At 44.4% G+C, this 122,329-nt stretch overlaps 2 protein-coding genes across 4 annotated transcripts in view; both read right to left on the bottom strand.

The window, feature by feature from the left end:
- Positions 1-29,618: 29,618 nt before the first annotated feature.
- FASN (fatty acid synthase) lies at positions 29,619-97,241 on the bottom strand. 2 transcript variants are annotated; one of them, XM_069951510.1, is made up of 43 exons: positions 97,208-97,241; positions 78,120-78,253; positions 77,768-77,920; positions 77,070-77,243; positions 76,790-76,990; positions 75,869-75,991; positions 74,432-74,547; positions 73,125-73,259; positions 71,268-71,730; positions 70,470-70,657; positions 70,155-70,344; positions 69,629-69,723; positions 69,402-69,536; positions 68,274-68,477; positions 66,668-66,783; positions 66,156-66,331; positions 64,262-64,453; positions 64,000-64,080; positions 62,407-62,592; positions 61,377-61,556; positions 60,270-60,473; positions 59,337-59,659; positions 58,223-58,612; positions 57,907-58,071; positions 57,696-57,814; positions 56,439-56,575; positions 55,250-55,453; positions 53,845-53,995; positions 51,169-51,347; positions 50,206-50,325; positions 50,001-50,123; positions 48,073-48,296; positions 47,651-47,846; positions 47,405-47,556; positions 45,780-45,871; positions 45,448-45,599; positions 44,723-44,968; positions 44,097-44,285; positions 42,145-42,369; positions 36,168-36,388; positions 34,774-34,872; positions 34,430-34,681; positions 29,619-31,070 (listed from the first exon to the last, which is right to left on the bottom strand). In XM_069951510.1, the coding sequence occupies exons 1-43, from the start codon at positions 97,213-97,215 to the stop codon at positions 30,933-30,935; spliced, it is 7,551 nt and encodes a 2,516-aa protein (XP_069807611.1). In that variant the 5' UTR covers positions 97,216-97,241; the 3' UTR covers positions 29,619-30,932. The 2 variants fall into 2 exon arrangements, with proteins under 2 accessions (XP_069807611.1, XP_069807612.1); XM_069951511.1 differs by lacking the exon at positions 97,208-97,241 and adding an exon at positions 86,320-86,512.
- Positions 97,242-118,900: 21,659 nt separating this feature from the next.
- The window catches only part of CCDC57 (coiled-coil domain containing 57), a 42,241-nt gene continuing 38,812 nt past the window's right edge, over positions 118,901-122,329 (bottom strand). For both annotated transcript variants that reach the window (XM_069953972.1, XM_069953973.1), the window contains exon 20: positions 118,901-120,226. In XM_069953972.1, coding sequence (XP_069810073.1) covers positions 120,063-120,226 — 164 coding nt within the window. In that variant the 3' untranslated portion in view covers positions 118,901-120,062. The remainder of the gene's footprint in view (positions 120,227-122,329) is intronic.

Genomic DNA, 122,329 nt, shown 5'->3' on the forward strand with positions numbered 1-122,329 from the left:
TCTCATCTCTAGTGGGCAGTAATAATGGTTAGCGGAGCACTCCCTACACAGTATATGAGCGCACCATTCTAGTCTCATGTCCTGCTGATTCTGAGATTCTTATTTTTCTGAATATTTTAGATCATGTAATGCAACTGTTTCTTTGATATTGAACAGACCAAATGTAGTACTGCTCCCCCTGCCCACCAGACTCCTTCCTTGTTGTAGAAATATCAATTGCACACCAAAATATATTTCTGTTCAAGGTGATTTATTTAGTACATGATTCAACAGTTCATATATATTTTTGTATTTGCTTCTCCACTTCATTGCACATTATAAGGTAATTACATTAATCTAATAGCATATTTGTTTGTTCAAACATTAATATGTAAACCACAGGGCAGGGGTGGGCAATTATTTTTCTCATGGGCCTAATGAGAAATTGAAACAGTTTCCTAGGGCCAAACTGGTATGTGGGGACAGGTGTGTGTGTCCACTTTTCCAGCAACTTCGTTCCCTTTTTCCTACCTATAGGATCCCATACAGAAGAAATTATGCTGTTTGGTGTCATGCGCAGTAAAGTGAGTAGGTAATAATATTCCCTTCTATGACCCCCCCCCCCAATAGTAATGGGTAATAGTATTCCCTCTTCCATGCACCCCCCACTCCCCGTAGTAATAATGCCCACTGTTGTGTACAGCCCCCCACCCATAGTAATATTGCCCCCTGCTGTATACAGCCCCCCACCCACAGTAATAATACCCCCTGCTGTATACAGCCCCCACCCACAGTAATAATGCCCCCTGCTGTATACTACCCCCCACCCACAATAATAATGCCTCCTGTTGTAAACAGCCCCCACCTACAGTAATAGTGCCCTCTGCTGTATACAGCCCCCCAGCCATAGTGGTAAGGCCCCCTGCTGTATACTGCCCCACCTATAGTGGTAATACCCCCTGCTGTATATAGCCCCCCGCCCACAGTAATAATACCCCCTGTTGTGCTCCCACATAAGAAAAACCAAACACATCATACTCACCTATTGCAGGCAGGCAGCAGGACCCTCCATCTTCTGGCTCCAGTGTCTGTCAGCCGTGGGGACGCATCCTCCAGCAAGTGTGATGACGTCATATAATTGCGCCTGCTGGAGAGACCGAATCCTGGCGGTCTAGAAACTGCTTCTAAGGATGCAGAAAGGGGGACACGACTGGGCCGAAGCAGTTAGCGGGACAGATTTTACCTGCGGATCTTACATTTACCAGGTCTGCCATAGGTGAAACATGTTGGTCAAACAATCGACCTTTATCAACTGGTATACATTAGTGGTTGAAGAAGAACGTAGAAGGTGCTGAAGTTGTCAACATGCGGAGCATGGCGCGGCCGGAGCATTCCCTGACTCACTCGACACCAGTTCCCTAAGTATTCCCTAATTATTAACCTCTTAAGGCACCACAATGTACCACATATATATATACATGACATGACCCCTCTCTATACACTATGTCTCTGATAGCCGTGTAGGTGAAACAATGAAAGCGGTATGGGGTTTTAAACACGAGGAGGAAAAAAACAGAAGTGCAAAAACAAAAATTGTGTCACTAAGGGGTTAAAACATTTAAGGGAATGGATTTGTTGATGTATACACTCCCATTATTATTGTGCCTAGGGTTAATTACATGAATGGTTAGTAAGTTACTAGACCAGAAGGAAGAAAATTAAAGATCTATAATACTATATTATTGTACACTATAATAATTGGATAAATCATTGCAGAGAGGATGAAAGCGGTAATTGGAAAAGTTATACATGCAGATGGTGTTCTTGGGCTACGTACCCTGCAACATCTTAAAGTAATGAGAGGCATGATCTGATATCAGCGACAACAGAAGCCAACCTTAATGATGGTCTTTGAAAGCATCTCATGAATATCATCTAAAGCGTCTAAAAAAAGTCATTTTCCCAGAAGGATCCAGCGAGAAAATTGGCAATTAATACAGAAATTATGGGGGAAACTTATCATACACTTTGTTTAAAAAAAATCACAAATGTGTGAACAATGTTCAGTTTAACTTTTTAGCTCATTAATGATGCGCTGGTGCTGGTCATAATGTGGGGTAAAAGGGGCATGGCCACAGCACCCCGCCAGATTTACTATCATTTACGCCAATGACCTGGTGCGGAAATCTACAGCAGCTCTGAGCTGGTATAAATTTCCATGGCTTACACCCCTAAGTTACCTAGACTGGCGTTTGTTATATTCGTCTTCCCCCCATGTTCATAAAGTTTTGACTAAAAGCTATTGAAAAGTAAGATTGTTTTTGGTGATCCTCATAATGTCTCTTATGTAAGAATATAATCGATCCGATGCACCTATCGACACGCTCCCCCCACCTTCATTGATAATCATTAGGGGACGGATCAACATGTGAGGGGCGGAGCCATGAACCCCCACCTGCCTCTTTTAAGGATTATCAATGGAGGAGACCAGCCGGGGCAGGCTGGATCAGGGCTGAGTGGGGGGAGGGTATTCCCACCCTAGTGATCCTAATGGCTTACCGTGTAGAGGATTTCAGAATAAACAGCACAGGAACGGCACAGAGGATAAAGGTAAGAGATGTACCTTCATCCACAGAGCCCCGTGCCCACTAGGGAGCTATCAGCAGGTTAGATTAGTCTATCCTGCCCGATGGTTCCCCTTTAAAGAGAATGTATCGCCTAGATTTCTTTGCACCTCTGTTATTCATACTCTGGTGTCAGAGGCGGACAAAGAGGACCCTGTGCAAAAAATTTCTTTAGATGGATAACACAGAACATTTAGCTTGGATGTTTGAAATGTAGGTAGTAAATTAAGAAGAAAAGCTGAGTTGCGTAGGTAAAGAAGTGTAGCTGAGTTGAAGAGAAGAAGAAGACCGCCTTTTGTCAACAGAGTGTCAGGTGTGGTAATACGAGTCCCAAGGTTGCACAACAGGGTGAAGCTAACCTCTTAAGAGTAGGCCAAGCAAGATCCAATAGAGTACTTCAGCTTATGCTATTTGCTCCACTGCAGACTAACTCTGGCTTTGGATAGTCCTGACTAGTTTCTGATGCCTAGTGAAGGCAAGGCTGAACCCAGGTGACAGTTACCCTACCTTTGAGTTTACCACTGCATAACTTGTAGTCTGTAAGCTGTGGCTCCTGACAAGGGCCCTGGCCACCAGGATCTGACTTTCCCAAATAGGGGTGACCGTGACTAACCTTCTATTGGTGGGGAAAGTGCTAGAAGGAGTGGGGTGTAAAACACAAAACAGTGAAACAGAACAAGTTACCCTTTTTCCTCCTTCAGCTGTGGACAAAGACCAAGGGAAAGTGAGACACCAAATGGTGATGGTGTAAAAGACACCCATCATCCTAGAGTGTGACACCTGACAAAGTTACCTTTTGACAGGTGAAAAAAGACTTCATAGATTAGAAAAACCATATATCTGAGCAAATGACATTGTGATCCTATTATGAGAAATAGAAACAAGTCTGGACATTTTTAGAACAAGTCTTTTTTTGGGAAAGGCTGTTACAATAGAAGAGATGCAATTACAGTACAATCTTTGACTCAGACATCTCCCAATCCTGAAGGTCAGCTCCTTGTATAAGGAAAACGTACATTATAAGACTCCATAGGCATTATGGGTGAATTTTTTAAAGGGAAATCAAAATGAGTGAGACAAAGGAAGCTTTTACAATTCTGAGATTCAGAGGTTAGAAAGGAAAAGCTCAAAATCAATATATGTATATATATATATATATATATATATATATATATATATATATATATATATATATATTCTAAAATGTAACCCTTTTTAAAATAGCATTCCTCAGAAATCTAGACAGCTATTGTGAATGATGTTAATCTTTTTTAAGGTTGCATTTTAATTGAATACCCAATCACGCGGAGAAGGCAGAAGCTTTAAAGTTCAGTTTTGTTCTATGGCGGCTACATTACAATTTAAACGGCCCATGTCAGCAGATTGCACACCCATAAATGTCAAACATCTCTGCATCCACAATCATAATTCAAGTATACGTGAGAAATGATCTTTTATTTAATCACATCACAAATGCTATTAAGTCATTAAAGGGGTAGTTCACCAAAACTTTTTTCTTTCAAATCAACTGGTGCCAGAAAGTGCCAGAGATTTGTAATGTACTTATATTAAATAATCTCAAGTCTTCCAGTACTAATCAGCTGATGTATGTCCTGCAGGAAGTGGTATTCTTTCTAGTCTAGAGAGCAGGGGAGGTTTTCTATGGGGATTTGCTACTGATTTGGACCGTTCCTGACACTGACACAGTGCTGTCTGCTGCCACGTCTGTAGGACTGGAGAGAATGCATCACTTCCAGCAGGACATGCAGTAGCTGATAAGTACTGGAAGACTTGATATTTTTTTTAATAGAAGTAAATTACAAATGACTGGCAACTTGTGGCACCAGTTGATTTGAAAGAATAACCCTTTCATGATACAGCCAATTTTATTTTTTGCACTTTTGATGATAGCAATACAAAGTAATATAACTTTATTAAAGCAATGTAGATCTTTACTGTGTCGAAGAGTTCAAGTTGATAAAATCAAGGGATTATTCTGCAGCCTGAATTTTTACACAATAAAGGGTATTCCAGCAAAATATTTTTTAAATTAAATCATTTAACTTTATGGAAAAAAAAAAGTTTTCTTCATGTTTCCATTGACTGGCAGCAGTAAGCAATGTAATGGACCCACTTCTGCCAGCAGTGGCTGTGTCAGGAACTGCAGGTCTTCAGAATCCCTATTCTCTGCACAATTACATATCAATAATGCTGCTGCATGTGATACTGAACCTTCACCGATGTCTTTTCTAATGCCATGTAGAAAAGACATCACTTCTTTTTCCTTGTCCTAAAGTGTCACTGTCGTTTTTTTGTTTTTTTTTGCAGAACTCAATAGTACAGGTGATTTTAAGCAACTTTGTAATTGGGTTTATTAGGCAAATATGCTATTATCTGCATTCACAAAGACTTTCCCCAGGTTCCCCCCTCCTGACTCTCTCTCAATCACTGCTAATTATCAGAAAATCTTAACTAGTTTACATCAGTCGAGCCCTGTCTAATCTATGGAGAGGAGGGGGGGGAGGGGGGAGATTAGTCACCAGCAGAGAGCAGAGAACAAAGGATTACACAGTGGGAGCTGTGTGAAAGCCGGTATTCAGAGGTCAGAGAGAACAGTGCTGACTTCAGAAGAGATAGCCCGGTAATGAAAATTAAACGACAGTGACACTTTAACTATTGCCTATTCAGCAGTCATCTGAAAGTCAATGCCTATATGGTGGCAAAAGTAAGTGTATAGTTTTATCTTAAATTATTAAATCGCAACAGATCTGCTCAAGTAAAGGCCCTATTCCACGGAACGAATATCGTCCGTATTCGGCCGATATCGGCCGCTTTGGACGATAATCGTCCCGTGGAATAGAGTGCAACGATCATGAACGATGTCGGCTGATCGTTGCAGTCGCTGCCGTCGCTCCGTTGAATAGGAGCATCGGCAGCAGACGCTGCTGTATCCTATGGGCTGTCCGGACGATCAGCGTTCCCCCGGGCAGCCCCCCGCAGCTCCCCGCCGCCCCTCCCGCTCGCTGTAGCCGCATTGAAACGTCGTCGTCTAAACGACCCGTGAAATAGGGCTTTAAGAGAAGTAAGAAAGTACAAGGTGCCTTACAGACAAGCCCCAGGACCTGACAGGTGAGAAGAAGAGCTTTCTGACACTGTTCTCCTCTGGTGACTTTGGATGGTGCACACTATGACTGGTATATAGTCATAGTGGAGCAGTCACAGCGGCTCCAGTCATGCTCACCTCACCCTCTCAGCATTCAGGCTTGTTTGCCAGCCTGTGAACAGGGCCTCTCTCTGCCCTTAGGCTGTCAATCATGCTTGTCTGGGAGCAGTGATCATGACTGGTGCCTCCACATCAACTCCACATAACTCTATACTAGTTATGGTGTGCGCAATTCAAACTTCAAAAGTTTTAGCTATGAGACATTACATAGAGCAAAGGAGAACCTCTTCTGTAAAATGGCACAGACTCAAGAGATCTGGAGACCCATCTGGAGAAGTTATGTCATATCCATAGGATCCACAGCATAAGGCATAACTAAGAGACGGCGGGGCAGCCAGCCAATGGGGTTCTCTCTAATGGGGACCTGAAATTCCTGCGGAATAGAGCTGTGGGTCCTGCATGTGCACTACCGCTATATTTCCTTCTCTAAGAAGCCACCAAAGGGAGCCAAAAGCTGTATTTGTCTCTCTTTGGCAGATTGATAGAGAATGAATGGAGTAGCACTTTGCATTCACGAATCACAGCTCTATTCAGATCCTGCAGGGTTATGGCTGCCAGGGACAGGACTGTGAAGAGGAGCAGCAGCAGCAGCTCTGACAGTGAGTGATTATTGTCAGTGTGTCTGTCAGGCTGCTGGAAGTTGTAAGATAGAGGGTGGACTGTGTAAGAGAAAGCACAGAGCCCCCATCCCCCTCTCTGGTGCTGTAAGTTTTATTGTAAGTTTATGCCTTTTAGCCAATATCTGTGCCCCATCCCCCCTGCAGCATGGTTGTTTTTCTCTTTTATCTCCCCCTAAGCAGCTACATACAGTACATGTATCCCACCTGTGCAGCCACATACAGTACATGTATCCCACCTGTGCAGCCACATACAGCACATGCAGGGCTGTGGAGTCAGAGTCGTGGAGTCGGAGCTAGTTTTGGCTGGAGTCGGAGCTATTTTACAAGTTTTGCTCATGAATATATTTTATGAGCAAGATTCTAATAGGACACTGGCCCTATTACATAAGGGTGGTCATGGAAAAGTTGTCGGTCACTATTTGGCAGTTTGTTTCTGAGCTGGTGACCCTTGGAAAGCTTTATTCTTTTCCACATCCACCATCTCCACATCGTCAGGAAACTGGCGTCCGCCAACCTCCATGGGCTCACAGATTCTTTTGTAAGCCCTCTTCAGTATGTAAGCTGGTCTCACAACTGGGGCAGGGTTTGGTGGAGGAGCAGGGTTTGGTGGAGGGGCAGGGTAGGATGGGGCAGGGTTTGGTGGTGGGGCGGGATAGGATGGGGCAGGGTTTGGTGGCGGGGTGGGATAGGATGGGGGCAGGGTGTGGGGGTGGGGCAGGGTTTGGTGGAGGGGCAGGATAGGATGGGGCAGGGTTTGGTGATGGGGTGGGATAGGATGGGGCAGGGTGTGGTGGTGGGGCAGGGTTTGGTGGCTGGGCCATATTAAACTGCAGTTGCCTAAGACGATTTCTCTTCATCATGAGACAGTCAGAAGACAGCTCCTAATCCGAGAAAAGTCAGCCTAGACTAACACTGCTGTCAGGGTGCAGCTTGGTTTTATTGCCACAACCAGGTTCTATTGTAACATCATCCTCATATGTGACATGATGACATCACAAGCAGTGGGTGTGGCCAGAGCACATAAAGATGAATGCTATGGGGAAGATTTATCAAACATGGTGTAAAGTGAAACTGGCTCAGTTGCCCCTAGAAACCAATCAGATTCCACCTTTCATTCCTCACAGACTCTTTGGAAAATAAAAGGTGGAATCTGATTGGTTGCTAGGGGTAACTGAGCCAGTTTCACTTTACACCATATTTGATAAATCTCCCTCTATATGTACCTGCACTGGACCTTTACATTATAACATTATCACAGGATTTGTTCTCTGCTCCACTTTTAGTCCCAATAGTAAATAATTGTAATAACCAGTGTTTTCTCTGCCTGGTAGTGCAGGACGGGGTCTATAGAGGGACTTTTTTTAGGGTAATAATTTATCAGGAATACACCCCCTCCCCAGGTTGGATGTAAGTTCTCCTTGCAGATGACATTATGCAATATACTGTATGCTGAGTGTTGTCCTAACCTGACGGGTCCATCATGAATGAGCTCCCAATATATCTGTTAGATGGATCCTATCTTATGGACTGTCATATATAACCTATGGAGGGGGAGGGGCAGAGGGGGATGATTGAGCAAGATGAGGAGACAAGCAAACCTGCCTTAACTTTGCATTTCTGCAACAGATAAGTGTGTGTTTTCCGATATTCCGGGCACAAAAACGGTTCGGTACCAGATTTTTCTGGTATTCGATACTTTATGTTAAGCTGCATAACAGTGCAGGGTAACATAAAGTACAGTGCAGAGAACACGGCCCGTGGTTCGCTGAGCACCAGCCATGTTCTCTGTGCCGCCCCTGCCCTCTAGTTGCACCTCCTCTGCCCATCCCACTGTCCGCTCTCGCCAAACTCAAATAGCCGGCACTTGGTGATCGCTCGCGATCTCGCAGGCGGCAGTCATTTAACCATTAACCCCCCCACAGGAGCCTCCACTGTACCCGCCAATCCCGCCCGTAATCCTCTCACCCCCAGGAGCCGCCACTGCACTCTGCGGTCCCTCGCTTCCGCCAGTTCCTTCCCAGCACACCTTCTTGTGCGTTTCACCTCACAGCATACCTCCTTTTGCACTACAACTCCCAGTATACCTCATTTTGCACTACAACTCCCAGTATACCTCCTTGTGCACTATAACTCCCAGCATACCTCCTTGTGCAGTACAACTCCCAGCATACCTCCTTGTGCACTACAAATCCAGCATACCTCTTTGTGCACAAGGAGGTATGCTGGGAGTTGTACTGCACAAGGAGGTATGCTGGGAGATACAGAACAATTTTACACAAAAGTGTAAAAAATAAGTGTTTTTAAAAATAAAAAAAATCATAATAAAAGTTCTAATAATCCCTACTCTTGTTCAAAAAAACTAAAAAGTAATAAAAAAAACATTTGGCATCATTGCATGCGTAATTGTCCGAACGATAAAATGTAACATGTAAATGATCAAAAAGTCACATTAAAAAATGTGGTACATGGGAGCATTATATCCGCAGTCTGGGAGGGGGGGGGCATTATATTTGTATTTTAAGAGCTTCTTTTTAAACTTTATTACGAATCAAAGTGGTATTGAGTTTTGAAATAAAAAAGATGGTATCGGTAATCTTTAATTATCTATCTATCTATCTATCTATCTCCTATTCAAGGGCGGACACAGACTGCAGATGGCCCCTGTGCAAAAAATGTGTTTGGGCCTCCATATCCTACTTGTTTCTCCAGTTTCTGCCTTAAATCCGCACACATATGTACACCTGGGTATCCGGTATGTGTCCTGGTTTCTCGGGAGGGCCCAACAGCACAGCACAGATGCCAGGTCCCACTAAAGGACTGTACTGTAGTCTGTGCCCACCAATAGAAATGATCATGAGGGGCACCCAAATAAAGAACCTGTCAGAAGCGACATGCTGACCTGGTCCCATCCTGGACTGATGTATCTGTGACCACAACTCCTGGAACAACAATAACTACAACTCTCGGAATGCCTTACGCTCTCAGAGAATGCTGGGAGGTGTAGTTTCCAAGAGGACAACCCCTTGAGTTGTCTACTCATTTTCACTTAAAATCCCAGCATATCCTGATGGCTGCAAACTGCAGTAAATGTTGGGAGTTGTAGTGTTTGCAGCTGTTAAACTTGGAGGGTCCTGGGTGCATTGTGCACTGGATGCTGTGTAGGGGATGAGAGCATATATATATATATATATATATATATATATATATATATATATATATATATATATGAGAGTGTGGAAGCGACCCCAGAACAGCAGTAATAGGGGATAAAACAAATGAGCCCTTAATCACTGTTGGGGTGCAAGTGGGATACATGTACTGTATATGGCTGCACAGGTGGGATACATGTACTGTATGTGGCTGCACAGGTGGGATACATGTACTGTATGTGGCTGCTAAGGGGAGATGAAAGAGAAAAACAACCATGCTGCAGGGGGAGAGGGGGGCACAGTTATTGGCAAAAAAGGCATAAACTCATAATCAAACATCAGAATCAGAGCTCTGTGCTTTCTCTTACACAGTCCACCCTCTATCCTACAACTTCCAGCAGCCTGACAGACACACTGACAATAATCACTCACTGTCAGAGCTGCTGCTGTTGCTCCTCTTCACAGTCCTGTCCCTGGCAGCCATAACCCTGCAGGATCCCTCCAGCCCCTGTCACCACATCCTCTCTCTCCTCACACAAGGTATGCCGGACAGTGGAGTACAGAAGGGGATAGCAGCAGTGTGCAGGAGGAGAGAGGAGAACCAGCCCCAGGCGGGCACGGCGTCCAGTGACTAATTGGGCCCCACAGAAGCAGGGGGCCCACACTTCCTGGGTGCTGATACCGCCTGGGGGGCACACTACAGACATCTGCCATGCTGAACTGACACTTTAGTCTGAGCTGGGTGGGCCCCTCTATTAGCCTGGGCCTATGTGCAGCTGAACAGGCTGCAAAAGTGATATGTCTGCCTCTGCTCCTATCTATCTATCTATCTATCTATCTATCTATCTATCTATCTATCTCCTATCTAGTTAGAAAAAAGCAAGCAGGTGCAGCACTCTTATAGTATAATAGCGGGTTTGTGCCAGCGATATACACCTTCGTGGACCTTAGGTGTAGATAGCCACTTGTAAAAAGATAACCGCAGCACTCCAGTGGATATGTGATCAAAAAATGTATGTTTATTTCTCCCACAATACAATTGCAATTACACTGTTTCAGTCCAACATAAGCAGCCTAAAGCAGTGCAAGGTACATGTGTTTAGACAAACTTTATAAAGGTAAACACTCTCCTATAGTATAAATACTCTCCTATAGTATAAAAGTATACAAAATCAGTTCATTGTCACAATTGAAGTCAGGTAGAATCATCACTCACCCATTGAAGTCAGAAGGCCAAAATAGTAGTAAATAATAGCGCTAAAGTACTGGATAATGGATCCCTTGTCAGTGCTCCACGACGTGTGTATAACAGCACTGCGCATGCGGGTGCAATGTAACCAACTAGGGGAACCCTCCCCATTAGTGATGTGGCATACATGGATATGGTAAAGACAAGAGTCTGTATGGCAGACCGGAGCGAGATGTAAACACAGGACAATGTCATGGTCTCCGATCTGGAATCAAAGCAGCCATAGAGACAAGGTCCGTGGTATGGGCGGATTCCGGCACCGGGGTGCGCCCTCGGACCAAGTGTCACTCAGACTTTGTCACTGACGGGAACAAGTCCCTGGACTGCCAAGAGTGTCCGTATCTCTATGCAGGCCTCATCCCTGGAGCCAAAGCAAATGCCTACGTCCTTCATGGGTCAATCTTGTTCAACTATAGGAAACCACATGAAAATCGCAGCCTGCTATTGCATTGTCTGTATATGAGTCCAAATGAAAAAGTAATGGCCAAATCATCTACATTGTGTCTGTGTGGTTTTAAAGTATTAAGGGTGTCAATCCAATAGTTCTCTCTTTTTCAAGGCTACATGTCTATTTCTACCCCTAGGGAGTGGTACAACCTGGTCGAGGATCACTGCCTTTAAATCCCTCCCATGATGTCCTCATACCACAAAATGTTTAGGTACAGGTAAAGTCAGTCCTGTATTTACATGTGGTGTACCGATGTTGGTTTTGAAATCATAAGTAGTTTCCACAATGTATAATAATTTACAGGGGCACATCAAAATGTATACAACCCAATCGTTCTCACATGTAAGATACAAAAGTATCACATTTATTCTGTGTTTACAATTCACACATCGTTGACAAGGAAAGCAATCATGTCTCAGTGGGCCCAGGAGTAATTGTATGCTATTGCTGCCCTTTTTAGTATCTGCTCTGACTAAAATGTTTTTGGTATTTTTAGGCCTCCTGTATGACATTAGAGGTCTGTTGGTGAATTCAACAATGTTAGGGAAGCTCTCGTTAAGTATTTTCCAATGTTTACGTAACATTTTAGCAATATGTTTACTTGCTCCACTATTTTGTGTGACAAAGGGTAACTATGGAGAATTACAGCGTTTGTCTCTTTAAAATTTGCTCGCACTCCAACTAGACGATCTTCTCCCTACCTCGTGGTAAGCAGGGGCATAGCGAGGGGGGGGGGGGGGGACAGATGCCCCGAGTGCGGAGACCGGGGAACGGGCGCCAGCACTATTCACTGTATTTATTGAAGAAACTGTGACCTGTCACCTGTGACTGATGTCACCGCACGTCCTGTAGTTTACTATAGAGGAGAAAAAACAAGTTATAGGTATGTGGAAAAGGAATGGCAATCAGGGGTGACCAGTGTGGGGGGCAGGGGGGCACAGAGTAACCAGTCTGGGCAGAGGGGCACAGAGAAACCATTATGGGGAGAGGGGCACAGAGTAACCAATCTGGAGAGGGAGCACAGAGTAACCAGTCTGGTGAGGGAGCACAGAGTAACCAGTGTGGGGAGGGGGCACAGAGTAACCAGTCTGGGGAGAGGGGCACAGAGTAACCAGTCTGGGGAGGGGGAACAGAGTAACCAGTCTTGGGAGGGGGCAGAGATTAACCAGTCTGGGGAGGGAGCACAGAGTAAGCAGTCTGGGGAGAGGGGCACAGAGTAACCAGTCTGGGGAGAGAGGCACAGAGTAACTAGTCTGGGGAGGGAGCACAGAGTAACCAGTCTGGGGAGAGGAACACAGATTAACCAGTGTGGGGAGGGGGCACAGAGTAACCAGTATAGAGAGAGAAACACAGATTAACCAGTGTGGGGAGGGGGCACAGAGTAACCAGTCTGGGGAGGGGCACAGAGTTACCAGTCTAGGGAGAGGGGCACAGAGTAACCAGTCTGGGGAGGGAGCACAGAGTAACCAGTCTGGGGAGGATGCACAGAGTAACCAGTTTGGGGAGGGGGCACAGAGTAACCAGTCTGGGGAGGGGACACAGCAGGGGCTGGCTGGCAAATTTTAGCCTGGGGGGCAAGCACACAGCAGTGGCCCATGAGAAGCCGGCTAGCGGCCCATCTTTCAAGGACCACTCTGGCCCTCACTTATTATTACGCTCCCCACACCAGTGCAGGGAAGGTAGATGCCACCCACTCCAATACTTCCTCCAGCGGCACTGTTCTGACACTTCGGATAACACATTCAGCCCTTCCAGTCATTTGTAAACAGGGAATTCCTACTGCTCGCTATGAAGGGGTCAGAGATCTCTTTCCTGTATAAGTCTATGGGACGGCTCAGCGCTGACCCGGAACCATCCCATAGACTTACATTGAGAAAGTGACTTCTGGCCCCTTCACACAGAGCAGTAGGAATTCCCTGGTCACAAATGACTGGAGGGGCTGGAGACGTTATCCAATTGTTGGAACATCGCCGCTAGCAGAAGTACAGGTCCGGGGTGCCATCTACCGTCCCTGCACTGATGTGAGGAGGGTAATAAGGGCTGGAGTGCTCCTTAAAGGGAACCAATTTGCACAATTGTTCTGATATGAGGCTACCAGGCACTGAGTATAAGATGGTGGGAAAGCAGGGTGACCTCCATCATACTGAGTATAAGATGCTGGGAAAGCTGGGTGACCTCCGTCATACTGAGTATAAGATGGTGGGGAAGCTGGGTGACCACATCATACTGAGTATAAGATGGGTAGAAAGCTGGGCGCCCTCCATCTTACTGAGTATAAGACACTGGAAAAGCTGGGTGACCCCCATAATACTGAGTATAAGATGCTGGGAAAGCTGGGTGACCTCCGTCATACTGAGTATAAGATGCTGGTAAAGCTGGGTGACCATATACTGAGTATAAGATGCTGGTAAAGCTGGGTGACTACATCATACTGAGTATAAGATGGTGGGAAAGCTGGGTGACCACATTATACTGAGTATAAGATGCTAGTAAAGCTGGGTGACCCCCATCATACTGAGTATAAGATGCTGGGAACGCTGGGTGACCATATTATACTGAGTATAAGATGCTGGTAAAGCTGGGTGACCACATCATACTGGGTATAAGATGGTGGGAAAGCTGGGTGACCACATTATACTGAGTATAAGATGGTGGGAAAGCTGGGTGACCACATTATACTGAGTATAAGATGCTGGTAAAGCTGGGTTACCTCCATCATACTGAGTATAGGATGCTGGTAAAGCTGGGTTACCTCCATCATACTGAGTATAAGATGGTGGGAAAGCTGGGTGACCACATCATACTGAGTATAAGATGGTGGGAAAGCTGGGTTACCTCCATCATACTGAGTATAAGATGGTGGGAAAGCTGGGTGACCACATTATACTGAGTATAAGATGCTAGTAAAGCTGGGTGACCCCCATCATACTGAGTATAAGATGCTGGTAAAGCTGGGTTACCTCCATCATACTGAGTATAAGATGCTGGGAAAGCTGGGTGACCATATTATACTGAGTATAAGATGCTGGTAAAGCTGGGTGACCAAATCATACTGAGTATAAGATGGTGGGAAAGCTGGGTGACCACATTATACTGAGTATAAGATGCTGGTAAAGCTGGGTTACCTCCATCATACTGAGTATAAGATGCTGGTAAAGCTGGGTTACCTCCATCATACTGAGTATAAGATGGTGGGAAAGCTGGGTGACCACATCATACTGAGTATAAGATGGTGGTAAAGCTGGGTTACCTCCATCATACTGAGTATAAGATGCTGAGAAAGCTGGGTGACGATATACTGAGTATAAGATGCTAGTAAAGCTGGGTGACCACATCATTCTGAGTATAAGATGCTGGGAAAGCTGGGTGACCTCCATCATACTAAATACAATATGCTAGGAAAGCTGGGTGACCTCCATTATACTAACTACAAGATGGTGGAAAAGCTGGGTGACCTCTATCATACTGAGTATAGGATGGGTAGAAAGCTTGGTGACCTCCATCATACTGAGTATAGGATGGGTAGAAAGCTGGGTGACCTCTATCATACTGAGTATAGGATGGGTAGAAAGCTGGGTGACCTCCATCATACTGAGTATAGGATGGGTAGAAAGCTGGGTGACCACATCATACTGAGTATAGGATGGGTAGAAAGCTGGGTGACCTCCATCATACTGAGTATAGGATGGGTAGAAAGCTGGGTGACCTCCATCATACTGAGTATAGGATGGGTAGAAAGCTGGGTGACCACATCATACTGAGTATAGGATGGGTAGAAAGCTGGGTGACCACATCATACTGAGTATTGGATGGGTAGAAAGCTGGGTGACCACATCATACTGAGTATTGGATGGGTAGAAAGCTGGGTGACCACATCATACTGACTACAATACAAGATGCTGGGTAACTAGGGTTTCTGTATTTTCACTATAGTTTTTATCACTTTTGCTGGAAGTCTAAAATTATATTATCACTGGAGTTCTCCTTTAAATGGGCAATGTCACCAGAAAAAAATGTTTTGTATGTCATAAAAACATATAAAACATTTTTATTGGTCAGAGTGTGAATGTTCAGACAGCAACCAATCAGAACAAACTGGGAGAGGTCCATGCTCTGTATTTTCCCTCAGCTATGTGTCACATGACTGTGACGGTCACATAATTGAAGTCTTTGGGGACATGTTGCTATGGGTGTATATTGTACTGTATGGTTGTGTATTGTACTGTATGGGTGTATATTGTTCTGTATGGTTGTGTATTGTACTGTATGGGTGTATATTGTACTGTATGGTTCTGTATCGGTGTATATTGTACTGTATGGTTCTGTATGGGTGTATATTGTTCTGTATGGGTGTATATTGCTGTGTATGGGTGTATATTGTACTATATAGTTCTGTATGGGTGTATATTGTTCTGTATGGGTGTATATTGTACTGTATGGTTGTGTATTGTACTGTATGGGTGTATATTGTTCTGTATGGGTGTATATTGTTCTGTATGGGTGTATATTGCTGTGTATGGGTGTATATTGTACTATATAGTTCTGTATGGGTGTATATTGTTCTGTATGGGTGTATATTGTTCTGTATGGGTGTATATTGCTGTGTATGGGTGTATATTGTACTATATAGTTCTGTATGGGTGTATATTGTTCTGTATGGGTGTATATTGCTGTGTATGGGTGTATATTGTACTATATAGTTCTGTATGGGATGGGTGTATATGGTTCTGTATGGGTGTATATTGTACTGTATAGTTCTGTATGGCTGTATATGGCTCTGTATGGGTGTATATTGTACTGTATGGTTCTGTATGGGTGTATATTGTACTGTATGGTTCTGTATGAGTGTGTATTGTACTGTATGGTTCTGTATGGGTGTATATTGTACTGTATGGTTCTGTATGGGTGTATATTGTGCTGTATGGTTCTGTATATTGTACTGTATGGTTCTGTATGGGTGTATATTGTACTGTATGGTTCTGTATGAGTGTGTATTGTACTGTATGGTTCTGTATGGGTGTATATTGTACTGTATGGGTGTATATTGTACTGTATGGTTCTGTATGAGTGTGTATTGTACTGTATGGTTCTGTATGGGTGTATATTGTACTGTATGGGTGTATATTGTACTGTATGGTTCTGTATGGGTGTATATTGTACTGTATGGTTCTGTATGGGTGTATATTGTACTGTATGGGTGTATATTGTACTGTATGGGTGTATATTGCTCTGTATGGTTCTGTATGGGTGTATATTGCTCTGTATGGTTCTGTATGGGTGTATATTGTTCTGTATGGTTCTGTATGGGTGTATATTGTACTGTATGGTTCTGTATGGGTGTGTATTGTACTGTATGGTTCTGTATGGATGTATATTGTACTGTATGGGTGTATATTGTTCTGTATGGGTGTATATTGCTCTGTATGGTTCTGTATGGGTGTATATTGTGCTGTATGGTTCTGTATGGGTGTATATTGTACTGTATGGTTCTGTATGGGTGTGTATTGTACTGTATGGTTCTGTATGGGTGTATATTGTACTGTATGGGTGTATATTGTTCTGTATGGGTGTATATTGCTCTGTATGGTTCTGTATGGGTGTATATTGTGCTGTATGGTTCTGTATGGGTGTATATTGTACTGTATGGTTCTGTATTGTACTGTATGGTTCTGTATGGGTGTATATTGAACTGTATGGTTCTGTATGGGTATATATTGTTCTGTATGAATGCATATGGTTCTGTATGGATGTGTATTGTACTGTATGGGTGCGTATCGTTCTGTATGGAGCAGTTTTGCAGCATCTGGTTTTTTGTTTTTTTTCCCCCTTCAATGATCAGGAGCAAAAAAACAACAAGAAAGAAACAACACAAGTGTGTGTGTGTGTGCACACGTGTGGATATTACTTACATAGGCCAGGTTCACTCTATGTAAAGACAACAGCTGTATTTTATAACAATGGCCGTAGTGCAAAAAAAATGCACAGTGTGAACCTGGCCATACATTGCAAATATATACATGTTACAGACACATGTGCAGTACAACTGGATGTCTTCTAGTACAGTTAGGAATCCTAATGCTATGGGGAACAGCCTGAAGTGTGTGGGGGTACAGCAGCCAGAATGGGAGAGAACCCAGCAGTCTGGGGGGGGGTGCACACTGCAGCCTTAGGAGGTACATATCAGCTACAGGTGGAGAGGGGCAATGCAGCCTGTGGCAGAGGGTGCAGCTATAGGGGGAACAGGGCAGCAGCTACAGGGGGTTGGGAGGACAAATGCTAATGTGTTTGCCTCAGCCCAGCAGACAGCCCCATCCTCTCTGTCCTGACGTCCCTCCTATCTACAACCCAAGGTACCTGACATTTCCAGCAGCTGAGCCCAGAGCAGGAAGGAGGGGGGATGGGCAGGAAGCAGGTGTACCTGTGTTATACAGGGAGATCGGCAATCTGCACATTAGTTGTATGTGCAGACTGCTAATCTCCGCTCTGGACCTGCTGGGGGCAGCTGGAGAACTAAGGCACCTATGTTATACTCACAGCCGACAGCCTGTGAGTGCAACTGAATTAGTATAATAAGCTGTGCTGTGCTGTGCTGCACTGTCGCCCGCTGTCCTCTCCCCCTTCAGGAAGTCCTGGGCCAGGAGAAACATGGGACCAGGAGGCGGGGCTTAACGGGGGAGGGGTTGGGGGAAGCAGCTTCAGCCCCAGCCCGGCAGCATCACAGGCCGGCCCTGCAGCCTCTTTATGTGGCAGAGAGGAGAGCGCTGGGGCGGTAAGCAGCCTCAGTGCGGCCCTCTAATGTACTGGGGAAGACCGGCCTGGGGGGCAGATGCCACCCTGCCCCCCGGCCCAGCCCGCCCCTGGGACACAGAGTAAGCAGTCTGGGGAGGGGGGGCACAGAGTAACCAGTCTGGGGAGAGGGGCACAGAATAAGCAGTCTGGGGAGGGGGCACAGAGTAAGCAGTCTTGGGAGAGGGGCACAGAGTAACCAGTCTGGAGAAAGGGCACAGATTAACCAGTCTGGGGAGAGGGGCACAGAATAAGCAGTCTGGGGAGGGGGCACAGAGTAAGCAGTCTAGGGAGAGGGGCACAGAGTAACCAGTCTTGGGAGGGGGCACAGAATAAGCAGTCTGGGGATAGGGGCACAGAGTAACCAGTCTGGGGAGAGAGGCATAAATTAACCTGTCTGGGGAGGGGGCACAGGGTAACCAGTCTGGGGAGAGGGGAACAGAATAAGCATTCTGGGGAGAGGGGCACAGAGTAACCAGTCTGGGGAGAGGGGCACAGAATAAGCAGTCTGGGGAGGCAGCAAAGAGTAAGCAGTTTGGGGAAGGGGCACAGATTAACCAGTCTGGGGAGGGGGCACAGAGTAACCAGTCTGGGGAGGGGGCACAGAGTAACCAGTCTGGGGAGGGAGCACAGAGTAACCAGTTTGGGAAGGGGGCACAGAGTAACCAGTCTGAGGAGGGATCATAGAGTAACCAGTCTGGGGAGGGAGCACAGAGTAACCAGTCTGGGGAGAGGGGCATAGAGTAACCAGTCTGGGGAGGGAGCACAGAGTAACCAGTCTGGGAAGAGGGGCACAGAATAAGCAGTTTGGGGAGGGGGCACAGAGTAACCGGCCTGGAAAGGGAGCACAGATTAACCAGTCTGGGGAGGGGGCACAGAGTAACCAGTCTGGGGAGAGGGACACAGAATAGCAGTCTGGGGAGGGGGTACAGAGTAACCAGTCTGTGGAGGGAGCACAGAGTAACCAGTCTGTGGAGGGGGCACAGAGTAAGCAGTCTGGGGAGAGGGGCACAGAATAGCAGTCTGGGGAGGGGGTACAGAGTAACCAGTCTGGGGAGGGGGCACAGAGTAACCAGTCTGGAGAGAGGAACACAGATTAAACAGTCTGGGGAGAGAGCACAGATTAACCAGTCTAGGGAGGGAGCACAGAGTAACCAGTCTGGGGAACTGTGTCTGTGTGACTATAGCCTTAAGCTGTAAAATGGCTAGCATTAATTCTTAATTCTGCCACAGGGGTCCTGGAAAGAGCCGTGTGCCAGCATCAAAAATTGTATTATTAGCATTAATTAAAAAACAAAATAAAAAAGCGTGTAGGGTTCCCATTCTTTACCATAACCAGCAGTTAAAAAATGAACAACAGCAGCCTAGTATTAGCAGGGTGGAAGGACCATTTATTTTGGCACTTCCAAGCCTAATAACACCATCCTGCTATCGCCCAGAACAGGAGCCCCATTTTTTGATGCTCCAGGCCTACTGGTACCAAGGTCTTCCCAGTACCCCTGTGGTGGTGGGTACTGGGGTGCAATAATGTGGGGATTAATGTAAGCCATTTTACAGACCATTTTACTGTAAAGTGTGTAAAAAAAGACAATACACACAAAAAGAAATGTTTTTATTGAAATAAAAACACCCCCACATGCCTTGTTGACGTTTTTTTTAAAAATGCTGGTCATCAACGCAATCCATCAATCAATTATTTTTTATGTTGTTGTTATGCTGTAAAACAAAGCTGTACAGAAATCTAGGTCCAGTCTCCTGAAGGCAGATTTTCTGACTTGTCACATTAATTCCGGCCAATACAGAAAGTCATGGCTCAATGTGTCCATCAATCACATGACTACCTTCTCTCTGTGAGCGCTCAAATGAGCTGGGATACACAGGACTTCCTGTTTTCTGACAGTTTTTTTCCTGTTTTCCTGTTTTTTGAGAAAAAAAAAAGAGAGTCAGAAAACAGGAAGTGCCATGTTTTCCATAACTAGGGATGGTTCGAACCTGCCGAGGACTCTCGGCAATGATTCCTGCTGTCTTAAACCTCCATGCAGAGGGTGGATAGAGAGGGAGGACCGCCTGGAAAACCGGGATACAGCCACAGCCATAGGCTCTGGCACAGAGGTTTAAGACAGCGGGAATCATTGCCAAGAGTCCGGGTTCTTGCGAACCCGAACCTCGGCAGGTTTGGACCATCCCTATCCATAACTAAAAAAAAAAAAGAATGGAAATTGCAAACTTGCTTTATATCACATCTACTGTTAATTTAGATTTTGAAAGTTATAACAACAGTGACACTTTAAAGAATACCTGTCAGTATCTCCTCAGCTCTGTGTGGAAACACAGCTGATGCCAGAAGATTGGGTTATCTAGGCAATTGTCTAAGCCAGTCAAGTTCATTGCACGAGCCCTATCAACTAGAATAGGTCTTGCGCATGGAATTCGCTGGACATAGGACACTGCCTGGGTGATACGATCTATCAGAGTCGGCCACAGAGGCGTATAGTGACAGGTACCGTTACATATCTTAGAAACTATGACATGCAAGTTTCAACTTCAAAAGAACTTTCTCAGGCTTGGGTAAGGTCATGACATTAAGATTTCTGATTTTGTCAGACAGTCTGAAAAAGATCACGCCAGGTCTTAGGTTTTAATCCTGTTTTCTCATCTTTGGATCAAAACGACTCTGATCCCCCTCTCTGTATGATCCATCTGACTGAGCTTTCGCTACGAACCTGAACACAGCTTTGAACTCGAAGTAAGACAGCGAGAGAAGGTAGAGCATGTACGCCTCCCTTCTTTCACATCTGAAAAGATCTTATTCTTCAAATGGTAAAGGATTTTGGAAGAAGATGGAGAGAAAAATCTAAGTTTGGGTATACTCTAGCTGTAGCATTGCTGGATTAGGCACATTCTAAGAAGTATTCTCTCCTAATATATATTATCACTTATCATAGTTTAGCAGAAACTCCACTCAAATATTCACTTTAAGGCTATGTTCACACAATGTAAAAAAAAGTGCAAATGACGGCCGTTATAGAGTGTCCAGGGCTGGGAAGAAGTCGCCATCTTCTCAGGGACCCCAGAGTCTGCCACCTGAGGCGGAATCTTCACTCCGCCTCATGGCAGAAGCGACCCTGACCACTGTATCTAAGGGGCTAAATCTGGGATCTGAGTTATCTTTTATCCTGCCAGTTGCAGGCTAGTGTTATCTGTATAACAGACACCTATAAGTGATGGCCCTGACAGATCTCCTGAGATAGTGCCTCACAGAATCATACACATACCTCAGAACTGCATACAATTACACAGCAGGGTGCGAAGAGGGTAAATGTAAACTAAAAGTATTTTAGTATGTATATACTGCAGATTCATATTCAATCTCTACTAGGTCTTCCCTTATGCAAATTGACCATGTGTTAACCTTATACAATGTACTAATCTTCTCTAAACACAATTTTTTGGAATCCGCTTGAAATAACTTGGCACAATACACAGCAGCTGCTGCAGAGCGGATCTGCGCTGAATATAATGAGTTCAGAATGACCTTATGAATGTTATGTTCTGTAACATACTGCTGTAACATTCATGTAAGAGCTTGATCAACTGAGCTACGCATTTTTCCTGTTTGGGACAATGGCCTTCTGTGAGAAGAGTGCCCGATGAAAAGCCGACCACAAGATGTCCTGCTGATTTAATGTGTAGAGGAATCTGGCATCAAGTATTCAGTCCCCCCAGCAGTGCCACCATATGGGAAATGGAGCATTGCACAGTTGTCAATAAAATCAATGGTCTGTTAGTGTAATGCATGGATAGATGAGTCCCCCATCTGGGGGTGCTACAGAGAAAATTCCCTTATTAGTATTTATGAGGAATCGTTACATCAACATACAGTATGATGGCTAAAAACAAATGGGCCAACACTGACTTAACCAGTTGCAGTCAGGGACATTCAACCTCTCTGCTGTTTTGCAGTTGTACAGGTAGTTTCTGAACAATGGTGGGTGGGCCATGTGGTGTAGTCATCTCTCCATCCTGTATTCTTTACAGTCATGTATGGGTCAATGGTAAGAGATGGGTATGATATATTTAATTTTATTGTGAAATTTATTTATTTATTTTTTTTTCTATCAAGTCTTTGACAATCAAATCTACCTTCTAGCACATTCCTATAAATTTCCCTGGATTCTAAACCAAAGCAGGTCAGTTTACATCCTATAAATATGTCATGAATTTTCCAAAATTTTACAGTGCAATGTGACAGCTCATGTTGGGATTCGATTTAAAGGGAACCTGTCACCAATACTGTTATACAGCAGGAAGATAGGATCATTCACTGGACTCTGGAAGCCGAGAGGATCGACGGGGGAACGGATGGCAGGTGAGTTGTGTTTTGTTTTTTTATTTACTGACTGCTGTGCAAGGGGGGGGGCATCTATAAGGGGGGGGGGGGAGCAGAGGGGGACCATCTATAAGGGGGGGGAGCAGAGGGGGACCATCTATAAAGGGGAAAAAAGAGGGGGACCATCTATAAAGGGGAAAAAAGAGGGGGACCATCTATAAAGAGGGGGACCATCTATAAAGGGGAAAAGAGGGGGACCATCTATAAAGGGAAAAAGAGGGGGACCATCTATAAAGGGAAAAAGAGGGGGACCATCTATAAAGGGGGGAAAGAGGGGGACCATGTATAAAGGGGAAAAGAGTGGGACCATCTATAGAGAGGGAAAGAGGGGGACCATGTATAAAGGGGGGAAAGAGGGGGACCATCTATAAAGGGGGGAAAGAGGGGGACCATCTATAAGGGGGGAAAGAGGGGGACCATCTATAAGGGGGGGAAAGAGGGGGACCATCTATAAGGGGGGAAAGAGGGGGACCATCTATAAGGGGGGAAAGAGGGGGATCATCTATAAGGGGGGGGAAAGAGGGGGACCATCTATAAAGGGGAAAAGAGGGGGACCATCTATAAAGGGGAAAAGAGGGGGACCATCTATAAAAGGGGAAAGAGGGGGACCATTTATAAAGGGGGAGAGAGGGGGACCATCTATAAGGGGGAAAAAGGGGGACCATCTATAAGGGGGGAAAGAGGGGGACCATCTATAAGGGTGGGAAAGAGGGGGACCATCTATAGAGAGGGAAAGAGGGGGACCATCTATAAAGGGGGGAAAGAGGGGGACCATCTATAAGGGGGGAAAGAGGGGGACCATCTATAAGGGAGGGGGAGAGGGGGACCATCTATAAGGGAGGGGGGAGAGGGGGATCATCTATAAGGGGGGAAAGAGGGGGACCATCTATAAGGGGGGAAAGAGGGGGACCATCTATAAGGGGGGGAAAGAGGGGGACCATCTATAAGGGGGGAAAGAGGGGGACCATCTATAAGGGGGGAAAGAGGGGGACCATCTATAAGGGGGGAGAGAGGGGGACCATCTATGAAGGGAAAAAGAGGGATCATCTATAAAGGGGGAAAGAGGGGGACCATCTATAAGGGGGAAAGAGGGGGACCATCTATAAAGGGGAAAGAGGGGGGTCATCTATAAGGGGGGGAAAGGGGGACCATCTCCTATAGGATTAGCACCCTCCTCTCCTGACATCCTCTGTGCTGCTGTGTCCTCCCCTATAAGATCAGCCCCCTCCTCTCCTGACATCCTCTGTGCTGCTGTGACCTCTCCTATAAGATCAGCCCCCTCCTCTCCTGACATCCTCTGTGCTGCTGTGACCTCTCCTATAAGATCAGCCCCCTCCTCTCCTGACATCCTCTGTGGTGCTGTGTCCTCTCCTATAAGATCAGCACCCTCCTCTCCTGACATCCTCTGTGCTGCTGTGTCCTCTCCTATAGTATCAGCCCCTCCTCTCCTGACATCCTCTGTGCTGCTGTGTCCTCTCCTATAGTATCAGCCCCCTCCTCTCCTGACATCCTCTGTGCTGCTGTGACCTCCCCTATAAGATCAGCCCCCTCCTCTCCTGACATCCTCTGTGCTGCTGTGACCTTGGGGGGGGGGGGGGGGCGCAACATCAGGGTGAGTTGGCAATATGTTTATTGGGGGCAGCGGAAGTGGGGTGGGCAATGTTTACTGGGGGTAGCAGCAAGGGACCAAACATTATGTTTATTGGGGTCAGCAGGGAGGGGAGGCAGGCAGTGTTTTTTGGGGACAGCGTGGGGGGGGGGGCAGTAGCGGATCATAATGTGGGCAGATTGACTGGGGGGGGGGGCCAGGTTGGGTGAACAGCCCGGGGCCCAGGGTACATTTAATCCGCCACTGAATATATATATATATATATATATATATATATATATATATATATATATTTATGACAATGTAAGCAATCTATGTCTATAGTCCATTTTTAGGGGGAAAATTTTAACCAGACTATTAAAAAAAACAGATTATTTGGCAATTAATATGGATGGATTCATTCATGAGAAAGACAAATGCAGATGTGAACGCAGCTTAAACCATGCTATTGTATCTCTGGCTGTATGTGTAGGGTTGTTGTCCAGCTGGAAGGTGAACCTCCGCCTTAGGGCCCTATTCCATCAGACGATTCTCGATTAACGATCTAGCGAAAGACCTGAAAACGTTCACTCATTTCCATGGAACGATAATCGTTACTTATGATCGTATTTGCGATCGTTTTTTCTTCTTGGTGTCAGAAAGTTATATAGATTTGTAATTTACGTCTATTTAAAAATCTCAAGTCTTCCCATACTTATTAGCTACTATATATCCTGCAGAAAGTTGTGTTTTCTTTTCAGTCTCTGCTGCCACCTCTGTCAAAGACAGAGTAGCAAATCCCCATAGAAAACCTCTCCTGCTCTCGGACAGAGGTGGCAGCAGAGAGCACTGTATCAGACTGAAAAGAAAACACCACTATCTGCAGGACATACAGCAGCTGATAAGTACTGGAAGACTTAAGATTTTTAAATAGAAGTAAGTAACAAATCTATATAACTTTCTGAAACCAGTTGATTTGAAAGAAAAAGATTTTCGCCGGATAGCCCCTTTAACAACAGCTCTGACCAGCATCCCTGTCCCTGCTGAAGAAAAGCCTCCCCACAGCACGGTGCTGCCACTGCCATGTTTCATGGTGTGAATGATGTGTTCTGGGTGAGGTGCAGTGTTAGTTTTCCACCACACATAGGGGAAATTTATCATTCAGTCTAATAACTGCAAATAGTTTTTCTGTGTGCTTTCTTCTATTGCAAGGTTTTCCTATTGTGCACAAAAACCTTAGTGAATTTGCACAATTTTTCTCACTTGTGAAAAAACTCAAACATGAGTAAATTTTACACTTGGTCAGGAGGTGGCAAACAGCTGCACCAAAATGTTGCATGATTTTTCTATTTTTTTGCAACAATAAATTAGTCTTTTAGGAACGCACGAAAAAGCTGCCCCACATTCAGTTAGGTGAATAGAGATTATTGGTGGAAAAAATGTTCAAAAGAAATTAATTTACCAATAACATTTTTCATTTAGGTTAGCTTCATACTGTCTTAAATTTTTGGAACAACACCCCTAAAAATGGCCAGAGGTTAGCTGTAGGTCAATGGAATATTATGAAATACCATACATACTTTTTTCTCTCCTCTCTGGTGTTTTTTTTGGATCTATGGCAGTTTTTCCAAAACACAGCATACGGGTTTGCCATTTTTTCTGCAAACTGTTGCATTTCTCTCCCATAGAGTTCAATGGAATCCTTCTGTTCATCTCAAAAATGCCAAAGGCAAAAAAAGACAGTCACACCTAAAGTCAAAAATGCCAAGAAAATCTTTGCCAGCTTTTCTGCCACCCTTAGACTGAAAGGTTCATTGGACCAGAGCCCCTTCTGGGGGGGTTTAATCTAATCCTGTGCCTGGTAGGGCTGTTAGGAGCATTGCCCTGCCCCCAGAGCGCTGATCCGCCATGGATGCAGTTAATACTGAGAATACACAATGCCCAGGTATGCACTAGAGCTTGTAATAAATAGGCAAAGTATGGCCATGTATGAAGAGAACTTCCCATGGGCTGAAAAACTAGTTCTTACCCCCCTCTCAGATGTAGCCCTATGAGAATCAGCGCTCCACACAGTATAATGCCCTTAAAGTGCCCCCACACAGTTTTAAGAGCCCCAAGACATAGATAGTTATCTTATAACATGATTACCACCATACAGTAATTACATTGTGCCCCCACATAATAGTAAGGTATTCTCTGCGCCCCTATATAGTAGTTAGGTCCGTATATAGTATAAGCCTCTCTGTGCAGTTCTCATATAGGAAGAAGCCACTGTGTGCAGTCGTAATGTAGCATAGGCCCCTGTGTGCTGCCCCAGTAGTATAGGCCCCTGTATGTCACCCCAATAGTATAGACCCCTGTGTGCAGCCCAAATGTAGTATAGGCTTCTGTGTGCCACCCAAATGTAGTCTAGGTTCCTGTGTGCCCCAGTAGTATTAACCCCTTTGTGTTGCCCCAGTAGACTAGGTCCCTGTGTTCTGCCCCAGTAGTATAGGCCCTCTGTGCAGCCCCAGTTGTATAGGCCCCTGTGTGCTGCCCCAGTAGTATAGACCCTCTATGCAGCCCCTATGTAATATAGGTCCTCATGTGCTACCCCAATGGTATAGGTCCCTATTTGCTGCCCCAGTTGTATAGGCCCCCTGTGTGCTGTCCCAGTAGTATACGCCTCTGTGTGCTGCCCTAGTGGTATAGGGGCCCCGAAGGCCGGCCCCTTGGTCCTTGCCATTTGCCAGGGTTCGCTGTGTGCTGGTGCTTCCTTTTTGACTCATAGGGTAATGCACCCTGTGCGGTTGCACAGGTCGCACACCCCTAAGGTTGGCCCTGCCTTCATTTAATGAACACAAAAGCAGCCTCCCTAAGACCTGCACTAGTCATAATCTATGAACTTGTTATGTCTTAAGATTTTTTTTTAGACGGGTGTTTTTTTTATGAACCACACAAGAGACTGTAATCAAAGTGTCCCATCTCAAAGGACCATCTGTTCTTTGCATTTCTTCTAATGTTCAGTTTACTATAAAAGCAGATATACCATACAATAATCCTCAGTCTAATTATTATAAGATTTTCCTGCCCACATCAGAATCTTACATTTCCCTGTAACCACTTCCTTAATAGAATGACATTTTACAGAATCATGAACTTTGGATTTTAGTATCTCACTGAGGACATTATACATGAATTAAACATTTCTGCATCAGCTAAGTATTCTGTACCGAAACACCCAATGTTTTACTAAAGGATTATTCAGAAGAATTTCAAACAGTGGTGGATTTTTGGTGCTCAAACCTCCGAACCCAGGCCTGATCACTGCACTTCAATGAAGAAAGAGACAAGGATTCCCAGTGCTTGTGTCAACCAGATTTATTCTTTATTGCAGTTGCTATGTGTTTCAAAGAGACAGCCAGCGGCTGTCAACGGGACCCGGGAGCGGTGCTGTGGGGCATGAGGATAGGTAAGTATACTTTGTTTATTATGTTACCGCACCCCCGCATTCCTGTTATTTTTTCATTTCATGGGACTCCTCTTTTAATTCCTGCAATATCTGCCGACTGAAGGATGTATATATGAAGGGATGCATTGAGGCAGGGCTCTTAGTAGCAGAGTTGATGTACAGTGGTATTGTGAGATGGATATTAGGTTAGAAGTTACAAGAAGTATGTTTAGTTGTGACAGTCTAAAAGAAAGAATTTACCACACTGTATGCTGTATAGTGTTATTATTAATAGTTCTAATAGTTTTCACTTGACTTACCCCGACAGGAGGTTGAAAATGAAAGAACTACACAATGTTGTATTATCTCCTGGCACAGCCCTCTCTCCTGAGATCTCTGCTGTCTCAGGAGGCTTGGTTGAATCTTGTCTTATCTTGTCTTGATGTTATCACCCCTGACCAGCCCCTACAGCCTACATCACTATTCCCCTGTCATATACACATGAGCCCTGTTGTTTTAGGAGGGTATAGACAGTGGCGGATTATAATGTGGGTGGTTCGGGCAACTGCCTAAGGCCTGACGCTCCTGGGGGGGCCAATGACTGACCGAACCACCCACATTATAATCTTCTCCTGCAGCTGCACATAATTCATTGGCCTACCAGAGCATCCTTTGATCCTCCTGCGGGCCCCCAAATGTCCAGTCGGGAAAATAAGATCAGCAAAAGAGGAATGTGTGAGAGGTATGCTCTTTTTTGCCTTCCTCTGGATCAACACAGTAGGGTTTCTGTAGGTTAACCTTGATGGACTCAATGTCTTTTTTCAACCTTATTGACTATGTAACAATCTATTACCAGCATGGGGGCCATATCATAACAACCTGACAACCTATTACAATTCTTCCTTATCCTCTTTTCAGTATGTTTCCAACCGATAGGAGGTTAGACCCGGCCACCCCTATATAAGTGAGTTAGTTTCTTTGTCCAGTTGTCTGCAGTGAGGAGATACAGAAAAAGAGAGATTTGCTGCAGCGGTCTACAGCCAGGCCTGGCTTAGGCCAGGGCCCTGGGAGGGTCTTTTGTCAGTAGTGGAGTTTGTGTGAAACAGAGACACAGTTATTCAAGAGACTTTGAGAAAGTGATTATGCACTGCTAAGCCCAAAGGTAGGGTAACTAACCTGGGTTCAACCTTGCTTACGCCTGGGATCCTTCTAAAACGTCAGGGCAACCTAAAAAGACAAAAATTGGTGGGACAAAGAGCCTAAGCTGATGTACTCCACTGATACTTGCTCAGCATTCTCTGGGACTGTATGAGGTTTTCTTCCCCTTCTACACCAAATTATTCTACACAACCATCCCAGCAGAGTACTGCACTAATTAGGCAGGATCCCCAAGACAGCCCCTGAAGCTATCTAAGCTAAGCAACACTTCTACTTCTTACTACCACTATGAGCTACTACCTCAAGCACTGCCAACACCTGTACCAGCTAACGTTATTAACATGTATTGCACTGAAGTTCTCAAGTAGAGTTCTTTTGCTACCCTTTACAAAGCCCAGTGTCATTGTTTCCGGGGTAGGTATCACCACTCTTGGCCACTGTGACAAGTGCCCCAGTGAAACACCAGACTAGATTATATCCCTTTACAAATATTACCATACAAATCTTTAGGGTCCTGCGTCACTGTGATAAAGGTGGATGGGGCCAGGTTGGGTGAACAGCCCAGGGTACATTTAATCCACCCCTGGGAATAGATTATGATTTCCAGTGGTCTGCGGCTAATGTGTACTTTATTAAACTATTGAAAATTTTGAAGATGATTTGCAAATTAATTTTATCATTTTTGTTTGTAATGGCTGCAGCTCTGTTTTCCTGCTTCCCGTCAACCAACCATAGAGTTACACAACAGAATTACGGGTGCCTGCTGCCACCATGAGGCGTATACTATATCTGCACTTGTACAGCTTGCACTGAACACAATACTAGGTGTAAGGAGGTCCTCTAGGTGAATGCCTAAGGAATATTATGATACAAGCAGCATGTGGCTGATTCTAGTGCAAAATTATCTGTGTCTGAATATAAGTCCAGGTTATGTAGCTGACACATATAATAAGGACAAAATCAGAGAAAGTGGAGACATTTTCCTTCTTTATTAATAATATGAGAGTGCAACATACACAAGACTATTGTAAAGCAGCTCTATTTACCAGGGGAAAGAAAAATAATGTATGAAAAAGTAACCATCACAATTATTTCTTAATATTAAAATATAAGCCTACGTAAAAGTTATTCTGCTGCGGTCAACAGAGGGAGGATCTCAACAGGTGTCTATACTGACAGTGAACGTCCCAGCATGTCCCTAAGATCCACAAGAAATCAATTCTTCTGTCCTGAGCCTTAATCTGGGAGAACATCAAACCTGTGTTCACCTCCCAGCTGTGTCATAGGTGCAGCAGAAATTCGCATTTCCTTCAAGGAAATTTCCAGTGTAGATACACCTGCTTCATGAGCGGTGTCAGGATCACTCCCCCACTAGAAGATGCTTAAACCCCATGCCAAGCATTTAATTTATTGGACCATTGCATGCATGTTTGTGCCTTCTCATCATAGAGAACTGCAGTTTATTCAAGCATTACATAATGTTGGCCCCTTATATAAGGTTTAAACCATCCAAAAACAATATATATGTAAATTCATTGCCATCACTAACAACACAATCTTCTAGACACTATGGTGCTTATATAGTTATTTGATGTCGGCAGCCAACCATTGGGCATGATTGCCTCTCAGGTATAATATTTTATGCTTGTTGCACATATAGATAGAGTTTTGCAGATGAAGGGTTTGGTCATTTCCATATGGAGCTGTCTGCATCTCCAGTGAGTGAGTGCCCAAAGAACAATAAGAGATACAATAAATTACGTAACATTAAAATAAAAAAAATTACAAAAATACAACACCAACCAAGACATCAAGATTGACAGGGACTCCACTGTACGAAGACCTATGTCATTAATACCCATCAGTCTCTTCACAGGCATGGCAATGCCTCAGAGGATGAGAAGCAGTCATTCAAAGTGGTGTGCAGGGTTTTCTAAGTGCTAAAGTTTCGCCTTTGGAATACTGATAAGAACAACATGCTACAAAATGAACTTTACTCCTACTCTATGTAGAAGGCATAGGAGCCTTTGCTGTGTTTGATACACATAGAGCAGGGAAAGAAGTAATGGACATGAAAAGATGAGTCTTCCAGGGTTACTGGCCACTGGAGATACCATTATGGCACTGGGAAATGTAAGTGAAGTAATGGTTTACATGGGCGTGCTCTGTAGACCACCATATTCCAGTCCAGTGTGTTAAATGAAGCCATTTTCTCCTTCATGTTAGCAGAACCTTTAGAAGCCTTACAAGGAGATGACGGCTTCAGTGAAACACGCTAGTGTTTTAATCTAACCCTCACGGACACTTGTGCGAGGCTCAGCTAGAGAACTGTGGATGATGCTGGTGATAGAGTCAACTCCTGTTCCTTCAAGGAATGTGCGGTGGTCTCCTTCTATGACGTGAATAGACACTTTCCCATCACACACCTGAGAAGAACAAAGAATTTACATTAAATTGTAGATTAAACTGTGAAATATCTACATGAAGTTGCATTTCTAAATATTTCTGCTTAAAGGGAAACTATCAGCAGGTTAGAAGAATCTGCTGATAAGTTCCTATAATATATATATATATAATATAATGCAGGGGGTGCTGAGCATGAAGAGGAGTATCTTACCTTCATCTTCAGTGCTGGTACTAGCAGCTTATTCCCTATGCCAATGAGGCGTTTTGGTGCCCTGGGGATGGGACTAGTGCACTGATTGGCCCCTTCTAATATCATCAAAATATGCCGGCGGGGGTGGATTGGTGCACTGGGGCGGTGGTGTGGTGCCCAGTGCACCAAAACGCCTCATTGGCATGCGGAATAAGCTGCTAATATCAAGAATATGGCGCTGAGGATGAAAGTAAGAAACTTACATTCATTCTCACCCCCCCAGCGCACTATTGGGACACAAGACAACATAGCTTCCGAGGAAGATCAATCAAAATGGAATATGGTCTGCACAACGGCAGAGGATTGGGAACAGTAACCTGAAGTCAAGTTAGATATTTCAAAACCTATTTCCTTTTGAAGAATTGTCTAGGAGATGCCGGATAGGCAAGGCTGAATAGACAACATTATAAAGCAGGGGTCTCAAACTCGCGGCCCAACTGCGGCGCTCGGGACACTAGTTTGGGGCCCCCACCTCAATGGTAGCTTTCCTGTAAGTGCGGCCCTCATCAGCTGCTCAGCCGCGATTGTCTGAGCTTAACGTTATGCTCAGCCAATCGCGGCTGAGCAGCTGATGACGCGGCAAAGGGGGACGGCATCAGGGACGGCTGCAGCTGTTCGGCTGGCCTCCCAAAGACGACGGAGAGATGCGCGGCGGCGGTGGTGGGAGGGGAGGTGTGTGGTGCAGGGGCCTACAGCCGCCTAGCAGAGCCGCCGCCCCCTAGCGTCCCTCCCGCACATGCAGCTCCCCGGTCTCTGGTGATCGCATCACTGCAAGTCCTGGGGCTGTTCAGCAGGATCGGGGGATGCAGTGCAGACCCCCAATCCTGCTTTACAGCCCCAGGACTTGCAAGCAGGATTGCAAGCAGGATTGGGGGTCTGCACTGCATCCCCCGATCCTGCTGAGCAGTCCCAGGACTTGCAGCGATGCGATCACCTCACCCTGCGGCCTCCTCCTCCAGAGATCGAGTAGCTGCATATGCGGCTGAGAGGAGAGCGCCGGTGATGGGGGTGAGAGGAGGAGGAGGGGTGTGTGCCCAGCTCCCCCCAGTCCCCTCTCAGTGACCCCCAGCTCCCCCCAGTCCTCTGTGTCACCCCCCAGTCCCCTCTCAGAGACTCCCAGTCCCCTGTGTCCCCCCCAGTCCCCTGTGTCCCCCCAGTCCCCTCTCAGAGACCCCCAGTCCCCTGTGTCACCCCCTGCTCCCCCCAGTCCCCTGTGTCACCCCCTGCTCCCCCCAGTCCCCTCTCAGAGACCCCCAGTCCCCTTTGTCACCCCCAGTCCCTTCTCAGAGACCCCCAGTCCCCTTTGTCACCCCCAGTCCCCTTTGTCACCCCCCTGCTCCCTCCAGTCCCCTGTGTCACCCCCCTGCTCCCCCCAGTCCCCTGTGTCACCCCCCAGCTCCCCTCTGTCACCCCTGCTCCCCCCCAGTCCCCTGTGTCACCCCCAGTCCCCTCTCAGAGACCCCCAGTCCCCTCTCAGAGACCCCCAGTCCCCTCTGTCACCCCCAGTCACCTGTGTCACCCCCTGCTCCCCCCAGTCCCCTGTGTCACCCTCTCCTCCCCCCATTCCCCTGTGTCAACCCCCAGCTCCCCCCAGTCCCCTGTGTCACCCCCCAGCTCCCCCCAGTCCCCTGTGTCACCCCCAGTCCCCTTCTTGTGGAAAACCTGATGCGGCCCAGCCTCACCCAGACTCTACCTCCAGCGGCCCCCGGGTAAATTGAGTTTGAGATCCATGCTATAAAGCAAGAGATTGTAGCTTCTATTTTAGAGCTGTGCAGTAAAGAGCTGAATGTACTGTACAATAATATTGCCATATGCCCACAGTATGCTATGAGAACAGACCAGAAATAGCACAAGGGTGCTGGATTACATAAAATTAAAGTGGAATGCTATTTCTAAAACCATCATTTGCTTTAAGTTTTGCATATGAATGGCACCGTTCACGGGAATCGGGCCACGGCTCAAAAAAAGGACCACCACACCGGCTTCCCTGCGTCAGCACCATTCTATTTATATGCAAAACTTAAAGCGAATGTACTGATGGTACATTTGCTTTAAGTTGAATTAAGTTGCCGTTATAATTAAAGGGGTTATCCAGTTCTACAAAAATATGGCCACTTTTCTTCAGAGACAGCATCACTCTTGTCTCCAAATCAGGTGTGGTTTGCAACTAAGCTCCCCTTACTTTAATGGAAATGAGTTACAAAACCTGCACCCAAAGTGGAGACAAGAGTGGTGCTGTCATGCAGCCATGTTTTTGTAGTGCTGGATAACCCCTTTAAGGAGAACAGGAGGAATGTATCAAGGCTTGCATCTAATTTTTTTTGCATAAAATGTTGTGTATTTTTGTACAAGCCTCATTTTGCCAAAATGTGTGACTATGTGATGTGTATCACCTGGCAAACAAGTGTGACTTCAGTATAAATGGGGCAAAGTCTGAGACTAGGTTTACACACAGTAAAATGAAAGCTAAATACCAGTCATTTTGAGTAAAAACAAAACAGATAAATAAAAATGGCTAAATTTGCAAAAGCAATTGGTATATAATGAGCATGTTCCTCATTTGGACAGTTGTAATTAATTACAGATGCAGTGTGCACTGCCAGTCCATTTCCTATTGACTTCAATGGAGCACATTATTGAACGAACGTATTTTACCATTAAAATTACAGTGATATTTTTGTTTTGTTTTACAGTGTGTGAACATAGTCTGAAACTGAATTTTCCAATTGCAGTGAGAGTACTTGTCTCATATAGGGAATGTTCACACAACCTAAAAATGAGGGCAAAATACCGCTCTAATTCTGGGAGAAAATTATGGCTGTAATTTCAAAATATAATGTGCCCCATTGAAGCCAATGGGGATAATTGTCCATCATTGCACATACTGTATGGGTTAATGGCCGTAAAATAATGAATGTGCTCTTTATTATCTACTGTAATAATGGAAAATATGGACATATTTTCACCTCGAAATGAAGGCCGCCCAAAAATAGGGCCTCAAAAACCATTGTGTGAACATTTCCTTAGGCCACGATCACACAACGTCTGACTGACATCTTTACACGGAGCATCAGGCAGCAGAAATCGCTTACATGATCATTTTGACAGACAAAGACAATCTCCACTTACCTCTGACAATTTGTAGTCTGCTCCCAGCCCTTCTCCATATTCATTTTTTGTCTTTGCCATCAAAAGAGTAATGTTTCCATGATACTTATTGACTGGGACATACTGATCCGCAGCCTTGAGTTTGAAGTAGAAGGAGGAAGCCGCAAAGTGGAGGGCATCATGGTTGATGGACTTATGACTCTGTGTTATCAGGTCCACTGCAGCCCTGACTCTGGCCTCTAAGTCCTTCTGGGGGAGGAGAGTTTCCAGCAGCTGTAGGAAGACAGGGTAAGTGATTGTTATAATAATAATGCTTTTTCTGGATACACAGGCAGCCTACTGGGATGTATGTGCATGACATTTACCTTATTATATTCAGTACCAGTGAACTGCTGGATGAACGCACACAGGGCCTCAGTTTCGGCCTCAGCGTCACTGCCTGGAGTTAATTTGGCACGATAGCTCTACAAAATAAAGAGGTATGTTAGTGACTACACAGCTTCCCAGACACAGAAATGAGCTCTAAAGTGTTACGTCATATGCATCGTATAACGTTTTATTTCCAGTGTTACCATAACTAAGAACAGTACACCATGTAGAGGAATATATAGTTTTCTATGATTTGATTTATTGTGTTCTGTTCTGCTCTTGTTCAACACTTATGTCATGATAACACGTCCTCCATAGTGAGACTATACAGTATGTGACCAAACAATGGTACCATTACTACAGGCAGCACATCGTGCAGGACTATATACAAAGAACGGTGAGGAGCTGAGAAGACTGGTGGCACGAAACTAAGAAAAAAGTTACTGAAAGTAAATTGAAATAGTTTTTTTTATTTCAGTCTTTTAAACCCATATGAACATTACTAAAAAATTCTGGATATTTGCTATGCTCATTGCTGTGTGTTCTCATTGCTACTGTATACATAGGAGGGATGGGTATTAAATGCAAATGGTTTGCTGGTACTTTATGCCTAGTGAACATGGAGGCAGGGATATTTTCTATAGTCACACTGTGACAATGAGTTCATGAGTTGAAAACCACTGGAAACCTTCCTTAGACCAGTTTCACACAAGTATTTTTTGGGTGCATTTCATTGCCCAAAATATGACTGAATATCCCAGTAGTACCATAGATAAACTGATCCAAACTGCATCCCTGGGATCTAATATACTGTATGTATAAGCAGGGGCGTAACTAGAAATGACTGGGCCACATAGCAAACTTTAAGTTGCCCCCCCCCCACCCCACCCCTTCCTGACAGACCCCTAAGCTGTCAAGTTTAGTCATAACTGCAAATCCTCAGCAGGAGTGCCTACAGTTAAAGGGACATTCGCAGAACCTGAGAGGCCCGCTCTGCCATCTGGTGCTGCACATGATGACAGCTCAGGGGGCCCAGTGTACTGCAGGGGCCGTCAATGGGGCCCCATGATTCGGTGGGCCCTATTGCAGCCGCTATGCCTACTACAATGGTAGTTACGCCCCTGTGTCTAAGCTACCTTCAGCCATGCCGGTACTCTTCGTAATATGGGCATCTGGAATATGGATATATTAAACTTGCCCAAGAGGTTTTGAATACATGGTCTTATGGTGCCAACATAGGTTGTATGTGTTGCAAAGGACACACCCCTGGTTCTTTTCATCCATTTACTACCACCATATTGGTATAACTTGTATTTAATATCACATTCTGCTATCTGTTTATTCACTCTGACTCTCCTTGTATAAGGCAAATGGAAGTAAGCAACCTTACCTGTGTATATGCAGCAACATATGAATGTGACCCATCAAATAGGAACAAGCTGTCGGGGGCATGTGTGCCATCCCGCTGAGCCTGCAGCTGGGAGCACATCTCGAAGGCCACACAAGCTCCAAATGAGTAACCAGCTATCCAGTAGGGCCCCTCTGGCTGCACTTGCTTGATACACTGTATGTAGTAGGTTGCAAGGTTCTGAATGCTGTCCAAGGGAGCCGCTAAAACACAAAATATTACACAATCATTTATTAATAGTCAATACAAAGTGTCAATGACTTTTGTCAAAACGTCTCTAAAAAATTTACTACGTGTCATAGAACATGGTAGTGCGACTGCAACAAGTGCGACAAATCCATTTCTGGTGGATTTTTGTTCACAGGTCACAAGCTGCATGTGACTTGTAACAATGCCACTATTGGCCTCAATACAAATGTCATGTGACTGTGACCTGCTTGCAACTTTTTTAAAAGTCAAATCCAACGTGTAATGAACATACATGATGGCAAGTTACGTAAATATTTTGGTTACGCAATTAAGAGGCACTTTGCTGTTGCGCAACATATGTCCCCACATAGCCTAAGCCTTAATACAGACTTGATACAAATTTTAATGGTGGTAACCTAGCATTGGATATGAAAACCTTTACATATTATCTTTGGTTCTTTTAAGACACAGATGGCATCAGAAGTGTCTAGTAGCCACTTATTGTCCTCTCCCTATGGAAATAACCACTTACTCTCAGCCAGGCCAATAGTGCTTGTTTATGATGAGCCAGGAGAGATAGCTGTCAGCTATTTAAGGAGAAAAACCAGATTACTTCACTCTCCTCAGCCTATCCAACATACAGCCCAGTGTAAATAACACTATAAGGCTATGTGTACACTGCGTAAGAGACCGGCCGTTCCGTGACTCGGCCAGGTCACAGAACGGCCGGTCTCTGCAAAGATCTTTCCGGCCGCAGTGTTCTGATGCGGTGCATCAACGCGCGCCCGCATCAGAAGTTCCCATAGCGCACAATGAAGCAAGCGGCCGGAGCCGCTCGCTTCTTTGTGTGAACTGACATGGGTTTCTACAACATGTTAGTTCTTTGCGGTGCCGCATGGGATCCCGGCCGGAGCGCAGGGGCTGGCTGGCAAATTTTAGCCCGGGGGGCAAGTACACAACACTGGCCCATGAGTAGCAGGCTGGCGGCCCATCCTTAAAGGACCACTCTGGCCTCTTACCTCTTACCTATAACATCTTCGGTCCTTCCAGTCATTTGTGACCAAATATCCTACTGTGCCCTGTGTGCCCTATGAAAGGGTCAGAACTCACTTTCCTGTATAAGTCTATGGGGCGGCTCAGTGATGACACAGAACGGTCCCATAGACAGATGCTAGGAAAGCTGGGTGACCTCTATCATACTGAGTACAAGATGCTGGAAAGCTGGGTGTCCTCCATCATACTGAGTATAAGATGCTGGGAAAGCTGGGTGAACTCCATGATACTAAGTATAAGATGCTGTGAAAGCTGGGTGACCTCCATTATACTGAGTATAGGATGGTGGGAAAGCTGGGTGACCTCTATCATACTGAGTATAAGATGCTGGAAAGCTGGGTGACCTCCATCATACTGAGTACAAGATGCTGGAAAGCTGGGTGTCCTCCATCATACTGAGTATAAGATGCTGGGAAAGCTGGGTGAACTCCATGATACTAAGTATAAGATGCTGTGAAAGCTGGGTGACCTCCATTATACTGAGTATAGGATGGTGGGAAAGCTGGGTGACCTCTATCATACTGAGTATAAGATGCTGGAAAGCTGGGTGACCTCCATCATACTGATTATAAGATGCTGGGAAAGCTGGGTGACCTCCATGATACTAAGTATAAGATGCTGTGAAAGCTGGGTGACCTCCATTATACTGAGTATAGGATGGTGGGAAAGCTGGGTGACCCCCGTCATACTGAGTATAAGATGGTGGGAAAGCTGGGTAACCTCCATCATACTGACTACAAGATACTGGGAAAGCTGTGTGACCTCCATCATATTTAGTATAAGATGCTGGGAAAGCTGGATGACCTCCATCCTACTGAGTATAAGATGGTGGAAAAGCTGGTGACGCCCATAATACTGTGTACAAGATGCTGGAAAGCTGGGTGACCTCCATCATACTAAGTATAAGATGGTGGAAAAGCTGGTGACCCCCATAAAACTGTGTACAAGATGCTGGAAGGCTGGGTGACCTCCATCATACTGAGTATAAGATGGTGGGAAAGCTGGGTGACCTCCATCATACTGAGTATAAGATGGTGGGAAAGCTGGGTGACCTCCATCATACTGAGTATAAGATGGTGGGAAAGCTGGGTGACCTCCATCATACTGAGTATAAGATGGTGGGAAAGCTGGGTGACCTCCATTATACTGAGGATAAGATGGTGGGAAAGCTGGGTGACCTCCATTATACTGACTACAAATACAAGATGCTGGGAAAGCTGCCTGACCCTCATTATACTGACTACTACGCAAGATGCTGGGAAAGCTGGGGTTACTGTATTTTTACAATAGTTTATATCACTCGATGTACTTCTGTATATATGTCTCCTCTATGTACTCCTGTGTAGGTCTCCTCTTGTATATATGTATCATCTATATACTTCTGTATATACGTCTCCTCTATGTACTGCTGTATATATGTATCCTCTATGTCCTCCTGTATATATGCCTCCTCTATGTACTCCTGTATATATATGTATACTCTATGTACTCTTGTATATATATATATATATATATATGTATCCTCTATGTACTACTGTATATATGCCTCCCCCTGTATATATGTATCCTCTATGTACTGCTGTATATATGCCTCCCCCTGTATATATGTATCCTCTATGTACTGCTGTATACATGTATCCTCTATTTACTGCTGTATATATGTATCCACTATGTACTCCTGTATATATGTATCCTCTATGCCCTCCTGTATATATGTATCCTCTATGTAGCAGGGACACATGCAGGCGAGGGCATTTCCGGGATAAGCGAGGGGGGGGGGGGGTAGCGGGACACATGGTGCCTCCATCTAGGTAGAGTGTAGTAGTGGAGGTATAGTGGATAATGGGTGTAGTAGTACAGGTAAAGATGAGGGGTGAGGTAGTACAGGTATAGATATGGGGGGTATTAGTAATACTGATGAGGGGGATTAGTAGTACAGGTATAGATGTGGGCTGTAGTAGTACAGGTAAAGATGAGGGGTGTAGTAGGAATAAAGGTATAGATGAGAGGTGATAGGGGCATACTGGGGGAAACTGGGGCAGCTGGGGATGACTGGGAGAGCTGGGGGTGTACGGGGCAAACTGGGGGGTGAGTGGGGCAGCTGGGGGTGACTGAGGGGGACTGGGGCAAACTGGGGTTGACTTAAGCGGGACTGGGGCAGTTGGAGTTGACTGAATGAGGACTAGGGCAGACTGGGGGTGACTGAGAGGGACTGGGGCAGACTTGGGCGACTGAGGGGGGACTGGGCAGACTGTGGATGACTGAGAGGGACTGGGGCAGACTGGGGTGACTGAGGGGGACTGGGCAGACTGTGGATGACTGAGGGGGACTGGGGGTGACTCTAGGGGGACTGGGGCAGCTGGGGGTGACAGAGGGGGACTGAGGCAGACTGGGGGTGACTCTAGAGGGATTGGGCAGCTGGGGGTGATTGGGGCAGGAGTGCACATATCCCTCCTCCTCTCACCCCGGCACACAGGTTCCCCTCCCGGCCACACGTGCAGGTCCCCGGTCTCTGAAGCAGGCCACAGGGACTGTAGAGGTGATAGCGTCACTGCCATTACTGGAGCTGTACAGCGGGATCGGGGGATGCAGATCCCGCTGTTCAGCTCCAGGACCCGAAGCAACGTTATCACCACTACAGTCCCTGCAGCCTCCTCCAGAGACCGGGGACCTGCACATGTGGCCGGGAGGGGAGCAGGACGTGATATGTATAGCTGGGGTAGGTCAGTCGCGGCTCTGTTAGGCGGACTGCCGACCGCCCTGCACCTCACCTCCGGCTCGACACTCCACGCACCGCCGCGCCGACTGCTTGACCTGCACCTCTTGCCCGGCCGCCAACCCGTCACTCTACGCTGCTCCACCTTCAATGATTTTTTGTGAAAATTGAATTTACGGTTTTAATCTAAATTGATTCTAACCTTCTGGGCAAATTAATTTGATTAATCGCCCAGCCCTAACTCCTCTGTATGTATGTATCCTCTATGCACCCCTGTATATATGTCTCCTCCTGTATATATGTATCCTCTGTATGTCTCCTCCTGTATATATGTCTCCTCCTGTATGTATGTATCCTCTATGTACCCCTGTATATATGTCTCCTCCTGTATATATGTATCCTCTGTATGTCTCCTCCTGTATATAAGTCTCCTCCTGTATATATGTATCCTCTATGTACCCCTGTATATATGTCTCCTCCTGTATATATGTATCCTCTGTATGTCTCCTCCTGTATATATGTATCCTCTATGTACCCCTCTGTATGTCTCCTCCTGTATATACATATCCTATATGTACCCCTGTATATATGTCTCCTCCTGTATATATGTATCCTCTATGTACCCCTGGTAAAGTCCAAGGTTGGAACAGCGGAACCTCCCAGGGATGCACAGTCTCCGTCAGGTGGGCCCACACCTGATACTCAATAGCGAAAAAGAAATGGTGTGGAGACAGCATCCATCCAGTGAAAAAATATTTTTACTTTATTTTAAGCCATTGCATATAAAAAGATTACCGACGTTTCGGCTCTAACACTCCTGAGCCTTTCTTAAGTGTTAGAGCCGAAACGTCGGTAATCTTTTTATATGCAATGGCTTAAAATAAAGTAAAAATATTTTTTCACTGGATGGATGCTGTCTCCACACCATTTCTTTTTCTCTATGTACCCCTGTATATGTCTCCTCCTGTATATATGTATCCTATATGTACCCCTGTATAGATGTATCCTCCTGTATATATGTATCCTCTATGTACCCCTGTATATATGTCTCCTCCTGTATATATGTATCCTCTATGTACCCCTCTGTATGTCTCCTCCTTTATATATGTATCCTCTATATACTCCTCAGTATGTCTCCTCTTGTATATATGTATCCTCTATGTACCCCTGTATATATGCCTCCTCCTGTATATATGTATCCTCTATGTACCCCTGTATATATGCTTCCTCCTGTATATATGTATGCTCTATGTACCCCTTTGTATGTCTCCTCCTGTATATATGTATCCTCCTGTGTCCTGTATATATGTATCCTCTATGTCAGGGAGGGGGAACCTTGGCTCTTCAGCTGTTGCAAAACTACAACTCCCATCATCCATGGACAGCCTATCACTCTCCAGCTATGATGGGAGTTGTAGTTTTGCAGCAGCTGGAGGGCCTTGGTTCCCTCCCCCTGCCCTATGGCCTGCTGTGTAGATCTCCTGCTGTGTAGGTACCTTGCTTGCTGCAGACACCATCTTCTCCGTCTTCAGGCTCTTCTAGCCCAGTTGCAGGAGAACCAGCTGGGAGGAGAGAGCGGCCTCTGGTGGCCGGAGGAAGATACTGCCTACAGCAGTTTGCTTTTTACCATAAGCCTCTTAGGCTTATAGGAAAGCATAGTGGCCATACAGGGGGCGGGGCTTACCGGCATGGGGGCGGGGCTTCGGCGGCCGCTTCCATCACAGTCCGGATCCACCACAGCCACAGGTAAATATGACTGAAGAGGGTCCGGGCTGTAAGCAGGGGAGGCACTGAGGACTCCAGCCAGCTGTCAGCAGCCATGCGGCCCTGACAGCTGGGGGAAGCCCGGCCCAGGGGGCATATGCCCCCCTGCCCCCCGGCCCAGCCCGCCCCTGCCGGAGCGTATACGATGTGTATACGCTCCAGCCGGGATCCCATACAAGAATAGGCAGTGTTCCACCCCGTACAAAGTAGGCCGTAGTGTGAACCCCCCTTCTTTACCTTTTGTACATTGAAGTCCATAGCAGGAAATGTTAAGTTTGGAAGCCAGATTGTGGAATGCTGCAATAGATCCTTCAATGGGATGCACCAGGAAGAGATGACGCTCATTACTTTGGACATCGTTGAGCTTAGTGATTGTGGAAGCATCAGGGTTGACCAGGAGATTATTCAGATCCAGGAAGCTGAGATCCGGCTGCACACTGGTTTTCTGGGAGGGCTTGGATTCTGAAATGTTAAGAAATCATTTGTAAGAGAAACAGATCACTGATCTCAGGGAGACTAGCTAAAGATAACACCAGCCGGCAGTGTTATCTTTTGCAGGTTACCCTCATATCAGTGATCTGTTTGCCGTAAGGCACTACTAGGCATTGCTCCCACCTAGCCAGAATCCTGCTCCACGCTGATGAGAGGCAACACCCCAAAACAGTTGTCTGTGGATGGATGCCTGGTCTTGGTTTTCCCTTGGGCCTCTTAATATGGTGCCCCCCTACAGGAGTGACCCCTTGGCTGGGTCCTTCCCAGAGGGATATCTGGCTAGTCCTGTGTCATAAGACTCTTAAATGAGGCTCCACGGGTTCCTCTTTTGCAAGAAATCATTTGTTACATAGAACTTATTTTCACGTTGCTCTATAGTATTATCAGCATTTTCATTGATCATAAAATAATTCTACTCCGGACATTGGGTATAACTATATAACTAAATACTATTATTTTATTGCTCTAATACATGGGTCTCCAAACTGTGGCCCTCCAGCTGTTGCAAAACTACATTTCCCATCATGCCTGGACAGCCAAATCCAAAGCTTTAGCTTTCCAGGCATGATGGGAGTTGTAGTTTCGCAACAGCTGGAGGGCCGCAGTTTGGAGACCCATGCTCTAATACATCAGTTTTGCAGAGTGAGTTTTCATGGTTACAGATTATAAACTAAACAAAATACTCTGTCCTGTACTACATGTAATATAAATGATAGGTGGGGACCATGTTACAGATTTTGTACTCAGGCCCAGGAGCTTTAAGTTAGCTGTGTGCCCATGACAAAATATGCAAGTAAAGAAAATTATACATTCTATGATAGGAAGGCCATACAAACCTTTCTAGTTCTTGAAAGATTACTTGCTTTTAAAGGTGTTATCCAGCGCTTCAAAATATGGCCACTTTCTTCCAGAGACAGCACCACTCTTGTCTTCAGTTCAGGTGGGGTTTGCAATTAGGTTCCATTCACTTCAATGGAACTGAGTTACAAAGCCTGCACCCAAACTGGAGACAAGAATAGGGCTATCTCTGGAAGAAAGTGGCCATGTTTATGTAGTGCCGGATAACCCCTTTAAGTTCCAGTTGTGTTTTATGAATACAAGGGGTTACTCACCTTCTGTCTAAGAAAGAATATGTGATCAATGTCTTGGTTGGAAAAATATTTAGAGCTCTTTTTCATTTCTTATTCATGGGGTTGTCCTGTAGACAGCTGATTTTCTCAGGTCCAGCTTCTCTAACCCCTAGCGATCAGCTAAACATGTCTTACAGATCTCTTACAGATACCAATACCCCTTTAATAAGCTATATGGACAAGGATTGGTTTGAAGCAACAACTCCTTATATTGGTAGAATTATTCAAGTTGGTTTAGACACAAATACTGTTTATCTAGAATGCCCTTAACAGCAATGTTGCCCAATTAAACCCATTAATTTTAATAGAAATTGTTGGGTTGCCATCATGCTGTTAGTTATCAGACCGGACAAAACAGCACATAGCATAGCTATACATAGCCTACATATGACCAGCCAGCTTATCTTAAAATGTTTTCCACATTGAACGCATGTTCAATCTATCAACGTCAAACCCTAGTCTACAGATAATAGTCCATTGGTTTAGGAAATAAACATAATCACTTATGGATTGTAAGGGTATTACTGGGACATGTTCCAATATGTGACTTATCAATTGATATCCTACCTTCACTATGTCCAGGCTTGGAAGAGAGCTCCCGCAATTTGTTAATTGTTAGTTGCCTAACTTCCCTCATGGCCATGACAATATCATAATCACGTTCCAGCGTCTGCCGCACCTCTACACCCATGAGAGAGTCCAGCCCTAAGTCAGCCAATGTGGTGTCTGGATTCAAGCTGGTCACATCTCGGACACCTAGAGAGAATAGTGCAATAAAATCACAATGTCAAATGTCTTTTAACCAGAAGAAAGCTTAGTTTGAGGGATCTGACTTGTTATATAGGTCACATTGGTGGAATTGGAGTGTAGAGTTAGAGTTCAGACACCACATTTCCAAAAATACATTTCAGTGTCTGAACTAATCAATAAACCATATAAATCAATGATGGAAATGTCTTCTTCCAAAAAGTTCCAATAACTGAGATCTCTATCGAGCCTGGCAGCCAATTCAGGAATCAGTGATGGTCTAAGCTCACACCAGCTCTCCTGAGGATCTAGGACTTAGCTGGATCTAAAGTACAGTTTAAGTTGTTCACTATATTAAGGATAATAAAACTGAACTGAGTACTGAATGCACTAAAAGTAAGAGTTCCAATATGACTGATGCTTTGCCATTTTAATGTTCTTCTTACCTAAAATATGAGCTACAGCTTCCACCAGATCTTGCTGTCCAGCTCCTTTGGTTTTTACAGAGACTGTCTTCTCGGCCAAGACAAAACTGGACATAACAGGGTGTGGCTGGTTAAGGAATTGATCGAGAACCTCCAGACAAGAACTGATCCTCTGAGGTAATGTGCCACCTATCACAGTGTCATTACTTCCCATAGTCTCCAGCACGACACCCACATCGCCAATAGCGCCCCACTGGACAGCCAAGCCTGCAGGGACACATATGCAAGGTTTGGGTTAACATAGTTTAGTATTTCAACTTTAAGAACTTTAAAAAATAGGATATACCCATAATAACAGTATCTTTTATGTCTAATGAAATTATGGAATTGCATTTTGGCTAACTAGAAGAAATCATTATATTAGCTTTCCATTTGCAAATATAATGATTTTTTTCTAGTTAGCCAATAAAGGTATCACACCTAAGGGCGCCTTTACAAACAGAGATATCTAACACAATATTGAAGCCAAAGCCAGGAATGGATTTGAGGAGAAATCTCAGTCTTTCCTTTATGACCGGTTCTCTGTTTATAGTCTGTTCCTGGCTTTGGCTTTAAAAATCTATCAGATATTTGTGTGTGTAAAAGGACCCTTAGAAACTTTGTTGTTTCTGACACAAACATTATTATTATGTGCTATAGCTAAATACTAGTGACTACTAGTGACGAGTGGTTAGTATGTATTATACCTGGCAGATTGTCCCGGCGTCGCTTTTCACAAATACGCTCCATTGTTGAATTTGCAAAGCCATAGTTACTTTGCCCAGCATTTCCTCTCCCACAACTCACTGAGGAAAATACCACAAAATGATCCAGCTCAGGACACTTCTCTCTGCTGACCCTGTAAAAAAAACCATTCAGGACTTCATATCAGGCTACGACTATAGATGTATATATGTCATACATCATATATATGACGTATATATCATATCATATATAGGTGGCAAGAGACAAGGGGTGGGATCCAGACAGGTACAACTGAAATGCCTGCAGTACATTAATATTAGGTGTGAACACTTACCTGTCCAGATTAAGAGTACCATCATACTTTGGTTTGTTCACATCTTGAAACAGTTTAGTGGATAGGTTTTCAATCATGGCATCTTTTAGAACCTGTTCAGAAGAGAAAGGCATACATTTTAAGCAACGTGAGAAAATATTACTTTACTGAAAGAGTAGTAGATGCTTGGAACAAACTTCCAGCAGATGTGGTTGGTAAATCTACCATAACAGAATTTAAACATGCCTGGGCTAAACATATAGCTATCCTAAGATGATAAGAAGGGAAATACTAAAAGTGCAGACTAAATGGAGCCAGTGGTCTTTTTCTGACGACAATCTTCTATTTTTTTAATTTTCTACTATATTATTTCCATGGGTTTCTATCTATGTTGGAAACTGTGGAGCTATAGGCATCTTTACTTGCAATTTCCCATAATTGCAATAATATATACATATTTAATAATTTATTAAATAATAATTTATGCTGGATATTACAGTTGTATAGCAGAAATCCTACACTGTGTGACATAATGATATAAAGTAATGTGTAATAACACTGGCAGTTACATATAGTACCACGCTAGCACCCAGGTGCTTTCAGCTAAGTCTTACACTAATACCCTAAACTCGGGATGGTCCGTACGAACCCGAACTCTCAGTAATGATTCCCTCTGTCTTAAACCTCCATGCAGAGGGTGGATACAGCGGGAGGACCGCCTGGAAAACCGGGATACAGCCACAGCTATAGGCTGTATCCCTGTTTTCCATCCCTACCCTAAACCAATGATGGACATTGCATAAATCTTAAAAAAACAACTTCTTACTCTGTACCCATCCAGAGGAAGGAAAAAAAGAGAAGAGTCTTGTTTATTGAAGCCAAAGCCAGGAATGGATTTGAAAAAAGCAGAAATGTCAGTCTTTTCTTTATGACATGTTCTCTGTTTATAGTCTGTTCCCGGCTTTGGCTTCAACCTGTCAGATAAATCTGTCTGTGTAAAAGGACCCTAAAACAGCAATGGAGTCAGCACAATGTGGTATGAATAAAGTCATAGTTCACATTAGTGCCTTCTCCACTTCTATGTTAAATGGATCAGGTGTTTTTTTTTCTGCCGGCAATCTTCTATACTTCTGTCCCTTTCGTCCAGCCCCATCTCCTTATGGCTTTGCCAAGCAAAAGCATTTAATAAAGGACTAGTCATGCTCCATCCAAAACATGATCTATCTTTGCCTTTACTAAACTTATAAAGTTACATAAGTATTCTCCAGTTACATAAGTATTCAACAAATCTGTGGCACAAGAATGTAATGGCTAATCAAGCGGCGGCTATAAGAGGCACATCTTTGGTCTCAGGGAGGCTGAGGGACTTGAGATGAAGAACCCACTTAGATGAAAACAGTTGCCATGATTCATAACATAGCACTAGAGGGTCCTCAAGCCTTGCATCCGTCTATGTGAGCACTAGGGAATCCACATATCAGCAAGGAGCCATCTGTTGGTTACAGTCTTGTTTCTGTCATTATATGCAAGCATAATAATAATTTTCTAATAAAGAGGGGATGGATGGATGAGATGAGCCATAAATAAGATGGAACTTCATCGGATATTACCCTATTGATTATAGCTGGTATTATAACAGAACTCACCATGGCAAGGTTAAAGATTCCGCCCACTGGTCCTAGCTGCGATGCAGCATCTATTAACTGGCGGGCTCCACCTATAGAAGCCACATCTTTGGTGGAAACTACTACAGTAATTCCTGCTTCTTTCCAACTCTGGACTTGTTTGGCTTGATAACCTACAAAAACAAGCAAGCAGTCATATACCTGCCACATCATCATCACTTTTTCCGAGAACATTACTGTTTGGGAATTGTCGTGACTATATCTTACCATTCCTGATGCCGGATCGAGAAGTTAAAATGAGGTTCCGGGCACCTCTCTCAATTAACCACTGAGCCAACTCTAAGCCAAATCCACCAAGTCCTCCAGTAATGATGTAAGACTTTATTAAGGGGAAAGATGTACGAGGAATAGCAGGAATAAGAGCATCAGACTTGTGAGTGGGCCCCAACTCCTCATCACGCACCTAAACATGAAGTAAGATTGCATGAAAAGTCAGTATGAAGATTTGGGGGAACAATAACACTACTGGTTTGTGCCATGAATTAACTCTTAAGGAGTCTTTACTAAAGATAATGCTACAAGCAAATATCCAGGATCCTCTAATAGACACTACCAAACAGACCATTAAACAGATCAAGTACTAGTGTAATTGCTGAGTAATATTTTAGCACATAGATAAATATTCTGACCTTTATAAGGACTTTGCCGATGTGCTTTCCTTGAGCCATGAACCTGAAGGCAGGCTCCACCTCATTGCGGCTAAAGATAGTGCACTTTAATGGCTTCACTACTCCTTCCCTTATTCCAGACTTCAGCAGATCAGACACTTCTTCCCATTCTTTGTTTCCTTCTTCAAAAAGGGCATCTAGTAGAATTCCATGAAATGCCACATTCTTCAGGAAAAGAGCCATTCCTACAAGGTGATACCCAAAAGAAAGGTTTGTCATGGAAAATGACAGAAAAAAGACAAGTTCTTAGATTTTTATTTGGGTCACTCCTAAACCACCAAACCTACAACTGACCTGGTAATGGAAGGAAAATACAAATGTATCAGTTACATTCATGTACCAGAGAAATGATTTCTCTAAAGGCCCCCATACATCTTACACCTTCTTCTCGCAGTGGGTATGGCTGTCAGAATAAGGTGAGTGGGGCTCTCTGACCGTCCACCTACAGATGATGTTTATGGAAATAGGAGTCAGCATGATGAAAATCACTGCCTAAGAGAGATGAGCGAACCGGGTTCGGGTTTGAGTCCATCCGAACACGATCGTTCAGCATTTGATTAGCGGTGGCTGCTGAACTTGGATAAAGCTCTAAGGTTTTCTGGAAAACATGGATACAGCCAATGACTATATCCATGTTTTCCACATAGCCTTATGGCTTTATCCAAGTTCAGCAGCCACCGCTAATCAAATGCCAAATGTTCGGGTTCGGATGGACTCGAACCCAAACCCGCTTCGCTCATCTCTACTGCCTAACCTTTTTGCTCTCACAGAGACAAGCCCTAGTCGGAGCTCTCTGGCTGAGGCTTAACCCACCCCTCCCTATAAAAAACACAGGAATGCTCAGCTTGCCTAACGTTCCTGTGTATGGAGAGGATGGAAGAAGGACAGGAGAGATAACAGGCAGCCAAACGATTTAGGGAGTATCCATGTTTTCCTGGCAGCCATATGGCTGCATCCAAATTCTCCAGCCACCAGGAGTCAAAAGCAGAGCCTTTGGGTACGTCCGAACCTGAAAGTTTGTCACGTTCATTAAAACACTATTCAAGATGGACTAGATGAGAGCACAGTTAAGGACAGATTCAAGGATTAGAGCCAGGAGTAACACAACAGTAACCAGATGCACAATCCAGGGGGCAAAGCATAGTCAATAGCCAGGCACAGCGTGGTCATCAGTCAATCAGGAGTCAAGTCAGCAATAAAACCAGGACAGAAAATAAACCACAATTATCAAACAGCACTATGCCACCTTAAAAAAAACAAACGCCAGGTCTCACGTCACCTCCAGGTGTCAGTTGCCAACCAATCTGTGGCTCAGGGAAGTGATAGCATGATTGCCAAGGCCCATGATTGCTGGGGAAGGGGAATAAGAAGTGTCTGGTTGTTGAGCACCTGGTTGTGGCCATCACCAGGGCCTTGCTAGAATGTGGCACAAGAACCAGTTGAGGTGACTAACAGTATCCAAGAGCTCAGACCAGTTCATAAAATTATGAGGTCTTCAAATTTATACAGTATTTATTAATGCAGAAATGTGCACTATTCCCCTTACAGAGACAATGAGGGATATTTATCAAACATGGTGTAAAGTGAAACTGGATCAGTTGCCCCTAGCAACCAATCAGATTTCACCTTCCATATTCCAAAGAGTCTGTGAGGAATGAAAGGTGGAATCTGATTGGTTGCTAGGGGCAACTGAGCCAGTTTCACTTTACACCATGTTTGATAAATCTCCCCTAATATTTATGCTGTTAGTAGACCCGCCTCTATTTAGTTGACCTGCCTCTATTTTTTTCTATATGACCTTCCTTATTAATTTATTTTTCTGTTCATGGTTTGATACTTGGATCAGAAGAAATTCTGAATCTTACATTTAGATGCTGTTTCACACATACCTAGTGGAGTGTTGTTTGACAGATCATATTTGCCAATCTCCAAGAAGCGTCCATGGCGAGCCAGACAACGGAGACTAGCCTGCAATTTTTCCTCTGCCAATGAGTTTAAGATAAGGTCCACTCCTACAGTGAAAGGAATAATACAAATGTTTGCTGGTGTTCTGATATCTTGCATAACTAAGGGTAGATCTCAGCTGCTTCTTACCTTTCCCTCCTGTTACAGTGAGAACATGCTGCTCAAAAGTTGTATTTCGGGAATTTGCAAAACAGCTGGCATCAAGCTGTGGGAATCTGCTCTGAAGATAATGCTGCTTTTCCGAAGATCCTAGCAATAAATATGAATAATGTCAAGTCAGTGTTTGTAACTTGCTCTTAGTTAAAGGGGTTATCCGGGTAACAAAAGCAATATTCTAAACAAGAATATTCTATAACCTATCTTCCCTTCTATCTTTTCTCATTCTTATCCACTCTGGAAGTTTAAAATCCTCTACTCTGGGTCCACTCAGACCACACTTAGGTCCCTCTTCCCCCTCCCTTAGTGGTCTGAGGACATGTGATCTCCTCTATGGAGGCCGGGTTAGCTGTCTATTGACTTGGTAACCCAACCACCCGGAGACATTACCAGACATCATCTCCATGCACCTGTGCTGCTTCCATAGACTTACGTGTGTCCCTGAGCCTAGGTCTCTGTAATATAAAAAGAGGTATAGTTCTATCTCTGCTTGCTGTCAGTGAATGCAGGCATATGTACCTGTCTTTGTGCCTCAGCTCTGTATATTTTAATTGTTATGGATGTTCTTAAGAGTCTGTAAGGAGCTAGAATGTTTTAATTCACAGTAAGCAATCAGAGATCTAAACCTACACTGCACCCCCCACCCCCAGAAAACAGATGCCCGGTACGCAGCACATAGCTACACCATGCGTGCGTCAGCTCTGCTACATTTTCAGCTAATATGGAATACATATTGGGAGATGTGATGCAAAATCAGTGGGGAAAAAAAACAGTTCTGGTTATTGATCGGTTTTTAGAAAAACTTGTAACTGAGGAATGGCAGCAGCTAGAAAGACAGGATATGGCTCAAAATACTTTTATTCATTTGTGTATGAGTTCTAATTAAAGTGACTAAAAAAGGAATAAACACCATAAACATTCTACAAGGTAACCTACCTACTGTTGTGAAGACGCGGCAACCCATGCTAAGGGAAATGGCTATAGCTGCTTGGCCCACACCACCTGATCCGGAGTGGATTAGGACACTCTCACCCTTCCTTAAGCGCCCACGTACAACCAGAGCATAGTATGCTGTAGCGTAGACCACAGGGACAGAGGCAGCATCAGCCAAAGACCTACAAATGGAAAGTATAAACTATAATTGAACAATTACTAATTTCCTGCCCACACACAAACATACTCTCGTTCAACAAAGGTTATAATCAATCTACAGCCTTAAAAGCACTTAAAAATGCAGTACAACCTGAAGATAGTACATTATAGATATTATAGTGGCTGAAAGGACTGATATATATATTTTTGTGGGAAAAGAGCAAGCTTGTCATTTATTCAATGTCTGCTCAATCTGGATTCTGTCAAGTGGGAGGTCCTATGTAGTGATTGACAGCTATATGTTTGACTGTCCATACTGAGAGCTGACAATCACAATTTAGGACCGCCTACTTGACTACTTAGCAGAATGAGCAGAAATTCCCGATGAAATTACAAGTTCCCCTACAGCTACTCCTGCGTATACTATGTTGCCTGTAGACTGTAGACGGAAAAAAGGACATACACTACCGTTCAAAAGTTTGGGGTCACCCAAACAATTTTGTGTTTTCCATGAAAAGTCACACTTATTCACCACCATACATTGTGTAATGAATAGAAAATAGAGTCAAGACATTGACAAGGTTAGAAATAATGATTTGTATTTGAAATAACATTGTTTTTACATCAAACTTTGCTTTCGTCAAAGAATCCGCCTTTTGCAGCAATTCCAGCATTGCACACCTTTGGCATTCTAGCTATTAATCTGTTGAGGTACTGTAAGCTGGAGAAATTGCACCCCACGCTACTAGAAGCAGCTCCCACAAGTTGGATTGGTTGGATGGGCACTTCTGGCGTACCATACGGTCAAGCTGATCCCACAACAGCTCAATGGGGTTCAGATCTGGTGACTGCGCTGGCCACTCCATTACCTATGATGGAATACCAGCTGCCTGCTTCTGCTGTAAATAGTTCTTGCACAATTTGGAGGTGTGTTTAGGGTCATTGTCCTGTTGTAGGATGAAATCAAGCGCTGTCCACTGGGTATGGCATGGCGTTGCAAAATTGAGTGATAGCCTTCCTTATTCAGAATCCCTTTTACCCTGTACAAATCTCCCACCTTACCAGCACCAAAGCAACCCCAGACCATCACATTACCTCCACCATGCTTAACAGATGGCATCAGGCATTCTTCCAGCATCTTTTCATTTGTTCTGCGTCTCACAAACGTTCTTCTTTGTGATCCAAACACCTCAAACTTGGATTCATCCGTCCACAACACATTTTTCCAGTCTTCCTCTGTCCAATGTCTGTGTTCTTTTGCCCATCTTAATCTTTTTCTTTTATTGGCCAGTCTCAGATACGGCTTTTTCTTTGCCACTCTGCCCTGAAGGCCAAAATCCCGCAGCCGCCTCTTCACTGTAGATGTTGACACTGGTGTTTTGCGGGTACTATTTAATGAAGATGCCAGTTGGGGACCTGTGAGGCGTCTGTTTCTCAAACTAGAGACTCTAATGTGCTTATCTTCTTGCTTAGTACTGCAACGCGGCCTCCCACTTCTTTTTCTACTCTGGTTAGAGCCTGTTTGTGCTGTCCTCTGAAGGGAGTAGTACACACTGTTGTAGGAAATCTTCAATTTCTTAGCAATTTCTCGCATGGAATAGCCTTCATTTCTAAGAACAAGAATAGACTGTCGAGTTTCAGATGAAAGTTCTCTTTTTCTGGCCATTTTGAGCCTTTAATTGACCCCACAAATGTGATGCTCCAGAAACACAATCTGCTCAAAGGAAAGTCAGTTTTGTAGCTTCTGTAACGAGCTAGACTGTTTTCAGATGTGTGAACATGATTGCACAAGGGTTTTCTAATCATCAATTAGCCTTCTGAGCCAATGAGCAAACACATTGTACCATTAGAACACTGGAGTGATAGTTGCTGGAAATGGGCCTCTATACACCTATGTAGATATTGCACCAAAAACCAGACATTTGCAGCTAGAATAGTCATTTACCACATTAGCAATGTATAGAGTGTATTTGTTTAAAGTTAGGACTAGTTTAAAGTTATCTTCATTGAAAAGTACAGTGCTATTCCTTCAAAAATAAGGACATTTCAATGTGACCCCAAACTTTTGAACGGTAGTGTATATATATTTGTATTTCCATCTCTGAGTGGCTGTCATGATAATGGGAATGTTCTTATATACACAAAACTTGTGACCTACATGAGTAGCGTCTACATAGTAACATAAGGCCATGAAAAAAAAGACTAGGACAGGAGTCTAGTTTGGGGCATGCCTGTGGGCCATGTTCCAGGTACCTGATTGGAAACCTAACAAATCTCAGGTACACTCTGGCTGGTAATATACAATTTATATTTAGGATTCAATTAAACTCTAATGGTGCGTTTACACAGACAGATTTATGTGACAGATTTCTGAAGCCAAAGCCAGGAACAGACTAGAAACAGATCCAAATTTCAGATCCATTCCTAGCTTTGGCTTCAAGAATCTGTCTGATAAATCTGTCTGTGTAAACGCACCATAAATTCCAGCAACCTATTTTAATGCTGACATTAGAAACTTACCAGTCTTCTGGAACATTCCACAAGAATCGTTGATCAGCATCCACAACAGTGGCAAGACCTTTTGCTGGAAGAAGGCCCATGACCCTTTTTCCTGCTGGGTCACGTCCTGAGAATTCCATTCCCAGCATGCACTGTTGTAAAGCTATGTCTCCTAAAATAAAAATAGGCAATCAGTATAATTTCCAGAATAAATTTCTCAAACTGGGAGTCTAGGTATAACAAATGTTCCAAACACTAAAGATAATTACATTTCTAGGGTATTGACAGACAAATACTTAATGGACCAATGGATTGTTCCGGCTCGAGAGGAGTGATAAGTGTTAGATCAGGTAAGATCTGACTGCTTAGGGCCCTATTCCACAGTAACGATAATCGGCCGGATCAGCCCCATTTGGCCCGATTCGGCCGATTATCGGGGCCAAATGGGGCCGATCCGGCCGATTATCGTTCGGTAAAATAGAGAGCACGATCAGCCGATGATCGTGTCATCGGCTGATCGTTCATTTAGGGCCAGACCTAAAATCATCGTTCCCCCACCGCGCATCGCTACGGTTGAATACCGGTGCGCGGCGGCCGACCGCCAATTTGACAAGAAGCAGCAGCATACATTACCTGTCCAGGCTTCTTCTCCGCGCTGTCTTCATCCCTGGGTCCCGCACGCTCTGGCTTCAGAATGGCCAGTCAGCTGACGGAGCGCTCAGCCAATCACAGGCTGTGACCGCCTCGGCCTGTGATTGGCTGAGTGTGGCCTGTCAGCTGACCGGCCATTCTGAAGATAGAGCGCGCGGGACCTGGGGATGAAGACAGCGCGGAGAAGAAGCCTGGACAGGTAATGTATGAGGCTGCAAGGGCTGCAAGGACATCAGTAACGATGTCCTTGCAGCCCTTGCTCAATGATCATCGGGCCATGGAATAGGCCCAGTAAACGAGCGGTGATCTAGCAGATCGCCACTGTTTACATCGTTGATCGGGCCTTCCTCGGCCTGTGGAATAGGACCCTTAGACTTCATCGGCTGTCAGAAAAAGACACATTGGGGAAGATTTATCAAACATGGTGTAAAGTGAAACTTGCTTAGTCTGTGAGGAATGAAAGGTGGAATCTGATTGGTTGCTAGGGGCAACTGAGCCAGTTTCACTTTACACCATGATTGATAAATCTCCCCCATTGGCTTTCCCAACCTCTGTGTTGGCTATGTGGCTATGGGAAGAGCATAATTTTCCCTATCAGCATAGGAACTCAAACAACAATATAATGGTTAAGGTATAGAATTTAAAGAACAAACTAAAAAATACTAAGTTAGCTAAAATGAAGGACATGCTCAAATACTCTGAGCAAGTGTCAGGAACCCCATCTCAGATCCTGAAGAACATTTCACCTTCCCATATAATAAATTTTTTTTCATACCGGGTATAGCATCGGGGGGAAGTTTCCCAGTTGCCAACATGATGTCACGGAAATTGAGTGATGAGTAGTAGACTTTACACAGTTTCACATTGGGATTAGTAGGGTTGAAGTTGCGTAGAGGAGATGCAATCCAGTGTAAGGTGGAGAGATCTCCGCGAGTCAACACATTGACAAAGGCATAGGCTGTTTCATCCTGAGCTTGTCCTGTAGGTAACAGAGCAGGGTTGGAGTATTCAGTCATGATAGCATCACCCTAGACATTGCACAATGCAATCCTACAACAATACTCAAAAATTTGGTTGCATTTAAGAGGCATTCTAGAGAATTTTTCTTATATTTAAAGGGGTTCTCCGAAAAACTTACTTAAAACTTACTTGTCCCTTATCCACAGTATAGGGGACAAGTTAGAGAACATAGGGGTCCAACCTCTGTGCCCCCTGGTGATCTCCAGATCCTTTGTTTTGAATAGAGTCGCGGGTCAGCGTGTTATCTGCAGCTCTATTGATACTCTATGGAACCAACGAAAAGAGTTGAGTGCTGTATCGAATGAGAATGAATAGAGCTGCGGGCTCTATTCAAAACAATGGAGCCAGGGGCCAATCTGGAGTTAGCCGGGGGGTACAGAGGTCAGACATTCTCCCCAGGAGACATCAGAGAGACATGTCAAACGTTTTGACCAGTTGGGGACTGAGTGTTAAGACCACGACCGATCAGGAGAACAGGGTGGGAGAAGTCCAGCTCTGTGTTATGTGACCTGGACGAACCCATAATGTTAGTCTATGAAGCCATGCAAGTCAGACGAACACAGAGCAGGAAATGCAGCGCACAGCAGCTAAACAGGCTGTCAGGGCATGCTGTGAGTTGTAGTCTGACAGCTAGAGAGCCACAGGTTAGAGGTCCCCCCAGAAAAAGTAGAAAAGATGTCACTAAAGATCAAGCTGCAATCCTGGACTTCTCATTTTAAGGTAAGGCAATCCTCCTGCCCCTATTAAACCATTATCGCTCACTTCAATCTCCTGTGAGATTTCATTTATTCTGTTTAAATAAGAAATTAGTAAAATGTGTTTGCATAAACAACTACATGCAGACATCTATGCTGAGCTATGTATAAGACTTGGCTAATACAATATGTTACAGCCTGATAGATAAGTGCTGACAAACAATCCCATATAAATAATTATGTAATCACCTTTGTGAAAGGGTACATGCCGGAAGGCTCCCCACTGACCATCCTGGTAGACGTTCATCACTAGATCCTTGCCCTGCAGCTGCTCAGTCTCCTTATCAGACACTCCATGTGAATTCCCATCAAAGTTGAAGATGCATCTGGAAATAAAATGTTCTTAAGTAGTTATTGTCACAGCAAAATGGATTAGCAAGTATTGTTATTTCTCCTGTCAATACATTTAAAGTGGTTTTCCCATTAGAAGTGATGGCGTATAGCTAGGATAGGCTATCACTTTTTGATCAGTGGGGAACCAACTATAGAGGGTTCCATTCCATGATACTTTGACTAAGGGGGAGCAAAGTGTAACATTTTCTCTGAACCCCAATCCACCCACTAAATAAGCAACTACAAGACAACTTTGTTTACTTGAACAGACCCGTCAGACCGCTGTTGATACTGCTATGGCATATACCATTTTAGGTATATACCATAACATTATAAGATTGGTATACAGATGACAAATCAGTCCATATTCCCATATACACTATCTTATTGATGTCTCTGCAACGTAAAGTTAATGCATTACAGGTCATGCTATACATTGGCAATATCTAATTTCAATTATTAAGTGTTTATTTTAGTAACGTGAAGGAGCTATAGAATGAAAAAAATGTGTTTTTTGTGGACCCACAAGTTCCATTGCTGGCCTTCTCACCAGGCGCACTGATACCTGTATAGAAGTTTATAACCTATATACTTCCTTTAGGCACTTTCATAAGCCAGTATACGTAAGGACAACGGACATAGTCCGATAGAGAGAGTGTATTTTTTTTCTCTCTTGTTACATATACATGAAGAGTATGAAGGAAATATATGAAGTATAAATGATAAATACGAAGGATGAAGTGGAGAAGAAATTTCTAAGAAAAGAGATCCCATAGCCCTATGTATTAGTGAGATCTCTGGAGCTGGGAGAGATTTTTTATGGGGATTTGCTTCTGTTTTGGACAGTTCCTGACATGGACTGAGGTGGCAGCAGAGAGCACTGTGTCACACTGGAAAGAGTACACCACTTCCTACAGGACATACAGCCGCTGATAAGTTCTGGAAGATGTAAGATTCTTTAATAGAAGTAAATTACAAATCACTTACACTTTCTGGCACCAGTTGATTTAAAAGAAACTATTTTTATGGTGAACTACCCCTTTTAATTCTGGCTGAAATTCACAAATCTATATAAGCAATCATGCAGGCATACATACAAAACATGAATCTTACCTAATTTTGTTCCCCCCTGGTTCCTGTCGCAGGCAGTTCACCATTCCAACAACACCAGAATTTGGCTGATTGGTGACTGTTAGCCAGAGACGGTGGTCAGATGAATCTGCCATAGCTTCCTATATAAGAAAGGACATATGACAATAAAGAATAGAGTCATGAATTTGGATCTCATGATTAAAACTGTTTGTATGATCTAATGAAAATGCACCTTCAGCGATTCCACCCATGTACAGTCCATGTCTTCCACTGACAGTTGAACGTGTATCCTCTCTGGGGTACGTCGACGACATAAGAAAATGACTGAGTTATAGAAGGACTTTTTCATGGCAATCACATTCATGCCGGCACTGTCAAACAACTCCTCCCATTCTGCCTGTCAAGGTAGAGATTTAATACAGTTCAGTGCACGCATATTCTGCCATATGTACAAAGGTTAGAAGCCTGTCTGTATGCAGGCCATATAACAGCTATTACATCAAGTTAAGCTATTGGCCATAGTACCCCAGGGTATACAGCTATTATACCTGGGAAAGGAGACCATCTTTCTGCTGGATATTTTGAGTCCTCAGAAAGGCAATAGTTTCTCCTAGAACGTCTCCTTTAAGAAGTGTATGGAGCAAAATGAATCCTCCATCTTTCACAGTTGCTGCCATATTGGGGAGGACCTGACTTGGATCCTTTAGGAGATGTGCTGAGCTATTGCACACCAATAGATCAGCACCAGTTACATTATTAGGAGGAGCAGTATATGGGTCCCATTGCTCTATGGAAACCCCAGCTTCTTTCAGATTGTCTTCCAGTGTAGAGAGAGTTTCCAGAGTCCGATCAGTGGCAACGTAGTCTATCTGCAGCATTGGTTGAGTATTCAGCACACTCAAGACATAAGGAGACAAATTTCCATGTTCTGATAGGGCCTATGGAGAAAAAGGGAAGAACTATAACTTCCAGAAATAGCACAGAATTAAAGGCCGTTTGTCAGTAGATTTATGCTGCCCGCACCATGAGCAGCATACAATCCTGACTGACCCCTCATCTGGTACAATTAACTCATGGCAGTGTCTGGGCAGTGTCTCTTCATTATATACTGATTAAACTTTAGTTCCCTTCACAGAGAAATCTATATCTAACGGGAATGCTCACTTTGTATTACTGACATTTCATTAAGTAGTAGTAATAATTCTGTAAACAAATAATATGAATTATCTACTGCCCAGAACCCATTCCTGATCTATCATATTATGTCCTATTCTCATCCTGAGTTGCATTCAAAATTCTAATGGATTTTTCCAAACATGAATGTCATCTGTAATTCACATTTAAAATTGTTGACACTGTTAGAGCAAGGAAACACGTGGTATCTTTCATACGTCATAGCATAAGTACGGCATAGCTTCCCACTGACTGTCAGTGAGGCAGGGATGGAGGATGGAGGAGATGTTCCAGCCCTCAGCACTTCTGGGGCTTGGAAAGGCCTCTTTGACACTTTTAACCAGAGAATAGAATTATTTTTCTACAATCTGGAAGCACAGACAGATATATAAAAAATACTATGTGTCTCCTTGTCCTAACAGCTATCTAAGTATCAGTAATTTACAATGTGAATTACAGTAGACAGATTCTTATTATTTAAAACCTTACTTCAATAATCTTCATTTTCTGTGGATTACTGTTCTCCAGAACTGTATCCAGACACGTTTTCAGGTAAGGTGATGTCAACAACCCGTTTAGCAGAGCATCATCTCGGAGCTGATTACTCTTCTGTGTCAGCGTTTCTTCTAGTTCAGAGTGCAAGTTGCCATTTAACTCAAGATTGCAGATCTCTGTGAGGACATGTAGGAGGCCGTGGTCTGGGGAAGTGCTTAATTTTTTATTCCTTTTAGGTCTTCCAGCTTTTTTGATTCCAGAAATGTTGAGCTGTAAGCCATGCTGAACCACCTTGGACTCTAGTTCACAAATCTTATCTGCAAGACATGAAGATGACATTTTAGCTCATCTGAGTCAATGGGGTCTAGGAGTTGAAACCCCAATGATGTCCTGAATGTATGAAGCTTTTTCTCAAAAAGAGTTCTGCATGTGGAATTGGAATTTCTGTGATCCATTTCACTTTACTCCTAAGGAATGCCAGGGCCCCTTTACTTAGGATATTGATAGGGCCCTTATCTCTATGCTAACCTATTAGCGAAATCTCAGTGATGATCTATGAATTATGATTAGAGATGAGTGAACCGGGTTAGAGTTCGAGTCCATCCGAACCCGAACGTTCAGTATTTGATTAGCTGGGGCTGCTGAACTTGGATAAAGCTCTAAGGTTGTCTGGAAAACATGGATACAGCCAATGACTATATCCATGTTTTCCACATAGCCTTAGAGCTTTATCCAAGTTCAGCAGCCACCCCTAATCAAATGCCGAAAGTCCGGGTTCCGATTGAATCGAGCATGCTCGAGGTTCGCTCATCTCTAATTATGATGTGACATATTAAATTTCACTTACATGGCTAAATAGTTTGCTTGGCATATATAAAATCTACAAACTCCGCGAACAGAGTGAAAAAGTACTGTATAAAGCAGTACCTGTGCATTGCTCTAGAAGAGAATGTAGGTCACTGACACCTCGTAGGCAATCATTCTCATAATAAGGAGTAAACATAAAACTCTCCAGGGTAGGTGGAGTTTGCTGCTGTTGGCGCCGTGGAGCAGTGGTGGCATGGAGACCAGATATCTGTACCCCTCCAGATGTAATTTTTTCTAGGCATCTGTTCACACCAACAGGAATAACTGAAATAATAAGAATATGTGTTAGGCAAAAACATACTGTGCACTAAAGAGCATAGTAAATGCTAATACTAGTACCTCACTTTCCAATACAATGACTATGTTGGTTTCCTTTATTACTTATACTGCACTTTATTGTTATTTACTGTAAGTTATTCTAGTAGATTTACATTTTCAGGGGTCAATTCAAGACAATGCAAATCACAGGGGTGCTAGGCAGCTACTGTGTCAGCCAAATGTAGGACACTAGGGCCAACTGTGTTGTAAGCAAGGCTAGCTTGTTATTATTGAAGCTTATTGCAGCCACCCATTGTCTGCCCGGGAATGCAGTCTAATGTGCCTGGTCCAATGAACAGCTAACCAAACGGATAGAAGCCACTCTTTACGGAGACCCAACTTAGAGTAACTTATCCCATACCCTTAATAGAGTATATAGAAAGGGCTTAGGCTGCAGTCACACCACATTTTGGCCATATTGCAGCTATGTATTGGCAACCTGTCTATGCTATGTCTGTCTAGGCTATGTTCGAACATTTTTTAATTGTCAGTCTTTTGGTCAGTCTTTTTTTCAACCAAAACCATGAGTGGGTTAAAAGACTGGGCAAATCTTTCCATTATAATTTTGATCTGTCAGTTCCACTCCTGATTTTGGTTGAAAAAAGACTGACGGAAATACTATATGTGAACATAGCCATATGCCACAATGTTTTCCTGACCTATTCCTGTGATGTGTGGCTAAAACATTGTGTGTCAGATACTCTACATAGCAGCTGTATTTGATCTTTGAAACAAACAGCACCTCAGCCATCATTTGAGCAAATTCCAAGAGATCTCATTGTGGGTGACTGCTATATATGTTTGGCAAAGGAAATAAGTTATTATATACACAAACAAAGTAGATTTTACCTTTTTTGTCATCTGAAGACAAACAAACATGTTCTTCATGGGTTGCAGGGTCAATAGAAACTGACTGGATCCTTGTGGGCAAACGGAGGCTGCGACCACTTATCCCTAAAACCAGCATCTGCAGCATGGTATCCAGGAAGGTCACCCAGTTTTCAGTCCATAGCAGTTTCCCCTTATCACCTATGAAACCAAAGAGATTATAACCTATCTATAGATCTATAGATTATGAAACCAAATAGATTGAGCAAACTAAAACCAATATTCATGTTTCCCAGGGGACAATGCACCTAGGATTTTACTGCATTGAGCGCTTTCACTAGCAGCCGGCAGTGTTATAGTTTGGCTGGTCTCCCTGAGATCACCAATCTGTTTCTCTTATGGCTCTACTAGGCATTGCTCCCACCCAGCCAGAATCCTGATCCACACTGATGAGGGGCAACACCCCGAAACAGCTGTACGTGGATGGATACCTGGCCTTGGTTTTTCCCTTGTCATTATATTGGCTTATAGGGCCACTTAATATGGTGGTTTTGGTGGGTTCCCTACAAGAGCCACCCCTTAACTGGGTCCTTCCCAGAGGGATATCTGGCTATTCCTGTGTTTTGAGACTCTTTAATGAGGCTCCACAGGCTTTTTTTTTTTTTTTTTTTGCATATACATGTTTCCCAGGGGGCAATGCACCTAGGATTTCACTGCATTGAGCGTTTTCACTAGCAGCTGGCAGTGTTATCGTTTGGCTGGTCTCCCTAAGATCAGTGATCTCTTTCTCTTATAAAACCAAAATTATACATGACATACAGAGCATGACAATATTTAGGTCGGCCACCAGGATGTGACTATCTTCTCTGTTATAATGGTAGATTGCCAGAGACTGTATGAAAGGAATTGCACCGTAATAATTAGTTTTATCGATAGGAACTGGAACCACTGGGCTCTATTATGACTTGACCAGAAGGCAGTAAGCACTCATAAAATGCTATGGTTATTTCTACTGTGCTAAAAAGTAAATCCATCTCTGCCAATAACTTACCTTTGCTATTGGACTCAATAATTCCTTGGAAAGTTGGTCCATAGTCGTATCCTCGCAGCCTTAACTCTTTGTACACATCTTTGTCTGACAACAAGAAATCCTCTGTCTCATTGCTTTCAATCATGATATCTGTCAGCTGTTTGCGGAAATCACTTAAATTGTTGTCTTCCATGATGGAAATTTTCCCTGGAAATAAATATGTTGTAATGTTTTATGACATTCCCACAATCTGTACCTATATCAGTCATTTCCTCTAGGACAGTGCTTCTCAAACTGTGAGGCACTAGAAATATGGGAGGACACAGCAAAAACGGACATTTACTGTCAAAGTGCACATAAAAAACTGACACTGCTGTAACACTGTTACTGTGTCTCATCCTATAAGGGGGCAAGACTTATTAAAATAGGGAATAGCATCAGCTAACAGGGAATATGGCTTTAAAGGGGTACTCCGGGCAAAATGTGTTTTAAAATATGTTATTACATAAAGAAAGTTATACAAATTCCTAATATACACTAATTATGGGAAATGCACATATTCTGCTATTTCCCTCACTTTAGTAGGTCAGGCAGGCTCACTTCCTCAAAAAAAAATGTGACGTCACGCCTCAAGTGTATGCAGCAGCAGGGGGCGCATGTAGAAGTATAGAAAGGGAATAGACGTCTATTCTCCATCCCTCCCTTCCTCCCTGGGCTGGTAATGTCCCCCTCCCTCTGTCCCACCCCCCTGCCCAGTCCTATTATACTTGCTGCAGTGGCTCACCCCAACTAGCTGCCCCCTCTGAGCCCATCTCTCCCCTGGCCGGTCCCCTGCAGGAGCACTCACCCGCCCCCCCGTTCTGGCGGGGTGAGAGCTCCTGCACCTATCCCCAACTTGCTGCCCCTCATCTAAGCACTGTGCCCGGTCCTTTGCACGAGCGCTCACCTGCCCCCCTTCGGGGTGAGCGCTCATGCACCTCCTCCTCCGAGTGTGCTCCCCTCCATCACAGCCGTGCAGAGCGCTCACCCGCCGCCGCACCGTCCCGGCTGGATGAGCGCCTATGCACCTCTTCCCAAGCAGCTGCACCTTTTCCCAAGCAGCTTGCTTCACCGTGCACGGAATCGGGAGGCCGGGTGAGCACTGAGATGAAGCAAAACTTCCTGTTTTCAGATTATTTTTTTCTCAAAGATTCAGAAAACAGGAAGTCCTGTGTTTTCCAGGCTATCTGAACGCTGACAGAGAGAAGGCAGTCATGTGATTGACAAACACATTGAGCCGGAATTCTTGTGTTTAGTCAGAAAATCTGCCTTCAGGAGACTGGACCTGGATTTCTGGCAAGTTCTGTTTTTCAGCATGATAACAACAACATAAAATAATGAATATATATGGCAAACTTGCTTTATTTTACATCTACTGGGGGGCATACTAACTGTTCCAGAACCTTCATTGAATTAATGATTGGAAATGACTAGAGAAGGTTGGAAAGTGAAATGGATGGACTAAAGGAAAAGTTAAAACGAGCTGAAAGGATTAGTGAAGTTTGAGGAAGTTGCTGGAAGCAGAATTTGGGAAAGTTTGTAGATGTAGGTGTAGTGATTTATCAGGCTACCTACCACTAGCTGTCAGATTGCCGTTCTCAGACACTTCGAACCGTTTTGATGCCGGCATCAGACGGACCTCCAATTGGACAACTCCTTCAGATGCAAGGAAAGAAAACTTGTGATAAAATGTAAAAAAAAAGTACAAGAAGTATCATTACTTACATGGAAGGCAGTATATGCTAAACAACTGAGTATTCACACAAACCATTTCACTGTTTAGCTGTAGCCTTAATGTATCAATGGAAGGTGCTATGTCATGCTACACAGTGGTCACCTGTTTTTGGGAGAATTGTTGCTCTGTGGATTGTAATATCTTCAAATAGGACAGGTGTCTGCTCCATAACTACACCTGAGGACCTGGCTAATGTTCTCCATGCCAAAACTAGATAGCCAGTAGCTGGGTATAGGACACGACCATCAATACAATGTCCACTCATAAAAATATCGGGAGAATCTGGGTTCATATCTGAACAACAACAAAAAAAACATAGTGAGAGCAGAAAAGAACACATATAGGAAGCAGTGCAAGACAAAAAATAACAGATGATAAAATAATAATAATAAAACTGCAATCCTGTAATGTAGTTTGCTTTCTAAAACGTCTTTTTAACTAAAGAAATGTTCTCATTATAGCTGAAAGTTTCCAGAGAATTCCACATTCTCAATGGCTGCCATTCAAGAGCTGGGCAGAGTGGCACCTTAATATTTGTGGGCAGATCAGTACACCGAGGATAACACTGCAGGATAACAGAGCTGATGATGAAAGTAAGAAAAGTACCTTCTCTATCTCCTGCACTGCATAGATCTGGCCACAGCAGCCATGCAGAACGTGTGATCAGAGGGGGTGGCAGGTGTTGAATGAGTGATTGAAGGCCTACTGTGAGTAAAGTCCATCAATCATTTTTGCCCAGAAAACCCTGGGTTCATACACTAAAACTAAAAACAAAAAAAAATTGCCACCATAGTCACCACTGTCATGTGACCGAACAAGGGGATGGGTACCTGGCAGGATGATGTGAGGTGCACTGCCTGCTGGGAAATTTAGTTTGCAGGCAGCACACCATGGCAGCAGACTGGGGGCACAGAACAAAGTTTTCATATGACAAAAAACTGACACATATTGGTGTCAAATAAGTCAACCAATATGCATTTTAAGCATTTATTTTTTAAATGAATCGCTGGATCGCCCCTTTAAAATAGTTTAAAAAAAACAGCCTTATTTTTCATCTAGTAAAGCATCTGCACACAGAAACATAGAAGATCGTTGGCAAAAATGACCACTTGGTCCATCTAGTCTGATCTTATATTATTTCTTTATTATTATCTTAGGATAGACATATGTTTATCTCAGGCAGGTTTACATTCAGTTACTATAGATTTACCAACAGCATCTGCTGGAGGTTTGTTCCAAGCATCTACTACTGTTTCAGCAGGTATAGCCATAGATTACTAAATTAGGCTATGTTCACACAACGTAAGTTTAGTATTAATCACAGCCATTGTTGCTGATTTGCAACAATGGCCGTGATGAACACTAAACTTACAGTGTGCTGAAAGAAGAGGGAATCCCGGACGGAGCCTATACACATAGGGGGAAATTTATCAAACATGGTGTAAAGTGAAACTGGCTCAGTTGCCCCTAGCAACCAATCAGATTCCACCTTTCATTTTCCAAAGAGTCTGTGAGGAATGAAAAGGGGAATCTGATTGGTTGCTAGGGGCAACTGAGCCAGTTTCACTTTACACAATGTTTGATAAATCTCCCCCATAGTATACGCTCCGGCAGTGATTCCATCCGGCCGCACGGAAAACTGACATGTCAGTTTTCTGCGGCTGTTATTCATTGAATAGTGGCCACAGAGAACCTGTCAGTTCACACAATGGAGCGTGCGGCTCCGGCCAAACGCTCCATTGTGTGCATCAGTTGGGATCCAAACTCAGCAGAAATGAAGATCACTGCAATACCGGCCAGGATGATCTTCACTAACACCGGCTGTTCTGTGACCCTGGCTGGGTCACAGAATGGCGGGTGTTTCACGCAATGTGAACATGGCCTTAGTGTGTCTGTTAGTTCTTAAAGTAAACTTTAAAATGACTGTAGATTAAGTCACATATATCTATTAAAACCATTGTATAGGGACATATATAAATACATCTGTGTACTTTACCTATGTTATAGACTGTAGATGATGTAGACCCCCCTGAACCAGCAGGGAAGTCTTCAGGCTTGGGAACATCCCATGTCTGGCTATGATCCCACTGAATGAGAGGGGAGATTAGGGGTGTTCCAGCAGGGACAGGATACTGAACAGGAGGGTAGATGTTATCACAATGAACGTTGATTCTGTAGAGAAATCATACATCAATGATAAAACATGGGAAACCCCAATACTGTAGCTTTAGCATGGTGGTAGCCGGAGTCCACTATAGGGGCTCTTCTAATGCACTATGAGAAAAAAATGGGCCTAGGAATAACTGTGTCTCTTGCCTGCAAGGGATGGAACTAAATGTAGATGGGCAAAAGTTTAGAATAAGCTCCAGTGCCGCGAAGGTGGCTTGTACAATTGGGATCCGGCACTAAAATAGGGACCCCATTTACCTTTTGCTATTATGCCTTCTCTCCCTATGGTGTTTAGGTATGATTATTCTTGAAAAAGAAGGTAAAGTAAATATTTCATACCCATTCAAATAGGCTTTTCCAATGTTTGTAAGGAAAAATTCCAGATTGTTACTATGTCCCTTTTTCATTAGAGGGAGAATTGTGTTGGTGGGTTTCAAACTTCTCCTTAAGATTGCCTGGTGAGAAAGAGGAGATGGGGTATTATAAATAAGAAGCTCATCACTAAAAGCGTATACAAAGAGCTACCGTGTGTAATATCAAAACAGTTAGTACACCATGGTTGCAACTGGATTTCCCCAAATGTTTACTAGTCATCATACCTGTCATCAAAAAATGTCAAAAGTCTTGATCGGTCTGATCGGGTTTGAACACTCAGACCCGTAGCAATTGTGAGAACAAGCTGGGGGAGGACTGTTTTGCAACGCGGCCTGCTCCCTGCTCTGCGTCTGTAAAAAGAGTCGGGCTCTATAGACTTACATTAGGAGCCCAAGTCATCATGCTTAGCGTGGTCTTCTCCCCACTCGATCTTACGTTTGATATGGGTCAGACCCAGACCGATCACAACTTTTGATATATCTCTGTGACATGTAAAAAGTTTTTTATGATCACAGGTACACTTGCCTTTACAATAAACTGTAAAGGGATCCTACTTTTACACTTCTCCACCATTTTCAATATCTATGCTTGCTGTCAGACAATGAGGTTGCAATCCTCTTCCTACCTAGTACTGTTCACTACACTAAGGGTTTGCTTCAATGGTAACCATTTTACACAATCCTTTGTTATATATCAGCAGCGCAACAGGAGTCCAGGATGTTTGGCCAACAGAGGATTTGGCCCCTAGATTTAAAGGACAAGTGCCATGAAAAACTTTTTCCCAGTAACTGAAGCACATTACAAAGTTATATAACTGTGTAATGTGCTTCAATCACCTATCTGCCTCCCTTCCCTGTCTTTCCCCCCCTCCACCCCCCACCAGGAAGTGTCCTAACTCACACAGACCTCATTACTGTCGTCACCGTCACCAGGCAGCTCCTTCTTGTGAGGATGAGTCATTAGCAGGAGGGCTGGTCTATCTCCTGTTACAGCAGCCCCCCCTCCCCAGTCCAAGTGATGGCTTGCAGTTGTTCAACCAATGGGAGCTGAGCAAGCTGAGTCACCTGACAAGGCAGGGGAGGGGGGAGGCTAGTGTAACAGGAGAAGGAGCTGAGAGAAGAGCTTGGTGACGGTGACGACAGTCATTAGGTCTGTGTGAGTTAGTACACTTCCTGGTGGGGGGTGGAGGGGGGAAAAGACAGGGAAGGGAGGCAGATAGGTGATTGAAGCATATTACAGAGTTATATAACTTTGTAATGTGCTTCAATTACTGGGAAAAAGTTTTTCATGGCACTTGTCCTTTAAACAATGTTCCCATCTAAAGAGACCAAGTAGATACACTGACAATGGAGAAGAACTGAAGAACAAAAACTCTGGACAACCTTTTTGATATATTGCCTAATACCTGTACTATGGTGTATTGTTACTTGTAACCTGGTTATCAATACCCAAAAGAAAACAATGAAACAGTTACATGATCTCCACTGGAAAATGTAGAAAAAAAGAGAGAGCCTGGTAAGAAGTGCCAAATGTCTCCAGCACAGGTAATGGTGTATCTACTCATACCAACCTGAAGAAGGGCATGGGGGGCAATCTCCACCACTACTGCATTTTCTGGGATGCTCTGCAAGCCTTCCTGGAATAAGACCGGACTGACTAAATTATTAACATGGTATTCTGCTGATGAAAACTGAGCAAGGTCACTTTGCCACTGAGCCTCTGGAATCGATGTGCTGATCCAACGATGTGATCGCCGCTTAGGAACCTTAATGACCTAAAGGGCAATATCATTGAAAACAATGAGGATTATTTAGGAGTATAATACCATTTGCCATCATATTCAGTAGTAAGTAATATAATAAATGTGGTATATTCCACTTGCTAATCTACTTGTGGCTAGAACTACATGACTACGTGCGATGTGTAATGCCCTGGCATTTGCGTTTTTGCTTCTGTACAGATGTTAGTTATAAAGCAAAGCGGTTAAGGTAGTAAGACGCAGGATCTGCAAACTATAGACTGATGCCAGGCCTACAGATGACCTGCTCTACACTATGTTAGTGAAACATACCCAACGTGGGGCCCAATGTGGATATGTCTCTCTGGATTCCCGTGATTTCAACTGCCTGTACCAACCGTTAAAGGCTTATTTTGTTCATATGTTTGTACATGAAACTTATTAAGAATGTGCCTCCAAAACTTAAGATTGCTCTTCAATACCATACTAATGTATAAATGTCTTTAACAAACCATACTACAGTATAAAATTTTCTAAGGTTAAGGTTACCTTACTGTCAAGTTGTTATAATATATTATTATGTGCCACAAGTTCAAAAAAATATATAATATATATGTATATATAACATTTACAGAATATATGCCTATATATAATATATATAGTATGCCTGGTTGTGGTTCTCACAGTAGAAGCAACAGCACAACGTGGACAGGCAGCTGATGTGCAAAATTGTGGCTCAATGGCTTTTTATTCACCAACTAGTTAACCCTGCAGTAAGATTTTTTTCCTCAGGTTTTCTATGTCACTTAGTGCCACTCCATTTACAGTTTATGATGTATCATCTAACTATGGCCATAAACATTCTCACTGTAAAGCAGCTGACCTCTATGAACCCCATATATCTCAATGACAGGGGTTCCTGGTATCAGTAAATACATAAGAAATAAGAGGATAACTTACTTTCTTTAGGGCACTGAGAAGCGATGGAGCAATAGATGCCATGTAGTAAGAGTGAAAGGCCACTCCTGCACTCTGAACTTCTTTGGCGAACACTCCGTCTTTCTTGAGTTTCTCAACAAACTCTCGTACAGAATCCTAACACAATGATAGAGAAGGCTACCTTTACAAAGTTCAAGTGTATCAAACCATAGAAAAACCCTGACAAGGAGCAGAGACAGAAGCATTACCTTTGGGCCAGATATGGTGACTGTATCCTCAGAGTTATGGCACGCTGGCACCACTCCCTGTGGACACTGAATTTTACATTCTTCCCAAGTCAGTCCTGACAAGAAAGTATAAGTCAATATTATAAGATTTAATTGTTGAAAAACCACCATATTTGTTCAGTAAGGAAGAGAAAATTGTCTCCCAACAAAAGTAGGCCTAAGAGGTTCAGTAAATCAGTAGTCAGAACTTGTGAAGAAAGTCTATTATCCTCCACAGGATTAGTAGCTTCACAATAATTTTATTCAGGAAATCTATTATGAAAACCAGTGAAAGTAACAAAAAAAATAGATGTTTGGAGAGAACAATCGTCTGATTATCTCTGCTGATCTAGGCTAAGCAATAGAATTAGGCCAATTAAATGAGATTGGGAGATTTATAAAAAAAAAATCTAGTAAAGATCAGTTTTAGGTAACCCCATTGCCACACTATTCTCTATTTTTGAGCGCTTGCTATGAGAATTACACTTAACAATCACGCTGAACATACCTACTGCAGCCATTCCACCTGGAGGAAGTTTTGCTTCTTTGATGCTTCGTCCTCTCCAGTAAGCGGCAAGTATGGCTTCAGTGTGGCTAAGTGAGTTATCTGCATATCCGCAAGCTAACTCTCCCACTGAGTGTCCAACAATGCCATCCGGTTCCAGTTTCATTGCTTTGAGCATGTCAATCTGAGCTATCTGAAAAGCAGGAAGAAAAGCCCATTACTGGTCCAAGCCTGACATGTATTCATATATATATATATTTTACAGGAAGCAATATGTACTCTAATATGTAACTATCATTGTTGGCACACAGGTCCTACCTGAATGGCAGCCAACCCAACAAATGCATGGACAGTGTCCTCGAAGGTGCTGTCATCGGCATAGAGCAGAAGTTCTGACACTTTAAGTCCTGTTCCTTTCAGAGCTTCATCAGACCGTAAAATGGATTCACGAAATATATCCAAGTTCATGAGACTGTGACCCATACCTTTCCACTGCGTTCCCATTCCTGTATATGACATAAAACATATTGATAGGAGATTTAAGAGATGAGACAAGTACTTATGGTGGCCATTGCAAAAATATAAGAATGCCCCCACCACTACCACCACCACTTTAAGTCTCTAAAGTTCAGTATAATAGCTGCTGGATGGACATCACTTAATAAAACTGCCATCCGCCATTAACTCTCCTCCACCAATACCTAGACTCCCCTTTACTCTCACACCTTAATGCACTTGGAGTCTAACATGAAGGGCCAGCTACATGTATTTATAAAAGAGTCTATAGCACCAAAGCAATGAAACCCTGCACCCTAGCTGCTCTGATACAGAACTTCAAAGGGAAGTGGATTCTAAATCATAAAATATACCCCCTCCCAAAGACGGTCTTAGGCTGGCGCCTACATCACCTCTATACTGCATAATCAGGTTTTCTCTGTTCTTGACCCTTGGGTGTGTTCATTTTAGTCAAGAAGCTATTTTCATCATGAAAGCCATCACTGGTTATGGTAGATAGACTATGGGCAATAAGCGAAAACTAAACCAACATCTGTGCAATCTAGTCCTGAAAATCCTACAGTAAATGGAGAGACAGCAAAGTGGGACAGTAATTCTAACCTGAACAAATGTACCACAGAGGTCTGCCAGATGCCTGTGTCTGCTGGATTTCCTTTACATCGCTTTGTGTTCCCACAAGTGTGTACCCCCGGTATGGCATAGCCGAAGAGGGAATTCCAGAGATGTTATTCAGCAAGTTTACAAAACTGGCATCTGAGGCGAGATTTCGACTTTTCTCTATTAAAGCCTCAACAGCCTCCTGTGTCCTTCCACATATCTGAACCAGGCGCGGAAGAGGAAGGGAGCCTTCGGTGGAGGATAATGTCTTCTGGTTTGGTCTCAAGATCAAATGGACATTGGAGCCACCAAATCCAAAAGAGTTGATGCCAACAATACCACCTTTTACTGGGACGGGTTCACTGACTACTTGGATTCTTCCATCTTGCAATGCAGGAATATCTTGATTTGGATTCTTATAATGGAGATTTGGGGCCCAAACACCGTGTTCAAGAGACAAAATAACCTATTTTGAAATATAATTGAAACAATGGGTAGTAGCACATAGTATCAAACCATACCTTATACATGTGCATATCATTTTATTCTACTGTCCTTTACATTGAGCTCCACTTATAGAAATAATTACTACATTACATACAATTCAACAATGATATACAAAGGATAACAATTCAGCAATGGTGCTGGGGAAGTGAAATACTAGAAAGTAATATTCCTCTCCCATGAGTCCAAACATGTATAACCCATTAGATATTAGCGACTTCACATGTAGCTACTAACATTTCCAAATATCTGTCTAATTATTATCCTCAATTGTCATGTCTATTGGAGCAAAGTACATCACTTGTGGGTGACTGACACTTGAGCAAACAAGTAATACTGATGACTTCTACCTCCACTGTTTAATACCTCCCTCAAGCCTTTTTTGTGAGTACACAGACAGGACATAACACACAGTCAGTCTTTCTTGGTCCTGAACATTTCAATTTAAAGTTAATTTTTGAGTATTCTTTTTATGCTTCCTGTAGTCTGGGCACTAAAAAAAGGGGGGGGGACTACCAAATTATTTGCCATGGGCCATCACTGATTGGCATCTGGCCCAAAAGCAGTGGGGTTAGACATTGCTATATAAGTTACCTGAAAATGATCTAACAATAGAGCGGATCTGGGGAATCCGAATTCCCTGGAGCTTTCCTGCCCGCCTACTTAAGAAGCCTATGTCTGGTGATCAACAGGCAGATATAAGATGCTATAAATGGAGTCTATTATTCTGCTTTAAGATTTACAGGGGGACTCCAGGGAATATAATTTCACCACCATTTATTTTTCTATTCTGTAACAATGGATTAGACAGATGCCACAAGCACCAAACAAACATTTGGCAGTATGAACCTCTCATGGCGTTCATACTGCCCGAGCATACTGCCCGAGCCACAAATCATCGGAGAGTTCCCTGGTGGCATCTCCCTGCCCCACCAGCCTTGACTGATAGATCTTTACCTGTTTGGGTATAGGGGGAGATCGATCAATCAAGGCTGAGCAGGCAGCTGCCACAAGGGACCACCCTGATGACTTCAAGCAGCATGAAAGTGATAACAAATGGCTATCTGCCATTTTAATCTGGATCAGTGTAGGATTTTAGATAGGAGAAACATAATGTAGCTGTGTAAATTTTAATTTCAGAGCACTGTACAAATGATAAGGGTCAACATACAGAATTGACACATGCATAAGATAAAGTCAGGAAAAAACTCATCATCTATATACCTATAGAAGCAAGTATAAAGTGGGGTATCTGCATCTTCAGCTAATAAGCATAAACCCTTACTAACAAATGGGTGACACCAGGTTTAGAAAAAAATAACTTATATAATACTAAAGATATTCTTTCCATCTCACCTTACACAATGCAGCAAGACCAGAGGCAGGTTCTGGGTGGCCCATATTTGACTTGGTGGATCCAAGTAGCAATGGTTCTCTTTCTGACCCGCAGAAAACACTCACAATCCCATTTACTTCCTGGGGATCTCCAACCTGCAGGTCACAAGATTATGTAGCTATGTAATACATTATAGCAGTAGGTGAGATGCTACAACACTGTAGAAGAGGGTCAAATTGGGCAACACCACACAGAAAGAATTGGAGTTTGGTACAAAAGAAATCAGACAAGATTTTGTTACTGTGGCTAGAACTATGTTATATTTTGTATAGTTAACTCTAGAAGCCATCTGGCCAATATTTTCATTCTGGATGGCACCCAATATGGTTCCCACTACAGGTCTCAGAGGGGATGTCCTAGACTGCTCATAGGCAAACTTTCCTTGGTATACATGAATTCATACAATTAAGTTGAGAAAACAACTTTAATAGAACATTTAGCAAAGAGTTAGTTGAAATAGACAATCCCTTTAACAGCAGCAGTAGTTTTTTTTCATGTTTGCATCTTTTTGGGGTGCTGATTTAATCTGAACCCTAAGGGGCTGCTTATTTTTACAATTCCAATTTTTATAATTCCATTCCACAATTGTATAACCTATGGAGGAACCCAGCATTAAGGGCTCAATTCTTCTGCAGCACCACCACCAAAGGAGAGTTGATGTACTCAACTCTGGTTGAAATCAAAGAGCTGTCCCTGTAATGCAAAGACATGCCGGGTCCTTCAGAGAAGGAGAGGGTATTTCAGGCTGTTCGACAAAGGACATCTTGTTCTATTTACTGTTCCCAAAATGGGTGTTTAAAGATGGGATTACTAAACCAGACAACCTGAAAGGTCAGGATCAGGGAGAGCTGGCAGCTGGGTGCGGGGTTTACACCAGAAGGCCCAACCATTTGTACTCTGTGAGCCACTTTCAATTATGAGTTCATGCATCTTATTTTACCATCTGACTGGGCAATGGTTAGGGTCAAGGGTTAGGATACATCTCCAATATTTTCTATGTGATAACACAGCTGGTGGTCGCAAGCCAAATGTATATCTGAGCTACTGTTTGGGGACCAATGGTATACGCTGACCAAGGTAATATTTTTTACGTATGAGAAAGAGCAATGGGAATATGATAATGGTTAACTATGCACTGCAAGTGATTTATGTGACTAGTCATGTATCTAGTCATCAATCATAAATCCTACACATACAATGATCTTTACATTCTTAAATTGATTATTTTACTGCTACTTAATATGCCAGTATTGATATATCCTACTACCTTAGTGCCTGTGCCATGGGCCTCCACATATTCCACCTCACTGGTCTGGATTCCAGCTTCTTGGTACAAAGCGTTCAGTAACTGCTGCTGCACTTCACCGGATGGGAAGGTCACTCCTGTTGGCCAAAGACAGAAGAATCTTTTGAACATTTTAACTAACCAGACAAGACAGCTCCATGGAATACAAATGAAGCGGAGGTCACTGTCTCTAAGAGACCGCTCAACTGTACAATGAGCACATTTACACCAGCGTCACTGCCCAACTTTCTGTTTTTCATCAATTAGGCAACCTTAGGGTTAATCTTGTTTCACAAATCTTATAACACTACTAAACTAAAGCGTTTCTCACCTAGCTATTGGAAATAACGATAACGATAACAATTTTGCCGTACGATGTATCGTTCCATCTAAACGCTGATCGTTATAAAAAAACATTGTTCATTCAAAATCGTTAATCGTGCGATCGGGCGAATTATCGCTCTGTGTAAAAGTACCATAAGTCTGAGCCACTGTGGGAAAAAGCCAAGCAAAACAGAAACAGTCCTGCGTTCTAGCCAAAGGTAGGGGATTTGGTAGTTAGATCCCTGGCTTGAATACCAATTTGAGTTTGTTGTGGAGACATACTACCTATAATTCTGGTAAGACCGCACCAGTAGTGTAAAACCTAAGTGAACAATTTAGAACATAAAAACTGGCAGGAGTGCTGTGGGAGGGGAATAGGCAGAGAGGGAGGACTGTGATAAACAGCCGAGGGCAAGCAGTGCATTCTGGGAATTGTAGTACTAAGCAACTGTTCAACCAGAACGTACACATATGAATACATATAGACCCCCCAAAACAAATTAGTTTATGGAGGTTTCAGCACTGGGGCAGACCGTTAAACAATGCTTTCTGCATTTGTAGCAAGTTTACTTTCCTTTTCCGGGTGTCAGAGTCCCCCTTTAATGAGTTGGACATTGATTTACCTAGAGGATATTTCCAATGGGAGGCAATTAGAGATGAGCGAACCGGGTTCGGGTTCGAGTCCTTCCGAACCCGAACGTTCGGCATTTGATTAGCGGGGGCTGCTGAACTTGGATAAAGCCCTAAGGGTGTCTGGAAAACATGGATACAACCAATGACTATATCCATGTTTTCCACATAGCCTTAGGGCTTTATACAAGTTCAGCAGCCACCGCTAATCAAATGCCGAAAGTCCGGGTTCGGATGGACTCGAGCATGCTCCAGGTTCGCTCATCTCTAGTGGCAATACAAAGACACATATCCTCCACTGGCAAGAAGTAAATTGTACACCGTTTTCCCAAGGAGCGCAGCCTGGTCTATAAGACTCCCTACACCAGCTGAACAGGTGAAAGGTGTGTGACATAAAAATCCATACAAGAATAAATGACTAGCTGTCGTAAAAATACAGCATTGCCCCCGCGTGAAGGGTCACACCTTGTTCTTTATAGCCATCTGTATTGCTTCCAGCATTCACAATGGTAGCATATACTCGTTTTGCCAGAGACTTCTTGGTGACCAGTACAGCGCATGCAGCTTCAGAGCGACAATATCCATTTCCTGAAGAGCAAGAATGACATCAGCGAAAACATCAAGCATACATCTAATCCCACAATACTGTAATTTACTTGTTACAACCTGCACTTCTGAAGTAAGAAATTATAAGGCATGGACGGGAAATCCTACTTTATCATAGCTATATGTAATGCCTTGGACATCCCCACTAAAATTGCTTAGTCTTAGTGACTATTTCATCGAGTTTTTTTATTATCTAAGTGTTGTTATTTTTTTTATTATAAATGTAATTTGTTGTCTCATAACATCAGACAACTTCTATAGTATAGAAGAGTTAGGGTGGGTTCACACTGAGGAATTCTCGCGGATAAATTCCTCGGAATTCCGTTGGCTGTACGCTCGCACGGCCGCGCGTCTTTCCGCCGGCTCCATAGACATCATTCTATGGGCCGGCTGATTCCGCATTCCGCCGAAAGAATTTACACGTCAATTCTTTTGTCGGAACGCGGAATCTGCCGGCCCATAGAATAGTGTCTATGGAGTCGGCGGAAAGGCGCCCGGCTGTGAGCGCGTACAGCCGACGGAATTCCCCGGAATTTATCCGCGAGAATTCCTCAGTGTGAACCCACCCAAAAAGTCTATACTATAGTCAGGTGTAGATTCCCATATACAATTTACAGGTCCAACGGGGGCATTTTAAACTTTGTTATTTATACCACCAACTGCATTGCTTTATCGATGTCAATGGTTTATCTCTACTCCTTGAACTGGAACAAAAGCAGATATTGCAGAAGCAAGTGACATAATCGGAAGAGTGAAATGCCAATATCCAGACTCGCTTACCTGAGGCATCAAAAGACTTGCATGTTCCATCGGGGCTCAACATACCCAGCTTCATAAACTGTACTGATGTGTTGGGTTTCAGCAATAAATTGACTCCACCTACAATAGCAGCACTGCACTGTCCATGGTAGATGGCCTTGTATGCATTTTCTAAAGCCAATAAGCTGGAAGAGCATGCAGTGTCTATAGCTAGACTGGGCCCTAAAATAAGTGAAAAATTTGTGTAAAAAACAATTATAGGCAGAAATATATCCTAGTCTTATATATTAGTCAATCCCACCTTTAAAGTCAAAAAAGTACGATATACGGTTTGCAAACATGGCACGTTGGCATCCAGTCATGCTGTACCCGAGCAATTCTTCTGGATCTCGGCTAAAGGCCTCTCCTGCTTCTGACCCACTAACACCTATCCAGACACCAGTGTTTGTGCCACGTAGATCTGATGGATTCAAACCTTAATAGAACATAAAGAGAACTTTTAGGGTGACAATGAAGTAAAGGTGTAGCATTCATCTTTGGGGCTTCAAAAATACAAATTTCACACATACATTTACAAACTATTACAATGGCATGAAGCCAATCTATTAGTGACTCATTGTTGGACATTAACATACAGTAGTATGTGCTAGGGATGGTGGAATAGTAGGTTGGGCATACCAGATGCTAAGGGGTCTATACCTTTCTTTCTCTGTTGAACAGGACCTGTAACTTTTGCAAATAAGGGTCATGGAGTAGTCCTTAATGTCACATTACCTTTCTCTACTCCATGGGAACTATCTACTTCCACATCTACTTTAGTAGCCCATCGTCACCTATCCATAGCCATGTATAAACGCTAATATTAGAAGTAAATGTACTTTCTTTTACAATAGACATGGTAATCATGCACATGAATTAGTAATGGTTACTTAAATCCATGTCTAAAAAACACAGAAATTAATAAACCAATGGAAAAGTAACTTGAATGCCAGATCTAACCTCCATCTACTATGGCTTCATAGGAAACTTCCAAAAGTAATCGCAGTTGTGGGTCCATGGTATGAGCTTGCTTAGGGTGGACGCCGAAAAATGAAGCATCAAATTTGTTAATTTCTTTGAGTTTTCCATTTCTGGTTGGTAATCCATACAGTCCTAGAAAATTAACATACAAATCATAATAATAATAAAAATAATAATAGATTTCAACCATCATTGAGATAGAGAACAATAGATATAGTATCTTTTAAGTATTTAAGAGAGAGAGAGACCCGGCAAGTAATTGTCTCCATAGATCACATGACATAAGGTATATTCTGCAACTTAGTGGAGAACCAGAGATATAAAAACTTACCTGATTTCCACCGTCTGTCGTCCTCTGTCACCATGTCCACTCCTCCAATAAGGTTTTCCCAGAATTCCTGCAAATTGTCTGATTCTGGGAGCCTCCCTGCTATTCCAGCTATTACAATGTCCTCCATATTTGTTCTGTGGACAAAAAAGTTAATTTTCAGCATAATAAATTTTGTTATCAGATATTTTAAAGGGGGTTTCCAAAACTTTATTATTGATGGCACATCATTAGTAAAGGCCATATCGGTGGGGGTCTGACTCCGAGCACTCCCACTAATCAGCTGATTGTAGGCACAGCAATATTACCTGGCTAATGCTATACTATAATCTGACCTAGATTCACAATACTCTATTTTTTCCCTTTTAAAGGTCATTTTAATAGTTTAGATGTAGTTCTGACCATGTCTGGCTCATAGCCCTTGTGCCTTTATCCCCAGTAATAGGCTCAGTAATAGGTAGGAAATAGAATCTGGTTTAATCACCTGCCAGCTAAAAGTCACAATGTTCTCTCTCACCTCTCCATCACATCCCAATTACAAAGTAACATAGTAACATAGTTTGTAAGGCTGAAAAAATCCATACCTCCATGTGGTTCATTCTATTATCCTGTAATGTTGACTTGAAGTAATGCAAAAGAAAAACCATATAAGGCTGAAGTTAAGGGGGGATAGCTATAGGGGGGCGCACCTGCACAGAGAGGCCTAATTACTATATGGATGCAGGGCATAACTACTATGTGGGGGAACAGAAGGGTCTTATACTATATGGGGACAATATGTCATCATTTCTACAGTCTGCTGAGCCTGTACACAGATGGTGTTTACCAACATATGATCACTGTATAGGGGGCCATTGGCCTTAGTATTGTATACAATTTTATTCAGTGACGGCATGGTGGTAATGGCAGTGGTCATGGTCATGTTATTTGTCCCTTGTATACTGGTACTACTGGTAAAAGTAGTCATGGTATACTTGATTTGCCAGCAACTAACACACTGCCCACAGCAGCAGCACATCACAGTAGCATCCGCATGCTGTGAAAACCCACAGTATAAGGTGACCTACACTACAAGTGTTATACCCCAGCATGCCAGTTATCTTTGCAGGTTTCACCTACTCCTTGTAACCTTTGCAATGCAGAGAATAAAAGCTGCCCAGCACTTACATTCAGTGTCTGCCATAGTTTCTGCTGTTTTACTGCCGCTGTGTTAGTTGAACTGAAAAACAGCCCTTTAAGGTTCCGTCTCCTATGGGCTTACACAAACGTGGAGGCGGCCCTGCTAGTGACTATAACCTGTAATGTTATTACAAGCCGGAAATGTATCCAGGCCACTTTTAAACTCTTTTAGTGATTTCATCATGGTCACTTTATCTGAAAGAGAGTTCTATAGTCTCGCTGCTCTTATAGTACGTAATTCCTTTCTGTGCTATGTAGAAACATTTTTCCTCTAGATGAAGAAGATGTTTCTTTGCTACTGATAAAGTTTGGGATATAAATGGATCATAGCAGAGATATCTGGAGTGATCCTTGATATACTTATATAAAATTATTAGGTCACCCCTCCATCAGCTAAATAACCCTAATCTTAATAATCCTTGTGGGATATCTCTTCCTTCCATTTATTACTCTGGTTGCCTGTCCAGGGGCGTAACTAGAAATGGCTGGGCCCCATAGCAAACTTTTTCTGACTGACCACTAAGCCCCACCTTCCCGACTGACCACTAAGCCATCAAGTCTAGTCAAAACTGTTTGTCAGGAGTGCATGCAGTTAAAAAGGATAATTCCAGAACCCGAGAGGCCCACTTGACCAGCTAGTGCTGCAAATAATGACAGCTCAGGGGGCCCAGTATATTGCAGGAGCAGGTGTGGTGACCCCCGGAGGATGTTGTAGCGGTGGGACAGATGGTCACTTGCTAGGTGGAAGTGTGACGCCCCTTCTTGTGGTGGATGGCCGAGATACAGCCGGAACTTAAGGATTTTGTCAAGTGACGCCAGTGCCTGGTGGGCACACAGGTGTGATGGCACTCCTGCTTTTAATGTGTAAGGTGGGTTGTACCCTTTTCCCCTGTGGTCGGTGTCCTGTCGGGTTGCTGCAGGGTCCCTTGGGATAATGTTGTCACAGGGGGTCAGAGTGGTGTTGTAACCCTCAAGAATAGTGGTAGGACCCGCCAACCACAGAGAGGGAAAATGTCCCAAGGTTGCGGTGTATGTGTTGTGCAGGTGGTGGTAAATAATCACAGACTCAGCTGATAACGTTGACTGGGTTTACTACTTTTAAATGTGCATCAGGTAATACAACGAATCTTAAAATACACTTGATACAGTCCCAATAAATACACAAACATAGAACCACCAGATCTGTGTGATAAGTGCAGAGTAGGATGTAGTAGAGTTGATAGGGTTGTACTGAGGTAGTGTAGTAGAGAGCAGAGTGCAGTGAGAGTCTCAATCCAAGTAGTAATGTACTCTGCCTGGAGATTGGAGTGCATAGAAGAATACTTGTAGAAGAAGAAAGAACCTGTGCCTGCATTTAGACCTTTCCTATAGTCTTCACACCACCTTATGCCCACTAGCGTTGGCAGAACCGTACTAACGGGTGACACAGGCCCCAGACCTCGTTACCTGGGATGAGCAGAATGGTCAGAATTTTCTGAGTACACCTGCGCTGCGAGATGGAGTTCATAGACCTTTAGTAACTTTACTCCACCCGGATCAGTTCCTAGCTCTTTGGCTCTTTTGTGCATAATGTCCTGCACTGTAGTTACTTCTAGTCCTCTGCGTTGGTTGGATGATCTGTTGGCTAGTCCTCTCGTTAAGGGCGTAACAGTGCATCACACAGCGTGTTTGATGTTTCAAGAAACAGTTTGGTAAGTTTGCTCTGTTCTGTGTCCTACCCATGCGGGGTAATGACTAAGAACTAAACTTGTAGAGGGGACCTGTCAGAGGGCCAGGGCCCAGGTAGAACCACTGTGGAGAGCTATCTGAGCTGCATCCTTTCTCCACTGAGGCTCAGCTAAGACTCTTCCCTCACCCAAGGGACTAACTTCCTAACCAGCGTGCAAGGTGCGCTGAGGTTGGGTGGAAAGAGTGCAACAGAAGAGTGGAAAGGAAAGAGGGGATAGGACAGAAGAAAAGAGAGATCCTACTGGTTAACAAAATCTTGTACATAAACACATACAATAACCCTTTGAGACACTTCAGCTGTGCAGCTTCCATACTTTAGTTATACAATACAGCGACATCTAGTGGTTTTTCTTAGTAATACTGTAGCTGTAATAAGACCACAAAAAGTACAGACTTTTACAAAGGGTGTGAATAGAAGCAACCCCCGTAGAAGGACACCACACAGGCAAGATTACTCAGTGGACCTCAATTTTGATTTTGGAAGACAAAGTTACATTATCCACTTTTTAAACACTATGGGGGAGATTTATCAAACATGGAGTTAAGTTAAACTGGCTCAGTTGCCCCTAGCAACTAATCAGATTCCACCTTTCATTTCTCACAGACTCTTTGAAAAATAAAAGGTGGAATCTGATTGGTTGCTAGGGGCAACTGAGCCAGTTTCACTTGACACCATATTTGATAAGTCTCCCCCTTTGGTTCCTCTCTCAACAAGGAGTTTTGGCTTAGCAAGATAGGCGCACTGTGTGCCAAACAGCATAAGCCACTGAGATAGATCTGGTGCATTATTGGAGTGCCTAGTCTCTTTTTACACTGTCAAGGGGTCTCAATGGATGTGGATAAATCTTCATTGGAATTTTTTCACTGTTCTCCTTGAGTTCAGTGATAACTGTGTTTTGTTGGTCGATGTGGATAAATCTGTAGGAAATTTTTCACTTTCTGACCCCTGAAACAGTAATAGCTGCCCATGTTAGGATAGATGCATGTGTTACTCAACTGGCGTTTCTACATCATTTTCTTCAGCTAGACCAAAAGTGTACAAATGGCTATATGTACAAAGTTCAGAAATATGGAAACCCTTTGCCCTAGACTGGCAGTATCATGGAGGACATGAACTGGGGCGGCACCAAAATGTTATTTACCAGATCTATACTCTCCGAATGGGGACAGGATTGATGTACTGAGGACCATCACTATGGGCCCTTTCCTGTCCTAAATCCTAAATCAACATAAGCAGTAAATACTACTAGTTGCCATTTGGAATCCATAGAAGAAATGGAACATTGAGGGTCTAAATATAAAATATATGTAGTGGTGGGTCAAGACTACAATGAGGGTACAGTCCTATGTAATGGTGGGCCACTTAGGTAAGCAGCAGTTACACCCTCAAAATGACAATGCACAGAATGTTATTGGCCACATACAGGGGCGTTGCCAGGATTCAAAGATTTATTTCGGTTCCATAAACCAAGTGTGAACAGTGTAACAGCAGAATGCGTTTCGGCAATGTGCCTTTATCAACTGCAGTTGATAAAGGCACATTGCCGAAACGCGTTCTGCTGTTACACTGTTCACACTTGGTTTATGGAACCGAAATAAATCTATACTATATATGATGATCTAGTGGTGAGTTGCCGGGATTTCTCCTTTTTTGATTTTGCTGGGACTACGCTCCTTTCCTCGTGCACCACCCATTTACCACAGAGTGCCGCTCTGATTTTTTGCATGCCAGGATTTAAAGGGCCCCACAGAAAAGAACTGTTTAGGGCCCCTTGAATCATGTACGGCAACCCCCCTTGACACATACCAGGTGAGTATGTGTATGGGGGGGCTCTTGTGGCTGGAGGTGCATCTGGCCACAAGAAAAAACTGGCAGGGCAGGAAATAAAATGGAATTGTTCTCTGTCAATCAGAGTGCTGCAGCATTTAACTATAAGCATTCATCTCAAATGCTTACAGTTAAAGGGCCAGGTGCCTGCGGGCCCCCTAAGTGCTCACCCCCTTAGTGCACGGGCCCCATAGCGGTGGCATGGTCTTCCATATGGTAGCTACACCACTGGCCAAACAAACAGCAAAATTTCAGTTTATCAGCAAAATTGAGCTGCACATGGGGGGCAAATTTATCAAAGAATTTTTTTTTTGCCCATAGCAACCAATCAGAGATCAGTTTTCATTTCATATTTGTCTCCTAAAAAATGAAAGCTTTTCTGTGATTGGTTGCTATGGGCAGCAATTGTTTTATACACTTTTGAACTACTTCCACTGACTGTGGGTGTGTACGTCAGCCACATGCACTCTATCACTACACGGGACACTACTACTACATGAGGGACTTTTCTAGTACTCTTGCTTCATTTTAAAGGGGTATTCCAAGTTTAGAAAATAGTTTTAATAAAGAATTGATAAAAAAAAATAAAGAATTGATTAAAAAAGTTTTTAAATAAATAGTTTTTAAATAAAACCCCAAGACATACAACTTACTAATATAGTTCTTTCATTGGGCCATGGAAAACAGCCGAGAGATGCTGTCCATGGACGTTATCTTCAGTGAATGCATTATAAATGATATCTGTAGGACAACTCCTTTTAAGTCACATCAGCTTTTATACATATTATGTACTCTCTCTCTAAAATATACAGATATATAGATACAGATATATACAAAAAGAGATAGACATCTGTGATGTTATATATTATATTGTAATTCATATATTATATCCTATCATTTCATATTAGCTAATATGAACGAGTTACAGAGAAAAGTCGCCATTATGCAGGTAGCGCAGGAGAGGAGGGGGTGAATTTTTCCCTCCGAAACACAAAGCCGTGTTGAATTAGCAGAGGGGCCCTTCTTCCCATGGCAGTACTAGGGTAGGTTTACTCCTAGCTGTGAAATAGAATGAGACTCATAGCATAGAGGAGCGTGCTAGATTCATGCAGCTACTGTAAGGGAAGGCATTTTGTGCCTAAGGAGCTGAGCACCATCTTAACACGAGCAGGCTTCTAGATGTCAGCAAGGAAAATGCCTCCTCTGTGAAGCTAACGGCAGACAGGATTAATCGTGCCCTAGAAAGCCTTGTTATGAGATGAGCAGGCCCAGATTTCATCAAGGAAATGCAGAGATTGCCTTTTTGGATCAGGAAGTTATTGTATGAATTTATAGATAACGGTGTTATTGTCCTTCTTTATTTTAGTCGACTTGTATTAAAGGGGCATTCTAATAATAAGTTGAAAAATGTCAATCAGGTCTGTGCCCAGACCTGTTCATTAAAGACATTGGAGAGTTCCCCTTATGACATATAATTTTCATCTTTACAGAACCCCTTTAAAGGGGAAACACTGAAAGAACTGTGGAGGAGATGAGTTGGCCATTAGGCAGGTTTCACACTGTTAGTTAGGCCAGGACTTCTGGCCACAATATAGAATAACAATAGAATGCACTTGTATTATAGTATAAAATGCTCTTAGTATGGATGACAGACCTAAACCAAATTCAAAGAGCAGAGTACACAATCTCCTGTAGCCATGGCCTATATAGCTGAACGTATTAAAGGGGTTATCCAGCGCTACAAAAACATGGCCACTTTCCCCCTACTGTTGTCTCCAGTTTGCGTGGGGTTTTGAAACTCAGTTCCATTAAAGTAAATGGAGCTTAATTGCAAACTGCACCTGAACTGCAGACAACAGTAGGGGGAAAAGAGGCCATGTTTTTGTAGCGCTGGATAACCCCTTTAAGCTTCCCAGCAAACCAATATGTCTATATGCCTAATAGGTTAAAGGAGAACTCTAAGCTTTATAATAAACCCTCACTCATCCAACAAGTATAATAGGTTAAGTCAGGGCTAGACAAACTCCAGGGTCCCCATGAGCAATGACCCAAGATAAATGCTGTATAACTCTCTGGTGGTTTCCTATGGATATACACTACATGAAACTTATTGTTTCTGTTTCTGGACCCTTTGTCTTTTTTATGGATTAGGTGAAAGTTTAAAACTTTTCTCCAATCAAATCAAACTGCAGTACTCACTGAGTAGTGTTGGGCACTGCACCAGCCATTTAAAGGGGGATTCCACCATTGGTGATCCCAAGATAACATTAGTGGCAGTCCAAAAGCTCTATATGAATTATCTGCCACTAAGATGATGTCTGAGGCCTCAGATGTAATACTTGTCAAGCAGGACGTAATCAAATTGAAATAGGAGAAATGCAACTATATGTGCACTAAAATAGTATATCCTAACATACCACAAGTGTCAAGACAAGACACAAGACAGTCTGTAAAAAGGAAAGTAACTAAGTATTTTACTTCCTACATACTAACCAACTAACCAACCAACCAACCAACTGACCAGTACTTGTTCTAAAATCTCCAGCTATAACAACTTTACAAGCAAAGAGTAGAGAATATCAGCATAACCCTGGCTTCTCTGCAGGAGGAAATCCATGGCACTCTATCTAATTCATGTATAAAGCGGAACTCTCAACTCCAAATGTTTCACTTATAGCTTTGGGAAAAGTAACCAAGCCACACATGATGCTTCAATCTAAACCCCCAAGCCTTTGTAAAGCAAGAATTGGCACTAGTAGCGTTAAATGAAATCGCCCTTAGTTACAAACCATCATGTGCGTCTTGGGTTACTTTGTTAATAAAGGTGGAAGACTTTTAAGTGCAGAGTTCTCCTTTATGTTCTACATTACACATGGGATAAGGGCCTGTAAATAGATCCATTGACCCCACATCTCAGCACAGAGATCCAGCAGCACACCATTAAGTAGATAGGGGTATTGTATACCACATAAAGCAGTAAGATCATCTTACATCCTATGGTCACTGATGACATCCCTATACAGTATACAGTATATATATGACCGAAGCCAGGTGTGGGCCCTCCTGTCTTGGGGGCTCAGATGCATTTGTAGTATTTTATGCTGCACATATAATGACTCTATGATTATTCTGCTATATAATAATAATACATAACAACAATAGTTATAACAATGCATTATCTTCAGGGGTAAGGCCCATTTACATGGAGGAGTAATGAAAAAAGTAACAATCATCAGAGCTATAAACCTTATCACCTAGTATAGGAGCACAGAAGCACAGGGAACAAGCTCTCTAACTGCACAGCCATGCTGTATGTGGGCATCATGCCTGGCAGAGCAGCATCCAGCCCCTGGCAGCAGATAATGGACACATTCTATGCATTGTCTTGCAGAACATGATGTCCCTCCCTCTGCTCCATCTTCCCAGGTTGCTTGGTATGCTGGATGTGTTGGGTGGCATCCCTCTTACCTGTGCCTGGCACTGCTGTCTGTGAGGCTGTCCCTGGGCTGAGCTGTCTCTCCTAGTGATGGCTGAGCAGGTGATGCAGTAGCCGCAGCAGCAGCAGATGTCTCCTCCTGTGCCCCCTCCCTGGTGAGGTCTCTCCGGTGCCCCCTCCCTGCTGGTGCAGTCTCTGGGATGTCTCGGAGCTTTCAGCCTCACTCTCTCTATTTAAATGACAGACATCCTCTGCCGGCCACGCCACATGGGCTGACAGCTTCTCCCCGCCGCCGTCCAATGAGAAGGGAGGCCGGGCTCCAGGGTGATGCCTGCCCCCCATCCCCACCCCAAACCTGAAACCTCCGCAAGAAGAGGAGGAGAGGCGGACAGGGGAGAGTCACAACCGGGGGACCCGGGAGCTGTGTGCACAGGCAACCGGAGCCAGGGGGATAGCCTACCGGGAGCAAGGTGCTGCTCAGAGAGGGGTGTACCCCTATGGGGGGATGTGCCACTGCTATATACCCCTATGGGGTGATGTGCCACTGCTATATACCCCTATGGGGTGATGTGCCACTGCTATATACCCCTATGTGCCAGCCACTGCTATATACCCCTATGTGCCAGCCACTGCTATATACCCCTATGGGGGGATGTGCCACTGCTATATACCCCTATGGGGGATGTGCCACTGCTATATACCCCTATGTGCCAGCCACTGCTATATACCCCTATGGGGGGATGTGCCACTGCTATATACCCCTATGGGGTGATGTGCCACTGCTATATACCCCTATGGGGTGATGTGCCACTGCTATATACCCCTATGTGCCAGCCACTGCTATATACCCCTATGGGGTGATGTGCCAGCCACTGCTATATACCCCTATGTGCCAGCCACTGTTATATACCCCTATGGGCGGATGTGCCAGCCACTGCTATATACCCCAGGGTGCCAGCCACTGCTATATGCCCCTATGGGGGGATGTGCCAACCACTGCTATATACCACAGTGTGCCAGCCACTGCTATATACCCCTGTGGGGGGATGTGCCAGCCACTGCTATATACCCCTATGGGGTGATGTGCCAGCCACTGCTATATACCCCTATGGGGGATGTGCCACTGCTATATACCCCTATGGGGGATGTGCCACTGCTATATACCCCTATGGGGGGATGTGCCACTTCTATATACCCCTATGTGCCAGCCACTGCTATATACCCCTATGTGCCAGCCACTGCTATATACCCCTATGTGCCAGCCACTGCTATATACCCCTATGTGGGGATGTGCCACTGCTATATACCCCTATGTGCCAGCCACTGCTATATACCCCTATGGGGTGATGTGCCACTGCTATATACCCCTATATGCCAGCCACTGCTATATACCCCTATGTGGGGATGTGCCACTGCTATATACCCCTATGGGGGATGTGCCACTGCTATATACCCCTATGTGCCAGCCACTGCTATATACCCCTATGGGGGGATGTGCCACTGCTATATACCCCTATGGGGTGATGTGCCACTGCTATATACCCCTATGGGGGATGTGCCACTGCTATATACCCCTATGTGGGGATGTGCCACTGCTATATACCCCTATGGGGGGATGTGCCACTGCTATATACCCCTATGGGGGATGTGCCACTGCTATATACCCCTATGGCGTGATGTGCCAGCCACTGCTATATACCCCTATGTGCCAGCCACTGCTATATACCCCTATGGGGTGATGTGCCACTGCTATATACCCCTATGGGGGATGTGCCACTGCTATATACCCCTATGGGGGATGTTCCACTGCTATATACCCCTATGGGGGATGTGCCACTGCTATATACCCCTATGGGGGATGTGCCACTGCTATATACCCCTATGGGGGATGTTCCACTGCTATATACCCCTATGGGGGATGTGCCACTGCTATATACCCCTATGTGCCAGCCACTGCTATATACCCCTATGGGGGGATGTTCCACTGCTATATACCCCTATGTGCCAGCCACTGCTATATACCCCTATGTGCCAGCCACTGCTATATACCCCTATGTGGGGATGTGCCACTGCTATATACCCCTATGTGGGGATGTGCCACTGCTATATACCCCTATGGGGTGATGTGCCACTGCTATATACCCCTATGGGGTGATGTGCCACTGCTATATACCCCTATGGGGTGATGTGCCACTGCTATATACCCCTATGTACCAGCCACTGCTATATACCCCTATGGGGGGATGTGCCACTGCTATATACCCTTATGGGGGATGTGCCACTGCTATATACCCCTATGTGCCAGCCACTGCTATATACCCCTATGGGGTGATGTGCCACTGCTATATACCCCTATGGGGGATGTGCCACTGCTATATACCCCTATGTGCCAGCCACTGCTATATACCCCTATGGGGGGGATGTGCCACTGCTATATATCCCTATGGGGTGATGTGCCAGCCACTGCTATATACCCCTATGTGCCAGCCACTGCTATATACCCCTATGGGGTGATGTGCCACTGCTATATACCCCTATGGGGGGATGTGCCACTGCTATATACCCCTATGGGGGGATGTGCCACTGCTATATACCCCTATGGGGTGATGTGCCACTGCTATATACCCCTATGTGCCAGCCACTGCTATATACCCCTATGTGCCAGCCACTGCTATATACCCCTATGTGCCAGCCGCTGCTATATACCCCTATGTGACAGCCACTGCTATATACCCCTATGTGCCAGCCACTGCTATATACCCCTATGTGACAGCCACTGCTATATACCCCTATGTGCCAGCCACTGCTATATACACCTATGGGGTGATGTGCCACTGCTATATACCCCTATGTGCCAGCCACTGCTATATACCCCTATGGGGTGATGCGCCACTGCTATATACCCCTATGGGGTGATGTGCCACTGCTATATACCCCTATGGGGTGATGTGCCACTGCTATATACCCCTATGTGACAGCCAGTGCTATATACCCCTATGTGCCAGCCACTGCTATATACCCCTATGTGCCAGCCACTGCTATATACCCCTATGGGGTGATGTGCCAGCCGCTGCTATATACCCCTATGTGCCAGCCACTGCTATATACCCCTATGTGCCAGCCACTGCTATATACCCCTATGGGGTGATGTGCCACTGCTATATACCCCTATGGGGTGATGTGCCACTGATATATACCCCTATGGGGTGTTGTGCCACTGCTATATACCCCTATATGCCAGCCACTGCTCTATACCCCTATGTGCCAGCCACTGCTATATACCCCTATGGGGTGATGTGCCAGCCACTGCTATATACCCCTATGTGCCAGCCACTGCTATATACCCCATGTGCCAGCCACTGCTATATTCCCCTATGGGGTGATGTGCCAGCCACTGCTATATACCCCTATGTGCCAGCCACTGCTATATACCCCTATGGGGTGATGTGCCACTGCTATATACCCCTATGTGCCAGCCACTGCTATATACCCCTATGTGCCAGCCACTGCTATATACCCCTTTGTGCCAGCCACTGCTATATACCCCTATGTGCCAACCACTGCTATATACCCCTATGGGGTGATGTGCCACTGCTATATACCCCTATAGGGTGATGTGCCACTGCTATATACCCCTATGTGCAAGCCACTGCTATATACCCCTATGTGCCAGCCACTGCTATATACCCCTATGGGGTGATGTGCCAGCCACTGCTATATACCCCTATGTGCCAGCCACTGCTATATACCCCTATGTGCCAGCCACTGCTATATACCCCTATGGAGTGATGTGCCACTGCTATATACCCCTATGTGCCAGACACTGCTTTATACCCCTATGGGGTGATGTGCCAGACACTGCTATATACCCCTATGGGGTGATGTGCCAGCCACTGCTATATACCCCTATGAGGTGATGTGCCAGCCACTGCTATATACCCCTATGAGGTGATGTGCCACTCATATACCCCTATGTGCCAGCCACTGCTATATACCCCTATGTGCCAGCCACTGCTATATACCCCTATGGGGTGATGTGCCAGCCACTGCTATATACCCCTATGGGGGGATGTGCCAGCCACTGCTATATACCCCTATGGAGTGATGTGCCAGCCACTCATATACCCCTATGTGCCAGCCACTGCTATATACCCCTATGGGGCGATGTGCCAGCCACTGCTATATACCCCTATGTGCCAGCCACTGCTATATACCCCTATGGGGTGATGTGCCAACCACTGCTATATACCTCTATGTGCCAGCCACTGCTATATACCCCTATGTGCCAGCCACTGCTATATACCCCTATGTGCCAGCCACTGCTATATACCCCTATGTGCCAGCCACTGCTATATACCCCTTTGTGCCAGCCACTGCTATATACCCCTATGTGCCAACCACTGCTATATACCCCTATGGGGTGATGTGCCACTGCTATATACCCCTATAGGGTGATGTGCCACTGCTATATACCCCTATGTGCCAGCCACTGCTATATACCCCTATGTGCCAGCCACTGCTATATACCCCTATGGGGTGATGTGCCAGCCACTGCTATATACCCCTATGTGCCAGCCACTGCTATATACCCCTATGTGCCAGCCACTGCTATATACCCCTATGGAGTGATGTGCCACTGCTATATACCCCTATGTGCCAGACACTGCTTTATACCCCTATGGGGTGATGTGCCAGACACTGCTATATACCCCTATGGGGTGATGTGCCAGCCACTGCTATATACCCCTATGAGGTGATGTGCCAGCCACTGCTATATACCCCTATGAGGTGATGTGCCACTCATATACCCCTATGTGCCAGCCACTGCTATATACCCCTATGTGCCAGCCACTGCTATATACCCCTATGGGGTGATGTGCCAGCCACTGCTATATACCCCTATGGGGGGATGTGCCAGCCACTGCTATATACCCCTATGGAGTGATGTGCCAGCCACTCATATACCCCTATGTGCCAGCCACTGCTATATACCCCTATGGGGCGATGTGCCAGCCACTGCTATATACCCCTATGTGCCAGCCACTGCTATATACCCCTATGGGGTGATGTGCCAACCACTGCTATATACCTCTATGTGCCAGCCACTGCTATATACCCCTATGTGCCAGCCACTGCTATATACCCCTATGGGGTGATGTGCCAGCCACTGCTATATACCCCAGTGTGCCAGCCACTGCTATATACCCCTATGGGGGGATGTGCCAACCACTGCTATATACCCCAGTGTGCCAGCCACTGTTATATACCCCTATGGGGGGATGTGCCAGCCACTGCTATATACCCCAGGGTGCCAGCCACTGCTATATACCCCTATGGGGGGATGTGCCAACCACTGCTATATACCACAGTGTGCCAGCCACTGCTATATACCCCTGTGGGGGGATGTGCCAACCACTGCTATATACCCCTATGGGGTGATGTGCCAGCCACTGCTATATACCCTATGGGGTGATGTGCCAGCCACTCATATACCCCTATGTATCAACCACTGCTATATACCCCTATGTGCCAGCCACTGCTATATACCCCTATGTGCCAGCCACTGCTATATACCCCAGTGTGCCAGCCACTGCTATATACCCCTATGGGTTGATGTGCCAACCACTGCTATATACCCCTGTGTGCCAGCCACTCATATAACCCTGTGTGCCAACCTCTGCTATATACCCCTGTGTGCCAACCACTGCTATATACCGCTATGGGGTGATGTGCCAGCCACTCATATACCCCTATGTGCCAGCCACTGCTATATACCCCTATGGGGTGATGTGCCAGCCACTTATATACCCCTATGGGGTGATGTGCTAGCCACTGCTATATACCCCTATAGGGTGATGTGCTAGCCACTGCTATATACCCCTATGTGCCAGCCACTGCTATATACACCTATGTGCCAGCCACTGCTATATACCCCTATGGGGTGATGTGCCAGCCACTGCTATATACCCCAATGTGCCAGCCACTGCTATATACCCCTATGGGGTGATGTGCCACTCATATACCTCTATGTGCCAACCACTGCTATATACCTCTATGGGGTGATGTGCCAGCCACTCATATACCCCTGTGTGCCAGCTACTGCTATATACCCCTATGGGGTGATGTGCCAGCCACTCATATACCCCTGTGTGCCAGCCACTGCTATATACTCCTATGGTGATGATGTGCCAGCCACTGATATACCCCTATGGTAATGATGTGCCAGCTACTGATATACCCCTATGGTAATGATGTGCCAGCCACTGATATACCCCTATGGTAATGATGTGCCAGCCACTGATATACCCCTATGGTAATGATGTGCCAACTACTGATATACCCCTATGGTGAGGATGTGCTAGCCACTGATATTCCTCTGTGATGTTGAAGAAATTGGATGCAGTCCTAATGCTGCCTGGAAAACATGGATAAAGCAATAGGCTGGAGGCTGTATCTACATTCCCAGGACTCCCCAGGAGAGTTATGATGGATGATGGAAATGATGTGCCTGCCACCAATGCCCCTTTAACAGTGTGCCAGCTACTGATGCCTCTATGATGATGTGCAGGCTGCTAGTACTATAACAATGAGACAGCCAGTGCCACAGATGCTCCTATCATGTGCATTATTGTATTATCATATATAATCTTACTAAATCTCCCTCAATGTTCAAGATCCATTGAAGCAGTTTTCTGAGGGGTGTCATGCTCTGGCCGGCGGGCCAGATCTGGTGCAAATATTTGTTGGCCCGCCTAGCGGGCCTGTCAATGGGATGTCGGGCAGGAAGTGTCCATGTCACTGCTGTGCGTACCACCCATGACGATGGATAAAGGAGCCAGCATACTAGGCCGCAGCCCAGCCATGCTTAGGGCACCGATATGTGTGTCATGGGTGGTACATGATGTGGAGGTGGATGCGTCCCTCCAGTGAGGAGTCCTAGATAAGGGGAACACCACAATCCTAGCAGCCAGGTGAATAAACGGATGGCCATTTCTCTTCTATGGCGTCCTGTGCAGCGAAATGGTTATTAGTTATACACAGGCTCGGACTGGCCCACAGGGGATCAGGGGAATCCTGCGGTGGGCCCTACCCATTAGTGGGCCTCCCTGTTTAGCAACTCGAGGATGACATATAATGCCCCAGGACTGCTGCACATGTCTGTGAGTTATGTGCATTCATTTGTAACTCTCCCTCTTATACCTAAACCTGTTGGTAAGTTACTAGCAGTGAGCGAGCATCGCTGGTCACATACACAGCTCTGTGCAAAGTGGCTTTAGTAATGTGAAAGATTTGGCGCTGGTTATGACTGGTGTATGTAGGGTGGGCCCCTAGAATTAAATTCCCTGGTGGGCCCAAGGTACCCCAGTCCGACACTGGTTATACACGATGGTGGTTGCTGGGGTGGTGGGTTAATTGTAGGTGTGGGGGGGAGGGGGTGAAGAAGTCAATTGCATTGGGGGGGGGGGGGCAGAGAGGGTAATTTCAGGCATGGGGGGGGATGCAGGGGGGCTTTAATGAAGATGTGAGGGGGTAAATTGCAGGTGTGGGGCATGTGAAGGGGCTTAATTGCAGACATGGGGAGGCAGAGGGGGTTGACTGCAGATGTGGAGGACACGGGGGGCTTCATTACAGATGTGAGGGGCCGAGGAGTTAAATACAGTCATAGAGGGCAGAGAGGGTTAGTTGCAATCATAGGGGGTGCAGGGGGGCCTAATTGCCTCTCCTAAACTTTCCTTAAAGTTGCCCTCTACCATTCTATCCTTTACCTGTCATGGTCTAGTAATTGATCATATATTATGGTTGGCCCGCAACTTTTTGGCTCACTGTATATTTGAGTTTGCCCCCCCCCCCCCCCTCCCAAGAAAGAGACTTGCACAGTGCTTAGCTCTCTTCGTCTAGCCCAAAAAGTTGAATAGAGTGGCAACGCACATGTCCAATCATGACTTGAATGGTGGTCCAAGCAGTCGGACCCCCACTGACACATATTACCTATAATTTAAAGGGGTATTCTGACATAGTGCAGGTGGCACTGGGGTTTTCTGGGGGTAAAATGTTGTATATCTGCCTGGAGGTAGGAAAAATTATTAAGAAATAACTCTCACCTACAGTACCCTGAGTGCCCACCGCTGCCACACCAATGCTCCTGGTTCTCAATCGTCCGTGCTATTTCTTGTTCCTGAAGATGTGTCGTCTCTGCAGGAATTGGACCACTATGTCAGTAAAGGGCTGGGCAGACACTTCATATGGGGACAATGCGTCACCAAGAACCAGAAAGTAGCAGTGACATGTGGGGACCTGTACGTACTAATTTTTATTATTTTTACTATGAATTGCCACGGTGGTTATTGCCCATGCAGTGAAACAAGGGAAGGAAAAGAGCGGCATATCGGGAGGAGGCAAGTGTGATATATATATATATATATATATATATATATATATATATAGTAGTACCTTAGTTTAAGAGTAACTTGCAAGAAGAGCTTTCAGTTTTTCAAAATTGTGACTTGGCTTAAGAGCATTGCTTTGGTTTAAGAGCTCCCTGTACTGGGTGGGAGGGGGTGTCGGGGAGGGGCATGGTCTGCATATCGTTGTCTACAGCACTGTACTCTGACCCAGGAAGTCTCCCTCACCTTCCAAATCATAGCAAATCGACTTCAGGCTGGGGTTTCCATCAGGGGACAGGACAGTAGGGGTAATCTCTTCATAGCTGTAACCCCTCTCACCCTGGACAGAGAGTGTTGTTATACTTTTCCCACGTATGTTCTGCTCATTCCTCCCTGCAGTCTCTGCTATAATGTGCCTGCACTCACACACAGCCATTCACACTGCTACTATAATGTGCCTGCACTCACACACTGCCATTCACACTGCTACTATAATGTGCCTACACTCGCACTCAGATATACACACTGCTGCTATAATGTGCCTGCACTTACACGCTATACACACTACTGTATAAAATAGAAAAGTTAATGTCACTGTCCTCCTGCACAGCTGTTTGACTCTCACTTCCTGATTGGTCCATGCTGAAGACACATACCTTCCCCATTGTGGTCATGTGACCACACAGACCTCTGACAGCAGCCCTGCTTCTCTATTCTAGCCTGTTGTACTACGCTCCTGTATTATAGGGATCTGCAGTTCCATTCTTTTATCTACAAACTGTTTTTCAGGTTTATACAGTTACTATACATTATACTCCACATGCTGATTGCTATACTGTACAGTGACTTATTATATGACATATCCAGCTGTTTCTGAATGTTTGTTTCATTTGTTTTACATGTTATTCAGAATAAAAAAAGTCATTATTTTTGGGGTTTCGAGCCATTTGTCTAAAGTTTAATGATTCCTTATGGGAAAATTTGCTTTGCTTTAACAATGATTTGGAATACAAGCACAGTCCCAGAACGAATTATGCTCATAATCCAAATACCTATTTATTGCCCTGTTGGTTGTGCTGTGTGGGTGTAATACAGTGTGTCCAGATGAATATACTTGCTTTATACACCCCTTTAGTTCTGGTCCTATTTAAGTGCCACAATGTTCAGAAGGAAAGCTATAAAACCTTTTATAGCCAGGGTAACACTATGTTAATATAGCTGAAGCAGGGGTGACCCTCCTGTTCCAAACAATGGGGTCTCTTGTCCTTTTCCTGAAACACCAGCAGACTGAGAATGAATAAGGTTTTCCCTACAAACCGCAGAATTAAATAATTGTGTAAAAGTGTAATTGTAGCTGGCACTGGCAAATACTCTATACTATATAAAGAAAATAATTAGAATGTGCTTCTGGTATAGAGGACCCCTGGCTGACACAGCAGGGACCATTTAAGTAAGCAGCAGTATATCTGGGCCTCTCCCCTGAATGACAGATGTCTGGCAATGAGTGACAGCTGTGAGCATACACAGAAATGTATGGCATGGGCAAGTGATCTTGTGTTCTCTATGGGAAGGGGTAAGCCGCAGCCAGAGAGTTCTGACTGCAGCTTATCTCAGCCAGAACAAATGGGTGAGGCCAGGGCCGGATTAAGGTTGGTGGAGGCCCCGGGCGACAATTTTGTTTGGGGCCTCTCATTCCCCCCACCCACACCCACACCCACACAAAAAAAAAGAAAACTATACAGCCATCCATACAAATGGCTGCCTTACTGTAGGGGATTTATAATGTTCATGAACATTATACACGGCTGTGACACCATGCTCTTCATAAATTGTAGTGAAAATGTTTGTAGATGTTAATTTTTTTCAAATTCAGTGTTGAAAACTGTCAGTTTTCATTTAATTTCATGTGGGGCACCTCTCTGCCTATTATCAGTGTGAGATCAGTGGTCCAAAGTCAATTTTATTTTTAAATCATAATTTTGTGTTTTTACTTTGATGCCCATTTTTATGCCAACCGTGGGGTCCTTTTGGCCATATTTATCACCTATCCCCTCAGGGCAGCTCACTTACAAGCAGGTTATGAATATTATACTAATATTATATAATTTACTAATAATATATAATATTATATAATTTTCTGCAGGAATAATGGCTAAAACAGGAAAAATAAAAATCCTCTGAATAAGAAACCGCTGAATAAGAAACCAACTTCAGCCTGGTTAATCTAGATGCTATATAACAGCAACATGGCAGCCACTATGTGGTAATGGGCCAGAGGCTATTTGTCCAGCAGTACAGCAATACTGTGCACTGTGCCACTGAAGGGGTATTGGGTCTCACCGCAAAATGTGGGCATTGTTGTGGATACTGGGGGGGGGATGGCATTAAGGGGGCAATGTGGAGAGTAGCAGATCTGTATGTGTGTGAGCATTAATAAGAGATATGTATGTGTAATAGGCAGGTGTGTGTGTGTGTGTGTGTGTGTGTGTAACAGGCAGTGCTGTGGTGTTTGTGTGTACATTGAAGGGCTGGTTACCTGCTCATACGGACATGAGCTCCTCTCCATACACATCCTTTCCGACAGCTTGCAGAGTCTGGCTCCTCCCACATCACATGGGCCTAACATCACCACAGGTCCTTTAGCTCACACTGAGCAGGGTATCCCGTCCTGCAGCTGCCCTGGTGTCCTGTCTCCCAGCCATATCACAGTCCTCACAGGGAGAAGCAGGAGTCACAGGACACACAGGCTGCTGCAGCCATGGTTAGCAGCAAACAGTGAGGATACACAACACTCTGTGTGAGGTTGTGTATCCTCTACTGTTTGCTTTTTTTTCACAAACCCCACTTCCATGTTTGGGCTGGTGGAGGCCCCCAAGTGGTGGAGGCCCCGAGGCACGTGCCCCTGGTGCCCTCCCTTTAATCCGGCCCTGGGTGAGGCTGTCATTATGTCCTATGTCCACTGACATCATCTGTTGGTGGTCGTTAAGGAGAGCCCAATACACCTTATATTGAAGGCCATGGGCATATGGGGACCTCCATGGGTCAAACTTGATTTCATATCCCACAGACAGTGGCGTAGCGACTGCGGTCACCACCACGACCGGGCTGCTACCAAGGGGGGCCCGTGAGCCCCCCCCCCAATTCCCCCTTGTGACCGCAAGCAATTCGTCTGACGCGCGGCTCCAGGCTCAGCACGGTCCCATCCCCGGCAGCACACGCATCAGTGAGGTCAGTGTGCGCTGGGGAAGTACTTCCGACACACACAGCGTCTCTAACAAGCACCCAGAGTGCCGGAAGTAACATCCCTGGCGCGCACAGAGCTCACTGATGCTTGTGTCGCCGGGAACCGCGTGTCAAATGACAGCCAGACCGGAGGACAGGAGGAGAGTAGAGCCACGGCGTTGGAGCGAGGTGTCAGGTGAGTTGTGTTGTTGTTTTTTCTTTTTTGCACATTATTTGCACATTATAAGGGGGAAACATGGGGGACCATCTATAGGTGGGATACAGGGGGGACCATCTATAAGAGGATACATGGGGGACCATCTATAAGGGAGAAACATGGGGGCCCATCTATAAGGGGGATACATAGGGGACCATCTATAAGGGGGAATACAGGGGGGACCATCTATTAGGGGGATACATGGGGGGGCCATCTATAAGGGGGATAACATGGGGGGACCATCTATAAGGGTGATAACATGGGGGCTATCTATAAGGAGGCTACAGGGGGGACCATCTATAAGGGGGAAACATTGGGGGGCCATCTATAAGGGGGACTACACAGGGGGGGTATGCAATGTGGCATGTACTATAGTGGACCACACAGAGGGGGCCATATACTATAAGGGGGGTCACATAGAGTCAGCCTACCCACTAAATGAGAGCTTAAAGGGGCCAATACAGATGTGCAGTTTGTAGAGATATGAGGATGGTGCCAGAGTAAGGAGCCTAATGTTTCTCTGGCAGATTCTGTGGATTCGTGGCTCGGAGAAGTTCTCATGATGGCCCAGGGCAGATGGAGAAAGAAGATGAAAATGGAAGAACTCTGATCAGAGAAGACGTCCCCTGTGAGTCACCCCCTGTGAGTCACCTGATGTAACTGCACTGTAATGTATATGGTGTATATAACCTGTGTGGAGCTGCGTCCACCTCTATATGACTGGATGAGGTGATATTGGTCTGTGTACAGTGGATTATTCAGAAGCAGTGGTGGCATTAGTCAGTATGTGGTGGTGTTATTTGTTACTTGTAATCTGGTACTGTGTTTTATTGGATTTAGTATACAGGATTTGGTCAGTAACAATATGGTGGTGATGGTAGTGGTTATGGTGGTAATATTTTCCCCTTGTGTACTGGTAATATTGGCAATATTGGTCACAGTATACAGGCTTTGGTTAGTGACAGTATGGCGGTAATATGCTGGTATTATTGGTAATATCAGTCTTGAGACTAGATCGGCGCTCGTTTACTGGGCCTTTTCCATGGCCCTACAATCGTTTAGCGAGTGCTGCAGGGACATCGTTACTGATGTCCTTGTAGCCCTTGTTTCATTCTTTACCTGTCCAGGCGCAGGTCTTCTCCTTCTCCCTGTCCCACGCCGCAACAGCTTCGGTGCGGCCTGACTGAGCTGTCAGACCGCTTAGCCAATCACTGGCCACGGCGGTCCTTGCCAGTGTATGGCTGAGCAGTCTGTTACTTCAGACAGACCGCTCTGAAGCTGCTGCGGCGTGGGACCGGGAGAAGGAGAAGACCTGCGCCTGGACAGGTAATGTATGATGCTTGTGAGATCGTCGGTCGCCCGCCGCGCACCGTTATTCCACGTAGCGTAAATGAACGATCAGCCGATGACAAAGATCATCGGCTGATCGTTCTCTCTATTCCACCGAGCGATAACCGTCCGAATCGGGCCAATTCGGCCGATTATTGCTCCGTGGAATAGGCCCCCTAAGATCTGGGAAATTCTGAGGCCAAATCACCACCTAAGTGTGGCATGTCACATTATACTGCTGTTTGTATTGGTAGGTGGCCTGTATTGGTAGGTGGTATACTGTATGTCAAAGCAACATCTACAGAGGGCTTCTTGATCCATGAGGTGGGTTGAATTTCTCACCTCAGGTGGTGCTTTGAAAGGACCGAAAGGGTGGCTTTTTAGCCTCCAGACCCAAAGATCTGCACACTGCACAAGGAAAAAAAACTTAATTTTTAAGTGGCAACAGAGAGGAAGATGAGAGAGATGAAACTACTGTGAAGAGGAGAAGAGCTGGAATAGGCCCTGCATCCACATAAATGCCAGTACCCAAGCCAGTTTCCCAGTAGAATATTTCCCTGAGCATCCCACTGCCTCCGCCGCCTTGTCTTCTTCCCATAGTGCATCTTGGTGCCATCTCTTGCCCGCGTGGGAACCCTCTATTCATGTGATATAAAAGGAAATGTAATTCCTCAGAACAGGATGCCTTCTTACATTGCTCCATGGTCTAATACTGATGTGCTTGTGTCCACTGTAGGTAATTTTGATGTGTAAGTTTCAAGGAGAGTTAAACTTTAAATATGTTGATTAGAGATGATCATGACTGAGTCGGAACGCTCAGTATTTAAATACCGGTGGCTGACAAAGTTGGATGCTGCCCTAGGGAGTCCTGGAAAACATGGATCCAGCCTATGATACAGCCAAATGGCGAGCTATCCGAATGGGGGTTGCTTGAGTCGCACTCATCTGTAATGTTGATCAATATTGATACATCTGGTGAATACCAATATGCACAGCAGCTTTTCCAGCTTCCTGGCCAATCATGTAGTGATACAGGAGCAGTGGGTGTATTGTAGCAGAAGTAGGCAGATAACTGGTATACACAAGTGCAATATGACCAATATTACAGCCACAAGATCTTTATGATGACATCAGTTTTGTTGATTAGATGAACAGCTGGGCATTATTGAGGGGATCCCTATTGGAGAGGGGGTTTGGATCCATCAAATAGACCTGTCAGCAGCTTTTTATTGAAAAAAAAAGAGAGGAGGAGATATCACTCTTATTTTAGTCTGATGCTCCAGCGCTGAAATATAATCTTTAGAAACGTTATGGAGATTAGGAGATGAAGCCCATGGGGTGTTTCCCCGTGTCTGCAAAAGGCAGCAATGTCAGGCCCCTTCTCCCCTTTTGCTGCAATGCCTGCATGTAAACATCCAGTATATTTAGATTGTCAGCCTGAAAGTTGCTGGGCTTTTGCAGCACCGGGAACACCCCATGGGCTTTATGTCCTAACTTGAGCAGTGACAAATTGAAATCTTTTAAATCTCTTGATTCAGGGTAAAAAGCCTTTACTTTAGTCAGCAAAAAGCAGGTGACAGGTTTAATTTAACAGGGTACTCTAGCACTCCAGAACTGTTAATATTGTCCTGCCCTTATATAAAACATAAACATCTTATTCTTACCTGACTGGGCTCCCGCGTCTTCCTGCGGTGTCTTTAGGTCTGCTGACTGCTGCCACTTCCAAGACAAACTCGTCTCAGCATTTGCAGCCATTATAGTTAAAGGAGAAGTCTGGCGAAAATTTTTATCTAAGTATTGTATTACCCCCCAAAAGTTATGCAAATGCCCATATACACTTATTACGGGATATGGTTATAAAGTGCTTTTTCCCTGCACTTACTATTGCATCAGGGAGTCACTTTCTGGATAACATGGTGATGTCACTTCCTGGATAACATGGTGATGTCACTTCCTGCATAAAATGGTGATGACACACCCCGACTCCCAGAGCTGTGCAGGCTGTGACTGCCTCTGGCCACAAGAGATTTAATTTTTAGGCTCGGTGGCCTCTTGTGGCCAGAGAAAGTCACAAGAGTGATTGGCAGAGCAGAGAGCCAATGGCTGCTTGCTCTGTCAGTCCACTGTATTTAACCATAAGGGCCCATTAGGATCTGTTATAGTTAAATACATACAGTAGGTGCAGGAGCAGACTACCTTCTGCTTAACCCCTTATGTACTAAAGTGTGTAAGTGACACAAGCCCCAGTTACATGCTGCAACACAAAAAGGGATAAAAAAAAAAAGAACAGAAGGAGATGGCTAGTGCACTGATACCCCCTGACCTTTGCAGGAGCTTGGAGAGCAGAGATCAGGGGTATATCAGAGCAGTCAAGCACAGATCTCCTTCTCTTCTGCTTTTAACCCTTTTTTGTGTTGCAATTGAATTGTAATTGAACTTTGGGTCACTCACACACTGTAGTACACAAGGGGTTAAAGAGGACTCCCGACCCCCCGTTACAGCCCCCTATACTCACCTGATCCCGCCGGGTCCCGCTTCTGGATCCGGTCGGGTCACGGAGATATGAGCGCCCAAAGCCCGGCGCGCGCGCTCACATGAGAGTCCGATGCCTATAGAGAATGACGGAGCATCGGACACCCCATTCATTCTCTATGAGCGTCGGGCTCTCCTGCCGGGCTTCTGGAGCTCATATCTCCGTGACCCGACCGGATCCAGAAGCGGAACCCGGCGGGATCAGGTGAGTATAGGGGGCTGTAACGGGGGGTCGGGAGCCTGTCACCCCGGCACGGGGGTGACAGGTCTCCTTTAAGCAGAAGGACACAGGATGGCTCTTATCTTCCCTGTGCATCCCCGTCCCCTTCTCCTCCACATCCCCGTCCCCTTCTCTCCTGCCTCTATGGTAGCTACGCCACTGATGGTAACCATTTTTGAGGCATATTCTCTAATAATCATATTAGGACTGGACTATATAAACCATTTACAGAGGAGAAAGCTGTCGCTCCTCCATCAGTAAGGCTATATTCACACGTAGAAAAAGTGGCGGAATGCCGCCAGCCTCCCTGTCATAATGTCAGTCTATGAGAGGTTTGTGCGCCTTCTCTACCCGCGCTGAAGAATGAACATGTTCATTTCCGCCACTTTTGCTCTGTGTGCACGTAGCCTAATATTCTCAAAAACTTTGTAAATAAGTAATTGAAAAACCTAGATACATTTAAACAAAATTTTTTTAACCAGGTAGAAAAAAAATATTTCTATTATTTTAAATGTGTCCATATGGAATATTAACTGAATCAATAGTTCCATATCAAACTGCTGAGGTGCTAAGTCAACACAGAAGTTTCTGTCTGTTTGTCACCCTGTTCTGAACCTGGGTAGCCCTGAGTCACTGACTTCTTCCTGCGATCATGCTGCTCCTCTCAGCCAATGCTCTGCTCTGGTGTCTCATAACAGATTTAAATATTTCACTGTCACCGCTCCTGTCCAGGAAACCTCATTCTACAGGATTAACCCCTGCATGCCCAGCTTCACCTCAACAGACCAGAGGCGTGACTGGTTTTGGCTTTGCAAGAATGTCTCGGTTCACTTCTACCTCTGTATATCTGTATCTAATATATATATATATATATATATATATATATATATATATATATATACATGCTGACATGTAAAATCAATTCTTCTAGTCATTTTGTTAATGAAAGAGCCCTCCATTCAGATGTGAGGTGTGCGGCGGTGGGCGTCTCCCAACCAATCAGCAGAGATGTGTGGGTGTTGCTAGGAGATAGGGTGATGTGATGACTCTGAGGTGGGCTGGCTTTCCTAAAGAAATGAAGCCAGCGGTGATGCAACGCAAGCCTCTCACCACCGAGTCTTATTGCAGGGCATTCACCTCATCAGTGTCACTGCTTTCAAGGGTTACTAGAGTTCACATCTACTAAAAATCCCTGAAACCTTTCTAGCCGATAGACAGTCACATTACACAATATTACATGATCCTGCGGAGTTTGCTTGTAGTTGTGAAGGTTGATCAGGCTGCATGGACTCAGCACTGCCAGGAGTGAGGGGCACACACTATTCCATTGTTCTGCAGAAATAAGCGTCGCCCTGTAGTGACCAGCTCACAGCAGGGTCCTGCCATCGTATAATAATGCCCCACCATCAGTCTGTTAGGGGTATTAGGTCCACACAGATTTCTCACATTGGTCTTATTTTTACAATTCTACCAGGTGATGATATAGGGAAAGGGTATAAAGAGGAAAGGATATAGGGAGAGATCAATCAGGGCGAAGAGAAGCTACAGGGACCACCCAGGTGACTGACCCAGGTTCCCTTTAAAGGTGACAATGCCTGGTGGGAATTTCCCAATTCCAGGGGACATTATTACTATATGGCGGAGCACATGGGGCATTATTATTGCATGGAGGAGAAGAGGAGACAATATTACTATATGGAGACTCAGGGACATTATTTCTATATGGGGGCATTATTAATAAGTAGATAGTAAAGGGGCATTATTACTATATCAAGGCACAGGGGAAGGTATTACTATATAAGACACAGTGGGGACATTATCACTATATAGGGGCATAATTACTTTAGGGGGGCACAAGGGAAGTTATTACTATATGAGACACAGTGGAAGCATTATTACTATATGGGGGCATAATTACTATAGGGGGGCACAGGGGAAGTTGTTACTATAGGAGACACAGTGGGGGCATTATTACTATATTGGGGCATAATTACTATAGGAGGGCACAGGGGAAGTTGTTACTATAGGAGACACAGTGGGGGCATTATTACTATATTGGGGCATAATTATTATAGGAGGGTACAGGGGAAGTTATTACTATTTGAGACACTGTGAGGGCATTATTACTATATGGGGGCATAATTCCATAATTACTATAGGAGACACATTTGGGGCATTATTACTATATGGGGGCATAATTACTATAGGAGGGCACAGGAGAAGTTATTACTATATGAGACACAGTGGGGGCATTATTACTATAGGGGGGCATAATTACTATAGGAGGGCACAGGGGAAGTTATTACTATAGGAGACACAGTTGGGGCATTATTACTATATGGGGGCATAATTACTATATGAGGATACAGGGTAAATATTACTATATGGGACACAGTTAGGGCTTTTGGGTGCAACTGTTATCATGTATATCACATACAGAGCTACTATATGATACTAGTATCTAACAATATACGGGCACTGTATGGAGACATTGGTTATATTGGTCTTTGCAGTAGCGCTGTTAGTAAGTGCAGGACTACCCTATGTTACCTTTGACTCACGTACTAATGCTCTTATGATAGGTTTTTAGGTCAACCTCCTTTGTTGGAACATTGCCCAGTTCTCTAACCACTCCACTCAGCAGCTGCCAAACCCTGAAGGGAACATTGCTGGTGACACCAGTGAGTGCCCAGAAGACACTGGGATCAGCCACACACGAGCAGCAGCGACATCCTGGGTAAACTGTGGCTATAGCCTTACCTTCACCTGCAGCTTCTGTTTGGTTTCTAAGCAGCGCATAACAGTATTACCGGTTTACATATGGTGTTGCTGAACTAATGCTGAATGAAGAACAAGACAATAGATATCATATAGCCTCCAGCATAGCAGCAGGACTGTGCAAACCAGCAATAAATACAACAACCAAGCCGCAAGTAGCTGAAAAAAACAGACATGATAAAAATAAAGGGGCAAAATACGTTCTTGCTAAAGAGCCAGTGTTTAAGAAACTGCATGTATAGCAATTACCTAATATACTGTAATTTCTGCTAGAGATGAGCGCAGCTCGAGCCTGAGTGTTCGGCTTTCCGGTTACCGGTGGCTGAAGAAGTTGCATGCAGCCCTAGAAAGTCAGGGAAAACATGGATACAGCCTATGGATAGTTAGATCTGTGTCCAGAAAGCTGAGCTATAATCAATATGACAGTTATTACAAATCCCATGGAATTATTTCCCAGCTTATCTACAGCCCTGAATAGTTGCACAGTGGAAACTCAGTGAATAATGTCTCAAATATAAAGGAGTTTGTGATTTATCAGTATAGGAAAACTGTGTAATAACATCTGTGGAGTTAACTTTGAGTAACTCACAGCTTTTCTAGATCAGGAATTGAAAATGTACTGTATATGCCCTTTCTGGACCATCGTAACTTGAGACTAGACTCAACATACAATGCTACAGACAGTCAGGATCTGCGGCACATGTGAATAGTTAGATGATTGACCAATAATAAGTGCCCATTTTACCAGGGCCGATTCTGGGGTTTCTGCCGCCTGAGGCAAACCTCAGGCGGCCGCCCCGAGTGATGGCCAGCACTCCCCCCCTCCCCCCCGTCGCCGCAGCCATCCACTCACCTGTCCCACGCCGCAGCCGGCCCGCGCTCTCTGCTGTCTCCACATCCCGTCAGGTCCCGCGATGTCACCCTGCAGCTGTCACGGACCTCCAGGCTGTGGTGAGTGAGTGGGGTGATCGGGTCGCGCGGGGCGGTCCCGCGCGACCTGATCACCCCAGCGCGTCCCCGACTCAACACAGCCTGGAGGTCCGTGACAGCTGCAGGGTGACATTGCGGGACCTGACGGGATGTGGAGAGCGCGGGCGACGGGACAGGTGAGCGGCCGCTGTCATTTTTGTTAAGTGATACTTAACAAAAATGACAGCAGGGGGGACATAATACCGCCCCCTGCCGGACCGCAAAATCTGCCGCCTGAAGCGGAAGGCTCATTCCGCCTCATGGCAGAAGCGGGCCTGCATTTTACTAGTAAAATCCCAGTATTTCTGAGGTGCATGCAGTGACTGTCTAGTGTCAAACTACATGTCCTGTACTGCTGTGTGTGTCTAGTATCTCCTCTTTACAGTACAGTGTGATACTACATGTCCTGTACTGCTGTGTGTCTAATAACTCCTCTCTACAGTATAGTGTGATACTACATGTCCTGTACTGCTGTGTCTAGTATCTCCTCTCTACAGTATAGTGTGATACTACATGTCCTGTACTGCTGTGTGTCTAATATCTCCTCTCTACAGTATAGTGGGATGCTACATGTCCTGTACTGCTGTGTGTCTAGTATCTCCTCTACAGTACAGTGTGAAACTACATGTCCTGTACTGCTGTGTGTCTAGTATCTCCTCTCTACAGTATAGTGTGCTACTACATATCTTGTACTGCTGTGTGTGTCTAGTATCTCCCCTATAGTACAGTGTGATAAATGTCCTGTACTGCTGTGTGTCTAGTATCTCCTCTACAGTACAGTGTGATACGACATGTCCTGTACTGCTGTGTGTGTCTAGTATCTCCTCTCTACATTACAGTGTGATACTACATGTCATGTACTGCTATGTGTGTCTGGAACCCCCTCTCTACAGTACAGTGTGATACTACATGTCCTGTACTGCTGTGTGTCTAGTATCTCCTCTACAGTATAGTGTGATACTACATGTCCTGTACTGCTGTGTGTGTCTGGTATCTCCTCTCTATAGTACAGTGTGATACTACATGTCCTGTACTGCTGTGTGTGTCTGGTATCTCCTCTCTACAGTACAGTGTGATACTACATGTCCTGTACTGCTGTGTGTGTCTGGTATCTCCTCTCTACAGTACAGTGTGATACTACATGTCCTGTACTGCTGTGTGTGTCTGGTATCTCCTCTCTACAGTACATTGTGAAACTACATGTACTGCTCTTTACCTGGGCCAGGATAAGTTTCTCCTTTGGGCAAAAGGTGAGGACAGGTTCATTTTATTCTTCTGGGACCCATGTGATCTGTACAGTAGCTTTCTAAGTGTTGTGAGGTCTTGCTTTATCCATATTACTGATCTGCTTATTTTTCTTAATTTCTTATCATTTTAGGATGACATTTTGGAGCTTCAGAAACAATTACCAGTTCCCCATACAGTTTTGGTCTCAAGATACAATATCTTCAACATACAATAGTCATCCTGGAACCAAGCAATATTGTAACCAGAGGGACCACTGTATTCATAGTAGGCAGAAGGGTCACCAATCACAAATTGGTAAGCAATGCTGCCACCTACTGAGCTTTAAAAAGGTATTGCTGCCGTTGTATTTTACATGAAAGTTTCTAGAATAGAAAGGAGTTATGTTAATTGGCCCCTCTATATATGCCCATAGTTGTAGGAAAGTAGCTGAGAAAAGAGAGTTTATGGAGAGAGTCTGACACCATCTGAAGCCCTTCAGGTATTAGGCCAAGCCAGGCCATTCTGATGTAAGACCGCTTAAGGCTAACAGCTTCTGTGAAGAAATAGACTGTATACTGCTGAAGCTTGAACCCTATTCCAGCTCCCGAGGAAAGGCATCAACTTCTTTAAGGTATCTTTACTTAAGTCAGTGGAGAGAACACTGCAAAAGGACTCTGTAGCCAGTATCCAAGGACCCATGTGGAGGCATCCGGCCAGGCAGGGGCGTAGCTAATGACTCCTGGGCCCTGGTGCGAGAGGTCAACTTGGGCCCCCCCCCCTTCCTCGACCAAGTGATGCTATTGGTATATGTGTATATATATATATATATATATATATATATATATATATATATATATATATACACCAAGACAGATATTACGAATAACGATCTTAAGATAGGAAGAGAAAATATTATCACCACACATATTACCGCCATATTGTTACTGACCAAATCCTGTATACTAAGACCAATAAAACATAGTACCAGATAGCAAGTAACAAATAATTCCACCACATACTGACTAACACCACCACTGCTACTGACTAACAACACCACATACTGACTAACACCTCCACTGCTACTGACTAACACCACCACATACTGAGTAACACCACCACATACTGATTAACACCAACGCTGCTACTAACACCACCACCTACTAACACCACCGCTGCTACTGAATAACATCCACTGTACACGTATCACCGCATCCAGTCATATAGAGGTGGACGCAGCTCCACACAGGCTCTAGACACCATATACATTACAGTGCAGTTACATCAGGTAACTCACAGGGGACGTCTTCTCTGATTGGAGTTCTTCCCTCTTTATCTTCTTCTCCATCTGCTCTCGGCCATTATGAGAACTTCTCCGAGCCACGAATCCACAGAATCTGCCAGACAGACATATTAGACTCCTCACTCTGACACCATCGTAATCTCTCTACAAACTGCACATTTGTATTGGCCTCATTTAGTGGGTAACCCTGACACTATGTTACCTCCTTATAGTGTATGCCCTATATGTAGCCTCCTTATAGATGGTCCCCACTCTGTGTATCCCCCCTTATAGTATATGCCTCCTACTATGTAGCCTCCTTATAGATGCCCCCTCTGTGTATCCCCCCTTATAGTATATGCCTCCTACTATGTAGCCTCCTTATAGATGCCCCCTCTGTGTATCCCCCCTTATAGTATATGCCTCCTACTATGTAGCCTCCTTATAGATGCCCCCTCTGTATATCCCCTCTTATAGAAAGCCCCCTCTCCCCCTATGTTGCCCCCCTTATAGATGCCCCCCCTTATAGATGGCCCCTTCCCCCCTTATATATTGCCCCCTTATAGATAGCCCCCTCTCCCACCCTCCTATAGATAGCCCCCTCTCCTATAGATGGCCCCCTCTGCTATAGATGGCCCCTTCCCCCCCTTATAGATGGTCCCCCTCCCTTATAGATGGTCCCCCTCTCCCCCCCCTATAGATGGCCCCCCTCTTCCCCCCCTTATAGATGATCCCCCTCTTCCCCCCCTTATAGATGGTTCCCTCTCCCCCCCCCTTATAGATAGTCCCCCTCTTCCCCCCCTTATAGATGGTCCCCTCCCCCCCTATAGATGGTCCCACTCTTCCCCCCCTTATAGATGGTCTCCCCCCCCCCCTCCCCCCCTTATAGATACCCCCCCTCTAGAAGGTCCCCCTCTCTTGCCCCCCTTTATAGATGGCCACCTCTCCCCCCTCCTTTATAAATGGCCCTTCCCTCCTATAGATAGCCCCCTCTTTCCTTTATTAAAACAAATAAAAATAAATAAAAAAAACACACACAACTCACCTAACAACGCGCTCCCCCGGCGATCCTCGGGATCCTGGGACCTCCAGCACAGGGAGCATCTCTAATGTGCGCTCCCTGTGCCGGAGCAGTGAACTCTATGATGCGCGCGCTGCCGGGGATAGGACGCGACACCCCCGGCAGCAGCGCATGATCCGGGGCAGACGGAGACGGCCTCTTGTGACCGCAAGCAACACAATGCTTGCGGTCACAAGAGTGATTGATGGGGGGGGGCTTCAGGGGCCCAGCGGGCCCCCCCTTGTGGCGGGCCGGGTCGCAGCGGCGACTGCTGCGACCCTGCTAGTTATGCCACTGCGGCCAGGCCTTCAGACCAGTACCTGTCCAGCTACATCCTCATAATCTGCAGGGGCAGACCTATGTTACCATAAGGGAGGAACTTTATTTTACTTTCAACCCTGCCTGATACTTGGGCCTATAATATGTTTGGATCTGATACTGGGTCTATAATATACTGGGGGCCTGATACTTGAGTCGATAATATGCTGTAAGCCTGATACTGGGGTCTCTATTATGCTGGGGGCCTGATACTGGGGTCTATAATATGCTGGGGGCCTTCCACTGGGGTTTATGATATGCTGAGGGCCTGATTCCTGGGTCTATAATATGTCTGGATCTAATACTGGGTCTATAATATACTGGGGGCCTGATACTGGGGTCTGTATTCTGCTGGGGGCCTTATACTAAGAAGTATGATATGCTGAGGGCCTGATTCCTGGGTCTATAATATGTCTGGATCTAATACTGGGTCTATAATATACTGGGGGCCTGATATTGTGGTCTGTATTCTGCTGGGGGCCTTATACTAAGAAGTATGATATGCTGAGGGCCTGATTCCTGGGTCTATAATATGTTTGGATCTAATACTGGGTCTATAATATACTGGGGGCCTGATATTGGGGTCTGTATTATGCTGGGGGCCTGATACTAGGGTCTGTATTATGCTGGGGGCCTTATACTAAGGTGTATGATATACTGAGGGCCTGATTCCTGGGTCTATAATATGCTGGGATATGATACTGGGCTCTATATTATGTTAGGGGTCTATATTATGCCTGGGGCCTGACACTGAGGTCTGATTCAGTAAAAACACCCCTCCTACCATTAATTCATTTTGTCTTATCTGACAGGAGGGCCTGATTTTGCACTAGCACCTAAGTGATACCTTTGCACACTATACTTTATATAGCCATGCATCTGACTACAGTACATAGCCACTTGGAAGGATGGGTAGTTACTGTCCAGTAAATAGATTGACTCTGTTTAATCTGTCCTGCCAAGCAAACAGGTTGAAGTATGAGGTTTCTATAACAGTATCAGTAGAGATTAGTATGTTACATAGGGTGCATGTTACCCTAACAGTATCACTGCTGCAGCATAGAAAGTAGCTGACAATCTATAGGGCAGCTTCATGTTCTTAAGAATCTCTTTCAAAATATGAAGGTGCTGCTCTATTAGTAGCTTGATGCTGTGGCTGAAAGCTATACAACTTCAATGCATCCTATGCTGCCATCTAGCTGTAGCTATGATCAATGGTATACCTGATTTATGACTGTAATGATGACGTGGCTGTTTGTAAGTCTTTTTATTCAGAATAATAATAAACTTACAATACAACAGAAGATGTAATATTTTAAAAAGTTGAAAAAAAAAAAAAAACTTTAGTTCTTTAGATCAATCTCCACTATTCTACTGTCGTCATTTGATGAGAAAGTAGCAATTGGTGAGAGAGGTGGAAATAACAGAAATGTCACCTTTATAGGAATGGCTATGGGTGCGTGTAACATCACAGTATTATATGTCTAGGGTTTGTATGATACAAAAATGCCCAATATACCAGATACAAAGTTTATCATGGAACTGTTAATTAAATAGGAGTTGTGGGAATCTGCATACAATGAATGGCCCCTAGTGGGAGCAAGAATTAGGCTGACTTATCATTTAAAGGAGAAGTATTGTATTGCCCCCCAAAAGTTATACAAATCCCCAATATACACTTATTACGGGTAATGTACATAAAGTGTTTTTTCCCTGCACTTACTACTGCTTCAAGGCTTCACTTCCTGGATAATATGGTGATGTCACGACTCAACACCCAGAGCTGTGCGGGCTGTGGCTGCTGGAGAGGATGATGGCAGAGGGACACAGGGCATATGGCACTTTATGATGTTGTAATTTATGCACTGTATGACACTACAGCAGAGCCTAACTGCCCATCTGACAAGTCAGGCAAATGCCAGATGAGCCGGTGTACTAAGTGGGCCAGTCCATTAACTGATTGATGCCTGGTTTTCCCCAGTCAGATTGGAGTCCTGTATCCGGCTTATTGATGGGGTTCTGCTATCTCCTGCTTGCCTATTACAAGGTTCATCAGTCAACAGCAACAAAAGCAGATGAGAATAGCAATGTGTGTGGTGTCTCCTGCTGACTGATATGTGTAGTGAGAGTGTTAGATGTATTGTCAATAGTATATGTCTATTATAAAAATTTTTATAATTTCTAGAATAGCAGCCCTTACTTACATAGTTACATAGTTAATACAGCTGAAAAAAGACACATGTCCATTAAGTTCAACCAAGGAGGGGATGGATACAGGAAAGGGGGAGGGGTGATAGGTTCTATACATATGCATTTAAGTTATTTTGGTCTAAGAACTTGTCTAGGCCAGTTTTGAAGCCCTCTACTGTTTTTGCTGTGACCAGATCCTGCGGTAGACTGTTCCACAGATTCACAGTTCTCATGGTAAAGAAGGCTTGTCGCCTCCGGAGATTGAACCTTTTTTTTCTCCAGTCGGAGGCAGTGCCCTCTTGTCCTTTGAGGGGGTTTTACCTGGAACATCTTTTCCCCATATTTCTTGTTGGGGCCATTTATATATTTAAATAAATTAATCATATCTCCCCTTAAACGTCTATTCCCCTTATTAGTTTAGTTGCCCATCTTTGTACCCTCTCCAGCTCCAGAACATCCTTTTTATGAATCAGGTTCCAAAACTGGACAGCATACTCCAGATGAGGCCGCACCAAAGCTTTATAAAGCGGTAATATTATATCCCTGTCCCGTGAGTCCATGCCTGTTTTAATGCATGACAATATCCTGCTGGCCTTAGAAGCAGCTGACTGACATTGTGTACTGTTCTGTAGTCTATTATCTACAAGTACACCCAGATCCTTCTCCATCAGCGACTCTCCCAGAGTAACTCCCCCCAGGACATATGATGCATGTGGGTTATTAGTACCCAGGTGCATAACTTTACATTTATCCACATTGAACCTCATTTGCAAAGTGGACGCCCAAACACTCAGTGTGTCTAAGGGCCCTATTCCACGGGACGATTATCGTTTGGATAATCGTTAACGATTAACGATCTCAAACGACCGCTATTGCGAAAGACCTGAAAACGTTCACTCATTTCCATGGAACGATAATCGTTACTTATGATCGTAATTGCGATCGTTTCTCTTCGCTATTTATTCGCTATTGCGTTCGTATCTATTGAGAACGACCGAACGATGTCTTATTCAATGCGAACGATTTGCGAACGAGCAACGATAAAAATAGGTCCAGGTCTTATTAAACGATCAACGATTTCTCGTTCGGTCGTTAATCGTTAACTGCATTTCAACCGAACGATTATCGTTCAGATTCGAACGATTTAACGATAATCTGAACGATAATCGTCCCGTGGAATAGGGCCCTTAGTCATCCTGTAACATCTGCACATCCTCCATAGACTGTACTGTACTACAAAGCTTGGTGTCATCTGCAAAGATAGAAACATTGCTGTTAATTCCATTCTCAATATCATTAATTAACAAGTTAAACAGAAGAGGGCCCAGTACTGACCCTTGGGGTACACCACTTATTACCGGGGACCATTCGGAGTAGGAATCATTGACCACCACTCTCTGGGTACGATTATTAAGCCAGTTTTCAATTCAGTTACACATTAAACTTTCCAAACCGATAGACTTTAACTTACCCATCAGACATCCATGCGGAACTGTGTCAAACGCTTTTGCAAAATCCAGGTACACGATATTCACAGCTGCGCCGCCATCCAGGCTTCTACTCACCTCTTCATAGAAACATATTAGGTTGGTTTGACAGCTTCTGTCCTTAGTAAAACCATGCTGGTTATCACTTATAATACTATTAGCCACTACATATTCCTGGATGTAGTCCCTTATAAGCCCCTAAAATAGTTTCCCCACAATTCGACGTTAAGCTTACAGGTCTATAGTTACCTGGGGAAGTTCGAGAGCCCTTTTTGAAGATCAGCACTACATTTGCCTTACGCCAGTCCCTCGGGACAATACCAGTAAGTAAAGAATCACTGAATATTTCATACAATGGTAAAGAAATTACAAAACTGAGTTCTCTAAGAACTCTGGGGTGTAATCCATCAGGCCCTGGAGCTTTGGTTACATTGAGTTTATTTCTTCCGGGTGCCTTGCTTAGTCTGGCCTCTCCCCATTGACCTGTCTGGCAAGGGTGACCCCGCCAGGAGTATTACACCAGCTAACCTCATTGGATCACCAAAGCATGCAAGCTCCCTCACCACGTCAAGGTGAAGGCCCCTCCAGCCTAGCCCGATTACCCATCCCAATCCTTAATTTGCCTGTCCTTTGCTAATGCAGACCCTTCCCACACCCTTCCCAGCCCAGGAACACCGCAGCATCTTAACTCGGACACTCCCGGCACCCTTCCCAACCCCCTAACGCAGACCCTCCCAGCGCCCAGCCCAGGCCCGCCTCAGTCTTCTTCTTTCTACTCTTCTTCTTAGCCCTGGTCCGCCCCAGCCCCCTAACGCGGAGCCTCCCGGCTCTCTTCCCAGACCCCTAAAACAGACCCTCCAGTGACCCTTCCCAGCTCCCTAACACGGACCCTCCTGCACCCTTCCCAGCCCAGGCCCGCCCCAGTCTTCTTCTACTTTTCCTCTTCTTCCCAGCCCAGGCCCGCCCCAGCCCCCTAACGCGGACCCTCCCGGTGCCCGCTCCAGCCCAAGCCCGCCCAGCCTCACTTTTCTCCTTTTGTTTAACACACATGCAATGTACAGTGCAGCAGCTCCAGCTAAGAAGCAGCACACAATAAATTACCATATTACATATCCCATAGATAGCCCAAAAATATAACAGGTGTCGCTACACTATACATTATACCATGGTATATAGTTACCAAGATTTAATTTTTTTTTTTTTTGCTTTGACAATGAGGGGTGTGATTTATTGTGTGTGAGAGAGCTATGTCCCCATGAGGGGTCCCCCCTCTTTTCCATAACCGGCCAGGTAAGAGAAAAAAAAACAAAAAAAACCATTTTATTGATATCCAAGGGGTGTACAAGGCTCCAGAATATGTTGGTGCTATATAAATAACAGAATTGTTATATTCTGGGCTGTCACTATTATTGAGGCAAATATGACAGCCCTGAAGTGGTATAGAAAAAAGTGTATCCACAAAACCCCAAGTTGTGCTAAATGTCTTAAAGGGGACCTGTCACCCCGGCTGCCAGGGTGAAGCCTGCCGGACCCCCCGGTGGAGTCCCTTATACTTTTCCGCGTCTCGAAGTCCCGGGCCTCATCGCACTGCGAGAAAACCCTGTCGGAAGCCATGCACGCGCTTACCAGAGATGAGTCCGACGCCCATAGAGAATGACTGGACTTCCAACAGGGATTTCTCGGCGGTGGGACAGGGTCTGGGACTGGGACTTTGGGGAAGGGGTAGGTATAAGGGGCTCCATCGGGGGTTGGGCAGGCTTCACCCTGGTAGCCGGGGTGACAGGTCCCCTTCAAGCAGCGTGTCTTATGTAAGTTACTCTTCCATGTTATTGTTGTAATACATCTACTCCAATATGACGGACATGTGACAGTCAACCTGGGCACAGGGCTGGAAACTCTTAAGTCTATTGGTGGAATAAAGAGCAATGAGGGGAGACAGACCAAGATCCCACAGCCTAAACCAAGCTGGCAAACACAGAAACAGAGGACCCTCTTTCTGACTGGGGTTTACAGTCCATGGGAATATGGAGCAGCTTTGGCAGGATTCCCAGATAGCTTACTGAACAGAATTGCTTGTTCAATGATGCCGACCAGGGAACCATCTCTGTGTTCCTGTTCTCAGTCGTAGCTACCCTCATTATACAAGTCTCTCTTTCATGGGGTTACACTGAATACAGTAGTTTTGCTATACAGACTCGATTACTGGAGGTAAAACAATGTATACTTAACTTGTATGGGAAAAGAGGACTTGGCTCAGCTAAATAAAACATTCACTATTATATGATAATAAGACTACACAACAATCCACTTTAGTTACATTTTTTTGAGATTTCTTAAAGGGATTGTGTGAGAGTAGAAAAAAGTCCCTTGAAACAGTGCAACTTCTATGGGCTGATATGGTGTTGAAGTGAAGCTCAAATCGAGAGAATGGAGAGAATGGTGGGGTGGAAAGAAGGGTGGGAAGCAGTTGTTCCCGTTTACTGTGTAATAGCTGGTTCTGGTAACTGCAGCTCAGCTTCTATTGAATTAAACAGGAGTTGAGCTAAAGTTATAGGTCATCGCTGCTATCCAGTGGATAGAGATAACTGCTTCCAGACGCATTCATGATGTAATGCAAGCGCCAAACAGCTGATCTGTGTGGGTGCCAGGTTTATCATGTGGATAACTCGTCAGTCCGTTTTGGACAGAAAACCCCTTTAAATTGGTCAGGACACATATAACAGCCATAAGCAGCAGGAAGTTGCTACCTCATGATGAGGATACTCATAATGCTGACTGTGTGGGCACTAACATGCCCATATAGTGAAGCGGTGGACAACTGCTGTAATTCACAGATAGAGCCCCACCGTAATGGCAGAATTTAGGGGAACCTGTGATCTCTGCTGTTTAATCCTGAGTATTGTATCCAAGGAAATAATCCTCACTCTTCACTCTGGGCAGTCTCTGGTTGTCTTCTGGTTGTTAAAGAGTCACTGTTGTATTTTTTTTTTTTGCAGAAATCAATAGTCCAGGCGATTTTAAGAAACTTTGTAATTGGGTTTATTAGCCAAATCTGCCATTATCTGCATGTAAAAAGCCTTTTCCCAGGTCCCCCCCTCCTTCCTCTTTTTCATCCACTCTGAAAAATCTGAAAATTGTGACTTGTTGCAGGAGACGTACCCTGTCTGCTCTAGGGAGAGGGGAGGGGGGAGGAGGAAGGAGGGAGTTAGCCGGCAGCAGAAAGCAGATAACAGAGGATTACAGGCACTGAGCTGGGTGACAGCTGTAATCTGAGCTCAGACAGGTCACTGGTGACTGTCACAGGAGATATCCCGTGAGGGATTTGTAGATTAACTCTTTGTTGTCCTGTTTTGGTCTTTTCTTTAGCTCTCTCCATAGGAGAACAATGAAGACAGGGGGGAGAGCTTCAAACTGCTTTTTCATGATAAAAATGCATTTTTCTGATAATAAACCCAATGACAAAGTTTCTTAAAATCGCCTGGACTATTGATTTCTGCAAAAAAAAATTTCACGACAGTGACACTTTAAAGGGGTTATCCAGCGCTACAAAAACATGGCCACTTTTCCCCCTACTGTTGTCTCCAGTTCAGGTGCGGTTTGCAATTAAAGGGGTATTCCAGGTTATTTTGATATTAATTCTACTGATTTCTCTTGTAATATAATTAATATATCTCATTGGTTTCTATAATAAATTTTGTCTCTTTCTCTCTATTTTTATGTAAGTCACGTGTTTCTGTGACGTCACCGAACCGGAAGTGTGGGGACTTCCCCGACTCGGCCGGCCTCTTGGTGTTTATGTAGTTAGAAAGCTAGCAGAGCTTTACAAACGGCCTCCCTGCGCACGGGAGGTCACATGACACCCTGTTCCCGGGCGGCCTGTCAGTGTGAAGGAGGTCGCATCCACCCCCTGCCAGTATAATCCTCCCGATGTCTCCCCCGGCCCCCTCCATCCTGTGTATACAGTCCTTTTCAAAGATCTCTCACCCCATCCCCCGGTCTCGGCACCTCTTGCACTCAGCTGACAGGCTCTCTCTCTCTCTCTCTCTCTCGCTGTGTGTGAAGCAGGAGAGATTTCTTTCCTGCTCCGTACACAGTGCCTGGCAGCTGAGTTTTATCGGGGCAATTGCCAGGCACTGTGTACGGAGCAGGAAAGAAATCTCTCCTGCTTCACACACAGCGAGAGAGAGAGAGAGAGAGAGAGAGAGAGAGAGAGAGAGAGAGAGAGAGAGAGAGAGCCTGTCAGCTGAGTGCAAGAGGTGCCGAGACCGGGGGATGGGGTGAGAGATCTTTGAAAAGGACTGTATACACAGGATGGAGGGGGCCGGGGGAGACATCGGGATGATTATACTGGCAGGGGGTGGAGGGTTTTAGTGATTATACAGGAGGTGGATGCGACCTCCTTCACACTGACAGGCCGCCCGGGAACAGGGTGTCATGTGACCTCCCGTGTGCAGGGAGGCCGTTTGTAAAGCTCTGCTAGCTTTCTAACTACATAAACACCAAGAGGCCGGCCGAGTGAAGTCCCCACACTTCCGGTTCGGTGACGTCACAGAAACACGTGACTTACATAAAAATAGAGAGAAAGAGACAAAATTTATTATAGAAACCAATGAGATATATTAATTATATTACAAGAGAAATCAGTAGAATTAATATCAAAATAACCTGGAATACCCCTTTAAGCTTCATTTACTTCAATGGAACTGAGTTTTAAAACCCCAACCAAACTGGAGACAACAGTAGGGGGAAAGTGACCATGTTTTTGTATCGCTGGATAACCCCTTTAATGCATACTAAGGTAAAGCCCAAACAACTGCATGAGTATTAGTACTGGCAGATATAGGCATTATCATTAACAAAAAAAATATTCTCCCATGGCTTTTCTAGGGCTATAAAGGAGTCACCAAGAAGTTCGGTTGGTTACCTCCTTGGTTGAACTTGATGGACATGTGCCTTATTTCAACCATAACTATGTAACTATGTAACCTCAGACTGTAAAGCTACTGCACTGTGCCCTCTCATGCCACAAAAAAAAGAAAATCGCCTTATAAGAAAAAGAAAAAAAAAGTATACAACAAGCTTTATTAAAAATAAGTAATAACATGTTAAATACAAATATTTGGTATCGATACAACCTGTACAATACATTCATAGCATTACCTAAGATGAAATACTTTAAATAAAATATATAAAAATACACTCCTATATATCATTAAAAAAAACGATTCCAAAATAAAAAATAGAAATTAAGGGGGAGATTTATCAAACATGGTGTGAAGTGAAACTGGCTCAGTTGCCCCTAACAACCAATCAGATTCCACCTTTCATTCCTCACAGACTCTTTGGAAAATGAAAGGTGGAATCTGATTGGTTGCTAAGGGCAACTGAGCCAGTTTCACTTTACACCATGTTTGATAAATCTCCCATTAAATGTTTGCACACATGTATGTGTACCAAAAAAGCCTAGTAAAATGATGCAACAATGCAAGGACACTGGAGAGGCACAGCACTGGCATAAGCTAACCCGTGTCCCCTTCAGACAGCCGATTGGAAGGGATTTGGAACCAAAGGATCAACTTTTCAGCTGTGATATCACCTTTATTGAGTGGATGAGCCAATAATTGCAAATATATTAACTCAAAAGGTGATTTCAGTCTTGCACAACACTATTGAAGACTTTAAGCTCATTCCATCACACAATTAAGTTTTTATCCATGAATCTTTTAAGATACCAGTTTCAGATGCCAATTTTATTTATTTATTTTTTTAACAGTTGTTTCAACAGAGAGTATAGTATAAGGGGATGTAATGCACGATAATGCTCACTGCCAGATCTATTACATACAGACAGCAAGTAGGGAGCAGGGGGCAGCGGGAACCTTAGATTGTCCGGTTTGCTAATTTACGTCAGCGGTGGTCTACCGCCGCTGCTATTACATGAAGAGACACGCAGCAGACTTCCACTGACATGATCGTGCTGTTTCAACATGTTGACAGACCCCGATCAGCCGACATTTTGCATGTCGGCTGTTCGTTGCCTTTTACATGTCCTATTACACCAAACGTTTTTTGCAAAGTACGGCCGATAATCGTTTTGTGCAATAGGACCTTAAGACTCTGTTCACATGTCCCATTGCTTATAGAGGAAGCCAAAACAAATTCTAGTACTGCCTGACGGTGTAATTTGTTTAAAACGACATTTTGTCATTAAGCATACATAAACATTTCTTATTTCATCTACAGGTGGTCAGTATGTAGCAAACCATTTGGTCTACCTTCTCATAGGCCTTATAGATTGTAAGCCCTCGCGGGCAGGGTTCTCTTCCCCGTGTAACAGTCTGCCATTTGCCTTCATGTAATGTGTTTTGATCTTGTAATGTTCTTGTTTGTTACCCTTGTCGCCTGTATAGCGCTCTGAAACTAAGGGTGCTTTATAAATAAATAATAATAATAGGCCTAAATAAATACATTTTGTCTTGCGGTTGAAATGCTCATGCTCCAGTGGAGATTCACACAGTCCCCCTTTATTCTGGAGAAGTACTTGTTCATGTATTGATACACCATTAGTCTCGTAAGTTATAGTTCCGAATTTTCGGGGTGCTGTGTGATCCTCTGCTCTTTATCTGTCTGGTATTCGGCAGCTGGCTGGGCCTCTCTGAAGCTTTCCTTAAGAAAGACTGCTTTGTATTCGGATTTCTTAGTCCAGGCTGACTTCTTGTAGTGATCACTACAAGTAAAAAAACATTCATTAGTAAAATATGCCATAGATAATATGAGAAATATACACGTAGCACAAGCCAACAATATAGCACGAGCCAGCCTTCAGCCATCATTTTACATACATAGATTATAAATACAGTAATACTTCTGTTCTCAAGCACAATCGGTTCTAGAAGGCTATTCAAGAAATGAGCAGTTCGAGAACAGAGCTGTGTGTTCCACTCCATGGGTCAGATGCAGAGCGTCCAGCCCATAGAGTGTAAAGACGAAGTAAGTAGCAGTGCATCGTGCACCACTACTTACTGTAAAGGAATGGGGATTCCTGTCATAACGAAGGTGATCCTCGTTCTAAACTGGTGTTCCCCGTGGCGGCAGCAGGGAGAAAGGCAGGATTGAAGTAGGACGTACAGCAGAATCAGGGTTCTCCTGCTCCTTCTCTCCTGCCTCTCTCCCCGCAAATGCCGCAGGGAGCACCCATTTAGAGCAGGATTCCCGTCATTATGATTGGAATCCCTGCTCCTGTAACCTTGGTGTCCGAACACCTAAATAGCTGTCAATAACCTTGGTGTCCGAACACCTCAATAACTACTCAATAACTACTCAGCTGACAGTTTTCTCCTGATTTTGTTCGGATATCGAACACGGTACTTGTTTTTCCTGTCTTAATGTATTTAAAGTGTATCTGCTGCAAGATATGAGGGATAGGATATGCACAGCTCACAATAATAAAGAGATGGGTGAACAGTGCCAGTACATGAGAGACCTAAACATAAAGAATACAAAAGACATGTACTATAATGGCAACAGCGGCACACCAGGTATTAGATATATAAAAGTACTTTATTTCACGACTTCCTTATACACAGGAACGTTTAGTACGAACAAGCGTTTCTGTGTTTTCTATGCGGAGGGGTTAAGCAGCAGCTAGAGAACAAGGGGCCAGGCAGTGATTTTCCATCACACTCGTCCGCTATCGCCATTGACATCATCTGTCAGTGAATGGTCAGGAGATCCCCATACACCTTATACTGATGGCCAAACACATATAAAAGGTGTATGAGGATCTTTACTTCCATAGCCCAAATGATACTCTGATAAAAAGATATTACTCCAACTAACATTCCCCACATCCCCTGGCCTAATCTTCTACCTCCAAGCCAAAGCTATGTCACTCTGGTCATTTGTAACAGACTAAGAGTGGCACTCTGCTTTCCATAGGGCAATCATAGAGACCCATGCTGCAAATCCCAAAATTCAAGAGTCTACAAATTCTGTTATAGGTTATGGTTTTTTACAAAATTAAAGCTTCTAAACCAATCTGTGTAGTGACAGGCCGCTCAGCCAACCACTGAGACAGAACAGGACCAAGCCGGCAGGCCACCACCAGGGAGCGTGGAGAGGTAACTAATACCTATAGCTAAATTTTCTATATACTTTCATTAGCCGTCAACTGTGCATCTCCTATTACACACAGCGATGTGCAGTTTAGCTGCCAATGATTTTTAAACTAGCTAAAAGACAATGATTAGCCAATGAACAGCTCCTCGGCTGATAATTGCCATTATTACAAGGGATAATATCTGCCCGATTGGAAACATAATCACCCTGTGTAACCGGATCCATAGGGTGTGCTTACACAGACAGATTTATCTGATACATTATTGAAGCCAAAGCCAGGAACAGAGAATAGGTAATAACGGAAAGATTGAGATTTTTCCCTCTTTTCAAATCCATTCTGGCTTTGGCTTCAATAATCTGTCAGAAAAACCTTTCACTGCCTGAGGCTCTACTTCTGAGGGTGTAGATATTAATGTATATATTAGTTTAAAGCCTAGGACTGTTTACACCTCTGGACTATAGCTGACACACAGCAAATATCTCCCTTTAACCATGGTGTATTAAGTCAACACTGTAATCAGCTGTCTATTACATAGATAATTGTATCCATGGATTTTATAGCCGCCTGCTATAGTTCTACTGCAGTGATAAACGTAACCCGATAGAATAAAATACTGTAATCCCCAATGACCGATTATTATCTTCGGAAGGCTATCGCAGCAGACTGAGGAGAGGTTCATGCTAGTGAATGATTTACTAACACTCTGCAATG

This window comes from Dendropsophus ebraccatus, chromosome 14, assembly GCF_027789765.1.
Source record: "Dendropsophus ebraccatus isolate aDenEbr1 chromosome 14, aDenEbr1.pat, whole genome shotgun sequence".
Classification (NCBI taxonomy): Eukaryota; Metazoa; Chordata; class Amphibia; order Anura; family Hylidae; genus Dendropsophus; species Dendropsophus ebraccatus.

Excerpts from the sequence above, each read along its gene's own strand:
- FASN (XM_069951510.1), bottom strand. Across the intron at positions 75,992-76,789 it reads CAAGTCTTTTGATGCCTCAG|GAAATGGATATTGTCGCTCT; the intron begins GTAAGCGAGTCT and ends CTTGCTCTTCAG. Across the intron at positions 50,124-50,205 it reads CACTGTAACAGGAGGGAAAG|GAGTGGACCTTATCTTAAAC; the intron begins GTAAGAAGCAGC and ends CTTTCACTGTAG.